The sequence below is a fragment of the Triticum aestivum genome, chromosome 7A, assembly GCF_018294505.1.
Source record: "Triticum aestivum cultivar Chinese Spring chromosome 7A, IWGSC CS RefSeq v2.1, whole genome shotgun sequence".
In the NCBI taxonomy this organism is placed as follows: domain Eukaryota; kingdom Viridiplantae; phylum Streptophyta; class Magnoliopsida; order Poales; family Poaceae; genus Triticum; species Triticum aestivum.
In genome coordinates this window covers 664512526-664654286 of record NC_057812.1, presented here as the reverse complement: position 1 = coordinate 664654286, position 141761 = coordinate 664512526, and the positions used below count along the sequence as shown (strand labels likewise).

The following is a 141761-nucleotide window of genomic DNA, read 5'->3' as shown; positions in this document are numbered from 1 at the left end:
CTCGAGATAAGCCACTAGTGAAACCTACGCCCCCTGGTCTCTTTCTCATATTATTTGCCTTTGCGATCTATTTTATTTGCCTTTTATTTTCAGATCTATTAAACCAAAAATACAAAATTACCTTGCTACAATTTATTTTATTTGGCGTTTGATCTATCAACATTTACTACTCTCTCACGTCTGTTTGCCAATTTCTGACGCCGCTACCCAAAAGGGATTGACAACCTCTTTTACACGTCGGTTTGTGAGTATTTGATATTTGTGCATGTGTTGTTTACGTGGTGTTGCTTGGTTCTCCTACTGGTTCGATAACCTTGGTTTCATCATTGTGGGAAATACCTACCGTCGGTGTGCTGCATCATCCCTTCCTCCTTGGGGAAATACCGACGTAGCTTCAAGACGCATCAAAAGGAATTTCTGGCGCCGTTGTCGGGGAGGATCTTCAACATATACTAGGTTCCTAATCACAAATCTCATCTCCTCACAATTTACATTATTTACCTTTTGCCTCTCGTTTTCCTCTCCCCCACTTCACAAAAATTTGCCATTTTATTCGCCCTCTTTTTCGTTCGCCATTTTCTTGCCGGAACTGTTTTTGAGTGCAATCTTGTTGCGTAGTCACCATGGCTCAAGAGAACACCAAGTTGTGTGATTTATCAAATACCAACAACAATGATTTTATTGGCACTCCGATTGCTCCCGCCACTAGTACGGAATCTTGTGATATTAATACTGCTTTGCTGAATCTTGTCATGAAAGATCAATTTTTCGATACTCCTAATGAGGATGTCGCGTCCCATCTAAATACCTTCATGGAATTATGTGATATGCAAAAGAAAAAAATATGTGGACAATGATATTGTGAAGATGAAATTATTTCAATTTTCTTTGCGTGATTCTGCAAAAATTTGGTTTTCTTCTTTGCCTCGCAATAGTATCGATTCTTGGAATAAGTGCAAAGATGATCTTATCACTAAGTATTTTCCGCCCGCAAAAATTATTTCCCTTAGAACCCAGATCATGAATTTCAAGCAACTTCAACACAAGCATGTTGCACAATCCTGGGAAAGGATGAAAATGATGCTAAGAAATTGCTCAACTCATCGGTTAAATCTTTGGATGATCATACAATTTTTTTATGCGAGGTTGAATTTTGTTTCTCGTAATCTTTTAGATTCCGCCGCGGGTGGTAATTTTATAGAAATTACTTTGGGTGATGCCACCAAATTGCTTGATAATATTATGGCAAATTATTCACAATGGCATACTGAAAGAGCCCCTACTAGTAAAAAAGTTAATTCGGTTGAAGAAATTTCTTATTTGAGTGAAAAAGTTGATTCTCTTATGAAATTGGTTGCTAGTAAAAGTGCTCCTATTGATTTCAATGATATGCCTTTGTCTAATTTGATTGAGCAAAATAGTGATGTCGTAGATGTGAATTTTATCTCGCTCAACAATTTCAATAATAATGCTTATAGAGGTAATTTTAATCCTAGGCCTTTTCCCAGTAATTCCTCTAATAATTATGGTAATTCCTATGTAAATCCTTCTTATAATAATCAGAACACACCTGATCTTGAGAATAATATTAAAGAATTTATCAAGACGTAAAAAGTTTTCAACACTGCCATAGAAGAAAAGTCGAATAAGATTGATGATTTGTCTAGAAGTGTTGATAGAATTTCTCATGATGTAGAAAATCTCAAGATGAAATTTTTTGTGCCTCAGGTTGAGGAATCAATTAAAGCTCTCTATTTTTCTATGGATGAAAGTAAGAAAAGAACCGCTATGCTTAGAGCTAAAATAGAATTTTTAGAAAAAAGCGTTTTCTAGCTATTAACTTCGTAAAAGTGATGAAGATCTTAAAATGATTGGTGTTTCTTCTATTGATTCCTTCTTTAGTAAAGTTAATATTGATGAAAAAGGGACTGGATAAGAGTCAAATTTAGCTAGAAGGCGTCCCGATAATTCGGAGGGTGAAAATCTTGTTGAGAAAATTGATAAAAGTGGGTTTGAAGAGGTCAAAACTTTAACTAGTGATGTGCCCACTCTTTTGGATTACAAAGACTTTAATTATTATAGTTGCTCTTTGATTGATTTTATTTCTTTGTTGCGATCCATGATAAATTCACCCCATGCTTATGAACAAAATAAAGGTTTTACTAAACATATTGTTGATGCTATGATGAAAGCTTTAGAAGAAAAGTTGGAATTAGAAGTTTAGTTCCTAGAAAATTGCATGATAAATGGGAACCTACTATCAAAGTCAAGACTAAAAATTATGAGTGTTTTGCTTTGTGTGACTTGGGTGCTAGTGTTTCTACAATTCCGAAATCTTTATGTGATGTGCTTGGTCTTACCGATATTGAAGAATGTTCTTTAAATTTGCACTTGGCGGATTCTACTATTAAAAAGCCTATGGGAAGAATTAATGATGTTCTTATTCTTGCAAATAGGAATTATGTGCCCATAGATTTTATTGTTCTTGATATTGATTGCAATCCGTCTTGTCAGATTATTCTTGGTAGACCATTTTTACGCAGTATCAGTGTCGTGATTGTTATGAAAGAAGGCAATATTAAGTTCCAATTTCCACTAAGGAAGGGTATGGAACAATTTCCTAGAATAAGAATTAGGCCACCATATGAATCAATCATGAGGGCATCTTAGGGATCTCGAAACAAAGATGACAAAACTTAGATCCTTACTTTATGCCTAGTTAGGGGCGTGAAACAATAGCGCTTGTTGGGAGGCAACCCAATGAATAAAATTTGTTTTTGCTTTTATCTTTCTGTTCTTGAGTGTTAACACAATTATTCTACTGTTATGATTGTGTTTTTGGTGTTTTAATTAGTGTTTGTGCCAAGTAAAGCCTTTAGGATCTTCTTGGGTGATAGTTGTTTGATCTTGCTGAAAAACAGAAACTTTTGCACTCACGAAACCAATTCTCATTTCTAACCAAAGCATGACAAAATACCAATTCTTTTTTCAGAAGATTAATATACAAATTTCTCAGGTTTTACTAATTTCTCAAGATTTTTGGAGTTACAGAATTATTCGAAATATCCAGATTGCTATAGACTATTCTGTTTTTAACAGATTTTGTTTTCTTTGCGTCGTGTGCTTGTTTTGATGATTCTATGGTTTTCTTTGATGAGTTTTTGACATAGAAAAGTTGGAATACAGTAGATACAATGCGAGAATAAAATGTGAATTGGTTTGATATACTACTTATAGTAGTGATTTGTTTTCTTATACTAACGAAACGCACGAAGGTTTTGTTCAGTTTTGTGTGATTGAAGTTTTCAAGTTTTGGGTTATCTTACGATGGATGAGGGAATAAGAAGTAAGAAGATCCTAAGCTTGGGGATGCCCATGGCATCCACCGCTATTATCCAAAGAGAAGCAAGCAACTAAGCTTGGGGATGCCCCCGAGTGGCATCCCCTCTTTCTTCCAACGATCATCGGTATTTTACTCGAAGCTATATTTTTATTCGTCACATACTATGTGTTTTGCTTGGAGCGTCTTGTATGATATGAGTCTTTGCTTGTTTTGCTTTGTGTTTTTAGTCTTGATTCCTTGCTGGACACACTTATTTGAGAGAGCCAAAATTATGCCATGACTTGTTAGAATTGCTCTCTATGCTTCACTTCAATTTTTATGAGCTATGGACTAGCTCTAGTGCTTCAATTATATCTTTTTGAGCATGGTGTGCTTTAATATTTTTGAAGAAATGCTCTCTTGCTTCACTTAGATTTATTTGAGAGTTAGTAAAATTTTCAATAAATTCTCTCTTGCTTCACTTAAATTAATTTGAGAGAAAGAAATATTATGCTCATGATCTTCACTTATATTTGTTTGAGCTTATCAAAGCAACACATGAAAATTAGTCCCAAAGTGATAGATATCCAAGAAGGATATAATAAAAACTTTTTCATGAAGATCATTGGACAAAATAAACTTGATTCTTAGTAATAGTTTTGAGATATGATGTTGTGATATGTGAGTCATGTTGATGACTAATTATGCTTTAGTAAGAATATTGGTGTTAAGGTTAGTGATTCCCTATACAAGCAAGAAAAGTCAATATGCGGCATTCTTTTGCTAGCCTTCATTTTTCTAGCCTTCATTTTGCACTAAGTATGATCACTACTTGTGCTTCCAAAATCCTTTAAACCAGTTTTCCCATATGAGTCCACTTATCTGCCTATATGCGGCATTCTTTTGCTGCGCTAAGCAAATTTGTATGTGCCATCTCTAATATTCAAAATAAATTTCTCTTTTGTGTGCTCGTACCACTCGCGAGGCGGTGAGGGGTGGCTAATATTTTCCATGCTAGATGTGTTATTCTCACGATGAGTGTTTATTCACTTGTCATTGCACGAGAGTAAGGCAAAGGTATTAGGGATGCCCAATCCCGAAATGAAAAATGAATTTACTTTATGTTGTCAAATAATAAATTTCTTGGAAAGTGTTGGTATGGAAGGCACCCATGGATACGGTTAGCCATGGAAAGTGAAAGTATGGTGGGAAAAGGAATAAACTTCAATTTCTGTTTGGGAACTGCCTATGATATATCTAGCATGGAAAGTGTTGGGAACTCTATGTCGTTTTCGTTGGTGGGAAAAGTATGCCTCTCAAAATATTTTTATCTCTCAATTTTCGCTTTGAGCTCTGGCACCTCTACAAATCCCTAGTTTCCTCCGCGAAGGGCCTTTCTTTTACTTTATGCATTTTTTATTTTAATTTGAGTCTCCATCTTCTCTTATAAAGCACCAACTAGGGGGCACTATGATTGTACTTGAGCATTGGGTGTAGTTAATATGCGAGTGTGTTTCATGAATGGATCAATGATTGAGCATGATGGACTAGGGATAGCTTATTTTAGCGTTGATATTTTGAAAGACATGGTTGCTTGTTGGTATGCTTGAGTATTCAAGTTATCATGTCAAAACTAGACTATTGTTTTGAACAATATAAAAGTCCAAATTTCCATGCTATAAAGAAAAGAATATGAGATGACATGTTAGGCAGCATTCCACATCAAAAAAATCTGTTTTTATCATTTACCTACTCGAGGACGAGCAGGAATTAAGCTTGGGGATGCTGATACGTCTCCAACGTATCTATAATTTTTGATTGTTTCATGTTGTTATATTATCATTCTTGGATGTTTTATAAAAAAATTATAGTCATTTATGTCATTTTTTGGTACTAACCTATTTACATAGTGCCAAGTGACAGTTGTTGTTTTTTGCATGTTTTTTACATCGCAGTAAATCAATACCAAAGGGAGTCCAAACGCAGCGAAACTTTTTGTGGATTTTTTTGGACCAGAAGACATCCAATGGACCGAAGAAGCACCTGGGGGCTGCTCCGAGGGGAGCACAACCCACCAAGGTGCGCTTGGAGGCCCAGGCGCGCCCTGGTGCGTTGTGCCCACCTCGGGTGCCCCCCGGACCGCCTCTTTACTCTACAAATACCCCAATATTCCAGAAACCCTAGGGGAGTCGATGAAAATCAATTCCAGCCGCCGCAGAATCCAGAACCACCAGATCCAATCTAGACACCATCACGGAGGGGTTCACCACTTCCATTGGTGCCTTTCCGATGATGCGTGAGTAGTTCTTTGTAGACCTACGGGTCTGTATTTAGTAGCTAGATGGCTTCCTCTCTCTCGTTTGATTCTCAATACAATGGTCTCTTGGAGATCCATATGATGTAACTCTTTTTGCGGTGTATTTGTTGGGATCGGATGAACTTTGAATTTATGATCAGATCTATCTTTTTATCCATGAAAGTTATTTGAGTTTCTTTAATCTCTTATATGCATGTTTTCTTATAGCCTCGTATTTTCTTCTCCGATATTTGGGTTTTGTTTTGCCAACTTCATCTATTTATCTTGCAATGGGAAGAGGTGCTTTGTAGTGGGTTCGATCTTACGATGCTTGATTCCAGTGACAGAAGGGGAACTGACACGTATGTATCGTTGCTACTAAGGATAAAACGATGGGGTCTATTTCTACATAAATAGATCTTGTCTACATCATGTCATCATTCTTATTTCATTACTCCGTTTCTCCATGAAATTAATACACTAGATGCATGCTGGATAGCGGTCGATGTGTGGAGTAATAGTAATAGATGCAGGCAGGAGTCGGTCTACAAATCTTGGACGTGATGCCTATGTAATGATCATTGCCTGGATATCGTCATGATTATTTGAAGTTCTATCAATTGCCCAACAGTAATTTGTTTACCTTGCTATTTTTCTTGAGAGAAGCCACTAGTGAAACCTACGACCCCCGGGTCTCTTTCTCATATTATTTGCCTTTGCGATATATTTTATTTGTCTTTTATTTTCATATCTATTAAACCAAAAATACAAAAATACCTTGCTGCAATTTATTTTATTTGGTGTTCGATCTGTCAATATTTACTACTCTCTGAAGTCTGTTTGCCAATTTCTGGCGTCGCTACCCGAAAGGGATTGACAACCCCCTTTACACGTCGGGTTGCGAGTATTTGTTATTTATGTGCGGGTGTTGTTTACGTAGTGTTGCTTGGTTCGCCTACTGGTTCGATAACCTTGGTTTCATCACTGGGGAAATACCTACCGTCGATGTGCTGCATCATCCCTTCCTCTTTGGGGAAATACCGACGTAGCTTCAAGCCGCATCACATATCATCACTTATGTTTTCATTTTTTTCTTTGCTTTAGTTTAATAACCATGAGTCCATTATCCTCTTCTTGCAAAAAGAAGCAGCAGAAACGGTTGGTTGTTCACATCCCTGTTGGGGAACGTTGCATAGAAAATAAAAAATTTCTACGCACAAGCAAGATCTACCCATGAAGATGCATAACAATGAGAAGGGAGAGTATGTCTACGTACCCTCGTAGACCGTTTAACGGAAGCATTTATCAACGAGAGGGAAGAGTATGTCTACTGCTGCCCATCGGCAAAGTGTATGTTGCTTCTTTCGCCTTGAAGATTGAGGTATCTCCAGCGCCCGTGCAATCTCAACAATGTTGATCATTGACTGTTTAGGCTGGAACTTTTCCTTCCTATGGGAATATTTATTTCTGGTGTGACAAATTACCCACATTACAGTGAGTAAAATTATAGCCACGTCCTTGCTGACAATGCTTGCGTCCATCATGTTCGCTCACCAAGTGCCTCGGTGGAGATTTGGTAGTTTAACTTTGAAGAATCTTTCCGCCGCCTCCCAAAACACCCGCATGTATTCGAACAGCGATACAGAGTCTCATCTCCATGTCCGCACATGAGACACGTCGAGATCACCTTAATATGTGGCTGCTTCAGTTCGTTGTAGCTTGGCAGCATGCCCTTTAGTACTCGCCATCAGAAGACACGTATTTTCGGCAGAACATTTAGCTTCCATAATGCCTTCCACATATGTTTCATACACACAGATATGCCTACACCCGTCTCCTGAGCATGTCTCCTTAAAACTATCTCCCTTATTGCTGATCTGACTGAAAATATACCATTGCTCTCCCACGCCCAAGCCCACATATCATCATGGGAGGTTTTCGGTCTTGGCTTTGCGAGAATTGCATCCGCATGAGGAGCTAGAAAAAATTGTTTAATCAAGGCACTATTCCAAGTGTCCGTTTCATGTACAATGAGGTCGCTGACAAGTTGAACCGGGGATTCAACAAGTTTGCCCATTGGGCGCATAGAGCTCATTCTGATGATCCAATTGGGTGAGGTGGCCTTCCTCCAGACGCCCAAGTAGGTTGGCTATTTCTTCTGTTCCTTTTTTTCTATTTCCTTTTCTTTTGTTTTTTTCGTTACTTTTAGTTTTACTATTCATTTAACTGATTTTTGCAAATTTTATTTTCTTTTGTTTTCTCTGTTTTCTGTTTTACTTATCTTTTGTATTGTACAAAAAAATCACCATGTATTGCAAAAATGTTCACCGTACATTATAAAAGTTGTCATCATATATTAAGAAATTCTTCAGCGTATTTTTAAAACAATCAATGCATATTTCCAAAAAATTCAGCGCATACTAACAAGTTGTTTTGCATATTTTAAAAAAGTTATATGTATAATTTTCAATTTTCAAAGTATATTACTAAAAAATTAATTTGATATTTAAAAATGTTCAGTGTGTATTTTCAAAAATGTTCACTATACATTACAAAAAGATTTAGAGTAGCAAAACTATAAAAAATATAAAAAAAATAAAAAATCAGGAAGAATTTGTTTTAAAGAAAAAACACAAAACCTTTCGCAGCATTTAAACACTCCACTAAAGTTAACCGACTGCTACAGGATGCTAGTTGGCCAGCCCATTCCTCCACTATTTGCCGACTGCGGACCTCCTAGTCCGCGCCTTTCACACACGCGATGCTGTCATTGTGCCAGAGCGCAAAGAAAGTCATTTTCAGTGCCTTAAGCGCTACTTGCGCGACCTGGCGCTCACGTGCATTCTTGAGGGCCGTGGCCCATTTTTGTTTGCTGAAAGAAAAAACATGATCATGTTTTGTAAGACAAAAAACATATAAAAAGTCATAAATTCAGCAAAAACGAATCACGGGCTTTACCTGACCTTTGACTGCTGACCTATTTATGGGTTGTTCCCTGACCAAAGAGCATTGACCATTGACTTTTCCAAAACATTCCATTTTTTTAAAAGATTGAAATCTATTGAGAAAAAGTTTGAAACCATAGAATTTTTTTCATGAAATTTGGAATAAGTTCACAAAGTTTGAACAAAATGAGGGCTAAGTTAGTGAGATTAAAAAATAGTTCTCCAATTTGAAAAGAAAACTCACGGAATTTTAGAAAAGTCTGAGAAAACTTTACAGAATTTTAGAAAAGTTTGAAAAATGTTCAGTGTGTATTTCATGAAGTTTGTAAAAAAGTTTGTTCATGAATTTGAAAAAATTGACAGCAAAAAGTTCATTCACTCGAAAAGAGTTCATGAATTTGGAAATAGTTCAGGGGCTAAAAAATTCATGAATTTGAAAAAAAAATGTTTGAAAATTTGAAAAAAGCACGAAATTCTTCACAAAATATAAAAAGGAGAAGAAAGAAATGTGGAAAATAAATCTAAAAAAGGAAAATAAACAAAAAAGAAGGAGGAAAGCCAAGGAAAAACCACTCCAGAAAAAACCGATTGGACTTTCAAGAAGGTTCGTAAAGCCAGTAGGAAAAAAACAGAAAAAAAAAGTAGGAAAAAAAGAGAGAGAAAAGGTTAAACGGGGCGAGTCCAAGGTCAATCGGGATGTGCGCCAGTTTGGATGCACAACTAAAAACTGGTGTTTATGGCGCGGAATAGTAGTTGGCCAAATAGGAACTCTCGTCTTTAAGACCTCCTCATCGGCGCCTCATGCGGGTGCCCCTTTGTCTCTGTTTAGCGAGACGTAGGGAAACCTCGGGTCAGGGGAGCGCCAGATAGGCCGGCCCCGTGAGCAGGAAGCCACAGCCTCGTTCGTTTTCATTTTTTTACTATCAAATATTCTAATAAATATTTTTTGAATAACATAATTTTTAATAGAACATTACCCAAGCATTTGAAAAGTATTAAATGTGTATAGAGAAAATATTTCTCATGTATAAGAAAAACATATACAAAAAATATACAATGTGTGTGCGAATAGTTGATCATGTATTTATAATTATGTTAATAAAGCATTTGCACAAAATGGTAAACAAGTTTTTGAAAAATGTTCCATGTGTATAGAAAAATATTGACAATGTATTCAAAAAGTCAAACTTGTATTTGAAATTTTTTTAATCCAGCATTTGAAATGGTTAAAATGTGTAAAGAAAAAAAGTGTTGACCATATATTTGAAAAATGTTAATCTTGTCTTTGATTTTTTAATCAAGCTTTTAAAAAATGTTTAAAATATGTATAGAAAAAATATTGACCATGTATTAAAAAATGTTAAACTTGTATTTAAAAATTATTCATTAAGCACTTGAATAATGTTATATGTGTATAGAATTATTTTGACTATGTATTAAAAAAATCAATCTTGTATCTGAAAAAATTAATCAAGCATTTAAAAATGTTATATGTGTATAGAAAAAATTCTTGACCATTTATTCAGAAAATGTTAATGTTGTATTTAAAAATGTTAAATTGTTTTCAGAAAAAAAATGTTGACCCCATATTAAAAAAATGGAGATCTTCTATTTGAAAAATGTTAAACTTGTATTAGAAAAATGTATTGGATATTCACCCAAAATGTGTATGGAAAAATACTGAAAACCAAGAGAAAACATAAAAACCAATGAAAAATAGAAAGAAACAAACAAAACCGAAGAAAATCGGTGAAAACCAAATAAACAGATGAAACACCTCAGAAACTAAGAACAACTGAAATCTGAAGAAACCCGGCAAAGTACATGAGGAAAACACGAAAAATTAACAAAAATAAAAAAGAAAACAAGAAAATTGGAGAAACTCAATGCAAAAAGGTAAACAAAGAACAAGAAAAACCAAAGGGAAGCGATAAAGAAACATTTTGTTCGAAGAAACAAACAAAGAAAAAAACACTCAATGAAAACCAAGAAACAGATGAAGAAAATTGATGAAAAAACAAACTAAACAAAAACCATGAAGAATCAAAGAAAATCGGTAAAACAGTGTAAAAATAAAGAAAAAAATCACAGAAACCGTAACAAAAACAAAAGAAAAATAAAAATAAAAAACGAAACGAAACCTAACCAAACCAGTGCAGGAGCGATCAATCCGAGCGAGCGAGCGAGGAGAATAAAATGAGCCGGGCCGATTCATATGCAAGAGCGAAATCCCTTCAGGCGAGAGCAACTATTGTCTCGCTTTAAACAAGACATAGCTCTCACGGCCTCATGCTTATGAAAATTTTGTTGTCGCACACGCGCGAGGATTGCGACTATACCTGGCCATTCCTCGGGCCAGGCCGGGCTAACCAAAACCCGACGCAAAAAACCCAGGCCCGAGCCCGACCTGCTCCGGTCGCCGGGCCTAAAAATCGGGCCCGAGCCTGACCATAACACTAAAAGCCCGTCGGGCCTCGGACCACGAGCCGGGCCTCTTCCTTAAATGGTGAAATCGACGGGCCCGGGCCTGGCCCGGCCCGGGCTTCGGCCTCAAAACCTAGGCCCAAGCCCGGCCCATGGACAAGGTCGGGCCGGGCCGGGTTGGGTCGGGCCGACCGGGCCGGGCTGCCCATGGCCAGGTATAATTGCGACCAATATAGTGCCTTCTCGCTGCTGCTAAAGGCCAGTTGTTCCGGTGAGCAACTAGTTAACGAGCACTCCTTCGGAAGCCTCGCAACGATTAGCGTCACTTGGCGCGTTCTCAGCCATTTGCCACGTGTCGCGCTATGGACGTTTCCTTCGGATTTTATTTTTTTATTTTTTTTGCACGCGTTTTTGGCATTTTAAACGGTTTTTTTGGCGGTTTTCGACGTTTTGGTTTTTCTCCGGTCTTTCTTAGCTTTTCGATCAATTTTTTTGAAAAATAAATTTTTTTGCACGAAAAAGACACATTTTCTTTTATTTTCCTTTCGTGAAAGTCATGGTTTTTTTTCCGCGAGAGGCACAGTTGTGCTTTAGCGAGAGTCACGGTCGTACCTTTCGGAAATGAAAAAAAACACGTTTTCTGTTTTTTTTTCTTTCGTGAGAGTCACGGTTTTGCTTCCGCGAGAGGCACGGTTGTGATTTTGCGAGAGTCACGGTCGTGCCTCTCGGAAAAGGGAAAAACAAAATGCATTTTCTATTTTTTTTTCTTTCGTGAGAGTCACGGTTTTGCTTCCGCGAGAGGCACGGTTGTGCTTTCGTGAAAGTCACGATCGTGCCTCTAGGAAAGGGAAAAACAAAACGCATTTTTTGTTTTTTTTCGTGAGAGTCACGGTTTTGCTTCCGCGAGAGGCACGGTTGTGCTTTCGCGAAAGTCACGGCCGTGCCTCTAGGATAGGAAAAAAATACGCGTTTTCTGTTTTTTTTCTTTCGCGAGAGTCACGGTTTTGCTTTCGCGAGAGGCACAACCTCGGAAACGAAAAAAAACACGTTTTTTGTTTTTTCCTTTCACGAGAGTCACGGTTTTGCTTTCACGAGAGGCACGGTTGTGATTTCGCGAGAGGCACGGGCGTGCCTCTTTCGGAAAGGGAAAAAACCGTGCTCCCGGTTCGGTTTTTTCTCCCGGTTTTTTTCGTTCGGTTTTTTTCGTGAAAAAAAGTTCGTCAAAACTTATCAACATGGATCTATTTTTGAAGATCTTGACGCGAGGATTCCAATGGTGAAAACGGTTTGAGATTTGGATGCACGGTTTAAGAGATAAAACGTTTTGAATAAACGGATCTACGAAAAAAGGAAAAACTCCCAGATTGCGACAAGTGGCGCGCTGCATGTGCGCCACTTGTCGCGACCTGGGAAAGTGGAGTGTTCTTTGCAACGAGTACTCCTTAATTAGTTATTTCGGTTGTTCCGATGGCTTCTAGAATAAACCAGAATAAGCTTTCCTCTACCTAACTTATTCTACTAGCCCAACCAATTTTTTTTAAGAAGTTTAGTAACTTTCCGATGGCTCATATTTTTAATTGGGCTTCTAGAATAAGCTAGCTAGGGTGCAACTTATTTTAGAAGCCCAAAATAACTGACCCTAAGGTTTTTCTGGAAAAAGTTGACACTTGGTTTTCTGTAAAAAAATCTTGAATTCAAAACATGTTTGTGGATTTAAAATACGTTCACATTCACAAATTTGGAAGAAGTTCATAAATTCAAAAAAGATTATGAAGTTAAAGAAAATAATTATGAATTTGAAATATTCATGTTTTCAAAAAGTATTTGTGAATTTTTAAACATTCCTGAATTTGGAATAAAATCACAGATTTGAAAATTGTAACACGTCGGCCAAACCCATCAGTTCTAGGACTTTGTGCCCGGGGTCTAGGCTGGTCCTACAAACCAACATTAGTCTTTCATATGCACCTTTTCCTTACTCGTGCGCACCTGGAAACAACTTCTGAGCCTGTTATCCATACTCAAATTGCTCCAAGCCGAGCATGCTTAACTTTAAGATTTCTCTCGGATGAGCTCCTAGAAAATAAGGTGCAAACCTCGTAATTCTCTTCCCTCCCCCCAACCTAAGCGGCTATGCCAAATTATCCCCTCCGGGCCTCATCGGTTAGCCCGTGGATTCGCTCCCCCCCCCCCTCTACCTGCCGCTTCAGCGGCCGTGGTGGGAGGGAAATCCTAGTGCTTCCACTCTGGTTAGTAACTTAGGTTAGGTTTTATTTTTTGTCCTCGCATACGCGGGATCGGGTGGATGGCGACGCTTCTTTTTTGAGTTTGTCTTCCGGGCGCCGGTACTTCTTGAGCTCGTCCGTCTGGTTGTAGTCGACGGTAGGTTCTTGTCGCCTTCTTAGGATGGTGAGGTTAGGGTTCCCGGTTATGTGCCGAGATTTGGTGTCACGTGCTTTAGATCTATGCAAGAGTTCAACGGCGACAACTGTGACTCCAGGGCACGGGTTCTTAGGGCACGTGCATGAGGACTTTCTGACTGTCATCGATAAGGTCAATCCGGGTCCGATAGAGCGGTGACAGCGGCTCGTCCCGACGGCAATAGTAACCGTTCAGCGGCCTAAAAAATCTAAACATAATTTTTGTTATGTTTAAGATGCTTTATACTTTCGGTGAAATTTTATAATTGATTCGATCCTTTGAAAACAAAAGGACATGCCTCGGAAAAAAAAGTACAGCCATCTACACTGAGACCGACGGGGTGGGCGGCAAACCACGAGTCGCTTTTCTGGGTCGTGCGGTGCCAAATGTTTCGCTTTCTCTTGGAACGACGCCCGTATCCGCTGCAGCGGCCGGTCCACGCCCACGAGATCGAGAGCGAGAGCAGAGAGGTCGGTGACCTTCCATTCTTCCGAGCCACCGGAAGCACACGGACGGAGACGGCTTCGCTCGCAGCGTCACCAACAGAGCGGCGTGCAGCCCAAAGAGGAAAAAAAAAGAAGCAGAGCGGCGTGATCGGACGGACGCGGTCCCGCGCTCCCCCGGCCCGACGGCTGCCAGGCCGCGAGCGACGTGGCGCCCGGGCTCCGCTCGTGTGTCAGACCAGACGTAGTACTTCCTTTCCTTGGAGGACTGTGCTGGACCACGGGACTCCACTCGGCGACTCCTGTTCTGTCTGCCAGGAGACGCGAGGCCGCAGCAGAGCAGGAGAAGACTTAAGTAAGAAGAGGCGGCGACGTCTCCGCCCTTCTCTCCCTCCTCCCGCCCCCCCGCCGCCGCCGCCCAACCGCCCGAAGTCAGTCAGGTACGCCCGGCACGGGCCCTCTCCTCTCTCTCTCCGTCCTCCAGGCCATGCAATTCGCGCCGCCCAGATCCGGGCACGCTTCCGCCGCCGCGGCACCGCCGCCCATCTCGCGGGACTCTGTTTTTTCGTTTCGCTCCGTGTAATCCCATCGGCGTGATCGCCGCAAGACGGGAGTTTTTTCCCACGGAGGCGGAAGGATTTCTCTAGGAATGAATCTCGGAGTGAGATGCAGGCATGCGGCATGCACGCACAAGCCCCGCTCTTGATCTCAATCCTTTTCCCTAGTTAATTCTTACCATTCTCATCTACGATGAGGAGGATCCTCCATCACTGCCCGGATTCCTTAACCCTCACGGTTCAGTGCCATCTTTTCGTTCGTGGCGTCTGAGATTGATGACCTCATGCCACTCCCGGCCGCCATTAAGCTCCACTAAACCCCTTTCCATATAGTATTATTTTACCTCCCTCTTGCACCACATGCCCGTAGGATCCCGTTCCAATTGCTTAGCTTCCGTATGGGATAAAGCTGGCGCTACTACGTCGCCGTTGAAGCTTGCAATTCAATATTAGCCACTGCTAAAAGATACTATTAGGTACTGTTTATTGTTTCTATATTCCCGATGCTGCGTTGGTAATCACACATTCAACCCCCTTTACCTCCCGGCCGTCCAATTTGCGCGGACGAATATATATCCCCGTCTGAAAAGCAGATGTCTTTGCCTCAGGCCTCAGAGCGTCGTCCCAATTGCCAGATCAAGATTGGTTGAAATTGCCACTTTTGTGTACACACACACTGTGACTCTGTGGTGTATCTTTTTGGTGTCCACTGTTTCCGGGTCTTGATGTTCGTTTACCTTATCTTCTCGTGTTAGTGGCTATGGTCCTTACAAGTGCAATCCTACCGCCGGGAAGATTTCTTACGCCTCCACTAGGCATATTCTTTATGTACTTATAAGCGGGCGAGATAGCGCCATTGCAAAGCGTACCTACAAATAACTGCGCCTTGTGTTGTGCTTGCAGCTCATCGGCTTCAGGGTGTCATCGGGAGAGAGTGAGTATGAGTGGCCCGAGGCAAGGCTCATCGCAGCCGCAGTTCATGACTAGTGTCGGGCAGAACAACAATCTCTCGAATGGACCGGGGACTCCTCTCATTGACAGCATAGATGTTGATCAGATTGTCATCCCCGAGGTATGCTACATGTGCTTGAAAGTTCTTGATTGGTTTTGAAGAAAGAAAGAAAATATATCACCATGGCATGCAGCTAATTTCAAGGGTTACCAGTTAGGCTTAGGCCCACTCTTTCCTCCTACAAGATTGTTCTTTCATGTGCATCTGATGTACTGACGTGTAAAGAATTTGCAGTTTCTTGACCTTATGTGCCAAATCAGTTTGTTTGCTGAATTTATTTCTGGACAGTTGATACAGATGAGGAAAACTAACCAACTACTGGTTGATTTGTGCTGTTGCAGAAAAATAGCTGGAAGAACTTATTTTCATACATAGGGCCCGGCTTTCTCGTCTCTATCGCGTATATCGATCCTGGCAATTGTAAGATTAGCTGGATTTGGTGTTCATTTTGTTCCGTCTATTCATTCGCTATCGCTTTCAGCTCATGAAAATAAATTTTGTCCATATTGCAGTTGAGACCGACCTACAGGCTGGAGCACAATACAAATATGAGGTGTGTCCTTTTTTCCTTTGTCTCTAGCATATTTTTGGGTACTGTCCATCCTATCTTTCCTTTAAAGTTGGGAACTCTATGGACTGTACTTCCTTCATCTGCCGTTCAGCTATCTGATGATTATATCTACCATTAAGCATGACCGTCTCGTTTTCTTGGCAGCTTCTTTGGATCATACTTATCGCGTCATGTGCTGCACTTGTAATTCAATCACTTGCAGCCAGCCTTGGGGTTGTGACTGGTCAGTATTACGAGACATGCAGCACTAGCACTTATCCTTGTTTCGTTGAGCGTATGTTGCTAATATTTTTTTAAACTTCCGCTGCATGACAGGGAAGCATCTTGCTGAGCACTGCAGGGATGAATATCCCAAGGTCACAAATTTCATCTTATGGATTCTTGCAGAACTGGCTGTAGTTGCGTGCGACATTCCTGAAGGTATTAAAACGTGCAAACGTTGCATTCTAACTGAACTACAGAGCTACCTGGATTCAGTAGTTCAGCCTTTTCGTCTTATTTGCAGATGATGTCATAGTACTATAAAGCAACTCCAAATTTAAAATAGCATTTTGTGATGGGGGAACTGTCAGTTAAAGTTGTAATTATATCTAACCAGCTTTGGTGGTTGCTTATTCGTTTCAGTAATTGGAACCGCTTTTGCTTTGAACATGCTCTTCAAAATTCCGATATGGTGTGGTGTTCTCATAACTGGGCTCAGCACTCTGATGCTCCTGTTCCTGCAACAATATGGGGTAAGAACATGTCCTGTTTATCTTCACCAGCAAGTATTTTTCTATGAGGTTTAGTTTTGATTCCAGACGTAATTTATTTTCTTGGAAGGGGCGATGTGTTTGTTTTCATTTGTTATATAACAAAACAAACCAGTATTTAAATGTGCTTTTCTAGCAGTTAGCATACATTAGCAGATCATCAGTATTGTATTAGTTCACCAGCACAAGCACTCTCTATATCTCTCTTGTTGCTCATGTTGCATATTGATTTGCTTTGTGCAGGTCCGTAAACTGGAATTTCTGATAGCATTTTTGGTATTCTTGATAGCAACTTGCTTCTTAGTTGAACTTGGGTATTCTAAACCAAATTCTTCAGAAGTTGTGCGAGGCCTTTTTGTTCCTGAAATTAAAGGAGATGGAGCTACAGGTCTTGCTATCTCACTACTTGGTGCTATGGTGATGCCGTAAGCTTCACATCCACCATGTTCCCTCAAATATTTCTATAATTTGTAACATCGGACCTTTTTCATGTTTTGATAAAAAAAATGCAGGCACAATCTTTTTCTCCACTCAGCATTGGTACTGTCAAGAAAAGTACCACGATCAGTTCATGGGATCAAAGTAATCTATCTTAACTTAACCTAATGAATATTATCTGATATTTGATGTATAACTGAGTTTTTCTATCTGTGTTAATATACTCTTAATTTGATACCTGATTGTGTACACCTAATTTGTTTACCCTTGCTGATGTGCTCTACTAAATTGAGACTAAACAATTTATGTGTTCCGACTTCTGAGCATATCTGCGTTACTAATTTCAGAAGTACAAGCATGAAGTTGACATACATATGTTTCCACTTTCTTGCAGGAGGCCTGTAGATTCTATATGATTGAAAGTGCATTTGCCCTCACAGTAGCATTTCTGATCAACATCTCTATCATATCTGTTAGTGGTGCAGTTTGCAGTGCAGATAATTTGAACCCTGAAGACCGGATGAATTGCAATGATCTAGATCTTAACAAAGCTTCATTCTTGTTAAAGGTTGGTCAGACACTTGTGGTGTTTGTATTGTTTTATTAGCTGGCGATGTAGACTATGTTGTTCATTTTGTGCTACATACTCCCTCCGTCTGGAATTACTTGTCACGGAAATGGATGTATCTAGATGTATTTTAGTTATAGATACATCCATTTTTATCCATTCCTGTGACAAGTTAATCAAGGCGGATGGAGTACTATGGTTTCGGCAGAAGTTCTCTGCTAATCAGCTGGACATTTGTTGAAAGACGTTGCTGTATACGTCATGTGCTAAGCTGGGCGTTTGCAAAGGTCTTACGCAAACCTCCGTATTTTTCTTATTTTGATAAATATGAAACGCTTTCTGATGAAAAAAGTTATCTCTTACTTTGAGGATTTGGCTTTTACTAATTTTTTGTTGAAGTGGTACTCATGCATTAAGGGCTCCCAAATAGACATTCCATATTGCAGTATACATTCTGATCCCATATCGCCTTTTGCCTATTGTTGTAGAATGTCCTCGGAAATTGGAGCTCAAAGGTGTTCGCTATTGCCTTATTGGCATCTGGCCAGAGTTCTACGATTACAGGAACTTATGCAGGACAATATGTCATGCAGGTTTTGTGTCACTTCTATTACTATTCTTCATTGTTAGCCATATGTTGCAATCTGCAAAGCTTATTGGCACACCATATCTTGTTCTAATTCATGAAGGCTCCGACCATGTTGTGCGATTGTTAACGACATTTAGTATCATATTTAGCTTTATGTAGGTTTGATGTTGAAAGTAATTATTAGAATAACAAAATTATGTTTTGAATGTATTCTCGTATTGATGTTCCATCTTTTCTTGTTTAAATAAATTGTGAATAAAATGAGCAGGAAAGTTCGAAAACATGGTGTATCTACCATTGATTGCAGGCTTAATCAAGCTAAACTAGATTGTAAAATGTGTAGAGATGGTAGTAAGCTTTGGGCAAAATATATGAATTGTCATCTAGTAGTGGTTGACCTTTACTCTTTTCTTACTCCAGGGGTTTCTGGATCTTCGGATGACGCCCTGGTTACGGAACCTTCTAACTAGGTCCCTGGCAATTGTGCCTAGTCTGATTGTGTCACTAATTGGCGGTTCCTCAGCAGCTGGGAAGTTGATTATCATTGCTTCGGTAATCACTGCAACTCTGTTCTTAACATCACATTGCTGATGATCTTTGCTTCGGTGCACTGCACATGCAGTCACACTGTTCATTTCCTAAGTCTACTTCTAACTAATCCCCTACTGCTGTATGCAGATGATTCTGTCATTTGAACTTCCTTTTGCTCTAGTACCACTCCTTAAATTCACCAGCAGCAAAACAAAGATGGGGCCACACACAAATTCAAGATTCGTAAGTCGTTCATCGCATAATTTGGATATACACAATGATGCTGCAGCAATCCAATTATACTCATATAATAGCGCGTCCAATTTCCATTCCGATGCAGATCTCCGTGCTCACATGGGCGATCGGCTCCTTCATCATGGTCATCAACATCTACTTCCTGATAACGAGCTTCGTCAGGCTGCTTCTTCACAGTGTACTATCCACCGTCTCCCAAGTGTTCTCCGGTATATTTGGGTTCCTCGGCATGCTGATATACATCGCCGCGATCCTCTACCTCGTCTTCAGGAAGAACAGGAAGTGTACCTTGCCATTGCTCGAGAGTGACGCGAAGCTTGGGGACGCAGGCCACACCGAGGGAGAAGGTTCTCTGGGTCATCTTCCGCGAGAGGATATCTCCAGCATGCAGCTTCCTCATCAGCGCCCTGCGTCTGATTTGGACTAGCCGAAGTAGCCGCAGTGAGGAAACTAGATATGTTTCTGATCATGGTGATGATGCAGTAGCTGCATAAGTGAAGAGTTAGGTGTCATCCGGTATTGATGTAGACAATCGAAGTGATTTTATAGTGGCCGAATTAAAATCGTTCTTACGGAAATGGATAGTTGGTATAGTTGCTAATAATTTTCGATAAAAAAGAAAGAACGAATTTCATCTTTGGGTCTGTCGGACACATCTAGATGTGACATAGTTATGTCACATCTAAGCTGATTTTCACTCTGTTTGTGGTCTATTTTTTTTTTGTTCTAGTTTTTTTTGTTTCTTGTTGATGCATTATATACTTGTGGGAGGTTAGATGTGACATCCTTAAAAAATATCTAGATGTGAATTAGACAAACTGTTCATCTTTTACTATAAGATGCAGCTCGCGACACGGTTTATCCAAGCTAACAGAAAGGATCCGATTATGTCACATCTAGATGTAAAATAATACCTCACATCTAACATGACGTCATCTACTTTGTGGCCCCTTCCTTACAACGATAGGTTCCTTCCTCCTGTTGACATGGTCGCTGGGCGCCGACACCAGGGCTGGTCGAGAAAAGGGTGGACTGGACATGCCCGGCTTCGTCGATCTAAATCGGGAAAGAGGGAGATAGACGAAAGGGGATCGACAACATCAAAGAGCACCGTCGTCGGGGAGGGAGGGAGGGAAGGAGGGCACCGCCGCCGAAGGCGAGAGAGAGAGAGAGAGAGAAGCGAGACAAACGGAGGCATCGGGTGGAGGGGACGACTTAGGTTTCGCCTTTCTTCGCGACGAAGCAAATGAGCCTTGCCAACATGGACTCAACTCCCTAGTCTTTCTTTAAAAAAAAACTCCCTTGTCTCGTAGCTTGCGGACGTGGACAATGCCATCGGTCGCTCCTTACGCGACGCGTAATGGGTTTGATTCCCCAGGTCTGGTTGTTTGCTTGTTTGTCACCCCTCCCCCTCCCCCCCCCCCCCTCTCAAAAAGGAAAAAAACGGCCTTGTGGACAAAAGCCTTAACGTGGGCCTTCTATTCCTGGACAAAGGCCTTACAGACACTTTACTTGTCAAACAAGCTTGGACGAGGAAAAGTGGACAAAAACCTAGACAGGGTTTAGGAGGGGAATATTGTAAGTTAGTTTTTTTTGTGTGTTTATGATTGATTTTTTTTAGTTTTTGTGTGTCTTACATGATGGCATTCTAACCATGTGTTTTCTTCAGTTGTTTCTCAACGTACCAAAATCTTGAAATGTCAAATCAATGCTCTAGCTGTCATCAACCTAAGGGATTTTGTCGTAGATCAGATAGGAGAAGAGAGCTTTCAAAGTATGATGGTTGAAGGTTTTGAAGAATTAATGATAATTGTTTAATACTATTTAGCTTTTTACAGCCCTTTTTTGCTTGTGTTTTTAATGCGCTTTTTTTATCTCAAAAAAAAATCATGATGTGGTGCTCTGCTTCTTAGAGAAACTTTGAATAGCCGTGTGTATCTTTTCATGGCAGCTCCGAGTGCTCATGGTCGAAGTTACGGCTTCTTTTATAGAGAAGCACAATGCAAAGACATACATCTGCGGCGCTTTTTGGAAAGCATTTTTTTTAAATCCAACATCGCTGGCATTCATTGATAATAGCAGGAAGTAATAAAAAACAACAAGATGATGAAGGTCCTAGGACCAAAAGATCCGAAGATCAAAAGAAAAAGAAAAAACAACAGCCCTAATAGCTGCAACACAATACTCCATACAATCCAACCTAGACAACGCAGCTCTGACACGAACGATGAACTACAAAGGAAACTAGGCAAGGTTGGCGTCACGGAGGATCACCGAACAAACCATCTGTCACGCGTCATCGTATACCACCGGCCCTCTACCGCGGCTTCGACTTCACAGGAATAGGCAGTCGAGGCACTCCCACGGACACGTCGGAGAAGAAGAGCCGACTACCATGACCAAGGCCACGCCTTCGACATTGCTCACCGCCGTCATTGTTGCCACAGAAGTCACCGTGCACGTCCAGTCGTAGGAAGCACCAAAGGGATCAAAGTCTTCAAGACGGCGCCCTAAAGAGGGGAACGACGTTGAAGACGACGCCACCGCCCGACCCTGCAGCAGGATCTGGGTTTTCACCCGAAGGACTTGATCCGAGAGTAATGGCTTGGAGATCCCCGACGACGCCTCCAAGGAGGATAGCGACGCCCACGGGCGCCGTCGTCGCCGGCCGGTCAGCACCGGCCAGGCTTTCACCCGGAGCAGCCACTCTCCCGCGCAGTAGGCCGAGGTTGACCCGTACCTCCATTGGACCGCGCACCCCCACACAGCGAGCACGCCATTGCTGTGCAGGGCCACCAGCTAGCCTCCCCAACGACAGGCCTGCAGAGACCAAATCGGGTCCTGCATCCCGTATCCGACCGCGGCCAGAGCCTCCTTGCTCCAACAAGCGGTAGCCGGTCACCACCAGCAGTGCCCCTCCAGGGCCGCCAGCCATGGACAACCTGGCAGATCCAGGCCACCCGACACTTGGCTGCCCCCTCGCACCCTCGACGCGCCCGCAGCATCTCCTTGCGTGGCCACGCCCGCCGCAACCCTTGTGTGTCGTTCCTCTCCTTCCAGCACCAGATCCCGCGCACCTGAGCCCGGATCCGCAGCCTCCCCCGTCACAGCCATGCGGAGCCTCCGGGACGTCCTCCTCAACGCGCTAGATCCGTGCGCAGGCCCAACCACGCCGGCGCCCACGCAGTCACGCAGGCCCACCGCTTCACGGGAGCGAGCAGCCTCGCGCCGCCCGACACGCGCTCACCACCACGCCCGCCCGCCCCTGCAGCATGGCTCCTCCCCTCCGTCGCGTGCAGGCCAGATCCGCGCGCGCCCCGCGCGAGCAGCCGCACCACATCCTTCTTCCGTCGCGCAGGCCGACGACCGCGCCGCCCGTGCGCCCGACTGGCGCGCCGGCCCGCCTCCCGCACAGCCGCCGCAGCCAGCCACTCACCGTGAACTGCCGCCGCAGCAAACCTCCCTCCACGCGCCACCCCGGGCCGCCGTGTCGCGCACGCGAGCCGCCGCGCTGCCATGGCCCCGCCCTATGCCGTCCTTGGCAGCCTCCTCGCCAAATTTGCAGATGAGGGAGATGAGAGGGCCCCGCCGCCACCTTCACCGGAGCCGACGCGGCCTTTGCCGGCCGCTCCTTCGGTGGCGGTGAGCCAAGGGGAGGGTGGAAAGGGGGGGAGGGGGTGGCGGTGCCGATCTAGGGTTTCCCCCGTGTCGCCAGGGAGGGCGACGCGGGGGACGAGGCTAGTACTTCATTTGGTTAGTTCACTTTGGAAAGCACATAGTATAGAGCTAGGTGATATTGTTCATTTTGATCCGGTTGCTTGAGGTAACTTATTTAACTTTGAGGTGTTTGATGAAGGGGGGATCAAAAGATGGATGATTACAGTCCTGGTATAACTTTTGTCTTCATTTTTCCTTCATTTTATTATTTTTTATTGTTTATGTAGAATATTTTTTTGAAAACATTCATGTTTTTCTCCTTTTCCTTCTCTCACAGGCATGTTTATTATTATTATTATTTTATTGTTTATATAGAATACTTTTCTTTTTTGTATTTTAAATTTTTAGTTGGATCTTCAAATTTAGTTGAAAATTTTGGTCTTTTGGATGAAATGAAAACTTTAATCGCTGAATTTCAGTGAAATTCGATGATTTCGGCAAAAGCTGAAATATTTCTGAAACTGAAATTTCCTTGGGCACGCCACGGCAGGTCGCACTGCCCGTTTGTGATACGAGAATTGCTTCAATTATTCGTGAACTGAAAGCCGTTCAACGTCAAAAACATCAATTCTTCATGAACTAGCAAAATAATCATGCCATTATATCTCATTTTCGAATTGAAGCCATTCATCTGGACTTTAATTTCTCGTCTTTATTCAATTAATGTTATGATCCAAATCTGAAATTGCCTAAATCTCAATAGGACACGGCGACCTTCAGCTCGAACTCCTCCCCGACGACCAGCGACAGCCCGCCGATGTGGGCGACGCCGCCGAGTCCTCCTGCGTTCTGGTACCGTGTGCCGGCTGGCGAGCTCGGCTCCACCTCCGCGCCGTTGACGTGGACGGTGAGCTTCTTCGGCGCCGCCGGCGACCGGTGGCCCATGAGCACCACCTTGCTGATCACCAGCGTCCTGGTCTGTGCGTACGAGTTGTGCACCACCTCCGACCTCACTTTGATGGACCCGTCGCTCCCCGTTGCGCAGCTGAACCTTACCAGGCTCCAATCGCTTCTGCCGCCCATCTCCGGCGACTCGCCGTCGTCCAGGAAAAGGTCCCCGCTGGCCGTGCCGTCCTCAGCGAGCGCGACCAGGAGGTGGAACGCGGTCCGGCGCGCGCGCGAGGTCGTCAGCGCGCTCTGCTGCAGCGGCAGGATGGTTCCGCCGGCCACGTGCACGTTCACCGTGTCGGCCGGCGCCGGGAGCGTGACGTGCTCGCCGGTCTTCGTTGCGACGGTGAGGGAGTGGTCGTAGAGGCTGAACCACCGGCCCGCGGGGAAGTAGGCGTCGACGGTGGTGGCGCCCGGCTCGAGCACCGGCGAGACGAGCACGCCGCGGCCGAGCAGGAACTGCCTGTCCACGCCGTACGTGGCGACGTCGTGCGGGTAGGAGAAGAAGAGCGGCCGCGCGATGGGCGCCCCCGTCGTGTGCGCCTCGTACATGAGCGTGTAGAAGTAAGGCAGCAGCTGGTACCGGAGCCCGAGCGCCTTCCTCGCCGACGCCGCCACCGACGGCCACAGGTACAGCTCTCGCCGGACGGTGAAGATCGCCGAGTGGTCCCTCGAGAACGGGTAGAAGGCGCCGAGCTGGATCCACCGGCCGCAGAGCTCCTCTGTCGTGTCGCCGTTGAAGCCGCAGATGTCGGCGCCGATCATGGGCATGCCGAACAGGCCGAAGCTGAGCATGGTGTTGATGGAGTAGCGGAGGTCGCCCCACGTGGCGGCGTTGTCGCCAGTCCAGTGCGCCGTGTACCGGCCGGAGCCGACGAAGGTGGACCTGCTGAGCACGAAGGGGCGGCGGCCGGTGTCCCTCAGCAGCGCGCGGTGCGTGGCGCGGGCCTCGAGGAGGCCGAAGAGGTTGTGCGCGTCGTACTCGGTGACGCCGCCGTAGTGCACGGCGGAGGCCGGCACCGTCTTGTTATTGATGGGGCGGTGCGTGCCGTTGTTGTTGATCCGGTAGGGCGGGTCGTCGAGCGCGTTCATCGGCTCCGGGTTGTAGAAGTTGGAGATCTCGTTCATGTCGATCCACAGCCCGTCGACGGGGATGGTCCGGCGGAAGAGGGAGATCTCCCGCGCCCAGAACTCGGCGGCGCGCGGGTGCATGAAGTCCGGGAAGTAGACGTCGCCGGGCCACACGTTGCCGAGGAAGTTGGTGCCGTTCCGCTTCAGGAAGATGTCCTGCTGCATCCCGCGGACGAACGTCCCGTACGTCGCGTCGATGCGGATCCCTGTCATCATCGGTAAATACATCAGCGACGGTGCCACCATTTTGAGAGCTCCATTTTGCTGCTACGTTTGATCGGTCGACTCGATCGTGTCGCGTGTATGTATGGACCTGGGTCTAGGATGAGGACGTATTTCTGGGCGTTGCGGTGAAGCCGGTCGACGAACGGCCGGAGCTCGGCGGCGGTGAAGTTCACGTGGTCCAGGGTGAAGTCCTTGAAGCCGTCCATGTAGTCGATGTCCGTCCACATCACCTCCAGCGGGATCCTGGCCTTGGCGTAGCCGGCCACCACGCGCTCCAGGTCAGACACGTTCAGGTACCCGTACCGGCACTGGTGGAACCCTGCAACCAACCAAACACATTCAGATGCATGAAGATACAGAGCGCATAGTTTGCAGAGTACAAGCAGATGTTGCGGCGTACCGAAGGACCAATAGGGCATGGGGGCAGGGCGGCCGATGAGCTGGGTGTACTGGTCGACGACGGCGAGCGGGGAGGGGCCGGCGAAGAAGTAGAAGTCGAGGACGCCGCCGATGACCTTGTAGGTGACGTAGGACCCGCCGTAGAGCACGTCCATGCCGTTGCTGCTGAGCAGGAGCACGCCGTGGGCGGCCCCCGGCGGCCGCACGTCCATGTAGAAGGGGTGCGCGCCGTAGAGGTTGACGTCCACGTGGGCCGCACCGATGTCGGCGTTCCAGAGCGTGAAGGTGTCGTTGTGCCGCAGCCGGAACGAGCCCTTCGTCTGCTCGCCCAGCCCGTACAGCGACGCCCGGCCCGCCGGCAGCGCCGACGTCACCTCCAGGTACTTGTCCCGGAAGACGAGGCCGGGGGCGGTGTCGAAGAGCACGTCGCCGGTGGAGCGGCGGGACACGGTGAAGCGGAACGGGGAGGCGTGGACGGTGAGGACGAGGTCGGAGCCCGCGGCGGACAGGACGCGGCTGCCCTGGAGCGGCGTCGAGGAGGCGGGCGGCGCGTTGTGGAGGTCGTCCTCCGGCGCCGGGCGCGGGATGATGTCCTGCGGCACCTCCCATCGCGGGCGGTCGCCGTCGGTGATGCGCACGCGCAGCCGGCTGTCCGTCTCGAGGCTGCCACCGGCATCACAAATAAAATGGTGAGAAAATGTACAAGTAAGATGATTACAAGTGGAATATCACAGTGGTCGCATGGCCTAATGGATAAGGCGCTCGCCTCCGGAGCGGGAGATTCTGGGTTCGAGTCCCAGTGTGATCGGTCACTGTAACTTTTTTGCCCTCCTTTATATGCGGCATAATGAACTCGAAGCAATCACAAAATGAATTGGCACATTTTTCTGAAGGATCGACTCAATCATGATCGAAGCTGAGGCTCATCAAAGTCACCATACTCCTAACTAACAGACTGTCTACGCACGGGTGGATCGGTATCATACTGAGTTTACTGACATAACACTTGCCTTGCAGTGAGGCAGAGCCTTTGGGCACCAGCCCCGAGCGCCGCGTCCGCCGGCGTCTCGCCGGCAAGCACAAGCTCCAGCCGCGCCGACAGAGCGCTCCCCGACTGGGTCAGCGACACGACGTCGTACCCGCCGCTGCCGTCATCGCCACACGAGACGGCGAGGGGGAGGAAGACGAGGAGGAGGAGGAGGATCATGAGGGGCGGAGAACAATCAGCTGGCGCGGACGGCGTCGCCATCGGAGCACCCGCAGCCGCAGGAAAGGGAGGAGGCCGGCCGCGCCAGCTAACAGTGAGTGCAAGACAGATCGGGCTTTGCGAATAAGTAGGCAGTGGCGATCGACCAGCCAATCAATCAGTCGGGAGTCGGGACAGGGAGTGATCGATCGATAGCGATTTTGTCGGTCAGAAAAATATAAATCCTTGGTTTCTTCAGAGGAAGGATACGCGCCACGGCTGAACTGACACGGCACGGCGCTTTGGACCAGTTTATTAGCAGATCCCGAAGATGATACACGATGTGCTTCTTTTAATATTACTTCCTGAACTAATAATTAGTAGAGCCCGATCCAAATATTGGATCGAATGGAAAAGAAATGTTAGACGAATATTGGAGCTGCTAACTTGCTGCAGTCGCATACGAAATACTATTAATTACTGGCTGTACCGACTGAGATGTTGATCAGACGAAAAAGAGCAATCCACGCACAAATCTGAATAACAAGGTCTGGCCAGATCGAAGATAGCGCCAATAATTCTGATCGGTTTTGGAAAAGAAGTGGAGGAAAATCTGCTTCTATGAATGGATTCCTGACAAGATCATATGCGTGCAAGCTGTTGGCCACAGTGGTTTCAGCATCGTATCGTGTCAAGAGCTAAAGGATCGGGATACTATTGTGTGCCTTTGCGTTTTTGTTGGATCTATATTATACTACTAGTACTACCGTAGTAGTATTTTTTCCTGCCAGTAGCTGGTGGTGAGTTTTGTGGACACAAATGATGTTCATTACATGATCTGAATTGTATTTTTTTTGTAAGCATGTACAGTAGCTTCACTTTTATTCGGTTGTATCACTGTTTGTAGTCTTTGTGAGCTTTATTAATTGAAAGCAGGACGCTTCTTGCGCGTTTTATCTAAAATGAAGTTCAGATGGGGCTACATTGTTTGAAGCTACCGCTGAAAATTTCACTCTCCTTTAATTCGATGGAAAGAAAGAAAAAATTGCAACTTTGTTTACTAAAAAGGAAAATTTTGCACTTTCGTATAAGAATGCAATTGGTGCAAGAGCAAGTTGCGCTTCTCATTGGACATTTTCATTTTATATATCAAATGAGTTTTAGGAAAATCACAGTCAACGTCGACAAAAATGGTCCAAAAATGTCGTTGAATTGGTACACATAAACAAAATTAGAATTGTTCTAGTAAGGAAGGATGTGTAGGGTAACCATGCAAAGCTTACGCTTCAATCTCAACGTCTCTGTAGGTTTCTCTCATAAGATTAACAAAAAATACTAAGAAGATTCAGATTATTTTTCTTTGTACAATATATGAAAGTAGAAGTTGAAGTATGTGTAATCTAGATGATTCGGGATTTGAGGGTGCAATCATATATACCTAAATAGTTGATCCTCACAACTTTTTTTTTGACATGCACATATGCCACCCACCACACACGTCATCTCATTAATTACTATTTTCTTCTATTTATTCAGTTGTTCGCTACATCCCCACTATTTATTTTTTCTACCTTGAGAACCGAGCGCCGCACAAGTGGCTAGTAGGCTAGCCATAGTGGGGTAACTTAGATAGTAACTTAATACATCCCTAGATAATTTTGCCTATGTGGCACGTATTTAATGAGGAAAGAGTTGCTTGTGGTAACATAATATGTTACTGTAACATAGCGCTTCCCGAGGCAAAATGAGTATATGAGCTAATAAATGAAGCCATCTATAACATTACTACTCCCTCCGTTTTTATTTACTCTGCATATTAGAGTTGATTAAAGTCAAACTTCACAAAGTTTGACCAAGTTTATAGAAAAAAATATAGACATTTATGTAATAAATCTATACGATGTGAAAGTACATTTAATAATAAATCTAATGTTATTGATTTGTTATTGTATATCTTAATATTTTTGTATATAAACTTGGTCAAAGTTTGTAAAGCTTGACTTTGACTAAAGCTAATATGCGAACTAAATAAAAACGGAGGGAGTACTATGTTACTTTGCACTATAAAGGTAGTAATTAAGTTACTCCCCACTATGACCAGCCGTAGAACGGGTGTGCTCGCGGCCCACCAACGTTCGAGTCATGGACTCGGCGCTGTGTGCCTCAGGTGACCCTTTTATATAAAAATAAACCACCAAGGACTAGTCCTGTCCGGTCTCATTTTTTCCTCCTACCCATGCAACTCATCAACATGCCATCTCATCATAGTTTATTTCCACAAATTTGTCCCTATTTTATCTACCCATGTAATTCATCCAAATCAATGAGTCATGAAAGTTTGCCACGTCATCAACATACCATGTCATCGTAGCCAGTCCTCACAATTTATAACTATCTTTTCTATTTATGCAACCCATCCACGTCAATAATCATGCATGTCTATCACGTCATCAACACATCATCTCATCATAGTTAATCCTTGTAATTTATACACATCATCATTCTATCAATTCTAGCATTTGCTCATGCGGCAGCGTGCGGATTATCTTTTACTCCCTCCGTCTCATAATATAAGACGTTTTTACAAGCTGTTAGCTTGCAAAAACATCTTATATTATGAGACGGAGAGAGCAGTATAAAAGGTCCGGAGTCGAGAGATGAAATGTAGACTCCGAAAAGTGTCAAGGGGTTGAAAAGTGGGCATCTCATGCTTAAAATGAAGGGTATGGATAGGTCTCAGTCGACTGACATTTAACTAAGTCTCAGTCAAATGACATAGAATGTAAGAGAAAAAAAAAAGAAATTGCATATATCATAATGTAAGTTCTTACGGATATAGAATTGACTGAGACTTAACGGAAAGGTCTAGAGTCATCCACATCATCAGTCTATCAATTGTACCATTTGCTCCCACGGCAAGGTGTGGATTATCTTCTAGTTTAAAAGGTCTAGAGTCAAGTGGTGAAATGTAGACTCCAAAAAGTGTCAAGGGGTTGAAAAGTGGGCATCACATCCCTAGGAATGAAGGCATATAACTTACGGTACCGGACAGAGCTACTTGCAATATTGTTTTTTTTTTTTGGAAAGAAGCCGGTGCATGACAAAGCAGACAGTGTGCACTCTGGAACTATACGGACCATGCATGCATATATCTCCGATAATGTTAGTTTTGTGACCACCTTATCTGCACCACCTTTATTTTGCTGGCTTTCCTTTGGACGGCGAGGGTTGTGCGAGCATGCATGCATGGGCCAAAAGATGGCGACGGTACGTGTACGTAACGTACGTGACATATCATCTACTCCTACTACGGTGTAGCTGCCTTTTGCCTTGTGGCCGGCCGTTCGTTGATACCGATGGATGATACGGGTGTGTGCGTGACATCTCATCTACCAGCGTAGCTGATTGCTCTCTGATAGATGCCGGCGCGTGCGGTGCGGTTCGAGCGGAGCACAAGTCTTTGGATTGTCTTTGTTGTATTGTAGCTTAGCCCTAGGTCTGGACCAGAAGCATTAGATTTCTAGCGCAGAGAATCAACTCTGTAGACTTGGGCTAAGAAAGTGGTCACGCTCGTCGCTCGATCGTGAGTAATCCGACACGCGGACTGGACACGAATCAGTACGTACTACGAATTAGATTAGACTCTCCCCACTACACGAGGTCCACACAACGCTTGTCTGGTGCAGAAAAAAAGTACTCCAGCATGCGTTGAACCTTTATGTCTGAATGAACGTACCTGGCGTACACGGCGAGCCTCTGCACGTCGCCGGTGGACGACACGCCGCCGGTGGCGGCCGCGGCCTCGGCCTCGGCGCGCAGCCGCCTCCCTCCGTCGTCCACCGCGACGCGGGCGACACGGTACCCGCCGGCGGCGAGCTGCTCCTCCTCCTTGGACGAGCACAAGCGCGACGCAAACAGGCAGAGACACAGGCAGAGGAGCAGCAGCGACCGCGTCGCCATCGGGTCCCGTTGGTGTGAGTGTGTGTGCCGGCCTTGCGCTTGTCGCTGTGTCCATCGGCGAGCGACGGCACCTGTACTTATAGAATCCTCGGCCGTCCAAATGGACCAATCGCGGCCGCTTTGGGTGGCCGTTGGTATCACGGCATGGCATGGGGGAGACGCGAGAGATCAAGGAATCCGGCCGTTGCCGGGCACCGCCCAGGGTAGAACGGTATGGCGCGGTACCGGTCTTCCTTCCAGAGCCCTCGGCGGCGGCTGCGATTCGATGCATCGGGGCCGGTGCCGGCGATAAGATCCAGTGGGCGGTTCCTTGCCGCAACGGTGGCGCGCGGGGCGTGTGGTCTACGGGCGAGCACGTCGTGCGCAGACTCCCGCTGACCGGCCCGCCCGCCCCCTCCTCACCGTGTGCGTTTCTTAATTTCAATTCAATCAATCGTCTGTGTAAGATATGCTAGGCTGGCGCGTATTTCGAGCATACACGGCAGCGTGGATTTTTCTAAACGGAATTGCTAACTCACATCTAGATGAAATTTAAAGATGTCACATCTTAGTCTCTGGCCATTGGATCTGTTTGTTGTAATCTCGTGCAAAAATCTCGATCTTTTGTTTGCCTCGTCGCTGTCGCTCGTTGCACCCCGTCTTTTTTTTCCGGCCCATTCTTGTTTGTTGGCCTGTTATGGTCGTTACGCCAGGGAGGGGCGGGCCACTCTTTTTGTTTCGTTGAAAAAAAAAACTGCATGGTGTGCATGTTCACGTCATATAGCTGGACCATTTTTTTTCTTTCGAGCTTCATTTTCTTGTCTATTTTTTGTGGTGTGTCCACTCACTGCAGAAATTTCATTTGTAAGTTCTTTTTATATTTTTCTTCTTCTTCATTTTTCTCCGTTGTTGCCCTTGTTGACCTGCTGTATGCTGCTGCTCTTTGGCATCTCTACGTGGGCTGCTGGCGTGTTTTTTTTTTTGCCCTCTCTTGTGTGTTTTAGGCTTGGCTTTTTCCTTTTTGTTTTTTTAGGCTGTGATGCTCAAGTTTTTTGCTTTTTTCTGTCTATATATATATATATATATATATATATATATATATATATATATATATATATATATATATATATATATATATATATATGCAATTTTCAATATTCATATTTTTAGCACGGCTCACGTGTAGTTTGTTGTCCCAGCACGAGCGATCTACGCATCCTTGTCCATTTGTTTTTCGGTCGTTTCCGTATTTGTGTTTCTTTTCTCTTAGTTTTTTGAACGGGGTTGCTAAAATACATCTAGACAAAATTTAGTGATTGCACATCTAGATGTCCAGCCGTCCGATCCAATGTGTCTTTGTTTTCGCGCTAGAGTGATCACCCGTGTCATGAACGATCCGGGCCATGTTGTAGAGTCTGTCGGGCTGGGAGGCCTACAGCGGAGCAGGACCGTTTTGCCTTTTTTCTTTTGTGTTAGGCCACGTTGCCTTTGTTTGTGTTTTTTTAGAATACAAAGAGTGTAGCCGAGAGAATATTACATCGATACCGCAGCCTCCCTCGAGTCGTCACTCCCCTCTTATGTTCTTCCATTTCTACTGTTTTGTTTCGAATCCAAAGGAGACGACCTGATCTGGCGGATCTGAGGCTCGGAGATGGCAGGGAATGTTGTTTTTTGGTTTCCCCCTATTTGTTTCATGCACTCTTTTTTCCATGTCATCTTTTTATATACTGCGTAAGCAAGTGTTTGCCTAGTTGTTTTTTCACACACAATATATCCTGATTTAAGTTTGTATGTAAACCCCTCGACTCCAGAATAGAGCTATTTGTAGTTTTTGTAGTCACCTTATTTGGAAGTAGTCATCTCAAAAATTGATTTTTTTTATAGTTGCCTAAGTTGCAAGTCAATCGTCGACTCGCAACTACGGGGCCATATGTTTGTACGGGCCCAGTTGTAAGTCAACCATCGACTCGCAACTAGAGGAGGGCGTATGTTTGTAGGGCCCCTAGTTGTAAGTCAACCATCGACTCGCAATTAGGGCGGACGTATGTGTGTAGGATCCTAGTTGCAAGTCAACCATCAACTCACAACTAGGACGTGTCCTACTTTTTCTGTAGTTGCCCCAGTTGCATGTCAACCATCGGACTTGCTACTAGGGGACATATGTTTGTAGGGGCCTAGTTGCAAGTCAACCATCAACACGCAATTAGGACGCTTCGTACTTTTTTGTAGTGGCCCCAGTTGCATGTCAACCATTGACTCGCAACTAGGGGGCGTATGTTTGTAGGGGCCAAGTTGCAAGTCAACCATCGAATCGCAACTAGGACGCACCGTACTTTTTTGTAGTGACCCTAGTTGCATGTCAACCATCGACTCGGAACTAGGAGGGGCGTATGTTTATAGGGGCCCAGTTACAATTCAACCATCGAATCGCAACTGGGACATGTCAAACTTTTTTGTAGTTACCCTGGTTAAAAGTCAATCATTGACTCGTAACTAAGGGGACATATGTTTGTAGGGGCCCAGTTGAAGTCAACCATCGACTCGGAACTAGGGGGACGTATATTTGTGGGGAGCCAGTTGCCAGTGAACCATCGACTCGCGTCATACTTTTTTTACTTGCCCCAGTTGCATGTCAACTACCAACTCGCAACTAGGATGGGTCGTACTTTTTTGTAGTGGCCCCAATTGCATGTCAATCATTGACTCGCAACTAGGGGGTGTATGTTTGTAGGGGCCTAGTTGTAAGTCAACCATCGATTCGCAACTAGAGGGGGCATATGTTTGTAGGGCCCCTAGTTGCAAGTCAAGCATCGACTCGCAAGTAGGGCGGACGTATGTCTGTAGGAACCCAGTTGCAAGTCAACCATTGACTTGCAACTAGGATGTGTCATATTTTTTTAGTGGCCCTAGTTGCATGTCAACCATCGACTCGCAACTAGGGGGCGTATGTTTGTAGGGGCCTAGTTGCAAGTAAACTATCGACACGTAACTAGGATGCATCGTATTTTTTTTGTAGTGACCCTAGTTGCAGGTCAACCATGGACTCGCAACTAGGAGGGGTGTATGTTTGTAGGGGGGCAGTGGCAAGTGAACCATTGACTCGCAAGTTGGACGTGTCATACTTTTTTGTAGTTACCCTAGTTGCAAGTCAACTATCAACTGCAACTAGGGGAAGGGGCGTATGTTTATAGGGGCCCAGTTGCAAGTCAACCATCGACTCGCAACTATGATGTGTCGTAATTTTTTGTAGTGACCCAGTTGCATGTCAAACATTGACTCGCAACTAGGGGGCGTATGTCTGTATTTGCTCAGATGAGTGTCAACCATCGAGTCGCAACTAGGACGCCTCGTACTTTTTTGTAGTGGCCCTAGCTGCATGCCAACCATTGACTCACAACTATCGGGGGTTGTATGTTTGTAGGGGCTTGGTTGTAAGTCAACCATCGATTCACAACTAGGACGCGTTGTACTTTCTTGCAGTAGCCCCAGTTGCATGTCAATCATCGACACACAACTAGGGGATGTATGTTTGTAGGGGCCCAGTTGCAAGTTCATCATCGACTTGCAATTGGCACGCGTCGTAGTTTTTTATAGTTGCCCCAGTTGCAAGTCAATGATCGACTTGAAACTAGGATGCATTGTATTTTTTTGTAGTGGCCTTAGTTGCATGTCAACTATCGACTCGCAACTAGGGAGGGACATATGTTTGTAGGGGCCTAGTTGCAAGTTAACCATCAACTTGCAACTAGGATGCATCGCACTTTTTTGGAGTTACCCCAATTGTAAGTCAATGATCGACTCGCAACTAGGGGGGAGGGGCGTATCTTTGTAGGGGCCCGGTTGCAAGTCAACCATCGACTCACAACTAGGGGTCAAATGTTTGTAGGGGCCAAGTTGCAAGTCAACCATCGACTCGCAACTAGGAGGCAAATGTTTGTAGGGTCCTAGTTGCAAGTCAACCCATCGACTCGCAACTAACTCTTTGATCTCCATGTTAAATTTAACCTTTTTTATTTCTCTCCAAGACAATCATTGATACAAATTATTGGAAAGTAAAATGATTTTTTGTGCAACCATGATAGAGATTAGCATGGCTCTCTCATTGAGGACCGAAAACGAACAGCCACCCATCCATGACAAAATGTTTCTTTTTAAAAAATTGAAAATGCTTGTGTTTCGAAAATGTACGCAAATTTTGGAAAAAAAATCATGTTCATGTTCATGGTTCTATTTTTTACACAAATTCAAAAAATGTTCGCATTTTAAAAATTTTGTTCGGAGTTTTAAAAGATGTTCATGCTTCTAAAAAATGTTCATGTTCATGCTTCTAAAAAATGTTCCGATTTAATAATAATAATAATAATAATAATAATAATAATAATAATAATAATAATAATAATAATAATAATAATAATATAGGTTTGCATTTTCATGAAATGTCTGAGGTTTTACAAAGTATTTAAAAATAAAAAAGGTCCGAGTTTTAAAAATACTCACTTTTCTGAAAGAAAAAAAACGTATTTTGAAGTTTCAAAAACCGGTCTCTAATTTCTCACTGTTGATGGTTTCTTAATGTTGTCGTACCTTTTGGGACACGTAATCTACTCATGTCAACTAGTTAGTGGGGAGCGCAGGTAAGTTGTCAGGTCCCTAGTTCGATCTATGTTAACCTTAGTTTTTTTTACTATTTCATTATTTTTACTGTTCGAAGGGCAAAATGGGCTAGGCCAGTTGGGGGTACCCTGTACGAAGAAAAACACAGACACGTAATCTACTCATGTCAACTAGTTAGTGGGGAGCGCAGGTAAGTTGTCAGGTCCCTAGTTCGATCTATGTTAACCTTAGTTTTTTTTTTACTATTTCATTATTTTTACTGTTCGAAGGGCAAAATGGGCTAGGCCAGTTAGGGGTACCCTGTACGAAGAAAAACACAGCTGGGCACCAGGCGTGAAGGATTGTCCCATAAAAAGAAACCAGCGCGAAAGAAAAATCATCATCGGACAAAAAAACAAAAAAACAAAAGAGCCACAAACAAAACTTAGATGTGACATAGTTATGTCACATCTAGATGTGTCCTAGGCACACCTTTTTCTAAAGGCCACACATTTTCTCTGGCTCGACGTGCGCGTAACATTTCGATGAGCACTCATGCATCCTGGATCTGCAAGGAATATGGTGATGACAACCAAAAGAGAGTTCATCCTCTTCGGTTTCATATAGTGAAACCAACTGGTCATAACAACTACTTCCTCCGTAAAAAAATATAAGAACGTCTACATCACTCTTTACCGAGGGAGTACAAGTTATCCATGACAATTTTATGTATGTGCGTAATTTGGTGAAGCGCTTTCAACGCATAAACTTTCAGCGCACAAATATGCCAACCCTGCTTTTCAAGTTTGACATAAAGAAGACCTTTGATTCCATGGGATGGTGGGATTATTTGATGGACTTGCTCCACCACCATGGCTTCCCGAGTCGCTTCCGAGATTGGATCTCCGCTCTTCTTTCCTCGGCCTCATCACATGTGTTACTTAACGGTATTACCGGTGACCCTATTAAGCACGGTCGGGGCCTTCGTCAAGGCGACCCTCTCTCCCCGCTGCTATTTGTTCTTGTCATTGATCCTCTGCACCACATCCTTGCCAAGGCAACTTCTTAAGGGCATGTCCAACCGCTCAGAGATCGGCCAATCCATGCGTCGCTTTATGTCGATGATGCGGCCATATTTTTTGCTCCTACCAAAAATGACATTCAGTTCTTGGCATCAACCCTAGTATTAACGTGTATGACCTTATGACACCTTTCAACTACGCGCAAGTCCTTAAGGCTACACACAAATAAATTACTCACTCCCTATCTCAAAATTATTGCAAGGAACCCAATTATCTAGTTCAATTGATCTACAAGTTCATGCAAGTTTTTATTATACCAATTCTACATACCTATTATTTTTAAGACCAACATATAATTCAATGCAAATTACCAAATTACTATTCAACTCACAAAAAAGATATAACTAAGGCAAAGGAGTCCTATTTTTTTTTACAAAAATATATCACTGTGCTCTAACATATATATGTGAAGTACAAGAGCAATGCCTCAACTCAAATAGATATAAGTGAAGATCGATGAGCATTCTACAAATAATTGACCAATGTGTGTTGTTGGGAAACGTATTAGAAAACAAAAAAATCCCTACGATCAACCAGGAACACTATGAAGATGCAATAACAGTTTGGATCAGATCGTTACCAACTTCGAGTTGCAGCGGAAGAAGATGAGTCGGGGTCGATCATACTTGAAGTCCCTCGAATGTCGATGAATGATCCCTAGAACATAAGACTGAAAGAACGACCTCTCCACATATTGCAAGTCCGGCACCGCATCGTTGTCCAAAGCTAATCATCGTCAGAGAATTAAAGGGACGAGATTAAAACCACACTAGGCTTCTAATTATAAGGATTAAAGGATCTATGTCTAACTCTAATTAGATCAGCTAGAACCAATTAGAACTAGAGAACTAGAGGGGCTCCAAAATTTTGTGTATCCAAAAGTGACAAAATCATCTAGTATACATATGTTGGAGAAGGAAGAGGGGGCACCACACAAGGGGTTCGGCCTCTCCTCTCTCGTTTCCACGGGAAAGGGGAGCGCCACCTCTTTGGGCCCTTGTGGCCCAATATGCTTTCCACCACTTGGCCTTTTAAGGCCCGGTGATATTTAATTAAACGAGAATGCTATTTTCCTGCCGACTGGCAGTTAGCGACCTAACAGACCAAGAAGTATTAGGCATCTACTAGTAACCACCTAAACAAACTCTATGTTGTGATTTGATTCATGTTAGATACTTTTCATACCTTCAAATTGAGGCAGACTCTTTTACTCACAGATCTGATTGATTGGTATTCTGTTGTCGTTTTCGTTTTTTCTTACAAACTTTTTACCAAAAAATATACAAAACATACATTTTTATCAAAAATATATTAGAGATGTGAGTTGAGCTCACGGTTAACATAGTAGACTCTTGTACTCTTTGTACATAGATGTGAGCTGAGTTCATGGTCTTAACATGACAATTTATTCACGGCAACCTGGATAACTTATGTACAAATATTGTAGAAACTTCAATCAGGTGAAAAACCATTTTTGAAACACACCCCAGTAACTTGTGTGAAAATAGCATGATAATATAAGTACCGTATACATGATAATTTTGGTCGAGTGGGGGAGTGTTGTTTGACGATAATTTATGTGTAAATAGCATGGTAACTCACGCATAACAAACTTGATCACTTATATACAAACATCGTGATAACTTTTGTACAAACATCCTTATAGCATACTAGTGGTCCGGCCCATGAAAACAATTTGTTTTTGGCGAGATATAGATCTCATAACTTGATGAACAAATATTATATTAACTTTGACCCAGAAAAAAGTTGCTTAAATATACTCCGACATCTTCAGTGGTACGTAATACTCACGGTATTTTTGATCCGACAGAAAATAGTGGTTAAATACCCAACTTGATGACTTCAATATAAATAGCATGGAAATATGCGCACCATAGACTAGATAACTTAGGCACATATAATGTGATAACTTTGGCCTGGGATGCGAACCAACCTGTGGTTGGATAGTTAGAGGGACTGTGATATTCCCAGCCCACCAGAGTTTAATTCCTGAATTAATTTCAGGATTTCTAGCGATGCGCTTTTAGTGGGAGGAGACGTTCCCGTCGACGAAAAGGCGCCTACGGTGACTTCATAAATTTCAAGATGACATACCGGCTCAGTCTCTAGGAGGTACTCTTAGGGGTAGGTATGTGTGTGTGTGTTCATAGGGGTGAGTGTATGCGCGTATGTATGAGCACTTGCGTCTGTACTGATGTTTAAAAAAAAACTTTGACCTGGGATTTTTCTTTCCTAAAATCATATCTTCAATTACTTATGTGTAAAATATTATGGTAATATACGCACCGCTTACCTGATAACTTAGGTCCAAACACCACGGTAATTTTTATCCGGGGAAGAAAATCTTGAAGACACATCCACGATAACTTATGTATAAATAGCATGGTAATATACGCCAACAAACCTGATAACTTAGGTACAAACACCGTGATAACTTTAATCTGAGGAAAAAAGGTTGTTTAAAATGTAATTCCGGTAACTTTTGTGTGCCCACATCGCTGATAACTTATGTACAAACACCACACCAACTTTTTACTTGGGTGAAAATATTTGTTGTGCGTGAGTTATCACAGTGTTTGTGTGTGAGTTATCAGGTTCGTGCGTATACATTATCATGCTCTTTACAAAGAAGTTACTGGGGTATGTTACAACAACTTTTTTCTTCTGGCGAAAAGTTACGAAGTATTTGTGAGTGAGTTAATAGGTTTGTGGCTTATATGTTACTATGCTCTTTATAAAGAAATTATTAGGGTTTGTTACAGCAACAAAAATTCATGCGGTCAGAAAATTTACCATAGTATGTTGTGCGTGAGTTATCAGAATCACGGTGTATAAATTATCATGCTCTTTTTACAGATAAGTTATCGAGGTGTGTTACAACAACACTTTTTCTTCAAAGTTACCACAACGTTTGTAAGTGAGTTATTAGGTTCGTGGCATATAATTACCATGCTCTTTTATAGATAAGTTATCGAGGTATATTATTACAACATTTTACCTAGGGTCAAAAGGTTACAGCGGTGCGTGACTTATCAGGTCTGTGACGCATGGATTACCATGTACAAAAGGAAAGGAAATTTGGTAAATAAAAAAGAAAGAAAGAAAAACAATTTGTTTTTCTGGTCGTGTATGTAGAAGTACAAATATTTATTGGCATTCTTTGTAATCACAACTTGAAACTAGACCAGATGGATATGACAAGCGATCTTGAATCAAGAGGTAGTGAGTTCGACTCCCACCTCTTACCACTTTTTACCATGTTTTTTCTACCACGCTAGGAAATAAAAATGAATCACGAGATCGATCATTCGGATCTGTTGCTTAACGTCCAGTCGACTGGACATTAGCACAGTCCTTAATTAAATATAAAAGCGTTTTAACTGTTATTAGAGCCTCTTATTATTAATTTAACATCACCAGACACATTTTTTACCTATATATTATTTATCGATAATACCAGATATTGCGTGATAAACTCTGGAACCCTTTCAGTGACCTCAAAACGCTTCCGGTTTCTCTCAAAACTATTTCGAATATTAATGAAACTATTTCACAACTATTTTCTCATTACTCCTTACCACTTTTTACCATGTTTTTTCTACCACGCTAGGAAATAAAAATGAATCACGGGATCGATCATTTGGATCTGTTGCTTAACGTCCAGTCGACTGGACATTAGCATAGTCCTTAATTAAATATAAAAGCCTTTTAACTATTATTAGAGCTTATTATTATTAATTTAACATCACCAGACACATTTTTCACCTATATATATTATTTATCGGTAATACCAGGTATTGCATGATAAACTCTGAAACCCTTCCAGTGACCTCAAAACGCTTCCAGTTCCTCTTAAAACTATTTCGAATATTAATGAAACTATTTCACAAATATTTTCTCATTACTCCTGTTCTACTAACACTCGACAAATCAAGATTACCTTAAGCTTGTGACCCTGTAGGTTCGGTAAAACATAGACATGAACAAAACCACTTTCGTTCAATGACCGATAGTGGAACCGTGGACATCCATATCAATCCCTATGAGTACACCCGAATGACATTTGAGTGGATCTTTGGTTATCATGTGTTATTCCCTTTGCTTCGCGATACTTTAAAAAACCGAGGTGAGATATATCGACATCTTCTTGAGTCATGCACATGCTCACTATACCGGTCTGTTTGTTACCAGTTTCGTTCTTCTTTCTCGTTGACATGTTCCAGCATCCCCGTGACATAGTCACCTATGTCTGGCCAGACAATGACGGATGCCGTCACACCGAGAGGGGCCTAATAATATATCTACATTTTTAGTGGAGCAAATTCTATTCTCAAGCTATCTAGGCCCTTGTCAAACTTTCCGATGAAGCTATGATAACCACAAGTATAGGGGATCACAACAATTTTCGAGGGTAGAGTATTCAACCCAAATTTATATAGGAGGGTAGAGTACATAACCTTCCAGAACCTTTGGCAATTCATATCTAGAAGGACTAGTTCTAATAGGTGTTTCAAGATTTTCAGTTTCAAGCTCTTCATCAGTTTCAACAATTTCACCAGTTTCAGCATTCCAAAAAGCTTTAGTTCTAGCAATTTGTTCATCAAGAAATTCACCTAGTGGCACATTACCATCAAGCGAGGTACTAGCATCATCATAAATATCATTCATAGCAGAAGTAGCATCATCAATAACTTGTGACATATCAGGATTAATAACATGTGGTGGTGTTGCAAGTTTACTTATAACATAAGGTGAATCTAAAGCGGAGCTGGATGGCAGTTCCTTACCTCCCCTCGTCTTAGAGGGAAAAATCTTAGTCTTAGCATCCTTCAGATACTTCATAGTGATAAATTGATAATAAAACCAAGTGACTCAACAAATATAGCTATGCTCCCCGGCAACGGCGCCAAAAAAGGTCTTGATAACCCACAAGTATAGGGGATCGCAACAGTTTTCGAGGATAGAGTATTCAACCCAAATTTATTGATTCGACACAAGGGGAGCCAAAGAATATTTGTAAGTATTAGCAACTGAGTTGCCAATTCAACCACACTTGGAGATTAATCATCTGCAACAAAGTGATCAGTAGCAAAGTAGTATGATAGTTTTGATAGTAGTAGCAACAACAATAGTAACGGTAAAACAATGATAGAAGTGATTTTGTAGCAAGTGCAACAGTAACAATAGCAGTAGTGTAGGATCAAAAGTATGTCTAGAGGGAGGGGGTGATTAGACTACTTGACCAAATAAAAATCTATCATTTTCCTAATTTTAAGTCTTGGCAGATTTTAGCAACTTAGCACAAGTCAAGCAATCAACCTACACATGCAAGTCTAAGAGTATAGCAGCGGAATGTAAAAACTTGCACATGAAGGTAAAGGGAGGAGTTTGGAGGGAGGAAACGCAATGTAAACATGGATCACATAGATCAATAGCTCACGTTATAGCTCCCCGTTTATTTTTTGATATGTTCCTAAAGAAAAATAAGTTGAAAGATAATAGTAGCAATGATGCGGAATGGATCCGTGATCTGAGGATTATCCTCATTGCTGCACAGAAGAATTATTTCCTTGATGCACCGCTAGGTGACGGACCTTTTGCAGGAGCAGATGCAAACGTTATGAACGTTTGACAAGCTCGGTATGATGGCTACTTGATAGTTTAGTGCGCCATACTTTACGGCTTAGAACCGGGACTTCAAAAACGTTTTGAACGCCATGGAGCATATGATATGTTCCAAGAGCCGAAATTGGTATTTCAGACTCATGCCCGTGTTAAGAGGTAAGACCTCTGACAAGTACTTTGCCTACAAGATGGAGGAGAATAGCTCAGCTAGTGAGCATGTGCTCAGAATGTCGGAGAACTACAATCACTTGAATCAAGTGGGAGTTAATCTTCCAGATAAGATAGTGATTGACAAAGTTCTCTAGTCACTATCACCAAGTTGCTAGAACTTTGTGACGAACTATAATATGTAAGGGATAACGGAAACGATTGCCAAGTTCTTCGCAATGCTGAAATTGGCGAAGGTAGAAATCAAGAAAAAGCATCAAGTGTTGATGGTTGACAAGACCACTAGTTTCAAGTAAAAGGGCAAGGAAAAGAAAGGGAACTTCAAGAAGAATGGCAAGCAAGTTGCCACTCCCGTGAAGAAGCCCAAAGCTAGACCTAAGCTTGAAACTGAGTGCTTCTATTGCAAAGGGAATGGTCACTGGAAGCAGAACTACCCCCAAATACTTGGCGGATAAGAAGGATGGCAAAGTGAACAAAAGTATATTTGATATACATATTATTGATGTGTACTTTACTAGTGTTCATAGTAACCCTAGGGTATTTGATACCGGTTCAGTTGCTAAGATTAGTAACTCGAAACAGGAGTTGCAAAATGAACAGAGACTAGTTAAGGGCAAGGTGACGATGTGTGTTGGAAATGATTCCAAGGTTGATAAGAGCACCATCGCACACTCCTTTTACCTTCGGGATTAGTGTTGAACCTAAAATAAATGTTATTTGGTGTTTGCATTGAGCATGAATATGATTGGATCATGTTTATTGCAATACGGTTATTCATTTAAGTCAAAGAATAATTGTTGTTCTGTTTACATGAATAAAACCTTCTATGGTCATACACTTAATATAAATGGTTTATAGAATCTGATCGTAGTGATACACATATTCATAATATTGATGCCAAAATATGCAAAGTTCATAATGATAGTGCAACATACTTGTGGCACTACCATTTAGGTCATATTGGTGTAAAATGCATGAAGAAACTCCATGCGGATAGACTTTTGGAATCACTTGATTATGAATCATTTGATGCTTGCGAACCATGCCTCATGGGCAAGATGACTAAGACTCCGTTCTCCGAAACAATGGAGCGAGCCACTGACTTATTGGAAATAATACATACCGATGTATGCGGTCCGATGAGTGTTGAGGCTCGCGGCGGGTATCGTTGTTTTCTGACCTTCACAGATGATTTGATCAAATATGAGTATATCTACTTAATGAAACACAAGTCTGAAACGTTTGAAAAGTTCAAAGAATTTCAGAGTGAAGTGGAGAATCAACGTAACAAGAAAATAAAGTTTCTACGACCTGATCGTGGAGACGAAATATTTGAATTACGAGTTTGGCCTTCAGTTGAAACAATGTCTAATAGTTTCGCAACTCACGCCACCTGGAACACCACAGCGTAATGGTGTGTCTGAACGTCATAACCGTACTTTATTAGATATGGTGCAATCTATGTTGTCTCTTACCGATTTACCACTACCATTTTGGGGTTATGCATTAGAGACAGTTGCATTCACATTAAATAGGGCACCGTCTAAAAATCCATTGAGATGACACCGTATGAACTGTGGTTTAGCAAGAAACCTAAACTGTCATTTCTTAAAGTTTGGGGTTGCGATGCTTATGTGAAAAAGTTTCATCCTGATAAGCTCAAACCCAAATCGGAGAAGTGCGTCTTCATAGGATACCCAAAAGAAATTGTTGGGTACACCTTCTATCACAGATCCGAAGGCAATATCTTTGTTGCTAAAAATGGATCCTTTATAGAGAAGGAGTTTCTCTCGAAAGAAGCGAGTGGGAGGAAAATAGAACTTGATGAGGTAATTGTACCTTCTCCTGAATTGGAAAGTAGTTCATCACAGAAATCAGTTCCAGTGATGCCTATACCAATTAGTGAGGAAGTTAATGATGATGGTCATGAAACTTCGGATCAAGTTACTACCGAACCTCGTAGGTCAACCAGAGTACGTTCCGCACCAGAGTGGTACGGTAATCCTGTTCTCAAAGTCATGTTACTAGACCATGACGAATCTACGAACTATGAGGAAGCGATGATGAGCCCGGATTCCATGAAATGGCTTAAGGCCATGAAATCTGAGATGGGATCCATGTATGAGAACAAAGTATGGACTTTGATTGACTTTCCCGATGATCGGTGAGCCATTCAGAATAAATGGATCTTCAAGAGGAAGACGGACGCTGATAGTAGTGTTACTATCTACAAAGCTTGAATTGTCGCAAAAGGTTTTCGACAAGTTCAAGGTGTTGACTACGATGAGATTTTCTCACTCGTATCGATGCTTAAAAGTCTGTCTAAATCATGTTAGCAGTTGTCGCATTTTATGAAATCTGGCAAATGGATATCAAAACTGCATTCCTTAATGGATTTATTAAAAAAAGTTGTATATGATGCAACCAGAAGGTTTTGTCAATCCTAAAGGTGTTAACAAAGTGTGCAAGCTCGAGTGATCCATCTATGGACTAGTGCAAGCATCTCGGAGTTGGAATATATGCTTTGATGAGTTGATCAAAGCATATAGTTTTATACAGACTTGCGGTGAAGTCTGTATTTACAAGAAAGTGAGTGGGAGCACTACAGACTTTCTGATAAGTATATGTGAATGACATATTTTTGATCGAAAATGATGTAGAATTTTCTGGAAAGCATAAAGGAGAATTTGAAAGGAGTTTTTCAAAGAAAGAATTGCCTGTAAAGCTACTTACATATTGGGCATCAAGATCTATAAAGATAGATCAAGACGCTTGATAAGACTTTCGATCAGTACATACCTTGATAAGATTTTGTAGGAGTTCAAAATGGATCAGTCAAAGAAGGAGTTCTTGCCTGAGTTGTAAGGTGTGAAATTGAGTAAAGACTCAAAACCCGGCCACGGCAGAAAATAGAAAGAGAATGAAAAGGCATTCCCTATGCCTCAGTCATAGGTTCTATAAAGTATGCTATGCTGTGTACCAAACCTATTGTATACCTTAGCATGATTTTGGCAAGGTAGTACAATAGTGATCTAGGAGTAGATCACTGGACAGCGGTCAAAATTATCCTTAGAGGACTAAGGAAATATTTCTCGGTTATGGAGGTGATAAAAGAGTTCGTCGTAAAGAGTTACGTCAATGCAAGCTTTTTACACTGATCTAGATGACTCTAAGTCTCGACCTAGATACATATTGAAAGGGGAGCAATTAGCTAGAGTAGCTCCGTGCAGAGTATTGTAGACATAGAAAATTGCAAAATACATACGGATCTGAATGTTGCAGACCTGTAGACTAAACTTCTCTCAGAAGCAAAACATGATCACTCTTTGGGTGTTAATTGTTGGAAATATGCCCTAGAGGCAATAATAAAAATATTATTATTATATTTCCTTGTTCATGATAATTGTCTTTTATTCATGCTATAACTGTATTATCCGGAAATCGTAATACACGTGTGAATACATAGACCACAATATGTCCCTAGTGAGCCTCTAGTTGACTAGCTCGTTGTGATCAACAGATAGTCATGGTTTCCTAGCTATGGACATTGGATGTCGTTGATAACGGGATCACATCATTAGGAGAATGATGTGATGGACAAGACCCAATCCTAAGCATAGCACAAAGATCGTGTAGTTCGTTTGCTAGAGCTTTGCCAATGTCAAGTATCTCTTCCTTTGACCATGAGATCGTGTAACTCCTGGATACCGTAGGAGTGCCTTGGGTGTATCAAACGTCACAACGTAACTGGGTGACTATAAAGGTACACTACAGGTATCTCCGAAAGTATCTATTGTTTTATGCGGATCGAGACTGGGATTTGTCACTCCGTGTAAACGGAGAGGTATCTCTGGGCCCACTCGGTAGGACATCATCATATGCGCAATGTGACCAAGGAGTTGATCACGGGATGATGTGTTACGGAACGAGTAAAGTGACTTGCCGGTAACGAGATTGAACAAGGTATCGGTATATCGACGATCGAATCTCGGGCAAGTAACATACCGATAGACAAAGGGAATTGAATACGGGATCGATTGAGTCCTTGACATCGTGGTTCATCCGATGAGATCATCGTGGAACATGTGGGAGCCAACATGGGTATCCAGATCCCGCTGTTGGTTATTGACCGGAGAACGTCTCGGTCATGTCTGCATGTCTCCCGAACCCGTAGGGTCTACACACTTAAGGTTCGATGACGCTAGGGTTATAAAGGAAGCTTGTATGTGGTAACCGAATGTTGTTCGGAGTCCCGGATGAGATCCCGGACGTCACGAGGAGTTCCGGAATGGTCCGGAGGTAAATATTTATATATAGGAAGTCCTGTTTCGGCCATCGGGACAAGTTTCGGGGTCATCGGTATTGTACCGGGACCACCGGAAGGGTCCCGGGGGCCCACCGGGTGGGGCCACCTGCCCCGGGGGGCCACATGGGCTGTAGGGGGTGCGCCTTGGCCTACATGGGCCAAGGGCACCAGCCCCTAGAGGCCCATGCGCCAAGATATAGGAAAAAGGGGAGAGTCCTAAAGGGGGAAGGCACCTCCGAGGTGCCTTGGGGAGGATGGACTCCTCCCCCCTCCTTAGCCGCACCCCTTCCTTGGAGGAGGGGGCAAGGCTGCGCCTCCCCCCTCTCCCCTGCCCCTATATATAGTGGAGGGGAGGGAGGGCATCCACACCTGAGCCCTTGGCGCCTCCCTCCCTCCCGTGACACCTCCTCCTCTCCCGTAGGTGCTTGGCGAAGCCCTGCAGGATTGCCACGCTCCTCCATCACCACCACGCCGTTGTGCTGCTGTTGGATGGAGTCTTCCTCAACCTCTCCCTCTCTCCTTGCTAGATCAAGGCGTGGGAGACGTCACCGGGCTGTACGTGTGTTGAACGCGGAGGTGCCGTCCGTTCGGCACTTGGTCATCGGTGATTTGAATCACGACGAGTACGACTCCATCAACCCCGTTCACTTGAACGCTTCCGCTTAGCGATCTACAAGGGTATGTAGATGCACTCTCCTCTTTCTACTCGTTGCTGGTCTCTCCATAGATAGATCTTGGTGTTACGTAGGAAATTTTTTGAATTTCTGCTACGTTCTCCAACAGTGGCATCATGAGCTAGGTCTATTGCGTAGATTCTTTGCACGAGTAGAACACAAAGTAGTTGTGGGCGTTGATGTTGTTCAATATGCTTACCGTTACTAGTCCAATCTTGTTTTGACGGTATTGTGGGATGAAGCGGCCCGGACCGACCTTACACGTACTCTTACGTGAGACAGGTTCCACCGATTGACATGCACTTGGTGCATAAGGTGGCTAGCGGGTGCCAGTCTCTCCCACTTTAGTCGGAACGGATTCGATGAAAAGGGTCCTTATGAAGGGTAAATAGCAATTGGCATATCACGTTGTGGTTTTGCGTAGGTAAGAAACGTTCTTGCTAGAAACCCATAGCAGCCACGTAAAAACATGCAAACAACAATTAGAGGACGTCTAACTTGTTTTTGCAGGGTATGCTATGTGATGTGATATGGCCAAAAGGATGTGATGAATGATATATGTGATGTATGAGATTGATCATGTTCTTGTAATAGGATTCACGACTTGCATGTCGATGAGTATGACAACCGGCAGGAGCCATAGGAGTTGTCTTTATTTTTTGTATGACCTGCGTGTCATTGAAGAACGCCATGTAAACTACTTTACTTTATTGCTAAACGCGTTAGTCATAGAAGTAGAAGTAGTCGTTGGCGTGACAACTTCATGAAGACACGATGATGGAGATCATGATGATGGAGATCATGGTGTCATGCCGGTGACAAGATGATCATGGAGCCCCGAAGATGAAGATCAAAGGAGCTATATGATATTGGCCATATCATGTCACTACTCTATTTGATTGCATGTGATGTTTATCATGTTTATGCATCTTGTTTGCTTAGAACGACGGTAGTAAATAAGATGATCCCTTACAAAATTTCAAGAAGTGTTCTCCCCTAACTGTGCACCGTTGCTACAGTTCGTCGCTTCTAAGCACCACGTGATGATCGGGTGTGATGGATTCTTACGTTCACATACAACGGGTGTAAGACAGTTTTACACAGTGAAAACACTTAGGGTTAACTTGACGAGCCTAGCATGTGCAGACATGGCCTCGGAACACGGAGACCGAAAGGTCGAGCATGAGTCGTATAGTAGATACGATCAACATGAAGATGTTCACCGACGTTAACTAGCCCGTCTCACGTGATGATCGGACACGGGCTAGTTGACTCGGATCATGTGATCACTTAGATGACCAGAGGGATGTCTATCTGAGTGGGAGTTCATAAGATGAACTTAATTATCCTGAACATAGTCAAAAGACCTTTTGCAAATTATGTCGTAGTTCACGCTATAGTTCTATTGTTTTAGATATGTTCCTAGAGAAAATATAGTTGAAAGTTGATAGTAGCAATTATGCGGACAGTAGAAAGCTTATGTTCTTAATGCACCACTCAGTGTGCTGAACCCCAAACGTCGTTTGTCGATGTTTCGGACATCGAACATACACGTTTTGATAACTACGTGATAGTTCAGTTAAATGGTTTAAGTAGAGGCACCAAAGACATTTTCGAAACGTCGCGGAACATATGAGATGTTTCGAGGGCTGAAATTGGGATTTCAGGCTCGTGGCCACGTCAAGAGGTATGAGACCTCCGGCGATTTTCTTAGCCTGCAAACTAAGGGAGAAAAGCTCAATCGTTGAGCTTGTGCTCAGATTGTCTGAGTGCAACAATCACTTTAATCGAGTGGGAGTTGATCTTCCAGATGAGATAGTGATGTTTCCCCAAAGTCATTGCCACCAAGCTGCTAGAGCTTCGTGATGAACTATAACATAGCAGGGATAGATATGATGATCCTTGAAATATTCGTGATGTTTGACACCGCGAAAGTAGAAATCAAGAAGGAGCATCAATTGTTGATGGTTGGTGAAACCATTAGTTTCAAGAAGGGCAAGGGAACAAAGGGATACTTCATGAAACAGCAATTCAGCTGCTGCTCTAGTGAAGAAACCCAAGGTTGAACCCAAACCCGAGACTAAGTGCTTCTGTAATAAGGGGAACAGCCACTGGAGCAGAACTACCCTAGATACTTGGTAGATGAGAAGGCTGGCAAGGTCGATAGAAGTATATTGGATATACATTATGCTAATGTGTACTTTACTAGTACTCCCAGTAGCACCAGGGTATAAGATACCGGTTCGGTTGCTAAGTGTTAGTAACTCGAAATAAAAGCTACGGCATAAACGGAGACTAGCTAAAGGTGAGCTAACGATATGTGTTGGAAGTGTTTCCAATGTTGATATGATCAAGCATCGCACGCTCCCTCTACCATTGAGATTTGGTGTTTGCGTTGAGCATAGACATGATTGGATTATGTCTATCGCAATACGGTTATTCATTTAAAGAGAATAATGATTACTCTATTTATTTGAATAATACCTTCAATGGTCTTGCACCTAAAATGAATGGTTCATTGAAATCTCGATCGTAGTGATACACATGTTCATACCAAAAGATAGTAATGATAGTACCACCTATTTGTGGCACTGCCATGTAAGTCATAATGGTATAAAACGCATGAAGAAGCTCCATGTTGATGGATCTTTGGACTCACTCGTTTTTGAAAAGTTTGAGACATGCGAACCATGTCTATTGGTGTATATGCATGAAGAAACTCCATGCAAATGGACCGTTCGGACTCACTTGATTTTGAATCACTTGAGATATGCAAATCATACCACATAGGCAAGATGACTGAAAAGCCTCGGTTTCAATAAGATGGAACAAGATAGCAACTTGTTGGAAGTAACACATTTTGATGTGTGCAGTCCAATAAATGCTGAGGCATGCAGTGAATATCGTTATGTTCTTACTTCACAGATGATTCGAGTAGATGTTGAGAATATTTACTTGATGAAACACAACTCTGAATTATTGAATGGTTCAAGTAATTTCAGAGTGAAGTAGAAGATCATTGTGACAAGAGGATAAAATGTCTATGATACGATCATAGAGATGAATATCTGAGTTACGAGTTTTGGCACACAATTAAGACATTGTGGAAATTGTTTCATAATTAATACCGGCTGGAACACCATAGTGTGATGGTGTGTCCGAACATCATAGTTGCACCCTATTGGATATGGTGCGTACCATGATGTCTCTTATCGAATTACCACTGTCGTTCATGGGTTAGGCATTAGAGACAACCACATTCACTTTAAATAGGGCACCACGTAATTCCGATGAGATGACACCGTATGAATTATGGTTTAGAGAAACCTAAGTTGTCATTTCTTAAAGGTTTGGGGCTGCGACGCTTATGTGAAAAAGTTTCAGGATTAAGCTCGAACCCAAAGCGGATAAAATACATCTTCATAGGACACCCAAAACAGTTGGGTATACCTCCTAATTCCGATCCGAAAGCAATATGAATTGTTTCTAGAATCGGGTCCTTTCTCGAGGAAAGGTTTCTCTCGAAAGAGTTGAGTGGGAGGATGGTGGAGACTTGATGAGGTTATTGAACCGTCTCTTCAACTAGTGTGTGACAGGGCACAGGGAGTTGTTCCTGTGGCACCTACACCAATTGAAGTAGAAGCTTATGATAGTGATCATGAAGTTTCGGATCAAGTCACTGCCGTACCTCGTAGGGTGACAAGGATGCGTACTACTTCAGAGTGGTACGGTGATCCTGTCTTGAAGGTCATGTTGCTAGACAACAATGAACCTACGAGCTATGGAGAAGCGATGGTGGGCCCAAATTCCGACAAATGGTTAGAAGCCATGAAATCCGAGATAGGATCCATGTATCAGAACAAAGCATGGACTTTGATGGACTTGCCCGATGATCGGCAATCCATTGAGATAAATGGATCTTTTAAGAAGAAGACGGACGTGGATGGTAATGTCACCATCTATGAAGCTCGACTTGTGGCGAAGTGTTTTCCGACAAGTTCAAAGAGTTGACTACGATGAGATTTTCTCACTCGTAGCGATGCTTAAAGTCCGTCGGAATCATGTTAGCATTAGCTGCATTTATGAAATCTGGCAGATGGATGTCAAGACAAGTTTCCTTACTAGTTTTCGTAAGGAAAGGTTGTATGCAATACAATCAGAAAAGTTTTGTCGATCCTAAGGATGCTAAAAGGTATGCTAGCTCCAGCAATCCTTCTAAGGACTGGAGTGAGCATCTCAGAGTTGGAATGTATGCTTTGATGATGATCAAAGATTTTGGGTTGTACAAAGTTTATGAGAAACTTGTATTTCCAAAGAAGTGAGTGGGAGCACTATAGAATTTCTGATGAGTGTATGTTGTTGACATATTGTTGATCAGAAATGACGTAGAATTTCTGGAAAGCATATAGGGTTATTTTGAAAGTGTTTTTCAATGGAAAGCCTGGATTAAGCTACTTGAACATTGAGCATCAAGATATATAAGGATAGATCAAAATGCTTAATAATACTTTCAAATGAGCACATACCTTGACATGATCTTGAAGGTGTTCAAGATGGACCAGTCAAAGAAGGAGTTCTTGCCTGAGTTGTAAGGTACGAAGTTAAGACTTAAAGCTCGACCACGGCAGAATAGAGAGAAAGGACGAAGGTCGTCCCCTATGCTTGAGACGTAGGCTCTTCAGTATGCTATGCTGTGTACCGCACCTGAAGTGTGCCTTGCCATGAGTCAGTCAAGGGGTACAAAAGTGATCCATGAATGGATCACAGGACATCGGTCAAAGTTATCCTTAGTAACTAGTGGACTAAGGAATTTTCTCGATTATGGAGGTGGTAAAAGAGTTCGTCGTAAAGGGTTACGTCGATGCAAGCTTAACACCTATCCGGATAGCTCTGAGTAGAGATACCGGATACATATAATGGAGCAACAATTTAGAATAGCTCCAAGTAGAACAATTATTTGGATTAGCTCCAAATAGAACGTGGGAGCTACATCTAGGAGATGACATAGAGATTTGTAAAGCACACACGGATCTGAAAGGTTCAGACCCGTTGACTAAAACCTCTCTCACAAGCAACATGATCAAACATAAAACTCATTGAGTGTTAATGACATAGTGATGTGAACTAGACTACTGACTCTAGTAAACTCTTGGGTATTAGTCACATGGTGATGTGACCTGTCAGTGTTAATCACATGGTGATGTGAACTAGATTATTGACTCTAGTGCAAGTGGGAGACTGTTGGAAATATGCCCTAGAGGCAATAATAAAAATATTATTATTATATTTCCTTGTTCATGATAATTGTCTTTTATTCATGCTATAACTGTATTATCCGGAAATCGTAATACACGTGTGAATACATAGACCACAATATGTCCCTAGTGAGCCTCTAGTTGACTAGCTCGTTGTGATCAACAGATAGTCATGGTTTCCTAGCTATGGACATTGGATGTCGTTGATAACGGGATCACATCATTAGGAGAATGATGTGATGGACAAGACCCAATCCTAAGCATAGCACAAAGATCGTGTAGTTCGTTTGCTAGAGCTTTGCCAATGTCAAGTATCTCTTCCTTTGACCATGAGATCGTGTAACTCCTGGATACCGTAGGAGTGCCTTGGGTGTATCAAACGTCACAACGTAACTGGGTGACTATAAAGGTACACTACAGGTATCTCCGAAAGTATCTATTGTTTTATGCGGATCGAGACTGGGATTTGTCACTCCGTGTAAACGGAGAGGTATCTCTGGGCCCACTCGGTAGGACATCATCATATGCGCAATGTGACCAAGGAGTTGATCACGGGATGATGTGTTACGGAACGAGTAAAGTGACTTGCCGGTAACGAGATTGAACAAGGTATCGGTATACCGACGATCGAATCTCGGGCAAGTAACATACCGATAGACAAAGGGAATTGAATACGGGATCGATTGAGTCCTTGACATCGTGGTTCATCCGATGAGATCATCGTGGAACATGTGGGAGCCAACATGGGTATCCAGATCCCGCTGTTGGTTATTGACCGGAGAACGTCTCGGTCATGTCTGCATGTCTCCCGAACCCGTAGGGTCTACACACTTAAGGTTCGATGACGCTAGGGTTATAAAGGAAGCTTGTATGTGGTAACCGAATGTTGTTCGGAGTCCCGGATGAGATCCCGGACGTCACGAGGAGTTCCGGAATGGTCCGGAGGTAAAGATTTATATATAGGAAGTCCTGTTTCGGCCATCGGGACAAGTTTCGGGGTCATCGGTATTGTACCGGGACCACCGGAAGGGTCCCGGGGGCCCACCGGGTGGGGCCACCTGCCCCGGGGGGCCACATGGGCTGTAGGGGGTGCGCCTTGGCCTACATGGGCCAAGGGCACCAGCCCCTAGAGGCCCATGCGCCAAGATATAGGAAAAAGGGGAGAGTCCTAAAGGGGGAAGGCACCTCCGAGGTGCCTTGGGGAGGATGGACTCCTCCCCCCTCCTTAGCCGCACCCCTTCCTTGGAGGAGGGGGCAAGGCTGCGCCTCCCCCCTCTCCCCTGCCCCTATATATAGTGGAGGGGAGGGAGGGCATCCACACCTGAGCCCTTGGCGCCTCCCTCCCTCCCGTGACACCTCCTCCTCTCCCGTAGGTGCTTGGCGAAGCCCTGCAGGATTGCCACGCTCCTCCATCACCACCACGCCGTTGTGCTGCTGTTGGATGGAGTCTTCCTCAACCTCTCCCTCTCTCCTTGCTGGATCAAGGCGTGGGAGACGTCACCGGGCTGTACGTGTGTTGAACGCGGAGGTGCCGTCCGTTCGGCACTTGGTCATCGGTGATTTGAATCACGACGAGTACGACTCCATCAACCCCGTTCACTTGAACGCTTCCGCTTAGCGATCTACAAGGGTATGTAGATGCACTCTCCTCTTTCTACTCGTTGCTGGTCTCTCCATAGATAGATCTTGGTGTTACGTAGGAAAATTTTTGAATTTCTGCTACGTTCTCCAACATTAATCACATAGCGATCTGAACTAGATTATTGACTCTAGTAAACCCTTTGGGTATTAGTCACATGAAGATATGAACTAATCACATAAAGATGTGAACTATTAGTGTGAAATCACATGACGACGTGAACTAGATTATTGTCTAGTGCAAGTGGGAGACTGAAGGAAATATGCCCTAGAGACAATAATAAAGTTGTTATTTATATTTCCTTATATTATGATGAATGTTTATTATTCATACTAGAATTGTATTAACCGGAAACTTAGTACATGTGTGAATACATAGACAACCAGAGTGTCCCTAGTACGCCTCTACTTAACTAGCTCGTTAATCAAAGATTATTAAGTTTCCTAGCCATGGACATATGTTGTCATTTGATGAACGGGATCACATCATTAGAGAATGATGTGATGGACTAGACCCATCCGTTAGCTTAGCACTATGATCGTTTAGTTTATTGTTATTGCTTTCTTCATGGCTTATACATGTTTCTATGACTATGAGATTATGCAACTCCCGAATACCGGAGGAACACTTAGTGTGCTATCAAACATCACAACGTAACTGGGTGATTATAAAGATGCTCTACAGGTGTCTCCGATGGTGTTTGTTGAGTTGGCATAGATCGAGATTAGGATTTGTCACTCCGATTGTCGAAGAGGTATCTCTGGGCCCTCTCGGTAATGCACATCACTATAAGCCTTGCAAGCAATGTGACTAATGAGTTAATTATGGGATGATGCATTCGGAACGAGTAAAGAGACTTGCCGGTAACGAGATTGAACTAGGTATTGAGATACCAACGATCAAATCTCGGGCAAGTAACATACCGATGACAAAGGGAACAACGTATGTTGTTATGCGGTTTGACCGGTAAAGATCTTCGTAGAATATGTAGGAACCAATATGAGCATTCAGTTTCCGCTATTGGTTATTGGCCGGAAGTGAGTCTCGGTCATGTCTACATAGTTCTCGAACCCGTAGGGTCCGCACGCTTAATGTTCGATGACGATCGGTATTATGAGTTTATGTGTTTTGATGTACCGAAGGTAGTTCGGAGTCCTGGATATGATCACGGACATGATGAGGAGTCTCTAAATGATCGAGACATAAAGATCGATATATTGGTAGGCTATGTTTGGACATCGGAATGGTTACGGATGAGTTCAGGCATTTACCGGAGTATCGGGGGGGGGGGGGGGGGGGTTATTGGAACCCCCCGGGGAGTCAATGGGCCTTATTGGGCCTTAGTGGGAGAGAGGATGAGGCGGCCATGTGGAGGGCGCCCCCCAAGCCCAATCTGAATTGGGTGCCCCCCCTTTCCTTCCCTCTCTCTCCCTCTTCCTTCTTCTCCTACTCCAACTAGGGAAAGGGGGGAAACCTACTCCTACTAGGAGTAGGACTCCCCCTTGGGCGCACCATAGAGAGGGCCGGCCCTCCCCTCCTCCCCTCCTTTATATAAGGGGGAGGGGGCACCCCATAGACACACAAGTTGATTGTTTAGACGTGTGCGGTGCCCCCCTCCACAGAATTCCACCTCGGTCATATCGTTGTAGTGCTTAGGCGAAGCCCTGCGTCGGTAACTTCATCATCACTGTCATCACGCCGTCCTGCTGACGAAACTCTCCCTCGGCCTCAACTGGATCAAGAGTATGAGGGACGTCACTGAGCTGAACGTGTGCAGATCGCGGAGGTCCCGTGTGTTCGGTACTTGATCGGTTGGATCGCGAAGACGTTCGACTACATCAACCGTGTTTCATAACGCTTCCGCTTTCGGTCTATGGGGGTACATAGACATACTCTCCCCCTCTCGTTGCTATGCATCTCCTAGATAGATCTTGCGTGATCGTAGGAAAAAATTTGAAATACTGCATTCCCCATCAGTTCAATCTCGTTGCCGACAAGTCTCTTTACTCGTTCTGTAATACAAGATCCCGTGACTAAATCATTAGCCACATTGCTTACAAGCTCTTAACGATGTTGTATTACCGAGAGGGCCCAGAGATATCTCTCGGTCATATGGAGTGACAAATCCCGGTCTCGATCCATGCCAAACCAATAGACACCTTCAAAGATACTTGTAGAGCACCTTTATGATCACCGAGTTATGGAGTGACGTTTGATAGCACACAAGGCATTCCTCCGGTATCCGGGAGTTGCATGGCTCATGGTCTTAGGAATAAACACTTGACATGAATCAAGTTGTAGCAAAACTAAAGTGATACGATCAGATGCTAAGCTTACATTTGGGTCTTGTCCATCACATCATTCTCCTAATGATGTGATCCCGTTATCAAATGACAAATCATGTCTATGGTCAGGAAACCATAATCATCTTTGATCAACGAACTAGTCTACTAGAGGCCTACTAGGGACACAATGTAGTTTATGTATCCACACATGTATTTAAGTTTCCTGTCAATACAATTCTAGCATGAATAATAAACATTTATCATGAATGAGAAATATGATAATAAATATTTATTATTGCCTCTAGGGCATATGTCCAACAATTAAATCCCGTTGGTTTATCCTTAGTGGCAACAATACAATACGTGTCTTGGCCCATACTACCACTAGGTTAGAGCACCGCAAGACTGAACCCAGTACTATACACCACTTCCTCTGAAGAACTACCGATCTATCTTGGCCAGAGTCGACAAATAGATCAAAAAGCATACATAGATACTTAATTATGCAACAAATATACTTCAAAAGATTCAATAATATTCAACGAACAATTTGAGCATAAACTCACAATTCATTGGATCCCAACAAACACACATAGAATTATATCACATTGATTCCAATCATATGAGGAAGAAGGGGAACATGGTATTGAAGATCAAAAAGGAGAGAGAGAACCATTTAGTTACTACTACGGACACGTACAGGTACTAAAGGAACTACTCACAGATGGTCATGGAGGCAGCAAGATTGATGAAGAGCCCTCCAACAATGGCTTTCTCCTCTGGCAGAACTCTGAAACAGGGCTCCAGATGGATCTCTTTGAAACAAAGGCTTGCGGCGGCGATAAATTCTTTTGGAGGCACGATAGATGGTTTCTCTATTTATAGAGATTTATGGCGGTGGAATTGGACAAAGGCGGTTCCTGTGGGGCCCACATGGATAGGTGGCACAGCCACCCCGCATAGCGGCGCCACGTGTCCATGTGGCTGGCTGATACGTCTACAACGTATATATAATTTTTGATTGTTCCATGCTGTTATATTATCATTCTTGGATGTTTAATATTCATTTTATAACAACTTTATATCATTTTTGGGACTAACCTATTGACATAGTGACCAGTGCCAGTTAATTTTTATCTCTTAATTTAAGCTTTGAGCTCTAGCACCTCTACAAATCTCTGCTTCCCTCTGCGAAGGGCCTATCTATTTACTTTAGGCAATTTTTATTTTTATTTGAGTCTCCATCTTCTCTTATAAAGAACCAACTAGGGAGCACTATGATCATACTTGTGCATTGGATGTAGCTAATATTCGAGTGTGTTTCTTGAATGGATCAATGATTGAGCATAATGGGCTAGGGATAGCTTTCTTTAGTGTTGATATTTTGAAAGACATGGTTGCTTGTTGATATGCTTGGGTATTGATGTCTTCATGTCAATTATAAACTATTGCATTGAATCATCTAAAAGTCCAAATATCCATGCTACAAATGAAAAGAATATGTGATGAACATGTTAGGCAACATTTTACATCAAAAATTCTATTTTTATCATTTACCTACTTAAGGACAAGCAGAAATTAAGCTTGGGATACTAATATGTCTCCAACGTATCTATAATTTTTGATTGTTCCATGCTGTTATATTATCAGTCTTGGATGTTTTATATTCATTTTATAGCAACTTTATATCATTTTTTGGGACTAACCTATTGACATAGTGCCCAGTGCCAGTTGTTGTTTTTTGCTTATTTTTTACTTCGCAGAATATCCATATCAAACGAAGTCCAAATGCAGCGAAACTTTTTGGAGATTTTTTCCTGCCCAAAAGAGACCCGGGGAGCCCAGGAGGTGCACCAGAGGAGGCCCGTGGGGCCCACAAGACACATGGGCGCGCCAGAGGCCCCTGGCACGCCCTGATGCCTTATGGAGCCCATGGGAAGCTTCTCCACCGCCTCTCAGCTTTATAAATACCCAAATATTCCAGAAACCCTAGGGGAGTCGATGAAACACAATTCCAGCCACAACAAGTCCAGAACCACGAGATCCAATCTAGATCCCTATTCCCGCACCTTGCCGGAGGGGAAAACGATCACGGAGGAGTTCATCATCCTTATTGGTGCTCCTCCGATGATGCGTGAGTAGTTTACCACAGACCTACGGGTTCGTAGGCAGTAGCTAGATGGCTTATTCTCTCTTTTCGATTCTCAATACAATGTGCTCCTCGATGTTCTTGGAGATCTATTTGATGTAATGACTTTTTGCGTTGTGTTTGTTGGGATCCGATGAATTGTGAGTTTATGATTAGATCTATCTATGAATATTATTTGAGTCTTCCTTGAACTCTTATATGCAAGACCTTTATAGTCTCGTATTTCTTCTCCGAAACTTTGGTTTGGTTTGTCCAACTAGATTGATTTTTCTTGCAATGGGAAGAGGTGCTTTGTGATGGGTTCGATCTTGCAGTGCTTATTCTTAGTAAAGGAGACATAACACGCATGTATCATTGCCTTGGATATCGTCATAATTATTTGCTCTTCTATCAATTCCCAATAGTAATTTGTTTACCCACCGTATGCTATTTTCTCGAGAAAAGCCACTACTGAAATCTACGGCCCCCAGGTCTATTTCCTATCATATTGTTTTCAGATCTATTATTCGAAAAACCCAAAAATATCTTGCTGCACTTTTTGTTTATTTATTTTTCCGTGTTTTTGCTAGATCTATTTATCCAATCTCATACAATTTAATCTATCTCAATATCGAGGAGAGATTGACAACCTCTCTTACGTGTTGGGTTGCAAGTATTTGTTATTTGTGTGCAGGTACTGTTTACATAGTGTTGCTTGGTTATCGTACTGGATTGATAACCTTGGTTTCATAACTGATGAAAATACTTACCTTTGTTGTGCTACATCATCCTCTCCTCTTCGAAGAAATACCAACGCAGGTATAAGCAATCACTGGCTCGTGGTTCCTTTCGACATCTCCCAAAGCTTTCAGTGTTTTTGTTGCCAAAAATCGTGTTAAATCGACAACGTATTTTGACCTCCATAGATATTGATTTTCTGCGAAACCAAAAACAAGTAGAAAACAGGAATTTACACTGGGTTCTAAATTAATAGGTTGTTCCATAAAAATATTATATATTAATATTAAACATATATAAAATTCTAATATAATAGCATGAAAAAATAAAAAATTATAGATACATTTGAGACGTATCACTCCAGCAGCCAAAGAAGGCCAACTGTCGACGTTGAAAATGAAGTTGACGAACATGCACAAGCTAGCCAGGTCCTTTGTCTCGGATAGAGATCTCCATAGAAATATACAAGCATCGTAACTAGGCTTCCCAAGTGACCCACTGTTTCTAGAACCGCTGAGCGGACCTCCGATGGATCGGTTTAAAGGGAAAATGATAGGGGATGAGCAATATTAGAGGCGTAGATCGTCATCTTAAGAAGAACAAGATCACATTGTTGGGGAAGGATAGGGTCAAAGCCTTAAAATTGCGAGGTTAAACTTGCCATGGTCCCAAACCAAGCCACTTATATCTCGAGGAGAACGAAGAAAGGACAAAGCAAAGAGGCCAGAGTAATGTATGATGGATAACCAGATCTGGGAACAAGAGGGGAAGAAGAAACTAGGAAAAAGTTGAGGAAAAAGCATCAAATTGAACAAGAAAAGATTAATCTTCACCGGAAGCAAATCCACCACCACGGTGGCTGAATATCGAGGAAGATAAAAATATAGGGAGGGATCCAAAGATGCACCAGCCAAAGCCTATCATGATGCCTCATATCTGGTCCAAAGAGATCCTCCTACCACATATACCTTGACCGCCAAGGCCATGGCTACGAGAGGGAGGAAGAACACCAAGAGGCAGACTAGTTTATTTGGGACTAGTAGAAACCAAATAGTTATGTCCCCCCACCCTACTTGCCGTCAGGAAGCCGAGGAAAGGGGTGGGGCTGACGGGGCTGATCTGGGATAGGAGAGCTGGTGGAGAGAGTGAGGAGGACATGAGGAGAGGAAGGGAAACAAGTACCCAGAACTTCAATCTTGTGTGATCAATTTAAAGGTGTGTAGTCAAATATATGAATTCACAATATAAGTTTGCAAGATCCTAGGGTGGTTAGCTTGTTGATCCTTCTACTTCTAGTTACATTGTGTAGTACTATAGTGCCATACCTAGTTGGTGGATAGGGTGACCACCCTTGAAAATCTCAAAAAAAAATTGAAAAAACTATAAATAAATAAATTTGCATAGTTAAGCTTCTAGACTACCTTGGCAATTGAGCTAGATACGCCACTGCAACTACGACGTCTTAGGTGTTGCCTCTTGGAAATCCTATATACCGGCTTAAGTGGTGTAGAGGGGAGCAACGCCCAAGGAACTTGGAATGGGTTGGCAAGTGGCACGACCAATTAACTCATGGTGTTTTATTTGTTCTACTAAAAATCCAGAAGTATATTCATATTTAATAAATTTAGATAAGGATAAAAAATCAAGTCAATAATGGATAAACGATTATATAAAAGATACATTCACAAGCTGCATCGAAACATTCATATATATATGACTACGAATATTCATATCATATTTAAAATATTCGTGCATATAAACATAAAAATTATGCATTGGAACAAAGTTCATATACTTGAGAATAGTTGTTCATACATGCCAGAAAATATGTGCACATGATTCTGCAAAAATGTTCACGTGATTTCCCAAAAAGCAAATAAAAAATAAAGGACTAAAACATGACAAGAAAATAGAAAAGGAGAAAAATAGGGGGTGGGAGAAAAGAGAAAAGGAAGAATAAAAAAAAGAAAACAGAAAAAGGGAAAAACATGTCGTTTAGATATTGGGCCGAAGCGCTTCAGGCCGAATTTCCTTAACTCACCCTAAAAGCGGTATATAGGACGGCGTGTTTTTTTTTTTTGAGAATTGGACGGCGTTGTTACGCTGCTGCCCGCTGCGGCGCCTAGGAACGGTTTACTAAAGGGAGTTAGAACTGGCGCGGCCAAGTAACCAGTGGGCGCATCGTGTTGATGTGATGGACGTCTTTTTATAATTGTTTTACTTGTGTATATATTTTTTGTCTCAAAAAAACTTGTGTTTATATTTCAACATATTTTCAATATATATATTAGTATTAAACAATATACATAAAATTTTGAAAAAAAACGTCATCTTCCATTTGCGAAATTTCAAATATGTACAGAAAAATCTCTGTTGTATACAAAAAATGTATAAGTGTGAATGTAAAAATAAAAAAAATGTTAATCATGTAGAGGAAAATGTTAATCATATGTAAGAACAATGTCGCACATACGTACAAAAGATGTTAGTCATATCTAGGAAAAAATTACAAATATTAAATGTCGCACATTTCTAAAGAAATATACGTGACACTTTCAAAGAAGTTTAAACAAATATAAAAAATTCGAATTATTTTGTATATTCAAAAAATGTCCAAGTTTCAAAATGTGTTCATGACATTTTGAAAGACAATTGTACACTACTAAAAATGTCTAAATAGTGCAAAAAATCTTTTTAATCATAAAAATAATTCAACATGTATTTGAAAATCATTAAACACGTATTCGAAACCAACTTTAAAATATGTTTTTTTTAATTTAAATGTGTATTTCAAAAATGTTAAACTTGTCCATAACAATTGTTTTAAATATGTACTAAAAGTGTACAACATGTATGAAAAAAAGACATGTATTGAAAAAATAAAGCCAATGAAAAACAACAAAAGAACCAAAAATAAAAGTGAAAAATTCAAATAAACCAAGGAGATCAGAACGAAACAAAGAAAGCCAAAGTATAAAGAAGAAGAAGAAAAGTAAAGTAAAAAAACCATGGGAAAAGGAGAACCGAAGCATAAAAGAAGAAGAAAAACAAAAGGTGAAACTGATGAAAAAACAAAAAAAGAGTAAAACCATAAGAAAACAAAAAACAAGAACAATAAAAACAGGGCGGGGAACCGCTATGAGCCAAACAAAGCGAATTACGCATGCAGTATCCTTGCTACAAAATGGGTTGGCCCGCTAGGCGATTTCTATTCGGAATCAGCAACATATAGTCTTGGTGGTATATAGGATATTTCTCTTCGAAGATGTCTTGCTGAGAGCAAATAGTTAACGAGCGCTTTTTCGGAAGCCTCGCAACGATTGGCGCCACTTGGCGCGCTCTCATCCATTCACCACGTGTCGCGCTCTGGGTGCTTCCTTCGGATTTTTTTCGCACGTGTTTTCGGCTTTTTAAACGGTTCCCCCCTCCCTCCCCTTTTTTTGACGTTTTGGTTTTCCACCGGTGTTCCTAAGTTTTTCGATCAAAAAAAATTGAATTTTTTTTCCATGAAAAAACGTGGTTTTGTTTTTTTTTTTCCTTTCGTGAGAGTCACGGTTTTACTTCCGTGAGAGGCACGGTTTTGTTTTCGCGAGACTCACGGCCATGCCTCTCGGAAACAGAAAAAAAAAGTGCTTTCTATTTTTTTCCCTTCGCGATTGTCACGGTTTTGCTTCCGCGAGAGGCACGGTTGTGCTTTAACAAGGGTCACGGTCGTGCCTCTCGAAAACGAAAAAAGACGCATTTTTTGTTTTTTCTTTCTTTCGTGAGAGTCATGGTTTTGCTTCCGCGAGAGGCACGGTCCTGCTTTCGTGAGTCAAGGCGTGCCTCTCGGAAAAGGAAAAAACGTGTTTTCTATTTTTTTTCCTTTCGCGAGAGTAACGATTTTGCTTCCGCAAGAGGCACGGTTGTGCTTTTGCGATAGTCACAGCCGTGCCTCTCGGAAACGAAAAAATGTGTTATTTGTTTTTTTTTCTTTCACGAGAGTCACGTTTTTGCTTTCGCGAGAGACATGGTTGTACTTTCACGAGAGTCAGGACCGTGCCTCCTCACTAACGGAAAACACGCGTTTTATCTTTTTTTCCTTTCGCGAGATTCACGGTTTTGTTTCCGCGAGACGCACGGTTGTGATCTCGTGAAATACACGGGCGTGCCTCTTTCGGAAAGGAAAAAACTCGTGCTCTCGGTTCGGTTTTTCCATACGGTTTTTTCGTCCTGGTTTTTTCATGAAAAATAGTTCATCAAAACCTATCAACATGGGATTTAATTTTGAAGATCACGCAAGGAATCCAACGGTGAAAGCGGTTCGAGATTTGGACGCACGGTTTAAAAGATAAAACGTTTTGAATAAACGAATCTACGAAAAAAGGGAAAGCTCCTAGATTGTGACGTCACTTGTTATAACCAGGGAAGGTTGGGGTGATCTTACAACGAGTACTCTTTAATTAGTGATTTCGATGTCCTGCGTGGGGCATCTACGCAACATGACCAGTATTCCACCTTCCTTCCATCGGTTCCATATTGGGCAGTCCATTGCCATTAGCACTTTTATGATATGCCCATGCCAGACCACCAAGGCTATTGAGCCTGTTGTGGGGCGTAACTCGGTATCGCCTCTAGGCGTGAGGGGGGAGTAGCCAACCCAGTATTGTAAGGTCTTTGGCACTTTTTTTCCTCTACGTCTTTTTGTTGTTTTTCTATTTTTATCATTATTTATTGGTTTTCTCCGGCTTCCTATATTTCTTCACCATTTTTCATTGGTCTTTTTCTTTTTTCGTTCTTTCTATTTTTTCTTTTCTTGACATAAATCTCTTTTTAATACACATGGTACTACCAAACGAAGTCTATTTTAATGAAAACTCTAATGTTCCTAAATTTTATGAACTTTCCCAATATCAACGATTCTCGAGATAATAGCTATTATTCTTTTAAGTTACCTGTTATTTGAAGTTAGCTGCCATGGTGAAAGTAGACACGCTGCTCTTAGGAAGCATTTTTAGTATACATTTGGAACATTTTTTTTTCAAGCTGAACATTTTGCAGATACATGATGTTTATATTTTCCAAATCTTGTTTGGAACATTTTCTGAATACATGTTAAACTTTCTAAAAGACATGTTGAACATTTTTTAATGACATGAAATATTTTTTGAAACTATATGAATTTTTTTTTGACTTCATATAATTTTCTTTAAAGATGTTACGAACATTTTTGTAACATTGCTTTAGAATGTGACATACATTTGTTAGATGGTACTTAGCTTTTTTTATAAAACGTGATTTTTTTAATACTGTATAAGTTTTTTTGAAAATGTGAAGTGCATTTTCTGACACATTTTATATGAAACGTCACACACACCTTTTTAATTATACAAGATATTTTCTTTATTATGATTTTTTTACATCGTATAACATTTTTTTAGATGTCACAAACATTTTTTCAAGTGTGAAAATATTTTTTGAATGCCATGAACATTTATTTTAAATGTTACATATGTATTTTAAAAGATGCGTGGACTTTCTTTACATGCATGAACATGTTTAATATAATTATTTAACATTTTCTAAGATTTAAGTAAATAGTATATGTCAATTTCAGAAATATAAATGAAAGTAATAAACAAAACAAAAAACGTGCACCCGGAGCAAGCCTAATCCTGAGAATGGTTTAATAACTAAACCATATTTGGACCAAACCCGAATAAATAAACATGGCAACACAACCTCAACTAAACTGTTTGATATTTTCCTCAGCCCAACTAAAACCAAATTTGTTTCATCTTCCACCCAAACTGAACCAAACCGAATGGCAACCTATAGGTTGGAACCATCAACTGAAATTGGTTAAAACTGTTCGCTCAAATGGGTTGAGCGTTGGGCTGTGGTCAGCTTGTGAATTACACTAGAGATTGGTAAAGCATACAGTCATCAGGCCCTCCATCGTGGCCTCCACGAAGCATGCGCGCATGCAGTTGCTGAAGTACTCGGCTGGGAGCGGCGGCGCCAGCCTCGACCGGCACTCCGTCGAGAATAGCATGTGGCTGTGCGCCCTGCCTTCAACGCCCACGGATCGGCTTCGCAGCAGGCACACCCATGCCAGCGCCGCCGCCGCCACGAACGACGACAGGCGTGAAGTCCCCAGTGCGGCCACCACCGCGTCCTTGATCCCGTCGTTCTGGTCGCGCGTCAGGGGGGAGGACGCGATCACCGGAGACGGATGCGGAGACCCCTACTCGCTGGCGGACGTGTAGGCGGAGGGCAGGACGTGAGGCGGCTCACCCCGGCGAGTGTCTGGCTGAGCAGGCCGTCAGGGTCGGCAACGAGGGAGCGGTCGAGGACGGGCGGCAGCAGCAGCAGCACGACCTGGGAAGGATTGACACTGTCGAGAGCATTCCCGAGGTCTGGACGAAGAGAGCGGCAGACGCATCATGGCAGGCGGCGTGGTGGACGGACACGCCGGCGCAGACCCACGGCCTGGGAACACGGTGTCCTGCAGGGCGGCGAGCGCCGGAGTGAAGTCCCATCCACGCGGGCGAGCGCGGCCGGCTTGGCCGAGGTGACCCTGTAGCTTCCTCCGAACAGTCTGTTGACTTGTTGAGCCTCGCCATGGACGCGAGTTGTAGTGGCCATCCACACCGGGATAAACTATGCATACGAACTGATCTCACACACCAGTTGTTAACCACGGGTCAGAACTGTTTTGAACTGGAACTGTTTCAGCCCATACCCACCCAAACCCAATTACTTCCTACAGTAAACTAAATCAAACTAAACTGTAGTCAGACTCCACCCAGTAAGACCCGAACTAAACAAACCCACGTAGAAAACCCACCCAAAACACCTGGTTAAACAAAACCCATTCTCAGATTTAAGCAAGCCCTCCCTTCCGCGATGGGCCGGCCCAAGAAGGACAGCGAAGGATTTGGTGCCTTGAGCCAGTTATAGGGCCCATCGATATATTTCAATGGGCCGGGCCAACCAAGACGAGCGGGAAGCTCCTGCCTCTCCCGGTTTTGTGATGCTTCCAGAAGCTTCCATCCGTTTTTTGATTCTATTTTGGACCGTTTTATTTTTAAGTTTCGTTTTATTTTTTAAATGTGTTAGTTTTTTTGACAAATTGGATAACTTTCCTATATTCGAAAAAAAATCAAGTTTGCAGTTTTCTTCTTAAATTGGTGAACTTTTAAAAAAATTGCAAACATTTTTTAGATGTTTTGAACTTTTTTGCTGAAATAATTGAGCTTTTAAAAAAATTGAACATATTTTTCATAAATTCGTGAATTTCCCAAATTCACAAACATATTTTTACTTTTTTTTATTTTCCCTCAAATTCATGAACTTTTCTCATTCCAATTTGCGAACCTTTTTTCTACCCGCTAACTCTATTTCAAATCCGTGAACTTTTTCAAATCCATGAGTTTTTGAAAAAGTCAGCCTAAGGTTAACAGGGTCAGGTCAAAGGTTAACATTTAATGGGAACCTGATCAAGTCAACTGACAACTCAGAAAGAAAACGTAAACCGAAGCGACCCGAACTAGCCACCCGCTCGTGTTGGTTAGCCGGCCCAGAGTTGCATCTCATGAGCGCCGGTTCATCCTATTGGCGCATAAGGCGCAACATAGAAGGTCTCATAAGTTCTTCTCAAAAAAAAGGTCTCATAAGCGAGACAAAGCCCCAGACCTACTGAATAAGAAAAATGAAGTTTTGGACCTACTGCATAGGCTCGAATTACCCAGCTGCTCATTAGATCTGATTTCTGCTTGCTCTATTTTTCCAGTGAGGCGGATCTTATTTTTGATATATATTTTTGGAAGATCATGAGGGGCAAACATGCTTACCTGAACATTTTTATTTAACTGATTACGGCAAAGCAGCAGTTTTACAAGGGCCGCGATGCCTCCCAAGAATAACAGGGGCGAAAAATCAGATACAAAACACTAAGGCAAGATTCTCTTTTTCTTCTTGACAAGTGGCAAAGGATTTACCTTACCACATTCATTAATCAAGAAGAGAGTTTGCCGAAGGCAACAAAAGGGAAAACAAAAGCCTACTCTCCTCGTGTGATAATACCCAAGTGCTTAGCCCCCATGACCACCCATGGGACGACCTCCTTACGAATGTGCGAGAAGACGATCTGAGTGGGCGAGTGCTTGTTGTTGAAGACCATTGCATTGTCCTCGTTCCATGGGAAGATATCAGGTGATACCAAGGCTTAGGTAATACCATGATACGGGCTCCCGAGAGCCGTTGGATCTTAGATCCGATGGCTACCAGAAGCTCTTGAATATTTTGCAAAAAAGTCGTCCGAGAGTCTTAAAATTGCACCCAAGTAAAATAACTCTTTAGATGCCGTCAGATCTGAGATCCAACGGCAAGGAAGTCTGTATCATGGTATCACCTAAGTTTCGCTATCACCTAAAATTTCCCCCTCGTTCCATAGCTCCCAAGTTACGAGCATGGCAAGGGAGGCCACCACTTTACGCCTAGAATTGCCATGGTGGATGAGGTGATCCCGCCAGCACATGACATGGTTGAACAATAAGTATCGAGAGGGTGCATGCCAAGCCAATCATTGACCATGTTCCAAATCCAAGTGGAGTAGCGGCATTGAAAGGTCAAATGTGCCGCTGCCTCCGGGCCGCAGTTGCAAAGGAGGCATTGGCCGCAATTGAGCCATCCGTGCTTGGTGAGCCGGTCCGCCGTCCAAACCCTGTTTTGGGCGATGAGCCACTTGAAAATCTTACAATTTAGGAGGCGTCCAAATCCATCAAATAATTGTTTTCGTGTCAGTGGACACCAATTGGACACCAATCCAAGGAACAGAGCGTTGTAAGGTGAAGTTGCAAGGTAGCAGCCGGAATTGACATCTTCCAGACAATGGTGTCACGTTGGTGCTCATGCAAATGGATTTGGGAGGTGATCAGATGAAGTTCCAAAGCATGGTGAGTTCTGTAGGTGTTGCAAGGACAGGCCACTGGAAGTGTCAATTTGATCCACCCAACCGTTGTTGCGCAGCGCCAAATGTTTCTCTGTACCAACTCAAACAGGTATGAAAGGCCAGCAAAGGGATGTCAGGAAGCTACTTAACCGATCAGCTGGTGTAATTATTATAGTCAGTGGTACTACCGGAGTGCCGTGATACGTATGTCGAGGTACTACTAGAGTGCCGGCATACGTATATACAACATGCAAAACACTGTGCAGAGGTTAACTGAAGAAAAGGTATTCCATTATGCAGAGTTCAGGCCAGTGAAAGAGACAAGATCTGAGCTTTTAGGAGGCTGAGATCTGGAGCCCACACCACATGGTACCCCAACTTATCAGGGATGATCATGCTGTTGATAAATTGCAACAAGAACCACCTACCAGCTACTCCATTTCATGCATGAACTGTTGGCATGTCCGTGTACCTGTGTTTTGATTTTCGGTTTGAGCTTTTTTTCGCCTTAGGCCGAGATGGCCGAATTTCGGCCATTTTCAAAAATTTCGGCTAAAATTTGATCAAATTTTAACTGCGATTTGACTTAAATTTGACCAAAATTTACCAATTTGAGCAATTTCGGCCTAAATATACTTTTCGCTCCAGGCCGAGATGGCCGAAATTCGGCCGAAATCCATTTTTTTCGGCCGAAAATCAAAACACAGCCGTGTACCACTGAAGTACTGATTCATGCATATGGTTCATGATAAGTACAGGTTCAGCTGCATGAGTTCATTGGTTAGGCTGGCAACTGCATCATCATCAATACTACTAATATGTGAGGATACAATAAGGATTTCCCTGGAAAGTACGACCTTGGAATTTTTCGTGCACAATGATTAGTTAGCAGTAGCGGTGGAGAATCATGAATGCAAATCAAAGTAGTCCAATGTCAACTAGCTTTAGAGAATTATAAACATCCCTAATATATATTAGCTGGTGGGCTTGTGTAACTCTCAGTGTTTTTATATGGTCCACATGTTGGTGTTTGAAATTGTTTAGGTGGTTTTCAAGTTACTAACTGATCTTAGTACCAGGCACATGAGGATATAGGTGTGAACTTAAATCCCTTTCACGGCATATAAATATATTCTAAAGAATCTCCACTTGTGAGCTATTACTTTGTTTGTTTTTCTTTTTGTCCACATGGAAAGGACCAAGCATTTTTCTGTTGCATCGGATAAACATTTAATTCAAGTGTGAGAAAAAAATGAAAAAATGTGAATATATACTCTTTAATGATCTGACTTTTCAAACCAAATTTATGTTTACTGCTTAATTCCTTGGCAAAACTGCAAATTCAGGTCAAAGGCCCAGTAGAAACCACATGTTGCAGCCAAGGGGCTGATCTGAGAAATGTCTAATAGTAATTTAAAATGGGCAGTTGCGCCTTTGATTTATTGGAAGCTTGGAACGGGCCTAATTAAAACAAGAATTTCAGTCATTAAATATGAGATATATATTTGGCACTGAAGAAAGATAAACAAGTGGATGGCGACATATATAACCTCCCTTAGAACTCAGAAGGAGAGGAGCGGGAGATTAGTCTCCAAATGTATAACCACTAATATAATGAGTATATGTCAATCATATGCACAGACCAAACTAATACACAAGAAAGCCCAACAGGCAAATAGAGTAGATTCTATAATACGATCCACAAAATTTATGCTTTGATATATTAGTTTATATTCTAGCACCAGATACTAAATTTTTCCGTCTTATCCATAGTCGCACACAAATAATGTATATACAGATTTACATCACTGATGACATATATCAGCTCTCTCCTCTGACCCTCCTTTTCCTTTTTGACAAATAATGTGAACTAGAATGATAGTACTACTAGCTATATACCACAACTACATGCAATAGCACACATATAGGCACACACACCCAAGTCTAGATCTTCTTTTCAAGAGTTATATCCATCCTTGATTGGTAGCAATAATATCCCTAGCTAGAAAATCAATTGAGTGAGTTCCACATCTGTGAGAAGCCACTCTCAGCTAAGTACTCGAACCCATCTTGAGCAAACACACCACCCTGGGCAGGCGCCTCCCTCTTCACGTTGCCTTGCTCAAACCTGGTGAGCTGGCTCAATGCGTCCTTGATTGCCTTGCCCATGTGCTGCTGCTCCTGATCAGCAGCCATGGGAGCCATTGCCGTCACCGGGATGTTCATCGAGGCCGACGACGCTGGGTGAGAGGAGGGATTGTTGGAGAAGCAGGGCACTTGCTCATAACCCTCTAGGTTTTGCACCGTCGACATTCCAGGATGGTCAAAGGCAATGTAGTTGTCAATGAGGAGAGGCAGCGAGGTTGCAGCTGCACTTTCAATGTTGTAGCTGCTCCCTGTGGGTGGCTTGGCAACGGTTGCCCTAGTCTTGTAGAAAACCCTACACAAGACCCAGTCCTCCTGTTTAACATGAAAAATATTACACATTAAGATCATTAGACTGGAAAATAAGTGAGTAGATTAATTGGCATTATATCATATATGTATGCATCTGAAGTGATCATATATATATTGGGGTATACATCTAAAAGAGACCAGATCATCCTCATATCTATGTACGTAGCTGGCATGAGAGTGACCCACACATGTAAAGAATGGATCAAGTACGACGGAACCCGGCCTGGCTAATCAACAATTAAAATCATGAACAAGCCATAACAGTTTTTAGACATCTTGCAGTATTATTTATATGACACCTAATTATCACAAATTAAGGGCTAGTTAAAAAGCTGGTTATTTTGGCGCTTGAATTCTACTCTCTATAGCTACCTAGCTAGATCTTGAATTGAGAGGGCATGCATGTATAATGAGCTGGCTGGTGGTACTACATTATCCACTGCACATGTATTATAGGATGAGTTGGCATTCTGGCCAGTAGCCTCCACATGTGGATGTCACGTGAACAAAGGTTTTTGTTTCTTTATATTAGTTCATACTTCTCATAAAATCTACCACATGTGAATTCAAATCTGTTACGTTTCATTTTCAATGTCCCCTCCCTTAAAAAAAACCCGCAAGATATATATAGTTTGTGTGCATTAATTTTTGGTGGGATCTCCTGCACTATCCATATATGTGATGCATTATACTCTAAGCATCAAATAAGGAACAAAAGGAGAAAAGAGTGGAGTATCAAGTAGTAAGATTAAATTTGGTCATGTGTATAATTATATAATGATGATTACCTTGAGTGGCAACTTCATCAGATCGCCTTGCCCTTCCTTGCGGAATTCGTGCATGACCCACTCAGTCTTCTTCCCCTTAGGGGCTCTGCCTTGATAGAACACCAGGGTTTTTCTCATGCCAACTAGCAACCCTTTCCGGCTTATCGATCGGTCTTTTCCGGTGGCCTTCCAATAGCCCGATTCAGTTGCTCTATTTGTTCTCTGGCCTGTAGCGTACTTCCTGTCCCTCAAGCTGTAGAAGTACCACTCCTTTCCGCCAATGCATGCAATTTCTGAATACAATCATGGAGCAAATTAACAAACAATTATGTAAAAATGAGATGAATTATGAACAAATAATAATCTTTTTGGAACATGTGCAAGATGTGCATCTAATGATGAACTGTGTGTAATGTGCAAACCCAAGTAGTATGTCTGACTACACTTCTCCATTTTTTAAGAGAAAGTCCTAACATTAGAGCCACATTTAATTAAGGCGGAGAAAAATATCCACTAATAGGTAATTGCATAATAGGGAGAATAATAGATATTTTTGGAACCAAAACAAAGGAGATCTATTGATTACGGGAAGGCATCTTGCCTATTCTTGTGAGATATATCAATTATACACATCCAACCCTTTCTATATATATATGGTCTTTTGATATGGCTTTGTGCATGGTGTGATTTCTACTAATAGGCAAGGTGGAAGGCCTCCTTTTTGTGTTAAGTTTGTCCCCATCCGTGGGCTGTGAATTCCCTTTAAGGATGAGGCAAATTGGGGGAATATTTGATGGTATGGCAAGAACAGGGACATATGCAGAGAAGGCCAGCAAGGGGCCAAACAAACTCATGGCTCTGGGAATATCCTTCTGTTATGGGGACGGGAAGGCGACAAGGATGGAGGCAGACAAGACGTGTGAATTTTGTTCTCATTGTAGAACAATTTCCAGAAACTATATATATTCATCCCTTGATCAAGTCTCCTATATCTGGAATAAGAGGCAAAAAATAAAATATACTGTGCAAGAATTTGATCTCTCTACAGTTCTAGTTAATTCGGAGGTGGTCTCATTCTGATATTTTCTTGCCTTTCGATCAAAAAAATTGAATGTTAATTAAATTAATTAGGACATATAAAGAGGGATGGGCACACCAAAAGGAAAGGCCAAAAAAGTGTGAAAAGAAAAGAAAAGAAAAGAAAAGGAGAAAAGGTCGGTTTCTATAGCAGTATGGGAAGCATGCATGCATAGTTGCAAGTTGCAACTTGATGAGATGGAAATTGTCGAGGTCACTTCAGTTATGGCAGCTGGGAGTGGAAACGGATCAACTAGCCAGCCACTAGCAGCATGAACACAGCCACCTTAGATTTGGATGCAACTGAAGGAAACTACACATGCATGAGCGGGAAAGGGACAAAGAGGATTGTTCATGCAATTAATAGGCTGAAAATTAATGGAGATAGCTAACTGAGCTGCACATAAATACATAGTTGGTCCCAAGATCTTAAATTCAAGTTGAACCAACAGAGCAATACATTTTGATGTATGATTGAGAACCTTGGACAATCATGCATACGCACACGGACAAATAATTAATTAACTTCTGGGATGTGATTTCTTCTTTACTAAAGAATGAACAAGGAATTTAATTAGTACAGTGGAGAACTGAAGATTGTCCGGCCGTTTAGAAACGACCAAATCGTTGTTAGTTCCGTCAAAAGGTATACAACGGAGAGATATATCAGATATAGGATGCGATATATTAAGGGGATTTGGGACGTCATCGACTTCAAACTAAAAGAATAATTACGAATCAGCAGCCAAACGGGACAAGGAAAATAAATCAAACAGATAAATCATCCCCAGGGATGCATATGTATGTATGATCCGGAAGACGATGAAACTAGAACTAATCACACAAGCATATAGACACACACACACACACACATGCTGGTGTATTAAGCTACTTGGGTATACAGGAGTATCTGGATTAGTTAGGTCTTACCAGGGAGGTCCCAGGGCTCGATCTTGTTGAGGTCGACGTCGACCATGGTGGGGCAGCCGTACATGCTCGCAACCGCAGCCGCCGCCCCTCCGCCGCCGCCACCGAGTTTCTTTGCCAGGTAGTCGAGCACGAGCTCGTCGTCCCGCGGGTGGAACCTGAACCCCGGCGGCAGCCTCGCCTCCACCATGCTCAGCGAATTCATCGCCTCCCCGGCGGCCGCCACCACCACGCAGCTCGTTTCCCCCTCAGACAGATCAATCGATTGTCGGGAGCTAGAAGAGAGGAACGACGGCTGCTGCTGCCGATCTCGACCCTGCACGCCAGTGGAAGAACCCACACAAGAAGCAGCAGCAACCAGCCGCCGATGGCCGGGTGGGTGGAGGGATCGACTGCGGCAAGCACAGTTTACCGAGAGGGGTATGAAGGAGGAGAGGAGTGCGAGGAAGACGAGGGTATTAATAGGAGCCAGCGCAGGGCATGGTCAGGTCAACTAGTTTTTGCGCCGATGCTTTCACGGCGAGAGAGAAGGGGAGCGCGGGGGAGGAGGGGCCGGGAAGGCTACGGCTCTACTACTACCAGTAGTATACTATACTCTTGTATAGCAAGTACTGGTGTACTACGTATAGCTAGGCAGAGGGCAGTACGTACTCACCCAGCTGGAGAGACTTTTCCTCTCCCTCGGTTAGGGTGCCGGGCGCCAGGTGGCCAGGTTCGACTCGCCAGCCCGGTCCCGGCCGGTGGGCGCGTGAGACGATCGATCGGACGGCCGCGGGCCGGTGGCGCGCGGTGTCACGCTCGCTGGACGTCGCCGGCGGTGACGTGGGCGGGCAGATGCAGTCATGCAGACGAGATGAGATGCGCCGTGCGCGGTTAGGGTTGGGCGGGGCATTTAATTCCAAGCGCGGGCCGGCCTAATCACGTAGCGGGCGCATATCTCTCGGCTTTGCGGCGTCGCCTGATTCGAGTTTGCGACTCTGACGGGATGCTCGGAGAGGCAGCTAGATCTCCGGCATGGCGAGGTGGCATGGGCTGTTGGGCACCGATGCAAGGGTGCGTACGCACACGTCCGTGCGTGTGTTCACATATGCAGCGAGAGAGGGGAAAATTAGGGATTTGGTTTTAGAGCATCTTTAATAGTTATTAGTGTGGTATTTCCCCTCTAGTATTGTCCACATCATCAACCCACAATCCTTCATATCACCTCTTCTTCAAATGTCGATTCGCGCACAGATTTGGGGCTTGGTTAAAGATTGGCCTCACCTCGTCATTAGTGTGGGTTTCTCTGTTTAGGCAACTTTCGAGAGCATCATATGTTGGTGGTTTGACGTGGTTTCCACCCATAGAGTCCATAGAAGGGTGATGCCTTCCCTCACTATGCTTGTGTGCAAGACCATTTGGGATGAGAGGAATGCAAGGGTCTTTTGAAACAAATCCGCCCCTCCCTTCATCCTTCTTCCCATTATTCAGAGAAAGGCGAGGCTCTTGGCTATCACGGGTGTGAAATATTTGGGTCAAATTCCGCCGCGAGAGTAGTGATCTTCTGTATACTACTTTTTGTTTTTTTTTGTTCATGTAATCGTCTGTCCAACTCCTTATTTACTGAATGAGGCAAATCTTTTCCCCGTTTCAAAAAATTAATCGCAATTGCTAAATGGACACCAAGTAGCAGAAGTTCCCCTAAAAAAATAGCCCTAGCCACGATGACGAGGTTCAACAATTCATCGGTCTCCCCTATTCTCCGTCAGGTTCGACAATGTTGGAAGGAGGGGGGGTGTTGCGGTTCTGGTGCAATAGTATTTTGGGGTTCTTCCCCGCGGTTATGGTTGCCGAGTTGCCAATGCTTCGACCATGGGTGCAGTGGTGGCGGTACTTGGTGTCCTGATCGGGGTGGTGGTGCATCTAGGGTAGGCAGAGGGTGCATATAGGTGTGTCTCCAAATGGTCTAGTTGGGTTTGGTCAACTTTTGTATCCGACGGGTCCATCTGTATATTTATATGGCACTCATGGTTGTTGGTGTGTTTGCAGGTATGGTCCTTCTGATCAATGTTTTTCATCGGCGGCGATGGTTGTTGCTCTTGTGCACTGGCCCTTTGGGCCTTAGGACGAAGACTTCCCCCTATCAACTACAACAAGGTTTGTCTGATTCCTATGAGAGAGTGACGATGACGATGGCATGCCTTCAACTTGCTCTAGTGCTTACAGTCGTCGCTAGGTGGTCCATGAACCCGGTTGTAACAGGTTGGAAGAATTTTTGGCAAGAAAATAATCGCAATTGCTATTTCTTAGTTCTGTGAAAAACCTTTTTGGTTGTAGCACGGGGTCATCGGCAAGGCCGAGCCAGGAGTGACCCAGAGCCTGGGACGACACGACATCCATGTTGTCGGTGGAGATAAGTCAGAGGTAGACGGGTTCAAGTGTGGGGTGCGAGGAGGCCGTCAACGACAAAGATCATACCGAGGTTTTGACGGATGGTCGGGACAATGGCAGCACAACAAAGGAATCGACTCGAGCAGGGTGGCCATGCGACATGCAAGTGCAACAACGCGTCCACCAAGGATGGTGGTAGCAAGAGGTTGGGCTGGTGCACTATGGCGGTTGAAGGGGGTCAAAGATGAACATGAACCACTAGATGTGAATCAGACGACTTAGATACTACTAATTTTCAAAATAATCAAGCAACTGACATGTAGCTTGTCCCATTCATAATCTATTTAGGTGTCACCGACGCTGGCCCTCAAACCACCTGCATCCATCCGGATCGAGCTATCTAGACATGTTTTCCCATCTAACAAGGTACCCCATCCGTCCGCGAACCGGTTTGGACGTCTCCCGGTCCTCTTTTCTCCCACCTCGTCCCTGCCCCCCCCCCTTCATTTCATCTACACCCTCATCGTCGGACGTCATCGTTGTACCTCTCCGGCCGTCGCCCAGGGTTCAGACATCTGCAGACCCCACCCACACGCCTGCCCTCCTTGGACTACACCGTTGTCCACCCAATAATCCCTCCACAGCCAGATACCCTCCAGACCACACCGATAGGTGTTCGGTCAAATGTCATTGAGATTTTTTTTAACTTCTTCTTGTTTTCGAGAGAGGCACGATGGCGGGGGGTACTCGGGATCAAGGATGAGTTATCGTGCGGTGCGTGGCTTGCCGTTTTCTGTGGACTTTGTATGCATGAACAAGGGCACAACCTTTTGGTAAAGCTTGCATGCTCCGTGAAGTCGCTAACACATCGATGGTACACCGTCCTGCAACTCCGTCATGAAGTTTTGCGGTGCAATTCACCGAGTGGGGACAAGGTGGCCATTAGTCTCGTCAACCCCGGAGATCGTAAGTGTTGCTTCCTGTTATATATGTTGATTAATTCATTCATCCACTCAATGTTGGTGTACACGTTGTATAGCATGCACGTGCTGCCATGATGTACTTCAGGACCGAGGGCAGACCAGTCACGCGCATACATTGTTGAATGAAACTCAAGGGGCAGTTTGTGTGGGACGATATGTGCCGGTTCTGACTCTAGTATCACTGAATTTGGAACATATGATTTCAAAAAACGTGTTGAACACCATGTTATCTTGTTGAATTTAAACTATTGTTGTACCAGAAATATTTGCATACTATTTATGGATGAATTGTGTCATTTTTTATAATTACTTTGAGTGTGCGGCCTTGGTTTAGTTAAACGGACGAAATACCATCTGTTTAATGTAAATTATGTCTGGATTTGCCGAATTTTGTTGTGTTTGATGAAATCTGTCTGCTTTGTTGAAATTCAGTTTGAAACATATGTGTGGATGGTTGTATGACCGGCTTCCACACCATTGTCCACAAACTGATCCCCACCCGTCCGTGGACGGAGACGATGTCTACTCGGGATCAACATTGGAGATGCCCTTAGATTTTGTGAGTAGAAGATGAGAGAAGATATACACTACTGGCTATCTCTTTACGCCTTGAAGCTAGTGCACCACCCAAAACTACGTACGCGCGCCCACTGGCATTTTCGCCGCATAAAGCTATTGCTCGGAATATAGCAATACATTTTGTCCAGGTGAAGCTGGAAGGGAACGTGGGCTGGAGATGTGAGCATATGCATGCAACACAAAGTGGAGTGGCGATTACCGAACTGGTAAAGTGGTCACATATTTCTGCCTAAACAATCCAGCTTCCAAGCCAGTTCGCTCGATCAGGCCGTTGTGCACGCGGTTTTTTGGTTTCCAGTTGGACGAAAAGCAACTTTAGGAAAAGATTCCCGCGTCCCATATCCATCGGTCGGCCGCTCGCGTCTCGCATCCATCTTGTTCACGAATCGTAAAGCATAATGTGATTGCTTGGCCAAAGGACAAATAAGCAAATGATTTGGCCAAATTAAGAGCAAGCAGTACTCCTACCTAAGCTAAGACCCTGGTGACGGGTCAAGCTAATTAACTCCTTTTTCCGTACAGATTCGAAAAGAATAACTTTAACTCTTCTTCTGGCAACCGCACGTACGCGTCGATAGAGGCCGGCCATGGGATTAAAAAGTGACAAAAGCAGGGGTGATTGTGATTTCTAATCAAACACGTGCTCAACCATACGATGCCGGACGGCGTACGCGCTACGTGCGAGCAGATAAACCCGACGTGTGGGTCGAGGGCCTACGTCAACGTCGTGCAAATACGTATTTTCCATTCCCGGTGCGCGTTCCGGGTGAAATACGTATCTTCCCCACCAAGACCGGTCGATCGCTAGGCTAGGCTATCTACCAGCCGGCACGAACAAACCTAGAACCTTTCGAAATGGCAAAGGCGTACCTCGTACGTACTACGTACGTGTAGCCCCGTCGAATCACGTGCCCGTCGAGCCTGACTTATCTGTGCGTACAGTACATGTACGTATTTAGTACGTAGAATAGAAGTGTGGCTGTCTTATACGAGGATAAAATCACGTGTTTATATTGCCTGCAAAAAAAATCACGTGTTTATATGGGTGAAAAACGCATTTACTTTCAGTTTCGTATACGCGGTGGGGTAGGTACGTACGTAGTGTGCGGCATCTCTGATCAAACTGGCGGACACGTCGGGCGTCCCGGGCCCCGACACATGGCCTGCGCACCGCACATGCATGCCCCCGGCCGGCCGTCGCCGTCCGACTGCGATGGATCGGACGGCGTACGTGGATCGTCGCGGACGACACATGCGGCCGGCGGCGCACAGTGGGCTGGTTGTACGCATCCGATCGACGCCGGAGCGGACGGTCGCCCCCTCTGTAGTCCTGTGCGGAGCGCGACTGCGCGGGTGACGCGGGCCTCGCCCAAGTTGTCGGTTGTTTTCTTCCGGCGGCAGGCAGGCAGGCTCGGGACAGGCCGGTCGATTATATTCTCAGGTTTTGTAACGGGCTGTGCGCGCGCATCATCGTCATCCGAGCCAGCACGTACAGACAGTACCGTGGGGCGCGGCCCACCCATCGTGCATGTCACAGCGCATCAACCTCGTCGCTGGCGCTCCGGTGGCCGAGTTTCTGGCGCGTTCCGGCACGACGACTGTACCGGCTAGATCGGGGAAAGGGACGCCCGCGGTCGACGCGGGTGGCATGATTGGTTGATCAGCCCGTGGCCTGGGCGCCTCGACCGCCGGCCGGACGGCCAGGCCGGCCGGGTTTGGCCGGAGGCGCGGTGGCACTGCGGATGCTTTCATGCAGCGGGCCGCGGGAGTTCGGCCGGCGCTGAGTGAGCTCACGCACGGTGGCGCCGGGCGGGGGACAGTTTGGATGGCGGGCATCATGGCTCATGGGCACGTACGCACCACGCAGTCGGGTGGAAGGAAGTGGCCGAATTCCACGGCGACGTGGGCGCGTTCCGCGTCAGATAATAGGATCGGGGCGCGCGGCATGATTGCCGCCGGCGGCGGATTCGATGCCTTCCTCTTTTACCCGGGCGGCGACGGGTGGATCGATCGATCACGCGCCGCTACCTTCTTCTTCTAGATCGATCGATGGATGGATGGAACAACCATCGACGCGCCGTGGGCGTGGGCGATGGGATGGAACATGGGACTGGCTGCTGGCGAAGACGCATCTGAGCTCTGATCGCCGACGGGATAATAAACGACATGAAAAGTGTTGGGGATCGCAACGCTAGCTCCGTCCCCAGTTGTACGTCCTATTAGTTGGCGCGGAGTCAGTCAGATGTTCCAAGAAAAAGTTGGTGCAGAGTCGGAGAAAGAAGTACTTTTATTTTTTGAAATAAATAAATAAGAGAAGTGGAAATGACTGACGGAGAAGAAAAGACGGCCGCCGTCGCGGCGTCATTTCGAGGACCAGGAATTTCAGGAGGGCTAGCTAGTGCGTTGAGTTGAAAAGCAGCCGTCTTTGGGGCTCTGGCTTTCTTCGCGGCCTCTGTTTTTCCGTTCTCCTGCAACGGGTTGTGCCCCCGGAGAGCACGGCCGCCGTAACGCCCATACGTCGCTGCGTACTTTTGACCAAATCAATGCAGGTAACTAGGCTCGTTCTTGACCACTGAAAATGAGTCAATATTCTCTCTTGCTATATATATATTAGCAAAACATGGTGAAGTATATGTGTGTAAAATTTGATAAGAATATACAGAAAAAGATGGTGCACAAAAGGAATTGTCCGTATGTTACCTTTTCACATCCCGGAACCTTTCATATTTTGTACTCCCTCCAATCCATATTAATTGTCGTTGATTTAGTACAAAAGCCGACTTTAGTGATCCAACGGTGCCGAGTGGAAGGGCCGTCGCTCGACGGTTATATGCTACTCTAGAGATAACAAGCCGGTCTTCCCCAAGAGTCCACACCAAAGGAAGGTTTGGCACGGCTCTCCGCCGCCTAGAGTTGTAGGTTGTTTCAAGGGTTGGGTTGTTCGCCCATTAATGTGGTACGTGAGCTTGGGTCAGAACATCGTGAGACAATTCGGTTCATATCCGGTGTGGGCGTTAGAGCATTGAGATGACATTTTCCTAGTACGAGAGGACCAAGAACGTCACACCCCTGGTCTACCTTATCGTGCCTACGGTAAACGCTGGGTAGCCAAGTGCGGAGAGGATAAATTGCCGAAAGCATATAAGTAGTAAGCCCACCCCAAGATGAGTGCTCTCTCCTTAGACTTCTCTAGAGCCTCTGGTATCATAGTTGAGAGAGCAACAAGTTCTCCACCCATACGGGGACGATGCGACAATAGTATGAAAATATGATAAGATAGCGGCAAGACGAAACGTTTAAATAGGTGTCAAGTCGAAAGTGCATTGTATACAGCTAAGGCATCCTAACAAAGGAACGATTTGAATCTTGTTCCTCCACGGCCTGATCAAATCGACCAGGCAATTGTCATCGATCTTCATTGTTCAACTCTGATGAAGAGATGAAAAAAAAACGCTGCCCTTCCATCTCTTAGATAGATAGAGAGGGAGGGCAGAGGCCTTTGGTGTCCGTTTAAGTCAAGAACTAGGGCTTCACAATTACTAGCCGATATTTATCGCATGCATTTCCTCGTTCATGATTTGATATTCTGATGTCCCATGCATAGAGGAACCACACCAATCCATCCCGAATTTAATGATTAAACTCTACAACAGTGATGATACTATAGCGGAAGTCTTGCGCCAAAATAGCTCGATGCCAGAATGATAATAGTCTTAACACCTCTTATTTGAATTTTTCACTATTTTGAAAAAGATCCAAATTTAAAATACAAAGGTCGTCTTATTCAAAAGCTCAATCATCACATCCCCTCTCTCACACTTCACACCCCGAAACACATTGTTGTTATAGAAAGAAATGTGTTTTCCCATCTCCTTAACGTGAAATGAAGGGGTATCCCCGGAAGAGATATGTACTAAATCAGCGGCAATTAATATGAATCGGAAGGAGTATACCATTTCAACAGGAATTGTAAGAGTGTTCCTGGCATGGCATCCTAGATTGTTGGGTTCGCCGGCGACTGAAGGGAAAAGCGACAGGCGCATAGCATGGCCATTCTTATCATTTGGGTCATCTCGAAGGAGAGAAACGACATGAACTTCAGAGATCGTGAGCGACCAGCTAAAACTGTTCTCAACGACATCAATGACGAGATAAGATTGGGTGTTGGGCGGATATATCCAGCTGGTGCCGCGAGAGTAGAATGGGACTTAGTTTCTTTTTCTTTTCTTCCCCTTTGCTTTTGTCCATTTTGCTACGGCCACCCTGTACAGTGGGCGCTCTGCCACCGTTTCTCCTTCTAATGAAAATCGCAGCTCACCCGTGTTTCTGCACAAAAAAGAATGCGTGGAGGCACCTCACTATGCAACCTAGACACTTCATTCTTTTTAGGTGGCTGACGAGCGTGCAACTGGAGTAGCATGCTTGCGTGCGAATGTGTAAGTAATTGCGCACGATCGGCTGTCATGCAAATGTAGTTGTGCGGGTGACGAGGGATGTTGTAGTTGCACATATGGGAATAACATGCTATTATAGTTGTGCGTGGCTAAGCCGACATACAACTATAGTTGTGTGAGGCTCTATGGACATGCAACATGAAGGACAACACATAAATCAATCAAATGAAACAGTAAAAAGAAGAAATAAAAATTTCACACGAATCTTTGGGTGAAGATGTTAGATGACATATAGTTAATTCTTATCTGGACGAGAATTAGCAAATTCGATAAAGAAAACTGATAAGCCCTCCATATCATATCATAAGGAACGTTGTTTTGGACGTGTATTAAGTCAAACTAAACTTTTTCTACAAGTATTATTTTAGATAGTTAGAATGAGAACTTCTAAATTATCTTTTGGATCTGTCTTGAAATGTATATTCGTGGTATAATAATTTTCTTGTGTTATATATACGCACTATAGCTTGTAAAACAAAACATAGTACAGTGAAAAATCGTGGTCAGAGCTAAATCTTAAAAGCCATGCCAATATCCAAGGCGACATGTATCTATGAAAGACAGAAAAAAATATAAAAGGTGTCGACTCGCCGTATGCCGTAGTAGGGGAAAAAATACAGAGAAAAAGGCTACTCTCACAGCGTTGCTGAAGTCTTTTGCTGCCGTGAAACCCCAACTAGCCGCTTCCTCCTTGGTCTAGCCAATATCGTCTCCGGTGGCTGCTAAAGAATGCTGCTGTCCTAACCGTTAGATCAGAAATGAACGGTTAGACGACTTTGCCTTGGTTCGAAACTTTGTTTGGATCGGTCGAACAAACGCAATGATCTCTCTCTACTCCGGCCGAAGTTCTTGGCAAGGCCTCACCGGGATGCCGCGGCCGGGCCGCGTCGTCCCCGACTCGGCCTGGGAGCTCCGCAGCTGTTCCTGTGCACCATCCCAAAATTACGCGATTTTCATTTCAATTGCCTATGAAGTAGCAAATCCAAGAAGAAAAAGGTTCGGTTTTTTAATTTTTTTTTGATGTGAGGGTTAATCCTAGGATGTGGGGACTAAGCAGAAGCATCCAATCAGTCGCTCGCCAGACTATTAGCTGGCCGTCAGGGCAAGGCAGTTCAGCTTGCCAGTGGGTGTATTATATGGTTTCTGGCACTGTCAAGCAGTACATTTTCACACTGGAATCAAGAACTTGCCAGGTAAACGTTCCTCATCCACCAACGGTTGGTCGGTCACCTCACAAAACCACGAATAATCATCGACCGGCAGTCTGCAGAAATATGCAAACGAAACGTTCTTGACAAACGGGGCAGCAAATGAAATCAGAGTCAATGCAGGTAGGTGCACACGTATGCGCATACGTGCGTGTGAAACTGCAACTGCGCATGGTGGGCAGGCGAATCAAGCACCGCAATTGGGAAGGCTCATCCGCAGATTAGCAGTCGGCACATCGGTTTAGTCCATACTTAATCTGGGCGAATGCTCTCTCCCTTTCTGACCGCAGGACGCATATTTCCGTTTCTAGCCGGGGTGGATTGATCATTGGGAAATTGGCCCCGTCAAATGATGCGAGCATCACAGTCGGAATAAGATACTACTCCATGATCAATGATCAATCCCATCCGGTTCTTTCTTTTCACTAGCTAGCTAGCTGGAAGAAGACAAGACGCATGCATTCATCTTACTAAGAGCATTGCTAGATGGACGACAGTTCCGGCCGAAACCCGGACGACATGCTATATCCAACCATCCATGGGCAAGTCTACACCGTAGCATACGGTTTGATTAGCCGTCAGGTGAGTGTCGTCCAGCCGAACATCGTCCGTGAAGTATTTCCGTCTTACTAATTTCCAATCACCAACAGGGATTGAACAAGCGAAAATTCAGACAGATCAACGGAACGGCTCCCGACTTGACAGTTAAACAATACCGGCCAAAAACTCTTCACGGAGGGGGTGATAGTATTAAATCCTGGAGCTCTGCATTGCTAGAGGCCAGGGTTGATCCTCAGAGATTTCCCGAGATCGGCTGATGGACGTTGCCGGAATAGTATACGGGATCCCTTTCTGAATGATTAGAGTAGTACCAGTACTATGACATGACAAATCAATTCCCCATCTGAAAGTCCACTGTGAGCTGAAGGGGACCCTAAAATAGTTTTTGTTATCTAAAATAACCGTAGATACATCGCTCTCTTGTGTTGTGTCTAGCAGTGTGGGTTTGGCGAGCCTTGATCCAGCAATGGCGTTTCTGATACTACTCCGCTCTGATTATCTGGCAGCAGTGTTACTGACAGCGACCGTTACCTACGCGGGAGACCGGCTCCACGGTGTGTGCATGCCTTGTTTCACAAGGACAGGGACCCTGAATTTCTGTAGCTCGATCTCAGACTTCGCAATTCAGAGGACGAGATCGATCCCGAAAGAATTCTCAGAGGTACGTAGTGTATTGACCTGTGAACAGTGATCGGAGTGATCTACGTATGAGGGAAAGGGGAGAGGACACACACTGCAGCAGAAACCTGAAGCTGTCTGGAAGAAGCGGGGGCCCTGTGTGTGTGTCCGATTGCCAGCTCTGCCTACCCTACCACAGCACCGGATTTCTTCAGATCACATCACATATATCTACATAATTAATGTGGCACTCGTGCGCCGATGAAAACAAGGCATTGATTGGCGGAAAGCCGGTTGCAGCTAACCTAATCCTGTGATATGTGATGTGAGAGCTCCTGTTTCTCTGAAGCGGGATTATTTTTCCGCGCGTGTTGAGGTCATCTCATCTGCGAGCTCAGTTCGTCAGACAAACGGCGCGGAATCCCACCAGTCCACCATGCCCGCGTTTCTCGCGACCGACTAGCTAGGTTTCGTTTCCAGGCTAGGTCCTGGTATGATTGCAAGACTTTACGCCATTGTGTGCACCTAGATATGATCAGGCAGCAGTCACAACCATTTGCAGCCCTAGGTGTGAAAAGTTATTGGTGCTAGGTTTGAACTGCTGCATGCTGACCCGATCACTCTGAGAAAAGTATATCAAATATTACTGTCAATGGACATCACCATGAGGCATGAGCTGACTAAGCCTTTGTACTACCAAGAATCTCTAGCTAGCAAATACTACAGTAGGATGCAATGGAGGAGAGTACATATGATACACTGTTACTGTATATGACAGGAGATGAGACGACCATGTTTGGCGAGTGTTAAGAAAACAGGGCCCCTTTCCGTCCTGACATGTACTCTACATGTCTGTTGATGCTTGTACCCCACAGCCACAATCATTGACGCCTTGGCCTGGGTGAGACGGTGACGCGGGCTCTGCTCCGGTGCTCCCTGCCGAGCTCGCATGCATGCATCATGCCGAGTGAGGGTTCAGAGATCAGAGCCTGGCGCACGCAACATGTACTCCTGTGTGAATGATGCTGCTGAGGCCTGAAAGTCTGAAGATCGATCACGCATCCGTGGAGTGAAAACACCACGAATCAACAACGTTGGCGCGCGCGACAGCTGGCCGGCGGGAGAGCATTGCGTCGGGCTCGCTGATCTGTGTCGGTTGAGCTGGGAGAGAGAGAGAGGGAGAGCGATCATGGCCCATGATGAAAGGCCCCCCTGCGATGAACAGCCGGAGTCGTGTCAAATTTGCGGCGGCAGGGTTCTACTGACTTGTAGGGGTGGGTGACCTGCGGCGAATTGACCGGCGGTAGGGTGGCGCGGTGTCGAAACGATGTGGGGGATAGTTGGGCAGAATTGTCTGCAGTTGTCATGCTAGAGCTAGATAGATGCTTAGGAGTAGTTTGGTTAGGGAGACTGATGAAAGAATGACCTGGAATGCGGCAACCCTTCGGCCTGCAGCATAATGGCCTGCAATCGGTTCCCATGCAAGCAGGCCACAGGCCAACGATATAACAGAACAAAGATTCTAGAGAGCAATCTAACAACAAAAGCTTTTCTTATCAAAGATTGGAATAACCCCTCAAAAAAAATCAAAGATCAGAATAAAGTGATTTTAGGAAGAAAAAAAAGAAGATTGAAATAAAGTGAGGGCGCCACATATGTCTCGCTTATAACAGGACTTAGGGCAGCGAACGCCAGACTGGGCCGGCCCAGCGAGCGAGGCCACGCTCCACAAGCCACATGTCTCAAAAAAACGTGTGTATCGAAAGAGTTTCACGTGTACACTAAAAATGTACACGTAGCACTGAAAAATTAGATATGCGTTGAAGAAAAACGAAAAATGATGAAAACCGGCAAAGAAAAATAAATAAAACAAAGAAACCAAAAAAAACCAAAAAAAACAAAGAAAAAAAAAGAAAGGAAGAAACAAAAGAAAACCAAAGAAAAAAGAAAAAGAAAACAAAAAAACGGAGGAAAGCAGTGCAAAAAAGGGAAGCAAAGAAAACAAGAAAACTGAGAAAGAAAGAAAAAAGCTGAAGAAAAAGAAAGAAAATACTAAAAAAATCGAGAATAAAACAAAAAAATGGTGAAAAAAAGGAAGAAACCTGTGAAGAAACAAAAAAAGAAATAAATAAATGAAAAATAAACGAAAAACAAATAGAGAAGAACGCATCATACAGAGCTACCAACAAGCAAGCACTAAGAATAGAATAGGTTAACCCAGTACTATACAACACTCGGGAAAGCTTCGGGTGAGACGTAAGCTACTCCCGCTGTAAGCGAGATAGAGGGTATGCGTTAGAGTAACTACTAGCAATGCCCGCGCGGCGGCACGCCGCACCCCGTTGATGCATCATGATGAAATATGTTACGGCATAGTAATGCTAGTTTGCTAATTTCTTTTATTTGACTAATTTAGATTTAGAGAAAAAATATATGTGTGCAATTCAGGGGTTACAATAAGGCAAGCAATGTATAAAGGTGAATTGGAAAGCGTAGATTTATTCATCACATGATCCATATATTTTACAAAGTACAAAGTACACATTGCTACTCTCGTACTAAGATCTGTATTACTGCCATTCATAGCTTATGTCATTCTAGTGCAACATCCTGCAGGATTGGCGTGTGCTTCCGGTTCGAGGACAGACTGGGAGTGCAAAGTGGGTCTAAAAACTGAAGACAGACCTTCTACTTTCTTTGTGGAGGGCGAGGGCTTATTGGCGTGTCATCTTGCCTGGCATTTTCTTTTCATCGGAGCTGGGTTTCCTCGGAAGGTGTATGTGCATATTTACGCCTCTCCTTGTACTCGTGGGACGTCCATTGCCGATGGGGTAGCGATCGTATCTCATGGTTCCTACCACACCCAATCATGACAAACACAAATGGCTAAAAAGGGCGAAGTGTACTTTGCGAGAGAAAAAAGAGAGCAAACTGTATGTTGAGATAAACAGCCACAACTCAAATGCACATTTTTATACAGAATCGTGCTCCGTATGTAGTCTCCGTATTGGAATCTCTAAATTGGAATCCCTAAAAGGTCTTATATTTAGAAACAGAGGGAGTAGATGTTTCTGCATATGCCTAATCCTCATTGGAAAAGAAGAGTTAGATTTTGCAAACGGATATCAAGCAAAGCTAACTAAACTCAATTCACTGATTAAACTGTTTCTGTCTCTTGCTTTCTGAATATAAACAATGCGCTATGCATGACTAAATATATGAACTTGATGTCACATCTTTGGTTACACTCCTGCAATGTACTGATTATTGTGGAGATGGCCATGCCTTAAAGATCTGAATATGCTATACATACAATCAAATTTGTCCGATCTATGTACTGCGAAATAATACAGTTCATAGATTTCTCTTTCGTTTTTAATCTGTATGCGGATGCGGATAAAGGCAAAAATGGTTGCAGGAAACAAATGGTTGCAGATCATATTTGAAACATCAAAATAGATGAAACTGCAAGGCATAGTAGTCGATGTTGATTAGCAGGTCATAACGTGTGGTGGATTGGATGACCTCAGTGTCTGACCAACTTTCATTGACCATACGGGGACAACAAAACATCCCTTGAACAGGTAAGCGGATTAGAGCAGAAGGGAAAGTCCCTGGCCTATGCTGAACTACTGTACTTGTACCTTTAAAAGTATCACGATGTTCTGGAAATATGGACCTCTTTACTCCCACACACAAATAAAGATGCTCCTTTTGTCATATAAATTTTGACTGATCTCTCTCTGTTTAGTGCCTGAAGCCTCGAACATGCTAGTCTCACTCCTGCGGTGAGTCTTGTTTTAACAACCCTGAACATTATTTGTAGATTCTTATGGACCACATAAAACAAAAACCAAAATTGCATGTACACAGCAAATATGAAATAACTTCAGAATTATCTTTCTTTGCAAGATTCAACGTACTCTACAGACCTAGAAACACAAGAAGCATTACAAACCTGCAATCCACAGAAAGTGTTATACAAGTAAATCATATGTAGGATTATTTATGTACTACACTAAGCACATTCTGACAATCTGAGTGTCACCCATTTACTCACTACATGAATTACTTAATCGTAGCACAAAACTCCCGAGAACTACATTCCTACTGTTATAGAACAAAGCAGAACTTCGAATCAAACCCAGCTATGTGCAACAATTAATAATTGAACCTATAAAATTTACTGGCATGTACAACAACAGCATACTAAGATGCGGTTAATTTGTAAAAAAAATATATGCTTAACTGAAGATAAGGCAATCGGAATAAACAAACTGTGAGAAGGAAAAACAAAATTATATACCTATTACTAAAGAAAACTATCATGTAGCTTTCTTGGTGGGTAAGTGACTATGAGGATCAATGATCTCTGTATACTATGCAGTCTCTTGGTGGACCGTCTAATTTTGCATTTCACTGTGTTATCTTCAATTAAAATTGGTGGCGCTGCATATGAATTCCTGCAGTGTCCAGAGCCGCGCTCTGATCATCTCCTGTCGGTCCTGCAGCACCACTAAATTCAGAGAAGATTATTAGGTCCATCGAGATCCCAAGCGAAATACAAAGAATTTGAGTAGTAACATGCATGATGCATCTAGTAGAAATAAGTGAAGCACATCAATTTCTAGCTAGAAAATCAGAGAGATAAGTGGCTTTCTCCTGTGCGGACAGGGAGAAGCCGAACTGCTGGAGGTTCAATAGCTCCGCGGTGTTGTCGTCCCTCCGTTCGTGCGGTCGTGATCCTCACGGTCAGGAGCACAACATACAGGATTTCATATTGTCGCTGCCCGCCGTGTCGATCGCCGCCTCCACCAATGCCATGGACCGTGACGCCTCTCGCCAAGGAAGGCCGCAGGCCACTAGGATCCGACCATGGTGGGGCATGCTCGGGGATGTGGCGAATGGAGCACCATTCCATCTCAGAGGAAGAGGGGTTTTACGGTGCAAATTACTAGTCACGGGAGAGACTAGTATTTGAACAGATCCACCGTTGATTTCAAGGGTAATCTAGGCACTTTATATTAGATTTTTTTTCTCTTAGCCCAAGGGCAGTTTAGTCCGATAAAAAGTTTACTAATCAACTGAAAGTCCCGACTGAATCGGCCCCTACACCTGCATTCACGTCACCCAAGCCCTAATTGCCGCTCTCTCGCCGCCGCCTGCCGCTGCCGCGCCGTCCGCCTCGGGATCCTTCCTGCCCGTCTGTTCCGGCCACCGCAGCCCACTCGTCGCTCTCGCCGCCATTTGTTGCTGCCGCGCCGTCCGCCTCCGATCCTTCCTGCCCGTCCGTTTCGTCCGCCGCAGCCGACCCGTGGCTCTCGCCGCCGCTTGCGGCTGCCGTGCCTTCCACGTCCGGAACCTTCCTGCCCGTCCGTTCCGTCTGCCTCTAACAGGAGCTGTGGCCGCCACTTGCCGCTGCACTACCGCCGGCTAATCAGCTGTCACCGTTGGCTCCGCCTGTTCATCCGTCTCTACCACTGCTGGTCGGCCTGCAGAAAGGTAATGCTTGAACATGAACAACTCTCTATGTCAGGCCGTTTCATTACTTAGTAGCTTTATTTGTCCTTGTTGTTTGTTCTCATGCGAATCCTGCAAACTACTTGACAAGTAATGAAACGGCCTGACATAGATTAGTCCCAGATCATAGCAGGATGTATATTTCCATGTCAATTGTCCTATGAAACATGAAATCTCCAGGATCACGAAAGCACATTGATAGCAGAATGTTGTACAAATCCGTCATTCAGGAAACCATGTCAAAGAAGCACCACAACTTTTCAAACTACTAGAAAACTTAGCTGCACATAAAGATTACTATCTGAGGCTTTGCACTAAACTGATATTTTTCCTAATAATCAGCTCTTTCCTCAGAGGAATGTACAGTAGAGATTATATTCCTTTCCTAATAATAATCTTGTTCCTCAGAAGGATATACAGTACTACAACCAACTCATAGGATGATTTTTCTTCTTTGAGAAGCTGTAAGTTGCTATCAATGATTCTCTAGAGCAGGAATTGCTTGCCGGTGTATGTAGCAGAAGTACTTTGATTTACATTTTTTATGATGTAGTTTGGCACTGGAGATGCCTAAATAACATTATTCAGTTTCTTTGTGGATGGCAGTTACACAACATGGATGCTCACCACGTCAGCATAGAGGAAATTGAAGAATATTACACGGTGGTTAGTCAAACATTCACAAGCGAGGAACAAGGTTTCGAGTTCTATAATAGATATGCTAAAGCCAAAGGGTTCAGCGTGAGGAAGGCCAATGTGAAAAACAAGGGAGGCATAAGAATCCAAAGGTTGTACATGTGCAGCAAAGAAGGATATAGGTCCTTGAAAAACTTTGAAAGGTCCAACCGGAAAAGGAAACCAAGGGCACTCTCTCGTTGTGGATTTGACGCTCGACTGCAAATCGAGCTCAATATGGAAAGCCGTGAATGATTTGTCAAGGACTTTGTGGACCAGCATAACCATGAATTCACTAAGCCTGACCAGACACCTTTCTTATGGTCTCATCGTGGACTTAATGATCCTCAAAAGGCTGATGCCATTGAGTATGGTATTGGTGGTCTACGCACACATCAGATAATGGACGTAATGGAGAAGCAGCATGGTGGGTATGACAAAGTCGGCTGTGTGTCTCGGGACCTATATAATTTTATTGCTGAGTACAAGAAGCAAAGGATTGAAGGTTTTGATGCCCAATACATGCTGAACTATATGGCTGCGCAGGAAGAGAGAGATTCTGAATTCTTTTACAGGTACAGCACAGACAGCGAAGGCCATCTGCAGAACCTATTTTGGTCAGACGCGCAGTGGCGGTTGGACTATGATGCCTTTGGTGGTGTTGTTGTGTTTGACAGCACGTACCGTGTAAACAAATATAACTTGCCATTTGTCCCATTCATTGGATTGAACCACCATCGCAGCACAGTTGTCTTTGGGGTCGGCATTGTATCAGACGAGACCGTGGCATCATATAAGTGGTTGCTCCATTCATTTTTGGAGGCGATGCACCAGAACCATCCCAGGTCCGTGATCACTGATGGGGACCATGCAATGGTGAGAGCAATATTGCAGGTATGGCCGAACACAGATCATCGGCTGTGTAGCTGGCACATCGAACAAAATATGGTACGCTACCTTCGGAACCCGAAGCTCAGCGACTTTAGAAAATTGAATTACCGTGCTTTCGAGGTTGATGAGTTTGAGAGAGGTTGGCTCCAGTTCAACAAACACTATGGGATAACGGAAAAAGACACGTGGATCTGCAGGATGTACGAGCTAAGAAAGAAGTGGTCAACAGCCTATACCAAAGGGAGGTACTTCCTGGGCATGAGAAGTAATCAAAGGAGCGAAAGTCTAAATTCTACGCTTCATGTGCAGCTGGACAGGAGAATGAGACTTATTGATTTGCTGCAACACCATGAGCATTGCATCTCAGTTATGCGAAGGAATGAGGCTGCAATGGATGTCGTGGCCTCGCAGACGGTGCCCTTCACTGAATTAACGGCTGACCCACTGGAGAAAAATGTGTCATATATCTACACCCCTATAATGTTCGAGAAGGTTAAGGGGGAGATCGTGAGGTTATCAAAATGGCAAGTCGAGGAGGTGAACAAGGAAGATAGTTTGACGAGGTTTGCAGTTGTTCATAAAGAGCGCAGGCAAGCAAGATTTGATGTGAGGTGTGTTTATGTGGGCTCGGTGATAGCGAGTGTGCACTGCCAATGCCGGAAGATGGAGAGTGAGGATATTCCATGCACACATATATTTGCTATTCTGAAGTGCGTTGGGTTAGACACCATTCCTAGTTGTTGTGTTGCTAAAAGATGGACGATGAAAGCCAAGCCTGCCTTCGATTCAGACAGGAGTGCCAGTACGCAGCAATGGTCAGAACGGATGGATCGTTTCCATGAGCTCCGTAACGATGCAAGTGTTGCTTTTTTTAAGGCTTCGAAATCCGCAGTGCAATCAGAGAGGGTGATGGCATTTCTCAACAGTATTATTGATGAGGGTGAGAATGACGAGAATACTAACATAGCATCATTTGGTCCTTTGCCGGCATATTTTTCTGGGGCACGCCAAACCTTCACAACTAAAGTTTCTTGACTCCATGCTCGATCACGAAGACCGCCTAGAACTGCGCCAAACCGTGAGTTGCAATACGGATATTACTAAATTGTTATATGGTTTAACTGTTAGATAATGACAAAATATCATATTTGACACTCCGTTTTGCAGCTGCTAGGTATGGAAGCACATGTGAATCTATCTCTAAAAATGAAGGGGGCCCAAAATAGCAACTGGCCTGACTCACTACTGTCAAAATGGCCAGTTTTTGTGAAGAAGACCCCACAACAGTCATATGGGTACATACACAATTGTCAAATTTTGTTTTCAAACTAAATTAGTAGGACTGCGCACTAACAATTATCTTTATTTATTGCAGTTGTTCATGTGGGCTATTTGTTCTTAAAAACATGGAATCCTGGACAGGAGACGAGCACACTGACGAGTTCAAGCAGGTAAAAGCACACAACATATTCATATGCACTAGCAGTTTGACCGGAACTAACTTTTCCTCTTGCATAGGTTCACATTGACAAATTCGGAAGGGAACTACCTGCTATGCTGGTCAGCTCGCCACTTAACAAGTTGAGGAAGCGCTACCTTGAAGCAACAGCCAAGATGGACGAAGACTCCAAGATGGACCAAGACTGAAGACATACACGCGTCCAGGAGTCCCTTTTGAGTCGTGCCATCTAGTTTCAGTCCTTTTCCGCGTTAGCAATTTTTAGGGAATAATGTCGCATGAAGACAATTCGTGTTTTGTGGTTTCATTTTTGTGTGTTACCAAACTATTTTTACCATACTCTATTTCTTACGGAGTAATTCGACAGATTTCAATAAAGTGTTAGCAAACTATTTACTATGATGCAATTATGTGAGGAATCTATTTTCTTTGTGCATAGCTTCATGATGGAGCAGCGATGTTGTCTTTCTTCAATTCCGTTAATATTATCTGACAAGGATGATAAAAACATCCCAAAGATGCATAGTTTATACTAGTACATGCTTCTACACTGAGAACACACAGAAAGAGAAAGCTTTCACTGTACTTATCTAACAGAGACGCTGATTTCAGTACATGTCATTCACATGTTTGCTATCTAAGTGTTAGAAATCTATTTTCCAATATTTATGTTTTCTTTAGTGCGTGCCTATCAATCATCAACATCAATCTGACATTGAAATTCTTCACTTTATTTAAGGCCTTGCAGCACGATGTGCTTCTCGGCAACAGATTGCCGCTGAATTCACGTCTGCCATGAGATGCCGGGCTAAAATGGAAGCAGGACTCTCTGGTTACCAGTGAACTGCATACTTTTCTCTTTTTCCATGCTGAATTTGATCAAGCGAATACAAACAATTTCTACCCTTTATTTGCTACATCCAAGTAAGAAAGCTTACTACCCCGCAAAAAAAAAGTAAGAAAGCTTACTATAGAGAAACTTTTACAACGACCAGCTGCAGCAAAGTTATTCCTTTTATAATCTGCATTTCCAAATTCATGCAAGGAACAGAGCTGAACAGCAGAAGGACTGTTAAGATAAACTAATACCATTGCAACAGCCTTTTGCTAAGCAATCAATTATTCAATTGTATGAATTATTATTTCATATAAGAAGTATGGAAAAAATTTATTAACGGAAGGATTGGTTCTGTTATAGAAAAACTGAGAAGTGGTGATCTAGCAATAGTTTTCCTAATGTTCACTGCCACATCCCTAAGCCACCTTTTCTGTCTGTAACAAAGACTTGTTTGCAATTCCCCAGTTTCCACTTAGTATTTCCCTATTTCAAATCTTTTTTTTTCTTTTGATTAGAAGAGAGTTAACAGAATTTAATTCAACAATTTCAAGTACGTATCTTGTTATAGAGTTGACAGAAACTTGAGATTCAAAATATCAAATTTCACTTCCAACTGCAATTTCTCATCATGCCGGTGGCTCCCCTTTCTATGAACAGAGGAGAGGAGAGAGACATACGTCTTCAGTGGGTGATGATCCTCGTCGACGGCCAGCAGCTGGAGTGCACGCACATGGGGGAACACCTTTTTTCATCCACTCTTGAAGCGACGCCAGGTGCTTGCCGTACCTGCCTTCCACCAGAGCCGACGCCGCAATTTCTCCCAGATGCTTCTCCTCTGCTGATACGGCAGGAGGCAACCAGGCGGCCGCACCTTGCTCCCCCCGCCACCGCTTGCCGCCGCCAACCGTACTAGTCCAACGAGCGCCACAGAAGGGCCGGGGTCCGCCCTCCATAGCCTCCATCTTGGCGTCCGGCCTCGCTGGCCGGCGGCGCCGCGGGTTTTACCGGCGATCTGGTCGTAGACGCCGCCATTTGGCGGTCTCCATTGTCGACGTACCGGCTTCCGGCGGCGGCCTGGAATAGCGCGCAGCCGAGGAGGAGCTCAGTTGGCTGCCGGCGGCGGCCTGGAATAGCGCGCAGCCGAGTGAGTGGATCTGGTGTGGAGATGCAGTGGGTGGGTGCGCCGCCGAGCGACTGGTGGTGTGTGCGGGAGAGATTTTGTTTTTAGCGAATCTGCAGGAGAAAATTAGATGGATCGGGGATGGACTGGGGTGGGCAAATTTCCATCTCCCCAAAATACCCTTTCTGTGTGCGGGATTTTATTTTTATTTTAATCTCGTGCGGGAGGCGTTTTTTCCCTCTACCCATTTTGCCCTTCGGAGAAAAAATACTACTCCTTCGCTGGACAAGTATTGATCACGTTGGACCATCAGATCTACTGATTGGATGGCTGATATTTCTTTGTCCTTACCGTAAAAGGCCTCCAGAGGAAAGCAAAGAGAAACGGATTGAAGAGCAGGTCGAAGCCCTGCGGCCACCATGGAGCACCATTCCAAAGCCAAACCGTACCGCCGTCCCTCCTGATGTTACACATGAATGATCTAAGAAGAAGGGCAGATAGAACAGGGCGACGTCCAGAGGTGCGAGGCGAGGGACACAGCATGTCCCACATACCGGGAGAAAGAGGGAGAGGCGGTGATGGCCCGACGACGGCAAAGGCATGAAGAACCGGCACTGGGGGGGAGAGGCCACGTGCCTGAGGAGAAAGAGACTCAGGCGACACTCCCCATGGGACAGCCGGACAGCCTTGCCAGCGAGCAGTAGGACGCCGTCAAGATCAACCTCACCTGCTCGCCTTTTCCGATGGTTGCGCTCCCAGCATGGCTTGATCGTGGTGCATGGAAAAGGAACAGAAGAACACAGCTTCGATGGAGATCGAGCAAGGGCCGTGGAGACGATGCTAATGGAGGGATGCCGAGGAGATCGTTTTATTGCTTGTAGAGTGGAAGTCTGCAGCGTCTCTAGATTGAACGATCGAGGCGGCACCGATCAGGAGCGGAGATGTCTCTAGATTTAACGATCAAAGCAACACCGATTACCAGGGTAAAGCGGCACTGATCAACCAGAAGGAAACACCGACCGAAGCAACAGCGGCAGCCACGCAGCTATAGCGACAGGATCAACCGATAAACCACCCGACGACGAATCGAAGGCAAGAAAGCAACCCGGGCCAAGAGCGGCAGAGGTCGACAACGACAGGACAACTGGGCCAACAGCGGCCGGAATACCCAAACCAATCACAAGACCGAAGAAGCTAGCATCGAAGTAAAAGGGGCTGTCAGGACACGAACTTCAGCACAAAGACTGGCACACATGCAGCAGTAAATACTAAACCAACCAAACCAAGGCACACACACGTTCAAAAAATTTCAAACAAAACCCTGAATCCACAAAGCATTTCTACCCCGGCAGGTACCAAATTAATAGCACGTGTCACATGCATAATTCACTAGAAGTCTTTTTCAAACAAGTGGAACAACCTTGAGGCAAAAACTTGGCCTGGAATAGATGCTTGGGTATTAGCCCATGGAGTGTGAGGAGCGCCAAGGCCGAAGGGGTCACTACTTCAAATGTTGGGCCTTCCTGGCCCAGGATAACCCGTGAGCGATATCCGTATAAAAGGCTTGTAGGCTGAGAATGGATCAAATGACCTTGTAACGTTCTAGTTTAAATACCTAGCTTCGTCTCCATCAGACCTGGGCAAGGAAGAACCGACCGTGGAGCCTGCCTGGTTTTTTTTTTCCAACCGGGCTCTCAACCCCTTTCCATTAATTTTCGCAATCAACGAAAATACATCAGTCTGTATCCAGATGTTCTTAGTGCCCAAACCACTACAACTAACAGGATGAAAGATATAAGCTTTTTGAGATCAAATGAAGCTGAAAGGGGAGAGCGAGCTGGCGCACCATCAGGAAACCCACCGCAGGATGATCTTGGAACGGACCACCCGCCATGGGACGAAAACCTGATGACACTCACAAACCGCAGCCCAAAAACGACAGGAGAGGAAATCCCAGGATGAGGCAAGTTAAACAACATCTGCGACTAGGCTAACCGTAACCAGAAGACATAAAACCAGCGGGCATCAAACCCCAGTGGGAGGCGGCAAGCAAAAGGACCGAGCGCTGAGCACTGCTAACCAATCTGGATCCCTTCTCTGTCTCCCAAAAGGGATCTGCCTCGAGGGAGGGACCTGTCCGCCAGCGCAGCAGCCGCGTGAGCCAACCTCTTCACTCCAGCCTGGAGCTTCGCCCTTTCTTCTTCCTTTAGCAAACCTGCCCAGTACAGCAAAAACGAGCATGCAGTGAAAACAGCCTCAAGAGGAGAACGAACAATATGATTATCAAATGTGACTTTATTGCGGAGGGTCCAAATCCCCCAGCATATTGCAGCAATAATCATCATGTAAAACTGTTTCCCATCCGGAAAGAACTTATAAAGCCAAGTTAAGCTTTGCCACAGAGAGCGAGGGCAACATGAAACCCCGGCCGTCATGCCCAACACCCCCCAAACCGACCGAGCAAGCGAACAGGTAAAGAACAAATGATTTGCTGTCTCGACTTCATTACAGAAGGAGCACACAGGATTTCCAGGCCAGTTTCTAATGCGCATATTATCACGAGTGAGAACTGCGTTCTGAAACAGCTGCCAAAGGAAAATCTTAATTTTCAGCGGAATAGGTGCTTTCCATACCATCCTATAGTTAGGGACTGAAAGATTTCTTTCCAACCATACATATATGGATTTAGTAGTAAACTTCCCTTTACTATCAAAATCCCACAAGATTCTATCTGGGGAGTCATTCAACGACAGTTTCTTAGCATCCATAACCATTCAAGCCCACTGCTCACCCAACACCCCAACCAGTCTACGTCTAAAGCCCAGCTCATAGTTGTTAGTCGCCCAAGATGCAACCGTGCATTCCTGCTCCTGGCAAATACCAAATAGATCAGGAAAGTGATCTTTCAACGCAATATTCCCAGCCCACGGATCATACCAGACCCTAGCCAGGTTTCCACTTTCGATTTTAACTTTTCTTCCTGCCATATAAGAATCCTTGACCTTCATAATTGCTTTCCAGCAGGGAGAGTCCGAAAAGCGGCTCCGAATGGTAGCCACTGTTTTGTTCCTGAAGTATCTAGCTCTTACAATACGCTGCCATAGCCCATCACTTGTTTCTAACTTCCACCACCACTTAACAAGTAGGGCAATATTTTGTTTATGAAGATCTTTAATCCCTAATCCCCCAATCCTTTTCGATCGACATATCCTCGTCCACTTAACCATATGGTATCCATGTTTCTTATTTTTCCTCCTCCAAAAGAAACGTCTGCGATGTTTATCCAGCTTCTCAATAAAGGTCTTATTAAAAAGGAACATTGACATGAGGAAAGAGGGAATTCCATCCAAACTGGACCCTAGCAACGTTAGTCTAGCTCCAGAAGATGCTGCATATGCTACCCAGGCATCAAGTTTTTTGATCATTTTTCCGTCAAGGAAATCTAGATCCGCATTCTTGAGGGTAGAATAAGTAACAGGGACTCCCAGATATTTCATGGGAAGTGTGCCCACTTGACACCCAAACATGTTGGCATACACCAAATCAGTATCATTATCCCCCCCGATACTAAATATTTCACTCTTCTCAAAATTGATCTTAAGCCCAGACATAAGTTCGAAGAGATAAAGCAAGAGCTTGATATTCACAGCTTTGTCAATATCATGCTCAAAACAAAGTACTGTGTCATCCGCGTATTGCAGGATGCAAACCCCATTCTCAATAAGATCAGCAGCTAAACCTTTAATGAGGCCATTTTTTTGTGCTGTAAGTACCATTTTGGTCAGACAGTCAGCCGCAATATTAAACAGGAAAGGGGAGTGAGGATCCCCCTGCCTCACCCCCTTAGCACTTTAGATGTAAGGTCCCACTTCATCATTGATCTTGACACTAATTGTGCCATTCTTCAGTATTTGCGAGACCCACCCACACCACTTAGAATTAAACCCACGTTTCCTATGACAGTCAAGCAAAAAGTCCCAATTGACTTTGTCATATGCTTTTTCAAAGTCAAGTTTCAAAACCACTCCCACCTGCCTTCTGAAATGAGTATAATGCAAAATTTCATGGAGAGATAGGATTCCATCCACTATGTGTCTCCCCTTAATAAAAGCATTCTGGTGAATACTAAACAGCTTGTGTGCATATTTGCTAGCTCTAATATCCATGGCTTTTGTAAGTAGTTTGTAGGGGCAGCGCAATAGACAAATGGGTCTATATTGTTGGATCCTACTAGCATCAGTTGACTTAGGCAACAAGGTTATGATGCCATAGTTAAGTCGTTGTACATCTAGCTTGCCATCATGAAACCAATCAAATAAGCATAGAAGGTCTTGGGCTACTACCTCCCAGCAGTGTTGATAGAATTCTACAGGGATATCATCTGGAGGGAGATTCAACTGTATAGACACTGCAGTTTTCTCCTCCTTCCATGAAACCCTCTTCGAGAGGCACAATGTGAGGCAGGGAGGGCCAAACCACATAGTCTGACAAGGGAGGAAAAGCATTCCCATAAGTATTCACATCGTGACACATAAACAGAGGTGAGGGTGGAACAGGAGTAATCATTCCCCAAGCACCTTGATGCACACTGATCTCATTACTGGGAGATTCAGTCATCTCTTCCACTTTCAAATCCTCAGAGACATTCTCACATGATTTTTTATCAGATTGAGATCCACAATAAGACATTTTTTCAGCCGCATGTTCTCTGGCCATAGTCTCAATCAGAAGCTCTGTGTTGTTACCTTCCTCACTCTCATCTTCTTCTTCACTCTCAGCCACTGCCGGAAGCCTCTGCATACCCTTACCATAGTTCTGAGAGGAAAAATTACCAGTCACGGATGTATTCGTCTCCCCCTGCCCCATGGAAGAAGCAGGATATGAGTCCATCCTCGCTTTCTTGGGGAAGGAAGGAGATGCACTGCTATCCACAGCAGTATAGGACTGACTTTTCTCAGCACCCACAGTCACAACTTTTTCAACTTCATAGAAAAAATCATAATACTGTTCTCCCAGCATTCCTTCAGCTGAAGGGGGAATTTTCTCAACCTCTCTACAACCGAGAAGGATTCTAGCATATTCAGGTTTATGAACGGTCGATTCATCAACTTCTAAAGTAATCCCAACTAGAGCTCCAGTATAAGCTATATGTTCAGTGCATCTTTTCTCTATGGGAATGTTGCGAACCCTAACCCATGCTTTCTCCATAATGCCTTTGGCTCCAATAGAAGCAGTCCAAGGAGTAATACATACAACAATGTTCCCTTCCTTCAGAGGCAAGCGTTTTCCATAACAACATGCCCTTTCTACTTCACTAGCATTAGGGAATCGCATCACATACTAAGCAGGGCCAATAGAGCGGGCCGTACAGCGCCATTTCTTTTTCCCAGGTTTTTTGGCAAATATAGCATTAAATTCCTACTCAATGTCTTTAACAGTAGCATCACCCTCCACTATAGTAATCACCACATTATTAGTTTTCTCTGCACTATGTTTAGCAGCACACATATCAGGAATATAGAAGAATATGGAGCCTGCCTAGTTGTATACAGACGTGTGGGTGGATTGGTGGATAAACACAACAACTCGCCATTTTCTCTCGATCTTCCTTGTCTCCAACTCTAGGGTTAGTTGCTACTTGAGCTAGTGCCGACAATATGGTATTCAGAGCGTACAGTTCTCGCGCGTCCGGTGCATAGCCACTTCACACGGCACAAGACCAGGTGTCACACGACGGGCATGGAGGAGCTATCAACTGAAGGGCGCCGGATCTACGACCTCCTCAAGGGTGGGTTGGATGAAGACATCGACCGCAAGCGGGTGGAGCAACGCACCAAGACACTCAAGGGGCTACGAAGGATGTTTGTGAAAATTTTGCAAAGCTCGATAGCCTCTTCACCAAGTTTGATGGCGTGCGGGACGACCTCTGGTTTTTCTTAAGATTTAGACCCAAAAAAGAAAAGGAAAAAATGCGTGAAAAATGTGCTTTATTTTTTTTAACCTTCCACGAGGCACAGATTAACTTCTCATAGAGGCACGGATTTTCTTCCGCGAGAGGTTCGGTTGTGCCTCTCGCAAAGGGAAAGAACACGTGCCTCTTCGGAAAGGAAAGAAAAACATGCCTCCCAGTTCGGGTTTTTCGTCCTTTTTTCGTGAAAAGATATCTATCGAAATCTATCAACATGGGATTTAGTTTTAAATATCTCGATGCGAGTGACCCAACGATGAAAACGGTTCGATATTTGGACGCATGGTTCAAGAGATAAAATGTTTTGAGTAAACGAATCTACGAAAAAAGAAAAACTCCCAGGTTGCGACAAGTGGCATATGCAGCGCGCCACTTATCGCAACTTAGCAAGGTGAGAGAGATCTTCTTTTTTTGTGTCTAGAGGTCTTTTAGAAGGAGTACTCCTCAATTAGTGATCTCGGGGTATTCCCGAGAATTCCCTGAAATACCAAAAAATCTGGGCCCCATAATGTTATGCGTTGATCTTTTGGCCCACGTACCAAGTCCAGCCCAAACTGCAGGCACGTAGCCACTCACCAAACCAGACTCAAAAAACCAAACCAGACATTTCTCAAAAAAAAAAAAAAAAAAAAAACAGACTCGACCGACTGGTTGTCTGGAGCGAGAGAGCATCTCCCTCACCCCCCGATTCCAGATCAATCCCCATTCCCCAGCCTAGCTGAAGGCGGCGGCAGCAAGCGATTCCAGGTCCGGCTCCGGCGGCCGGCTCTCCCTCGGTCCCTTTCCTTCGGCCGGCCCTCTCGGCCTCCGGCACTCCCCTCCGCGCATCCGGCCCTCTCGGCTTCTCCTCCGGCCCCCCCTGCAGGCGCCCAGCGCCCTCCGACAAGGTACTCATCCTCTGCTTGCTTCTAAGATGAACCTGAACTACCTGCCATGTGATTCATTTCCTGCTTATGATCGCAAATGATTGCTAGACTGATTGTAAATCGATGGACATTGAACTGCTTCTCTTGATCATTTTCACTGATTGTAAATTGTCCAGTGTCAATCAGTAGTGGGTGGAAGTGGAGTGGAGACAGGGAGGCTCGGCACCGAGCAGTAATCGGGCGTTTGGAGGCAAAAAAAAGCTCAACCGGCCGGCCGAGGCGAAATCATCGAAACGCCCGCCAACCCCCCACCAACCGGCCGAGGCCATGGCGGCGGCGCAGAAGCCGGCCAAGCGGCTCGGCGGCATGGCGGAGGCGCTCGCCATCGCCGGGGACCTCGGCTTCCCGGCCCCTCCCGCGCAGGTTACCCCCACCACCCCTTGGCTGCGCCCTGTAGATTTACTTCTGTCACCCCAGATCCTTCTCCTGTCAATTTCGTCCCTTCCGCCGCCATTTCGCGAGATCGAATTCTTGTTCCTTTCAGGTAATGGTAGGGTTCCGTTCCTCGTTTATTGCCGCCGGGGATTTGTGAAATGTAGGTTTCGAACCGAGTCCCGCTCCCGAATTAGAAGCCTATCACTGCGATTTCTGCATGGTTTGGACGGCTGAGCGTGTAGGTTCAGGGGAGTCCCGTGCGCTTTGCTAGTCCTGAGAGGAACACCTATGGGGAATCATCTCCTCCTAAGTTTGGTGACTATAACCTGGAGGGTTCTTTATCTATTGATGAAATCTAGCAATCTTGGAGCTAGTTATAAGCTGTAACCCATCTAAAATTATTACTCTGTAAGATTGCTATGTCTCCCTCTGTTTTTGTTATGATGTCTAGCTTCGTGAAATTTACAGTGCTCTATGTCACTAATAGTGATGGTGATGAAATGATTGTTCTTTTTATTTCGCAGATTATGGTCATGTGTGCTTCTTAAGTCTTCACACTTCTTTGTTGTCACTTGCCATTGCAGGAAGATCAGAACACCTCGGACAAAAGTGATGACCTGGTGAGGGTATTAAGGGAGCTGACGGTCGTGCAGCGGAACATTGCCAATTTGCAAGTCGAGCTACAAGGCAGAAAGGTAATGGACTGACGACCAGTTGCTACTGTTTGTATGTTTACACCAATTCTGTGCCATGCCAATACTTATGCAGTTTTTGTTTGTTGATTACCTTTTCCGATCCCTTACTACGCGATATTACTTTGACTATAGATCAACGTTTTCGTATTTCATCAATTTGTTCTGCTGTAGTGAATATCCTTTTCATTCTGTTACTGACTTACTGTGGTGGCGAAACTATGAAATTCCCATGAGGTTATTCATATTCTTGGTAGAAATGAGAACATCATGGATAATTAGAGCATTTTGGAGATACATTTGCTTCTATCAATATGTCCACTTTGACTATTATGGTGAATATGTTTTTGCTATCAAAGCATATTAATAACATGGATAATTTTTTCTTCTTAAGTGAAAAGAATAATCTTATATTTGTGTATGAATCTGATAGGTGCTCACACTTGCTTTACCTAGGTTTTCATGCTTGAAAAATGAATTGCAATGTCCAAGCCTCTCTAAATGTGCAAGGTTAAAGCTTTTAACTGGTGATGTATAGAACTTAAAATTGTTTACGCCCTATTAAATGTGATCACAAGCAGAATAACAAGCGTTCAATTTATATTTCACTTGTAAACTTTGCTACATATCATCTCCAAATTCTGGTGTATTCAGTTTTCTGGGCTTTTGATTTGTGTCAGTTATCATCGTTGATCATATTGATGAACTTTTTTTTATTGCAGGATGATAAAAACATTGCTCATTTGACTCATGTTAGTGAAATGGAGAAGAAGTGTGAATCGTTGGCCAGAATTACTACTATTTTGAAAGATGTTATTCAAAACAAGGTACTGGAAGTCAGAAATCACTATTTCTTTTGCTTGCTTTCTTTCTTTCTTGGGACCACCTGTTGCTCAGGTTATTGTGTAAAGAAAGTTCTGCCTGTGCTGTTGGCTGCTCCATATACCATAATCAACTAATTACAAGATCTGGATATCAAAATAACAACTCTTTTCTATCAGGACCGCATTATTGCCCGTCTGCAGCAACCTTACTCGCTTGACTGCATTCCTGTTGAAGCTGAATACCAGGTTGGGTTCTTGATCATTTTGTTTTCAGATTTTTATAGATTCATGAACTTACACATGCGAACTGAAAATGGTGTATCAAGTAGCAACCTACATCCAGTTTTATGATTCTTGGCATTCTATGTATTGATGTGGAGGAGAATCTTAGGTGCACCTACTTAGGTGATTTCTTTCATATAGGAATGTGTGGTTTCTTGAGCGAAGCGCATTTTTTTCCTACTTACTGTACTTGCTTCTCCTCAGAAACAATTCTCGGAGCTACTTCTGAAAGCGGCAAGTGATTATGGGGCATTGACAGCATCAGTTGGAGATTTCCAGTGGAGTCAAAACTTCAGAGAGTCGCCTGCTGTATGGGGTGTAAGTTGAAAATACTCCTTCTGGTAATTAAATTAATTAGGAGTCATAGTGAATTTATCCCGCGCAGAACATCTTCCACTGCAGATGCAAATATTATTTCTACCACTGTCAAATCTAGAGATGACAAATGATTTATCATGTCAGTATAGAATGATTTTGTGCATTCTGATCACATTTTCTTATGGCAGCTCTTTCTTGTCTACGATTATACCAAGTCAGATAAGGAAATATTAATGGCTATCTTTTATCTCTGTGAAGGAAATGCTACGACCGATACCTGCTGCGCTTGCATCCTGCACCCGGTTCTTCGAGGCCATGTCTGCGATGAGGGAATCCTTTTCTACTCTTCAAACACTACGCGTTGGTCATTCTTCTCTGTCAATGACCCCAGGTGGCTCCAGTGATGATTTGAAGTTCTTGACGCCACCTCAGAGGAGAGAGGGCTCGATGCTCAATACCTGGAAGCAAGTGGACGACGTAAACCCTGAAAGTGATGGACTCGACAATATCAACCAGAGGAGGCTGTCATGGCCATCCTCCATTAACAGGGACCTGTAGATCACAGCTCCCAAGCTAATACTCAGCTGTTTGCATACTGTATAAATAGGATCGCCGAGGCTTGTCTTCAATTTTATTGTGTTTGGGTTCTTCTGGTCGCTGGCAAGAGCCATTATGAAATATCAGACCTAAGTAAATTACCAGTAGGCTTTCCACATAGATTGCACTTCATCTTGCTCATATGTTTTGGATCCACGAGGGTGAAAATACACGAATAAAACAAGATAACCATTATCCAGAAGTGAAGTTTAACCAAAAGCAACATCATGCTCATATCTTCAACACAAAAATCATTACATGTCGCTAGTACCTACCACTCCTCCCTCCCAAGTGTGCGACGCTCCATTACATCCTACTCCCTCCGTTCCAAAATAGATGACTCAACTTTATACTAACTTTAATACAAAGTTAGGTCATCTATTTTGAAACTGAGGGAGTAGATGCCAAGATCTCCGTCCACATCATCTCATATGTCTCATCTGGGTCCATCTTGTCCACATCATCTCATATATCTCATCTGGGTCCATCTTTAATCAGTTGATTCTCCTCGGTGCCATCTCTTGCCTCAACTGGTTCTCATCGAGAAGAAACATACGCTGACCCGTGTCGGTCCTTGTGCTTCTCATTCTCTTTCATCTCTTGCCATGTCGCCATCTTCTCCTTTTGCTTTTTCTCCGTCAACTCTAACTTTGCATGCACATAGCTTGAGTTGACACCTCCTTTGCATTGGATCAACTCATCAATCTTGTCTTTCATTGTCGCGATCTCTCCATCTCTCTTGAGCTTCTTCTTCACCATCTTCATCCCATCGGGCCACCCATTGATAGACTCCGAAGTAGGACCCCTTGTTTCCTTTTATGTTCATCAAAATCTTCATCCCATCTTCAAGCTGTAGAGAGGATTAGGTACATGACCTCGGTCTCTTTGGTGGAGCCTCATCATTCCTCTTCCTCTACTTCTCATAGTTTTGGAGAAATGCCCAACAATGGTGCAAGGCAAATGGCTTACTTTTTGACTAATATTTTTGCTTGTATCTCTCTTGAATGAACTTGTCCTACAACATACAACTAGAAGGTGGTTTCGTGAGCAAAGATAATTGAAATGTATTCTAAACATGCAGTGAAAAAGATGACAAAATCAGTCACATATTCATCAATTGTGTTACCACTAGGAAGTGTGTTCACTTGCTCCGAACAATCCACCCACCGATTGCAACACTCAAGGATCACACTCCGACAGTTTGTGAGTGACTTAAGTCATCGACCGGATGCATGGTGTCTTCACATTTTGATGGTAGTGTAGTGTTCATAGATGCACTTATAATACTTTGCACCAAATTGACCATCCCCGGTGACCGCATCAAGTATGACACTCTCCCCTGCCAAAACCAAAACCACACGAAAACTACCACTATAACCACACGCATTCACAGAAAAACAAAAACAAAGGTAAATAATAAAATAAGATCCTAGGGGGGAAATAAAAAAGTTGGAGAAGAGTCATGGCTTTTGTGTGCTCACATTACATTTTACAAAAGATGATATTTTATTGGCAGCAAAAATGGTCTAGAAACGAACATTCATGAATAGTAATGTTGTTACGGAAAGCAACACAATCGCCACAACTAAATGTCGCATCGGGACCGGAGGAAGTAGAGACACGAGACACTAGCTCGTCCGCCCTCAAAGCGGAATTACATTGTCTTTACATGGTATCCACTACCATCAATCTAGACAGAGAGGACGTCACCGTCGTCATGTTTAAGTTATTCTCACCAATGGCGGAGCTTCATGGAGATTGTTGATGCGGCTAAGAAGACAATTCATGTTTAAGTGCTCTTTAAAACTAGCTTAGGTTTTTTTGGGTGTGTGTGTGTGGGGGGGGGGGGGGGGGGGGGGCTCACCCTGGCCCCTATGAAAGCTACGTCACCTATTGGCACTAATGAGCACTATCACCTCCGCCGTTGTACACTCCAGTGAACTTCTTGGACATTGTCTATCAATGACAGAATATATATTTTATTGTGAAACAATATCAGCTTTCACGTAAAAAGAATACAAAAAAATCATGTGTGTTGCAAGGAAACAAGATCGTCTGGAAACAAAGTAGGGGCGCGCGGTACAAACGCTCCCCCCCCCCTCCCCCCTAAAACTAAAACACGGGCAATCTAGGTTCCAAACAAGTAATGATGAACTTGCAAAACTAGTGTGTAACCCACCCCGCAATTGTAGTCGAGCAGAAGTGCAGAACCCGCGACTTCTAGACGACATCTGTCCATCAGAAAAATTCCATTTTTTCTAGAAATAACATTGTCCTTCACAAAAGTGCTCCCCAAACAAAAACTTAGCTATGTTAACGAAATCTTGAAAAGCACATCAAGTATTGTTCCACTACATGATGCTAAGAATGATATGATTCAGAAAATAAGGTCTTCTTTGGTTTGGAGGAATTTTGTAGGATTTTCATGGGATAAGATTTATGCAGGAAAAAATCCTTTGGAGCCCTTTCAATTTTTTGGGTCAATGCTGCAGGAGGATGGGGGTATTGATGAAGATGTGAACCATCGAATCAAAGCCGGATGGATGAAGTGGCACCAAGCTTCTGGCATTCTCAGTGACAAGAGAGTGGCACAAAAGCTAAAGGGCAAGTTCTACAGGACGGCGGTTCGACCCGCAATGTTGTATGGCGCTGAGTGTTGGCCGACTAAAAGGCGACATGTTCAACAGTTAGATGTGGCGGAGATGCATATGTTGAGATGGGTGTGTGGCCACACGAGGAAGGATCGAGTCCAGAATGATGATATACAAGATAGAGTTGGGGTAGCACCAATTGAAGAGAAACTTATCCAACATCGTCTGAGGTGGTTTGGGCATATTCAACGCAGTCCTCCAGAAGCTCCAGTGCATAGAGAACGGCTAAAGCGTGCGGAGAATGTCAAGAGAGGGCGGGGTAGACCGAATTTGACATGGGAGGAGTCTGTTAAGAGAGACCTGAAAGATTAGAGTATCACCGAAGAGATAGCTATGGACAGGGGTGCATGAAAGCTTGCTATCCATGTGCCAGAGCCATGAGTTGGTCGCGAAATCTTATGAGTTTTACCTCTAGTCTATCCCAACTTGTTGGGACTAAAGGCTTTATTGTTGTTGTTGTTTAGACCTTTAGTTTGTAGGAATAGAGTCTTATTCTTATGGAGGAATTTTTTCTATCCTCCTTATTTTATAGGAAAATAAATACTAGTCTAGATTCAATGGAAAAAGTCATATGACGTGAACGGGTACCTTCTTTTTTATTTTTATTCATAAAATTTGAGATACATATCATCTCATTTTATATGACTTTTCTATTTTTATAATTTTCTTACCTTATGAACTAAAAGAGTCTTAAAAGAGTTAATCATATGGCTCGTCAATGATGAAGTTAGTCCACCCTTGGTCTTCCTCTTTTGTCTTCTTCGCCTTCCTTCTCCGTGTATGTAGCTGCCACGGGAGAGCAGCGACTGACTCACTGTCACCGAGTCACTAGTCTCTCTTTCGCGGGTCATCACGCCACACACACTCAGAAATTCCTTTGTACTTTTGTGCAAACGAGAAAACATGTGAAATAATGCACATAATAAGTTTAGCAGATACTGTGAAAGAAAAGTGAATGTAATTGCGCTTAACAGATTTTGATCTTAAAAACCAAAGAATACACATATTCCCTCCGTTCCAAATTACTGTATATGATATTCCAATTTTTTTTATTCAAATGCATGTATATAGACACATTTTAATGTGTTTGTCCACCTTTATATAGTCCATACAGAAATATCCGAAACATATTATAATAGCTAGGGAGGGAGTACAAAAGTTACTAAATTTAGGTTCACATTCAACATTTGATTCAAATTTAAATGGGTAACCCGATGCATGTAGCTCCCGCTTGCGTACAGTCCGGAAAAGGGTCAGATCATTTTGGGTCTATTGTACATGGTTTTTTAATGCATTTCTACAGGAGGCTGTTTTCAGGGCTCCAACCCGAGGCAACAGTTTTATTGCTATGGCAAGGCTCTTCTTCATGGTTGGACAAAATTCTTATGCACGCTATGTTTTTTTCTTTGCCAATTAGTAATATACGAACCACCTTCTACATCAAGAAACATTGGCAAATTACGTAAAGCACTTTTCCACTGCACGGTGATAAGAAATGATAAGAAAATAAAAGAGTTCATCATATGGCCGGTCAATGGCTGGTCAATGATGGAGTCCACCCTTCGGTCTTCCTCTCTTGTCTTCTTCCCCTTCCTTCTCCGTGTCCATATGTAGCTGCCACGAAAGAGCGGCGACTGACTGACTGAGTCACTGGTCTCTCTCCCGGTCTCCCCCCTCCTCGGCCATCTCGTCCGCCGCAAATCCATCGCAGCTACCGCCGGCGGGGAGCATCTCTCCTTCGCCGCCCGCCGTAGAGACGGCCGGCCGCCGCCAGATCTGGGGCCAGGCGAGAGAGGGAGACCACCAGTCTCGAATCCATCATTTCCCTCTCTGCGCAACAGAGGGATTCGGACGGCGCGCGCATCGCCATTGCTCGGGAGCTCTAAGCCAGGTACGCACACAGAACAGTCCCGTAAACGGCGCCTGGTTGATTTGATTTGCAAAAATGCCGATTTTAAGCCATGGCCCGCTCGTCCCACAGATCGAGAGAACCAGCCGGGGAGGCGCCAGCCAGCCATGGCGGACCTGGCGGTGGGGCTGTCCAAGACGGTGGTGGCGGAGGCGCTGACCAAGGTGCAGTCGGCCATCGACGAGGACAACAAGCTGCGGCACAGGGCGCAGCGGGACCTGGTGACCATCACCCTCGAGTTCGAGATGATGCAGTCCTTCCTGAACGTCGCCAACGGCGGGAGGGCCGCCGCCATGAACAACCTGGTGAGGACCTGGGTGAGGCACGTCCGCGAGCTGGCCTACGACCTGGAGGACTGCGTCGAGTTCGTCGCCACCTGGACGGCAAGCCGGTCTTCTGGCGCCGCCTGCTCCCGGCGTGCGTGGTCGGCCCGCTGCCGCTGGACCAGGCGGTGGCGGAGATAGAGGTCATCAAGGGCAGGGCCGAGGAGCTGAGCGCCTGCTACTCGCGCTACAGCTGCATCGGCGAGCCTGTCTCCAACCTCGTCATGCTGCAGCAGCAGCAGGCTTCCGGCCGGGGCGCCGGCACGGTGGCGGCCGACATGCTCGTCGAGGCTCGGGATTCGGCGAAAAGGCAGCAATTCCTGGGTGATCTCGCCCAGTTGATCACCAACAAGGACAGAGACCTTCAGGTGATCTCGGTGTGGGGAACATGCGGTGATCTTGGGACAACCTCGATCATCAGGAAGGCGTACAATGATCCGGAGATCTGCCGGAGCTTCGCCTGCCGCGTCTGGGTAAAGCTCATGCATCCTTTCAATCCCCATGAGTTCATGCGGCGATTCATGGCACAGGTCTACGCCGCAGATGCTTGCGTCGACAAGGAAGGAGCAGATGTGGGAGTACATGTCCTCACAAAAATGGAGGCCATGCAGGAAGATGTGGGTGTGCTCAGACGTGAGTTTGTGCAGGAAGTCAACACCAAGACTTACCTCGTTGTGCTGGAGAACCTAACTGACATGGTAGATTGGGATGCTGTGAGGACGTTCCTGCCCGACATGAAGAATGGCAGCTGGATCATCGTGTCGACGCAGCAGTTCGAGGTTGCAAGCTTGTGCATTGGGCATGCTTACCAACCACTGGAGCTCAAGCAGTACTCACCTGAGCACTCGGTTTGTGCATTCTTCAAGGAGGTAATTAATCAGGCATGAAACAACATAAGTTATGTTTGCAAAATATTTTCTAACTTCTATTTTTTTTCATTTTACTTGGCAGTTTAATCTGGACATGATCACAATACCATTCGATCATTTTTATACATGTCTTTTCGAAATATGCAAATAAATGTCGAAATATTGTCATCTGGCAGATCTAGTTAGTACTTAGTAGTATAACATTAGCTAATTAAACTTTAGAAGCTCCACTGCTTAATGAATCGCTTAATCCTTGATCACCAGAGTAGTGTTAACGCATCAACAATGAGTTCTTTTCATATGACGGTTCACAATGGATGACTTTTTGGCAAGTATTGGATGGAACACCTACTGACCTACAACTGTATTACTTTGTTGTAATATTAACCACACCACATGCAAGCAAACAGTGATTTATCCTCATACCATCAACTCTATTAGTAGTACTCAAGATTTGAACCAAGAAGTGTTTATTAGTTGGTGCAGTTGGTAGTTCCAATGATGAGCCAGACAACATCCCAATTGGTTGATATAATTTCTGAAGAATTGTCATGTTTCACATGGTGTGAAAATTTTAAATTTTGAAGGGAACTTATACTGTGAACACGAAACCTGGACCTGCCACTGGATGTAATAAAGATATTCTTATTAAAAATATACATCAATGTCCACTAAGAACTGCAGTTTCACAAACAATTATGTTCAAATGCATGATTTAACAAAACCTTAATTCACATGTTTAACCGAGTTAGACACCGTTTAATTCTAGCAAGACTCCTTTTCTAACCCCCAGGTCCCATGTGTCGAAAAGTATGGCCACCTTCACCATGGATGTAGCTTATTTTTCGAGAAATACATAGCTAGCCAAGGAAATACATTTAAAGTTCTGTATGTACCTTTTGCCTCAGTCCTGTGTGTTAACATCTCTCCCCGCATCCAGGGTTCTCAAGACTATGGACCCAAAGAAGAGAAACCAATGGTGTGTGAAGTGAGCCCGAATTCGTCCTTGGAAAAGATTCCCTCCTCCAATATTAAAGGGATCGAGGACTATATGAAAAATTATCCCCTTGTTGGACGTGAGTTAGAAATGACTGAGCTTCGCAGCTATACAGCCAGGGCCCGCTTCAGCAATTCTCCAGTTATATCTGTTTGGGGGATAGCTGGCATTGGGAAATCAGCTCTTGTTCGAAACTTGTACTATGACAGAATGCTTCACAGCAACCAATTTAACAAGTACAGTTGGGTGGATGTATCACATCCATTCAATTTAAGGGATTTTTCTCGGAGCTTACTTTTGGATCATCATTCAGAAAAAGACCCCATTAAAGAGTGCCGTGAGCTACTGAGCGAAAATCAGTGTCTGGTCATTATTGATGATCTCCAGTCCAAAGAAGAATGGGACTTAATACAGTCTGCATTGGTATCTAGACCTTCTTCAAGTGTTATCATTGTTATTACAACCGAAGCCGGTGTTGCCACATATTGCACAAATAACGAAGGGCAAGTCTTTAATGTCAAAGGTCTAGAAGCTGTAGCGGCCATGGATCTCTTCAGGACAGAGGTGTGTTTTCTTACAAGCTATATTATGTAGATTTTCTTTGTTTTTTTGAGAGAGCTACAATATTTAGCTAGCTCCTTGGACGTATGCTGTCACAAACATACCACTTCATGCATGGGTTTGCTTTGTCCTCCTTCACTCACAGAATCAAAACTACTCCCTCTGTTCCTAAATACATGACATTTTGGTAGTTCAATTTGAACTACCAAAACATCATATATTTGAGAACGGAGGGAGTATATATGCCTATGTACATTGGATGCACACAACTAACAGTTATTAAATGAGTGCATTTGCATATCCAGAATGACAGCCTGGAGGCTCTAAACATTTTAAATATATACGTGGGAAAAAATAATTCAAAACCGTAGTTGACGTTCAATTTTGATATAATGCGTCCTCATGTCACTTGCAGAAAAATAAAAATATTACAAATGAGTGCATTTTGTATATCCAGAACGACATCCTGGAGGCTCTGCACATTCTGTATATCCTAATTAACTGATGTTGACTAATGTTAAAATTGTTTGAACAATAGGTACACAGGAAAAATCCTTCATCCCCTTTAAAGGATCACGAAGATGTGGAGCTAGAAGAGCTTATTCTGAAGTGTGGAGGTCTTCCCAAAGTGATAGTTTCTATAGCTGCCTTATTGGCCACACAGACGGTAACATTGATGGATACTGTGCGCTCACTGAATCAAAAATTTATGCAGCATCTAGAGACCAATCCAGATTATGAGTGTCTCAAGGGCCTGTTTGATTGGATGCACTCGTACTTCCGTACTTGCCCAGATTCACTCAAGCCATGCATCTTCTACCTGTCAATTTTTCCTCGGCACCACGGCATTCGGCAAAGGCGACTAGTAAGGAGGTGGATTGCAGAAGGTTACTCTAGAGACAGTGATGAAGAATCTGCTGTTGACAAAGGGGAGAGCTTCTTCTCCAAGCTCCTCGAGCTGAGCATAATTCAGCAGATACCACAGTTGGTCACCACTGCATACAATGACACAAGTATGGTCTCGTGCCAGGTCAATGGCTTCATCCGTGAGTACATTGTCTCGCGCAGAATGGAAGAGAACCTTGTGTTTGAACTCGGGCCCAATTGCGTCCTAACCACCCACCGCACAGGGAGACACCTCATCATATTGAGAGACTGGGACAGAGACAAGATTGTGTTTGAGAGCATCGACTTCTCACGGCTACGGTCGCTGACAGTGTTTGGAAAGTGGGAATCATTCTTCATCTCTAAGAGTATGAGGCTACTTCGGGTGCTTGATCTGGAGGACGCACTGGGTGTAAAGGATGAAGATCTTGACAAGATGGTGAAGCGTCTGCGTCGCCTGAAGTTTCTCTCTGTACGAGGATGCGGTGAGATCTTCCATCTGCCAAGCTCACTCGGCGATCTCAGGCAGCTCCAGACTCTGGATGTGAGGCACACCTCCATACGCAAACTGCCAGCGAGCATCACAAGGTCACAGAAGCTGCAGTATATCCGCGCCGGCACCACCGTCCGAGCATCAGCACCGCCTGCCTCATCCAGCAGGTTGCCAAAGTTCCACAGACGCCGCGGCCTGTTTGGTATCAAGGTGCCCAAAGGGATCGGAAAACTGACGGCGCTGCACACACTCGGCGTCGTCGACGTCGGTGCTTCAGGAGGGAAGGCCGTCGTGGAAGAGCTCAGGAAACTCACCCAGCTGCGCAAGCTCGGAGTGTCTGGCATCACCAGGCATAACAGCAAGGACTTCTTCTCTGCAACCTCAGGCCTTGTGCATCTGGAATCCTTGCTGGTGCGGCTGGGCAAGGACAGCCAAGGCTGCCTGGACGAAATCACCCTGCCTTGGGAGAACCTGCGGAGCCTCACACTCCACGGGCTTCAAGACAAGCTGCCACCATCAGAGAACCTCAGCAAGCTCATGAAGCTGGACCTGGAGATGGACGCCTTAAAGGAAGATGACGTCGAGTTCCTGGGCAACAATCTACCGGAGCTATGCATCCTGCGTCTCCGAGTCGGACAGCTTCAGGATGGCAAGCTCCATTTTCACGCCAAGATGTATGGGGAGGAGCTGGTCACCTTCAAGAAGGTGAAGATCCTCGAGATGGCCTCCGGCGCCAGCGAGCTACACGTGACCTTCGGATCGAGGTCGATGAAGAGCGTCGAGCTGCTGAAGATCGACTGCTCCAGCGCGTCGTACCATCTCAAGGGCCTGAACTTTCTGTCCGAGCTCAAAGAAGTCTTGCTCCAGGGTACCAATGATGAGGCGATCAAGAGCAACTTGGAGACCCAGCTTGCCAACCATCCCAAGGCGCCTACAGTGAAGCTGGAGGGACTACCAAGTTCGTCATGAAGGGTCGACATCGCCGCTCTTTATTTCACTTGTTTTTTATTTCACTTGTTTTCACCTGCGGCGAGCTCGATCCAGTCGCTGCAATCTGTTGGCAGGGAGGCCTCGTCAGGGCCAGGGCCAAGGCCGCCGCCATCCCACCGCCGTCGCCTCGCAGGGCCTGGTGCCGCCTCTTCCAGGAAGGCCGCCGCTGCAGGTCCTGCCCCCCGCCCCAGGCCGGATCTGATCCAGGGCCAAGGAATCCGCCATCCGGCACCTGCCATGAACATCGCCGCCGCTCTTTCAGATGCAAACACATTTTGATATAGAAAAACCATGTTACCGCTGCTCAGAATAAGATGAGCCTGGAGTCCGCCACATAAGATGAACCTGGTTTAGCTTTAGCATTTGTAGATACCATTGTCCAAAAACATTTATCATCTGTAGCATCCAAACCATAGCCTGAAATTTCAGAGAGCACCGTATCCAAATCGAACAAACTCAAGTTCGAAATGCAGAGTTTCACATAAACCAGTGTCTTGGGAAAAAAAAAAGGGAAACTTTCCCAGAAAATTCCTGGGTCCCAGATGGTGCATTAAAATTTAAAAAGAAACTTTTCTATTTCCATCTTCCTCTGGCACAAATGCGCGTGCATTGCACACTGCTCCATCCAAACGAAATTCCGATTCAAGATTATTCCATGGACACAATGACCTCAGACACCACTCGCCTACATAGGATACACAAAGCCAGACAGAGCCTTTAAAAATTAGTGCCGATTGAAATCTCGATCAGCAGCACAGAATCGATGCGATCTCTGGACCCTAGGTATGCTCATCTGGTTGCGCATAGAAAAATGGCGGCCATTAATCCGAGCATCATAGATGTACGGACCTCGATAAATTGCAGCCCATGTGACCAGCACCACAGGCACGGGCGCTTCACGATCCTTTCAGCACAAACAACAGCACGGCAACAACAGTAAGAAATGGCTAGATTGCAGGGTCAACCAAATGCCTGTGCAGATCATGTGTATCTGCCAGACTGTCACCAACTCAACCAAATGCCTGTGCAGATCATGCTGTATGTGCCACGAACTGTACAGATCATGATGAATTGCTTTATCTGTGAAATAACCGCGGAGATGTATGCATATTCTGACAGTAAATGCAACGAAAAGATGGCTGGATTGGTATAATCACTCATCAACAAATTGGTTGTTGCCTACCACCAGGTCTGTCTCTCTTGCTTCACCACCACCCTGGATCGCAAAAATGTAACGATTTTATGAGAAATCATGCTGAGACAGTACATGATAAGAGAACTACATATAACAAAACTAACTTCATGAGACTTATATTCGTTTGTGTAATGCAAAAACAACTCAAAGACAGGTCAAGTGTAAATGCTTCCTAACATGCAATGCTCCGGTAATATAATTCTGACAGTATGGAAAACTTCAGATTCCAGATCAAACAAGCACCGGTATGACTTCCTGTGAGCATGCATAGCAAATCTGGCCAACCAGATTTCAGCTACTCAAGAGTGTAGAAATGAGTCTCCCAAGGGTTTATGGGGGCAAGTGCGCACACATGCACAGCAGTTAAAACAGAAATTTTCATGTAACTATTTTCCAGTATTTTTAGTTTTTTGTGCAGCACCTCGTTATGTGCAGCTGACAAACTTCGCCTTCTGACTTCCAGTTCGATGCCTATGGAGGAACATCATCATTTTCATAGTTGCATTAGTTAATAGATCAACCATTAGATCTCCCAACCTAGTAGATACTAACCTAGTTGACAAGTTTTTTTCATAGTCTTTCCAAAGATTCATCTATAACAAACCAAACTGTTACACAATCTCACGAATGCGACATCTTTCAGAGGATCCACCGAACAAGCAGTACACATCGAAAGTCTGAATTGAAAAAACTGCACATATCTGAAAGATAGTGCACGGCTTGGAACTGCAACAGATGATTCTGAACTGTGAATCTGTGACTGAGTGATGGAGGCAAAGATAATCACTGCCCTAGATCTGAGACGTACAAATCTTAAGGGCTTGGGAAAGCAAGATGCTTTACGACTGAGTGTACATATTGAATTATTCAGTGGATTTAGTGATCCGATACATAAAAGTAAAACTGTGGCACAACATGGAATGAAACTAAAACCCATCCATCATAGTATCATATATTCATATATCTTCCACTTGCTGGAGAACCAACCTAGGGAGCGTTCGGAATCCCTCCACTCCCGGGTCAGCTCGCGGAGCCGGCGGAGCTGCAGGCTGAAAAGGTGGAGCTGGGATATACGCGCTCCGCAGATCCGCGGAGCTGGCGGAAGGCCGAACAGGCCCCTAGTCTGCCAGAAGCCACAGTACGGTAGGTCCCGCTGCTCACAGATTGTTGCCATGATAAAGCCCTAGAACCATTAGTCAACTCAGCTCAGTCACTGCTCAAGCTTTAAATGAACCATTAGTCCACTCAACTCGATCACTGCTCAAGCTTTAATTGAAGCCCACTTCCATCAAGATTTTTTATGCCCGCCCGCTTCACGATTGTCTCCAGTTTCTTACATCTTCCAAGAATAATTACTATTAAATTTCATGCTGTTTAGAGTTGGACCAACTAATCTCCCTTGCACCTCTTTCCACATAAGCCCTAATCTCCCCTGCACCTCTTTCTACATATAAGCCCGCCCATACCATTAACGAGCAGCACAATCACACTGCGCCCAGTCCCAGTGCTCACTCTCTTAACACCACCAAAGCCATGGGCCAGGCTAGGGCTTACCTCCTAGCCTCCCTAGCGGCGTTCTACCTCATCGCCCTGGCCACCCCCCAGGTCACGGCCGCCGACATTACCGAGGAGGTCAATCTCCTGTGGGGCAAGTGCAACGTTCTCCGCGACGGCGCCGGCAGACAGACTGTCGCGATGAGTCTCGACCGCAGCACGACCTCCGGATTCAGCTCAAAAATCAAGTACCTCTTCGGGAGGATTGACATGGACATCAAGCTCGTGCCCGGGAACTCAGCCGGCACAGTGACAACATTTTATGTAAGTGATGGACTGATTAACGTTGTTCATGTCAACTTGTCAATACTAAGACTAACCATCTTGCATTGCAATCTGGGAACAGATGATGTCAGAGGGACCATGGCAATACCATGATGAGATCGACCTTGAATTCTTGGGGAACAGCACCGGCAACCCCTACACCCTGCACACCAACGTGTATGCCAGAGGTGTAGGCAGCAGAGAGAAGGGGTACCGGCTTTGGTTTGATCCCTCCCAGGACTTCCACACCTACAGCATCATTTGGACCCAACAATACATCCGGTGAGCCCCACTCCTATCTACTCGATTCTTGTTCAACCTAATACCTGCTTAGCTAAGCTAACCCCTCCTATCTAAATAGCATCTGGTTCCAAATGAAGCATGAATGCTCAGTTTAGTCGGACATGTTCAATAAATTTTAGACCGAAAAGGTATTTGCATGCACTAAGCCTAGCTCATATGGATGTTGCTGGGTTGCAGAATCCTTGTCGATAACAAGCTGCTCCGGCAGATCAAGAACCAGATGATGTATGGTGCCCCCTATCCAAACTATCAACCAATGAGGGTGTTCAGCACCATCTGGAACGCGGATGACTGGGCCACACAGGGTGGGCGGGTCAAGACCGACTGGTCACTAGCGCCGTTCACAGCATTCTTCCGGAACTACAAGGCCTCCACCTGCTCTCCAAGCTCCAAGGCCTGCGGCCAGAGCTCCCCTGGTTCGTCTGGCCCGGAACTGGACCAGACGCAGCAACAGCAACTGAAGGAGGTGGCTGCCAACTCCAAGGTCTATGATTACTGCGATGACTCAAAGAGGAGGATTGGGTCCCCCAAGGATTGTGAGTCACAGTAGAAGTGATTCAACTAGCAGATACAAAAGGAAAGGTGCATTGGATTATTTAGTCCATTTTTTCGGAACATGAACATTGTATTCAGTTTACTTGCGTAAGTACCATGATTGCTGGTGTACCTTCATAGATAACTGGCAAGCTCAACAATGGTAAAAACAACTTCAGCCCTTTTCTTAGTGTTTTTTTTTTCCGATAAAGGGCGCTTTCTATTGACTCATAAGGTCACATCAAGAGGATAGGCACAACGAGCACACACCTGGCCTCTGCATGACTAGGATGTACACATCCAACAGCAACGCACACACAGTGGATTACACACCGGCAAAGAGCACGGTCAATCTTAAAAGATCACCCACTCATGTTTTTTTCCGGCGCATCTCATGTAGGATAACTGCTCGATGTTTCTTCCTTGCATGAATGTAGTTTGAGACAGGCGGACCACGTGGTCAGCCGCCGCGTCGAGCCTATCTGTGGCTACCTTTATGAAAATTTTCAAACCGACTCTTAGGAGATAAATCGGCCTGTGTGGGTGTGGGCCTGTGGGGTACAGACGAGCTCATGGTTGAGCTTGGTTGCCGGCGCCAGGTTCAGGGCGACGGTGTCCATGCCAGGAGGTGGCTTGAGGTATGGGGTGGCTATGGAGGAGGGAGGCGGCAACAAACTGCCAGAGAGGGCGGTGGCGTGAAAGATTTAAAGGGGTATTATTGGGTATCAGTTAGAGTGCGTTAACTCCCCAAAACGACAGTTTTTTGTGAGTTAAGTTATTTTGAGATCGATTAGCGTTGCCGCCACGGCGTAATACTAGGTTACTAGCATAAAACAGTTTGTTGGGGTTGTCACTTCAAATTTTAGCTCCATATATGTATTGTTCCTGAGAGGCTGAGACAATGTGTGTGTGTGTGGGGGGGGGGGGGGGGGGGGGGGGGGGGGAGCATTGCAAAGAGATGTATACATACACTAACGTAAATCAAGATTCTTTTGGGGAGCACCTACAGGTCAGACGCCTGATTTTACTTATTCATTTTTGCTTTCAGTCGATTACCTCTCTATCCCAAGTTCCCAACCGTTGGATTTCATGAATTTCAATCCAACGGCTGCGGCTCGTTTTCCTCCTCCGGACCGATTTCTTCTCCTTCCACCTCCTGCCCCCTACCCCCTGTCTCTCCTCCGCTGGCGACCCCACGGCCGGCTGCGGCGTCCCCGTTTAGAGCTTGGGGCTTCGCTGCTCTCCTCGGTTGCAAAATCGGCTGATGTAATTTCTATTCTTAGGCAACTGAGAAATACAAATGTGGATTCTTTTAGTTCCAGAATACTTTTCTAGTTCCTAGGTAAGGAAAAGTAAATGTGAAGCACATGATGGACTGTTACATTAGCGGATTAAGATGCAAACAAAATGACAGGTTGCCGATACAGAGAAGCACTACCCGCCGGCCCTCGACGACATGACATCCATCGCTAACCTGAATGAAGGCCCTGCGGCGTGAGAGCAGGTGCATTTCCTGAAAAGTTTGGCAATCTGCTGCATTTAGCAGAAGGATTTAACAGGTACACACAGCACAGAGAAACAGTGGCATCTAGTAACTACGAATCACAAGTCTGTCGCTGATGTATCAGTTTCAATGAACACTATAAAGCTCTGTTTTGCCAAGCTACACTGCTGGTGCCATTTGGCCCTGGCCCAACGGCCCTACACAGAACACCAAAACAGTACCCTAAGGCTGAACACCACACTACACTGCCCCAGATCCTCCCGAACAACTCGCCGGAGAGGAGCCGCGGGGGCAGCCCAGCCCAAGGGCAGAACGAATCAGGCGCAGTCACGCGCGCAGCACTCTGGCCGGGAGCAAACCCCCACGAACTCGAACGCGAAACAGTAGAGGACGTCCCCCGAGATAGGGAACACGGCAGGGCTACACAATAAGCTGGGGGTTGTGCGGGGAGGGGAGGGAGGGAGAGATAGTGCGGGTGCGTACGCGACGATGAGGTTCAAATGGTGAAGCTGCCGAACCAGGAGTGGATGGCGCTGGCGGGCTTGTGCGCCGGCACGACGGAGTTCGACGTGCTCATCCCGGCCGACACCGCCGGCGGCGGAGGAGGACTCTGAAGCGGTGGAGGAAGGAGAGGGGCGATTCGTTCTTTTTTTTTTTAGCGGAGAGGGGCGATTCGTTTTCACAGTGGTCGGACGGTCAATTAAATGGGCCGCATTTCAGCCGGCCCGCGCTACGTGTAACCTGGTCCTGGCCGTGTTTACTTTGGGCCACATCCATCCGAGGGTGACCAGCCGAGGCCTTTTTTCTTCTCTTCTCGCCTGGATCAATCCACGCGGGAGCTATATCTCGCATTAAGCGAGATGGTAACTTCACTAGCATGGAGTCGAGCTCTACAGTAACGAGTGACTAAAGTCAGTCAGTGCACTGTCAAGGCCGAGATGGTAGCTTCGCTCACGTCAAGCTGCACAGTAACGGGTGACTATATTCAGTGCACTGTCGACGCCTTTTTTCTTCTCTTCTGGCCTGGATCAACCCACGCGGTAGCAATATCTTCCATTAAGCGAGATGGTAGCTTTGCTCGCGTCGAGCTCTATAGTAGTGGGCCAGTCCATTATACTCCCTCCGTCCCATAATATAAGAACATTTTTGACATCAAAACTGTTCTTATATTATGGGACGGAGGGAACGTTCTTATATTATGAGACGGAGGGAGTAGTTCTTAAAATAAATAAATAACATGAAAAAAGGGAGGGCGTGTGATTGGATAATATCTCCTTATTGCGTCATTGCGCTTCTAGCCAGTAAGCCACATCTCATTTCATGTTCAATGTGAAGGACCCGAACTAGTTGAAGTAAGAAAAAACCAGATTTCCACTAGCTTTTCAGGTTTTTCTTGTTTTCACTGGTTTTTCTTTCCTTATTTCTTCCTTTTACTGTTTTTTCTTTCCTTTCTTTTTCAGTTTTTATTTATTTTCTTTGTTTCCTTTTCCTTTTTCTTTTCCATTTTTTTCATTTCTTTATTCTTTTTATTTTTTATTTTATTTTTCTTTTGGATTATTTTGTTTCTTTTTTATTTTTATTTTTATTTTGATTTTTTGGGTTTCTTTCATTCTTTTGTTTTTTCATTCTACATTTTCTATATATGTCAACAACATTTTCTAATACATGTTTAGCATTTTTCCAATATAAATTTAACATTTTCTCAACAGATGTTCAACATTTTTTCTATACACATTTCTTGACATTTTATAAATGCTTGATTAACTTTTTCTAAATAAAATATTAACATTTTTTTTGAATGCATAGTCAACATGTCTCTTATACACTTTAAACATTTTTCAAATGCTTGATTAACAGTTTACAAATACAATATTAACATTTTTATAATACATGGTCAACATTTTTTCTATGCACATTTAACATTTTTTCAAATGCTTTATCAACATTTTTTAATGGATGCTCAACTTTTTTTTTCTATATACACTTAACAATTTTCCAAATGCTTGATTAACATTTTTAAATCTTGTTCAATATTTTCATATGCTTGATTAACATTTTTATATACAATGACCAAAAGTTTCCATTACTTTTTAATCCATGGTCAATATTTTTTCTATACACATTTAACATTTTCACAATGCTTGTCTAACATTTTTTAAATATTTGTTCGACATTTTTTTGAATGATTGATTAATATTTTTAGATACATGATCAAAATATTTTCATCCTGTTTTTAATACATGGTCAACATTTTTTCTATACACATTCAACATTTTTCAAATGCATGATTAATTTTTTAAAAAACTTTACATAAAATGTATTTTTGTAGTATATATGTTTAGAATATTTGAAAGTGTAAAAAAAGTCCATTGAATGCGTGCTCAGTTTGCTAAGGCCATGTTTTGTTAAAATTCAGGTAAATGCTCTCAGAGAACGGGCATCAAAGTAGACTTTGCCTCCTTAGCAGGCTTGTACCACAACAGGAGTAGGAAACCAAGGTTCACGACTCCATGCTCAGCGATTGATCTAAATCCAAGAAGAAAAAATTATTTTTATTTGTATTTTTTTCGAAAAGGGTGGACTCCCCGACCTCTGCATCAGAACGATGCATACGGCCACATTTATAGATAAATAAAGAGGTTCAACAAGATCTTAAAATCTGAAAAGAAAATAACGGCGGGCTCACAAAGAGCCACAACACCAAAAACAATAGGCCCAAAAGCCACAACCGGCTGGCATAACAAAGATAGATAAACTAATCGCCTATCCTATTACATGACCGTCATCCAAACCGGTTGAAGATATTCCGTGCTACCATCTCCCAGCGGACAGATCCAGTAATCAAACGCTCCCTGGGCTCCGTCGGAGTGAGTAACGACCACATACGGATCAGCGCAGTAGCCCAGAATAAAACCTGCAAAAATCGAATATTTGTTGTTCTGTTAAAAGCCAAATCATTTCTGCAGTTCCAAATTGCCCACAACAAAGCACATACTCCTACGCGAATGTGTCTAGCTGTTTCGGACTCTATCCCAACAAGCCACGTTCCAAATAACGTACTGATCGAATTCAGAGGAGTAATGTTAAAGGCAATATGCACCGTGTGCCACAAAACTCTCGCCAACGGGCAGTCAAAGAGGAGGTGCTTGATAGTTTCGTCCTGATCACAAAAACTACACCTAGTAGATCCTGTCCAGTTGCGCTTAACCAAATTATCCTTTGTTAAAATGACTTGTTTATGTATAAACCACATAAACACTTTAATTTTCAAAGAAACTTTGACTTTCCAAACATCTTTGGAACTAGGAATAGCACTAGAGTTAATGACATCGATATACATCGACTTAACTCTGAACTCTCCAGACCTAGTAAGCATCCAACACAACTGATCGGGCTGATGAGATAGCTGAACCTCCATCAGTCTACTCACCAAATGAAGCCATGCTTCCCACCGGTCGCCAACAAGCGCCCTCCTAAACTGAATATTAAGGGGAATGGACTGCATAATCGTTGCAACAAGAGTATCACGTCGTCGAACAATACGATACAGGGACGGATACTGAAGCGCCAACGACGTTTCACCAAGCCAAGCATCCTCCCAGAAGCGAGTGGTTTCTATCAAGATTGGTCAAATCTTACATGTAGAAAAAGAATGGAGTGCACTGTGATTCTTTTCTTCTCTTTTATAAGGCACTTCCATTGTTTTTCAAGGAATTTTATCTTGGTAGAATAAGCTTGATGGACTGAACTGTGGTAGAAATACTCTGTGGTGAAAATAACATTTAAGGAAACCGAGTTTCGAAACAATGGTCTTTATGGTCCCATTAGTAATATAATATGTACTGCCCCTTTCATGAATTTCTTTTTGCTATTGCCACATAACTGAATCCGCGCTTGCATATCTTTGTTAAAATAAATTGTTTTTTCTAGACAGGGGATAAATGATGTTCTTATGGGTTCTTTCTGCTTTCTAGAAGGTTGCAAGCCCGCCATGCAATGTTTGAGCACATTAGTTGCAAGTTTGTTATTCACACAGTAACCTAGCGTGTACTACCAAAAAAAGCTTTTGAATAATGGCATCTAAGTCCTTTCCTGCAGTGATTTAAAATTTTCATTTTTGCTACAGTGCTCAACTCCCTATTTGTTTCAAGAGACGAGCTACTTATTTTATCAGTTTCTTACTGAGATATTCCCCTCCTTGTACTATTTTCTTAGTCCTTCAACGGAACAATACATGAGCTAATTCATGTGTTTCACTGTATTTGACACATTTCGCAAGCTATCACGCATAAATGCAAGTTGTCCCTAATGTCTTCTCAGTTCTATGCATTTTTTATTCACGGGTGGATATTTGTTTGTAGGTTCCCATCTTCTTAGAGTTATGTTCTTGTTAAAACAATAGTTTTAAGATGAACCAGTGTGATGGCTATGAAACTACACTGCCACTTGCAAGGTCAACTGCTGTGGTAAGCTAATGAATGGAAGCATGTATAGAAACTGTCACTTGTTCCAGAGATGCTCTAAAACGTGAAAAGGAACACTTTTTGAACGTATGCATTTCAGACGAATAGCATAAATATCTTTTGGATTCATGTTAAATGTCTTGTGGCTGTCATTTGCTCCATGGTTACTCTGTGTCAAGTATGACTATAATTCTTCTAGATTCACATTCAGAGACGTTTAAGCTTTGTGGTGTGCACCATTCCAAGCTTAGGATTAGTAGCTTACAAGCTGCCACAAGTTGTATTTTATTACCAACCTTCTTAGGTATAGTGATTAGTGCACACACGGAGCCCAGATTACCCTATTAATCTAGTACTATAAGGTTAATACAAATTGGGATAGGGATGATGCGATCATTTGGAAGCTGGACTCGAAAGCTATCTCCTTTCTGTCCAAAACAAGTGCAAACTACGGGTCCAAAACAAGTGCAAACTACGGTTCGAGACCAAATCAATTGATTAGTCTGAGCTGCCGCTTCCACCTCCAGCCAAACTTCCGAGACGCCATCGAACTTTGCTGCTGCTGCCCACACGCGCTGCAAGACGTATGTACATATTCTACGCGGCGAGACATGCACGTGTGTCTACAGAATCAATTAACCTGCCTGTGTTGTGTGCTAGCTTCCTGCTTGGGCTAGCTTTACACTCGTACGTGTTTGCTCTGTGGAGGATCCAAGCTGCTAGTGCGTCAAATCTAACAGTCGCGGGCTCTGACGCCATGTCTGATCTAAATTCATGAGGTGCCCTGTCATATGGCTTTGTCCACGGCTTGAATCTGTAGGTTCAATCCAAAAGCTGGAAACGGTTTGGACTGGGTTGAATGGAGAGCATGTATAGTTCGGTTTGGTCTAGATTCTACCTGAAATATCTGGATTGATTTGGTTTGGATGTGTGGCGTGTATTCCTGTAGGCTGGACTGGTTTCAGTTTGCATGTCAAACTATTCCCAAGTTTAATCACAACGCTGCAGTCTGCAGGAGTGTGATAATGTGCGTGCTGTTGGATCTGAACTGTTCAGTTTCTCATGTATGCCTGGGACGAGGCCAAAGGGAAATGAGCGCATGAGTTGTGTAGCACAACAGCATATATTGGATGAAACATGGAAGTCATTGTAGCGAAGAATAGTTGTTTCGTGGGCACAAATGGTTGTGATGGACTCGCAAACATTGAGAAGAGGGTGCCCTCTCTCTATCGTGGCCACTGCGCAGTACACACACACACACACACACACACATGAAGCCGGCACAGCATTCGCATGGCTCTGAACCGTCTCCGTTGCACGCAGCACTTGAGTACGACACGACATGGCCTGGCCTGGTGTAAAAACACTTGTGGATCCGAGACTGAGACTCTCATCGGACGGTGGTAAATTCTCATGGCTTGTACGCGCGCGCAGAGCAGCCAGTCTAGGCAACAGCACAACATATCATAGACGAGGTGACTTTCACCTCCAAAGTGATCAACTGAAGGATATATCCCACAGTCTGCGCAGAGACAATGATTCTTTTTTGCAGCAGCCAACAAGCAGACCCTGGGCGTGGTTAGAGCATATATAATAAGGTACATTCAGCAGGTTGTAAGAATTAAAATATTGTATGTTTATTGAGTTGAATGAAAGAGAAGAGGAGACAGAAGAGAAGCGAATTGTAGATTAACAGCCGGCTGAAGCATGTGATCCAAGAAACAATGTGAGAATGTAAGATGGGCCATATGTTAATAAAGTAGTACTGCTTAGTCACTAGCTACTATACATGTTGACTATTAGGCTGGTTATAGATGATATGGTAACCTCATATAGCTGGTTGTTGGCTGAGTGCGGATTTTTGGAGGCCGAGCTCTAGTGAGCTCAGTATTTTGAAAAAAAAATTAAAAAGCATATTTAAAAGTTCCAAAAAAATCTGAAAAAATACCATGAAAACTTATATGTATTCTGCAAGAACGTGTTAAATTTTGTCGAAAAATGTTGTGATTTGTAGGCTGTACAAAAACAACAAATTCCTGGCCCAATAACAAAAATAAAAGGCCCATTAAAAGAATGTGTATTTGTCTTTTTTCCTGCACGCCACATGTAAACGTATAATACTATGAAATTCTGCATATACATAGTATACATGTGCATGTGTGTTCAAAAAATAAATTTGAAATTTTTCGCGCTCCAATAAAATAAAAATTGAAAACGAGTTCACTGGAACTCGGCCTCCGTTGGCATTTTCCGGTTGTTGGCTATACTATTTACCATGCTCTTAATATTATTATATCTACGTTTCGGTCCGGATAAACCTCATTCTGTCGGTTCCTCACCTGTTTTGCTACGTCCCTACCGAGATGCTGCACCATCTGTCATATCAGCATCCTGGTAAATGCGCCTGCCGGAGAGCCGACGCAAGATTCCCATTAGCCGTTGTGATGATGACTGGCCGGTCCGCGATCGAGAAGTCGATCATCGGGGTCCAACGAGCCCTGTGGGTATTACTCTGAACGAAGACCCTGACAGTCAACGAAAAATCCAATTGCAAATTCAAGCTGTCCAAGAATTGTTTACGCGTGCACAGCGCCACACCTAGGCGGCGCGCGCCTCTCGATCCGTCTGCACATGACCGATCGGTCGGCTAAAATTTAGCAGATTGTTTGTTTGTTAATTGATTGACCGTTCGCACTCCCGGCCGTCTCGCGCCGTTGATCGATCGACTGCCGATCCGTCTGCACATGTGATCGGCTGTTTTAGCAGACTAGTAAATGTGCACGTGCAACGCATGTATCTTACTAAACTACATTAAAAACATGTACATCGTATTGTGTTTTTATCTGAACATTTAAATGCGTGTCACGTCCAATGATTTCAATATAATAATTTATTTTAGATTAAGTCATAGGTCTTGTTTGACCGATGAAAGACTTCCATTGTTGAAATGTTGTGATCCCAAAATTTCAAAAACAAAATGAAAAAAACTCGCGCATGTATACATGTCATCACTTAAAATTAACGATTATATAAATGTATTGTGATTGTTACTTATTATAAAAATACTTAAAAATAACAACTAAGCAACTTTATCAATCATTAGTTGATGATGATAAGGTCCATCTTTTGATGCGATCTATAATGCTTCGTTCTAAGACTGGGATATTGTTTGGAACTTCATTCTCTTCATACTTCAAAATATGAAGCAAAAATCGCTTCATCGGTTCAAAATCATCCTACATATGCATTATATAACATTGTTATTAAAAAATATGCGTAACGTGTGTAGAAATGAGCATGGTGCCAATAATTACCTTGGGTACTGAAAAATATAGCGTCCAATCGTGCCATGAGTGCATTAAATTGAAAATCCAATAACCAGACAGGGGCTGCATGTATGAAATGTTGCATGCGAATTGAATGAATCAATTAAGATTATGATGTATTGACAAGATTCTTATCCGTATGAGTTTGTGGAAATAGCAGAAACTTTGCCTCCCCATATCAAAATGTCGTGCTTGAAGGCAGAGTTTGCAGCAACTGATTGTCGCTAATATAAAAATATTAATGATGACTGAACCACACAGTCATATCGGACATGCTCGATAAAAAAAGAATTGAACAACTTTGCCGCTAATATAAATCAAATGACCAAAAGGGCTATCAATAAAATAATTGAATTTATGAATGCATATTTTTTATTATAAATCAAATTAACAAAAGGGCTAACAACAAAAAAAGAATTTGTCAACGTATAATTTTTTTGAGAGGAATTCATATAATTATTACTTCCCCAAATGGGATGTCGACCATGGATATAAAAAATAAAACAAAAGAGACACGCCGATGATCCATTTGGTCGATGATCTGTTTAATCTGGGGGCGTAATTAACCAAAGAAAAAAATCTTGATGAAGTAATTAGGCCACACAAAAGCAACCGGAGGTCGGATTACAAAAGAAAAAAAGCAACCAGAGGAACACTAATAAGGAGCAACAGGTGAAAAGTAAAATAATAGAAAGAGCAGCCGGTGAAAGGTATCCCGGTCCCTCACGACACACTAATGAGGAGCGGTTGGCTTTCTCCAGTGATGTGTGCGGTGAGACTCGTCACTTTGCTTTCTCCGCCAGCCGCCTCTTCTGCTGCTCTGCAGCACGCCGCATCCTCTCCCGCGATGTCGCCCTACCACCATGGCCTCACTCCATCTCCTCCTATCCCCACCACGGCGATGCCCCGTCGGCCCTTATCCCCACCACGGCCTCGGGCCGCTGCCTCCTCTCACCACCGCGGCCTTGCCTCGCCATCAACCCCGCGGCTCTTCTCCAGATCGACCCTGTCGCCGCCATCCTACTGCCCCAAAGTATATCGAGATGCGAGGTGCTGGACACGATGCAGGCGCAGGCATCTCGAATTGGACCGAGATCCAGTGCGTCGACGTGCCCGCCGTAATCATCGCCCCCTGTTCTTGGCTCACACAGTTGCTCCGGGAAGGAGTTCGCAGCTGGCGTATGTGCTCGGTTGCTGAAGGTATGCTAATCGATTAGATGTTGTTAATGCACCTACCGTTATCAGTGGGGATTTAGTCGGGTGACATTTTTGAGGCAACCATGCTGTGATAAAGCTAATTAATTTGTGGATTTGAATTCTGGGTAGCTTAATTTGTGACTATCAGCTAGCTATAATCGATGTTGAGTCATTGCTTTTTGTGGTAGTTGCTTGATTTGAGTGGTATTCTCACTTTGTAATGTCGCATTATTACAGGCACTAAGTAACAGAAAGTTCCGGGGTCACAATCAAGTTGGTGTGTGTGTGTGTCTATATATATATATATATATATATATATATATATATATATATATATATATGTATATGTATTGTTTGTATCAGAAATACATGTGACTTTGCATATGAATTTGACATCTGAACTTTGCTGATGCTTATGCCATTGTATGCACAATAGGCACCTTCGCCACATTGTCATTCATTTGTGAGATGTTTCTCTTTCTTTATGTTGGCATGCATGATATAGAGTAGTGGACGATTGTTAGTGAAGCACATATAGGTAAGCTATCTATCTGGTTCTTTCCGTGTGTGTAGTAAGATAGTTGTTGTTCAAATCCAGAAATTGTAACATTTTCTATACTATATGCAGCCCAATGAAATGTATGGCCTTGAGCTCCATTATTTAGGCTAGATCTCATGAGAGGTGTTGTGTCTATTGCATTGGCATACAGTAAGGTAAAGAATTGCATTGGCACATCAAATCTGTTGATCAAATATGCTTCAGGAATACTATGCAGTGAAAAAATAAACATAATAGCATACCAAAATACCCTGTTAAGCATAAATGCTCTGAGTTATATTAGGAGGCGTACCCATCCGTCTGAAGACTGCTCTTAATATATTCTTCTCTTTTCCATGTTGTAACACTTAGATCAGTCCACTTATTGGATTTTAATTCCATGTGCTCGGATGCATATTTGAATAAATCCTCCGGTCCTTCTAGCTGTTGTACCAACAAATGAAAAAAGTATAAGCATGACATGAGAGAAATAAGAAAAAAATGCTTCTTATGCAAAGATGGGGCAGTAGGACTAACTACTAACCGTATCAGTGAGGTCCTTGCGATTCATTGATGGGCCTAGCGAGTCGAGCACTTGAACACATAGTTTTCTAGCATTTATAACACATAGGTAGCAGTGAACGTCGTCCATGTTTATTGGAATGAATATCTGAAAAAAATGATTATTTTAGTTGTACTCCTATGTAGACGAATCGGTCGTTCTCGCTAAAATTCATAGAAATATGTAGAAAACTAAGACTAACCATATCATTTTCAAAATATTCTTTGGCTCTATTTAATACCCATACTGGTGCAGCATCCATGTCATCTGAGGGTAGATAGCCACCGATCTTTATCATCTTAGAGATGCATGCATTTTCTAAGAACACACTTCCACCTGACCTTACCTATAGATGCTCCATCGCAGTCATGCAATTTATATACGTATTTATGACCTACAATTAAAAGTATGAACCAAGCAGTAGTGAATTAAAGCACAATTACATTTTTCCACATGATTGTGTCCACACGACGGCTTACTGAGTATGTTGACTGGCGTCATCCTCCCTCCAATGTTTTGCATCTGGTATGTATCATTTTTGTGTAGCCAATCACAATCTTCATCGGCTACAGAAATATTGAGTGACTATCAATTAGGAAATCAAAGATTGGATATCATGTGTTTGATGTAGCTGGCATCACCTGTACTGGATTGAGTTTGTTCTCCGGTTGTTGGGACAACTGTAGATTTGGCTCGGCACCGTTTCTCACGTAGGCTCTGTAATATCCCTTCTTCATGTTGCTCATACCGGGCATTTTCCCTCTCCCTCTTAAGTGCTTGTTTTTCTTTCTGTAGAATAAGTGTGAATTATGTACAGTAGACAATGCAATATGAGAAGAAGTTGTTTTTCCTCTGTACGATCTAAGTGTCAATTATGTATCATAGATAATATGAGGAACAGTTGATTACCATATGACATGCTGCATTTGTAGGCTTGAAGTGGTGGTCGTAACCCAGTTAGTTGGGAGGACTCAATGGCAGACTCGACATGTTGACATCTTCGGGTGTTCTTAATGAATTTGGACCATGAAGTGGAGTCTGATCAGTCATTACGACATCAACAGGTATACCTACATCACAAATGTATGTACTGTGTCAGTTTTGTTGACACGGAAAGGAAGCTATTATGTTTGTCAAGAGAAACATCACCTTCCGGTGTGTACCCATGCTGGGTAACAACAGATGGTGCACTGGGCCTCTCCACAGTGTCAAAATCTGCCCAAACGAACTGATCATTAATATGACTTTACTTGTTATTCATGAATGTATCATAAAGAACAGAGAAAATAGAGAAACCAGGCGACATGGAGACGGGTGGCTTAGATGGAGTGTTGTTTCCATTGAGAATAGCCGATGTAGCTTTCTTACGATCCCTTGCCTCATGTCTTCTTTTTAATATTGCATCCCTGTTTAGTGCATACCTCTCCCTTTCCCTTTGTCTCTTCAATTTTTTGGATCTGTTTTTTGACCTATGAGGGAATGAAATATTCAGGATTTACAAGGTCGAAGTAGTATTTACCTAAATTGCCGCTGTTTGTCAAGTCCTGAAAGGGAGTACATACCCCACTACACTGAGAGGATGTCATATTGTCTTCTCACTGCATCTATTTGTGAAACACTTCTTCAACCTTGCCGTCAATTTGTGAGTCAAACAATGAACAATTCTACATGAAGAACTTAGTTTGTCATGCAGATCATGATTGTCCTATAAGTATCAAATTTCACACTACAAATTACAGATTTGTCAGATTAAAAGAGATATTTCCTTTGCCTTATGTCTGATGTCTGATTGCAAATTCAAATGATCTAACCTGTGCAGTGGCAGGGGCGGAATTACTACTATGGCGCGGGCCACCGGAGGTAGGGCAGCGCGCCGGGTCGAGGATGGCCATCGGGTCGACGACGGCGTGGAGATCAGGGACGAGGACGACGGGGCGAGACGGAGGTTTCGTTCAGACGACACGGCCACCGGGTCAACGACGGCGTGGAGATCAGGGGCGAGGCCGAGGTTTCGTTCAGACGGCACGGTCGCCGGGTTGATGACGACGCGAAGACAAGGGGTGAGGATGGCGGAGCAAGGCCGAGGTTCCGTTCAGATGGCACGGCCACCGGGATGAGGATGTCGCGGACCCCAAGGGCGAGGCCAGGTTCATGGCGTGGTGGCGGCGTTGATTGTGGATGTATTGTTTAGTTTCTAGGAGGTGCCATCGTTGGGTTGTGTAGCATCCCGGACGAAGGAGTCTGCCGACAGAACATTTGTTTTCACCGTCGATCTGATTGTAGTATGGTGATGTAATGTGGGCAGTTGGATGGTATTACGTGGGTCTGATCGAACATGGAGGGTTATTCCGTGTGCACTTTGTGGTGTGGCTTTAGGGGAATTCTTGTTTGCTCTTTTAATAGTAGTATAGATGTTTTGTTAATTGATTGGCCCAGTGCGTACTATGGCTGTTCGCACTACCGGCCGTCTTCCGCCGTTGGTCGATTGCCGTGAGACAACCCAATCGCCCTGAGACGACCCGATTGCCATGCGTACAGATCACATGGGCAACTCGCATGGTTCAAATCGATCGCCGGCTGCACGCTAATGATGGGGATTATTTGGCATTCACTCACGAGAAGTCAAGAATTCTTCACCGTTAATCACAGGAATATACAATGAGCCTGCACTGGCCGCCGGGTACCGGAGAGGCCCGGAAGCATCCATCTTCTCGAGTTACCTTCCTAGAAGTAGAAGGTTAGAACCTCGAAGGGCAGTGGAAACGTCGTGTTCGCCGGCCAACGGATTGTTTGTTCGTTAGAGCAACTTTAATGGGACGATCTATTTCGTTCGTCTGCGTCCGTTTGGATTAGAACGGATAAAAGTGAAGGTTCAACGTGTCAATCATTTTCAGTTCAAAATTGTGTCGGGCCGCGCGTCACCTTGGCGTCCGCCGCGTCCCACCTGTAGGCCATCCAACCACCGCACGTCGTCTTATTTATGACGACCATCAACAGCGGGCTGATGTCTACTACACAACCTTCTTTTTGTAGACGTTGTTGGCTTTCAAGTGCAGAGGTTTGTAGGACAGTAGCAAATTTCCCTCAAGTGAATGACCTAAGGTTTATCAATCCATAGAAGGCGTAGGATGAAGATGGTCTCTCTCAAGCAACCCTGCAACCAAATAACAAAGAGCCTCTTGTGTCTCCGACACAACCAATACAATGGTAAATTGTATAGGTGCACTAGTTCGAAGAAGAGATGGTGATACAAGTGCAATATGGATAGTAGATAAAGCTATTTGTAATCTGAAATTATAAAAACATCAAGGTAACTAATAATAAAAGTGAGCGTAAACGGTATTGCAATGTGTGGAAATAAGGCATAGGGTTCATAATTTCACTAGTGTAAGTTCCACCAACAATACTAACATAATTGGATCATAAAACTATCACTCAACATGCAACAAAGAGTCACTCCAAAGTCACTAATAGCGGAGAACGAACGAAGAGATTATGGTAGGGTACGAAACCACCTCAAAGTTATTCTTTCCAATCAATCCGTTGGGCTATTCCTATAGGTGTCACAAACAACCCTAGAGTTTGTACTAGAATAACACCTTAAAATAGAAATCAATCAAAACCTTAATGTCACCTAGATACTCCAATGTCACCTCAAATATCCGTGGGTATGATTATACGATATGCATCACGCAATCTCAGATTCATCTATTCAATCAACACAAAGGACCTCAAAAAGTGCCCCAAAGATCTACCGGAGAATCACGACGAAAACGTGTACCAACCCCTATGCATAGGTTCATGAACCCGCAAGTTGGTCACCTTAACATACATCAAGTGGCACGCGGTATCCCATTGTCACCACAGATATGCACGACAAGACATACATCAAGTGTTTTCAAATCTTTAAAGACTCAATCCGGTAAGATAACTTCAAAGGGGAAACTCAATTCATTACAAGAGAGAAGAGGGGGGAAGAAACATCATAGGATTCAAATATAATAGCAAAGCTCGCGATACATCAAGATCGCATCATCTTAAGACCATGAGAGAGAGAGGTATCAAACACATAGCTACTGGTGCATACCCTCAGCCCCGAGGGAGAATTACTTCCTCCTCGTCATGGAGAGCACCGGGATAATGAAGATGGCCACCGGAGAAGGATTGCCCCCTCCGGCAGGGTGCCGGAACGGGTCTAGATTGGTTTTCGGTGGCTACGGAGGTTTCTGGCGGCGGAACTCCCGATCTATCTTGCGTTCTGGAAGTTTTAGGTCACGTGGGTATATATTGGTGCAGGGAGGACGTCGGAGGAGCCACGGGGGTCCCACGAGATAGGGGACGCGCCCTAGGGGGCGTCCCCCACCCTCGTGAGCACCTCGTTCCTTTCTTGACATAGGGTCCAAGTCCATCGAGTGTGTTTCCTTCCAAAAATAACTTCTCCAGTTGATTTCGTTCTGTTTCGACTCCGTCTGATATTCCTTTTCTTCAAAACATTGAGATAGGCATAAAACAGTAAATCTGGGTTGGGCCTCCGGTTAATAGGTTAGTCCCAAAAATAATATTAAAGTGGAAAATAAAGCCCAATATTGCCCAAAACAGTAGATAATATAGCATGGAGAAATAAAAAATTATAGATACGTTGGAGATGTATCAAGCATCCCCAAGCTTAATTCCTGCTCATCCTCGAGTAGGTAAATGATAAAAAGATAATTTTTGATGTGGAATGCTAGTTGGCATAATTTCAATGTGATTCTTCTTAATTGTGGCAAGAATATTCAGATCCATAAGATTCAAGACAAAAGTTCATATTGACATAGAAATAATAATAATTCAAACATACTAACTAAGCAATCATGTCTTCTCAAAACAACATGGCCAAAGAAAGCTATCCCTACAAAATCATATAGTCTGGCTATGCTCCATCTTCACCACACAAAATATTTAAATCATGCACAACCTCGATGACAAGCCAAGCAATTGTTTCATACTTTTGATGTTCTCAAACTTTTTCAATCTTCACGCAATACATGAGCGTGAGCCATGGACATAGCACTATAAGTGGAATAGAATGGTGGTTATGGAGAAGACAAAAAGGAAGAAGATAGTCCCACATCGACTAGGTGTATCAACGGGCTATGGAGATGTCTATCAATAGATATCAATGTGAGTGAGTAGGGATTGCCATGCAACGGATGCACTAGAGCTGTAAATATATGAAAGCTCAACAAAAGAAACTAGTGGGTGTGCATCCAACTTGCTTGCTCATGAAGACCTAGGGCAATTTGAGGAAACCCATCATTGGAATATACAAGGCAAGTTCTATAAAATTCCCACTAGTATATGAAAGTGACAACATATGAGACTCTCTATATGAAGAATGTGGTGCTACTTTGAAGCACAATATATGAGACTCGCTATATCGGTGCTACTTTGAAGCACAAGTGTGGAAAAAAGGATAGTAGCATTGCCCCCTTTTTATTTATTTTCTTTTTTTATTTGGCCTTTCCTTTTTTTTATTTGGCCTTTCTTTTTTTGGCCTTTCCCTTTTTTTGGCCTTTTTTGGGGACAATGCTCTATTGAATGATGATCATCACACTTCTATTTATTTTACAACTCAATGATTACAACTCGATGCTAAAACAAAGTATGACTCTATATGAATGCCTCCGGCGGTGTACCGAAATATGCAATGAATCAAGAGTGACAAGTAAAAATTATGAACGGTGGCTTTGCCACAAATACTATGTCAACTACATGATCATGCTAAGCAATATGACAATCATGAATGTGTCATGATAAACTGGATGGTGGAAAGTTGCATGGCAATATATCTCGGAATGGCTATGGAAATGCCATAATAGGTAGGTATGGTGGCTGTTTTGAGGAAGGTATATGGTGGGTTTATGGTACCGGCGAAAGTTGCGCGGTACTAGAAAGGCTAGCAAAGGTGGAAGGGTGAGAGTGCGTATAATCCATGGACTCAACATTAGTCATAAAGAAATCACATACTTATTGCAAAAATCTATTAGTTATCGAAACAAAGTACTACGCGCATGCTGCTAGGGGGATAGATTGGTAGGAAAAGACAATCGCTCGTCCCCGACCGCCACTCATAAGGAAGACAATCAATAAACACCTCATGCTCCGACTTTGTTATATAACGGTTCACCATACGTGCATGCTACGGGAATCACAAACTTCAACACAAGTATCTCTTAAATTCACAACTACTCAACTAGCATGACTCTAATATCACCATCTCCATATCTCAAAACAATCATCAAGCATCAAACTTCTCTTACACACTCATAAGAGAATTTTTATTATTCTTGAATACCTAGCATATTAAGATTTAAGCAAATTACCATGCTATTTAAGACTCTCAAAATAATCTAAGTGAATCATGAGAGATCAATAGTTTCTATAAAACGAATCCACCACCATGCTCTAAAAGATATAAGTGAAGTACTAGAGCAAACAACAAACTACTCTGAAAGATATAAGTGAAGATCAATGAGTAGTCGAATAATTATGCAACTATGTGAAGACTCTCTAACATTTAATAATTTCAGATCTTGGTACTTTATTCAAACAGCAAGCAAAGCAAAATAAAATGACATCTAAGAATAGCAAACATCATGTGAAGAAGCAAAAACTTAGGATCAACCGATACTAACCGATAATTATTGAAGAAGAAAGGTGGGATGCCAACCGGGGCATCCCCAAGCTTAGATGCTTGAGACTTCTTGAAATATTATCTTGGGATGCCTTGGGCATCCCCAAGCTTGAGCTTTTGTGTCTCCTTAATTCCTCTCATATCATGGTCTCCCTAAATCTCAAAAGCTTCATCCACACAAACTCAACAAGGACTCATGAGATAAGTTAGTATAAACCATTGCCAAAACATTATCATCTACTACCCCTATAAAAGGAAGAGAGAGCGGAGAACCAAACAATCAGACCCATCCATCAACAAGATCTAATGGTCCTAACTCCTTCCGTGTTTAACGCAACAAACCACGCATTAAGGCACATCGATCGCTAACTCTGCCGTGCCGTTTGAAAAAAAAACCGCACACCCACACGACCTCTCGCCCACGTAGCCTCCCGCACACCCGCATCGATCGCTAACCCATCGATCCTCCTCACGGGCCGTTCCTCCCGCAGCCTCCCGTCCGTCGTCGCTCCCTTCGCCGCGGGAGCTGCCGCCGGTCGCGCCCTCCGACGCCCAAGTTGTCACCGGAGCCGCCCGTCACGCCTTCCACCGTAGGTCGCCGCGGGAGCCGCCGCGCCCTTTGCCGCGGGTGTCGTCCGAGCCGCTCATCTTGGAGTCCTCAACCGCCACCGCGCACGCAGGTGAGAGGAGCGCGACCCTAGCTACATGTTCCTATTGGGTTGGGTACCGTGCTGATGGCTAATGCGTGCGGTGGGTTGGGGATTGGGATGTAGGTGGCGCGATGGAGGGGGAGTACGACGAGGTTCTGGGGCAACTCTCCTATCTCATGCAGAACGTGCGGGCACACACCAGCAACCCACGCAATCAGTGGGACCTCATGGACCACTACCTCCAGGTTCGTCCCCTCCTCCTCATGCTCCGCCTGAATCGCGATGAGGGAATGTGTTGTCTGATGCGGGTGAATTTGGTTAGATTCTCGAGCTGGAGGAGGCCATCGCGTGGATGAAGGTCATCCATGTCACCGGGACCAAAGGGAAGGTGAATCACGAGATAACATGTAATAACTCTCTCCAATTACAATACCAGATGTTGTGTTCTACTATACTGTTCATCAGTGATGGGGCATTCTAATTTGGTTCTCATATCTAAGCAACTATTGTGCAACAATGAAGTTTTACCAAATCAATATGGTGCTATTTGGCACTGACATGTAGTGTAACCAGTTACAGAGTTCCCCAATCTCTGCTTTGACTGATTTGCCACTGTACAGTTGGTGCCAAGGATTCGAGAAGGTGAACTAATACCAAGAACCATGTCGCCGGATGATTCAGGAAGAGATGGTCCTGATAGTCGAGGTATTTGAGCCTCCCATGTTAACTGTGCTTGGTTATTACATAACCTCCATCATATGCAATTGATTATTACATAATCATCACCATTTTGTTAACTATGCTTGGTTCAAACATTCAGATTTCAGTTAAGTATTTTCTCTCTGGAAAGCATGCAAAATAAATATATAAATTGTGTTATCTGGACCTTTAATGGCCTTCCTTTATATCCATGCATTTTCTCTTCCGTTCAGTTGTAATTATTTTACCATTTTCTTCTGAAACAGATAAACGGTGCATTGGGTGAACTTGTTACTATAGAGATTTCCGTATTCAGTCTATCCCATTACTCATTTGCTTCATAAGTTCCTACCATATTGTTTATGTCAATTTATTCTACTCATATTCATAATTCACGCGCCGTTGTCGCCGCCACTTTGAGGCCTTAGCCACCAAGCGGCATCCTTTCCCGTGAGGCTTAATTCAGTACATGCTTCTCTGGATTTCTATGAGATTAATTCAGTATATGTTTCTCTGAATGTTATCCTGCCATGTTGGAATGTATCATTAGAATGCAAGTTAGGATGCTCTCTCTCTCTCTCTCTGTATGATATACTTTATGTTCTATCACAAATTTGATTTGTTTTAGGTGATGTACATGAATGGCGGTAGATGGTTGAGGATTGAGGGAATGTAGATGCGACTAGCGAGCACTTACTCTGAGGTGCTTTCAGGTCACTGATTGCTTTCTACCCTATGCACACAACATGTCCCTCCCTTTATTTATGATTTGAATAGGATATTGCATGGTGTTCAAGTTCTATTATATTTTATTACTCTATAATTTGGTCCTAAAGATGACACCTTCCAGAATTTGGTTAGTTCTGTTCATGTCATGCTTGCTTCTCTTACACATGATTGTACTTTTTCCCTCGATGTTTTGCTTTCGCAACTTCATTAGAAGCATTATTGTTCTAAAAGTTTCAGCTGTACTGATCATGGCACTTATTTTTCCTGTCTTTGTAGATGATGGATTAATAAGACTGTTTGGACAAAATTCTGATTTTTTTAACACTTGTTCCATGTGCGAATGTTCTGGGAGCACCAACTCCAACTGCTGACAAGGTGAAGCTTCTTAAGTCACTGCCAAATCTCACCATGTTAAGTAATCGATTTTACTTATCAAAGAAAGACCAAAGAATTGGCCATGATGCCATGTTTTAATTAAGTTTGTTGCATGCCACGAGTTAAAGGGAACCTGTTCCTATAGGATAATAGAATGCAATGTTAATAGCCAGGGACTATTTCGAATATTTACATGTAAAGTATCCATCCTTTTTTCTGTATATCTTTTGTGTTTTTTCTTCTAACATCAGCACTTCAGCAAAAGATGTCGTAAGCCGTGTAATGTGGCAACACCAAGAAGGCCACCATCAAGGCGAAGGTGCAAACATGCAGAGCAGGTCTTGATTCCAGACCTATTTGTCATTCATTCATAGAGGCAATAAATATTATCTTTGTAATTTGAGATTTTCAAATATGATGCCTCAGTTTATAAGTCTGTTGCATGTAACATCCTTTTTTACTTAAAAAGTTTGGCTTCGCTTCTCATTATGGGTTTGGTGCTTATATTATTCTTACACAAGCCAGTTTCACCTCAATTTATCATACAACTTAGAATTAATTAGAGCCCTGTTATTGATCCTTACTTAATGCAACTGAAAGGAAAAAACTTCCTTAAGATCCATCCACGTCTTTGCTCTCTTTTCCAACTTTTGGTTTTGTTCTCTTCAACATTTATTTTTTCAACACAATATCGATTTCGCTCACAACTTAGCAATAATTGCATGAGAGTAAAAATTGGGGTCATAGCAATGGTTAATAATGTCCTTTTTCTGTCATGTTGGTTCCATGTGTTTGTTACATTTATTTAATTAGAATTCTGCATGCCCTTTTGCTTTGTTGTGAAAATCTAAGCTCTGCTAAAGTTTCTGCTCCTCTGGAATGTATCATGTTGTCTCCACTCTCCAGTGAGGTGCATATGTATATAGTACTGAGTTTTGACAACTAATAGCTTTTCAGAATTATTCATATGTTTGTCGCTAGGAACTCTAAGCTTTGAGTTTTGAGAGGCATTTATTGTTAAAATATGAAATATGGTAAAATGCAAGCTCTAATGATGAAGCTCGACACAGAGAAAGCTTTTGACACTGTCCTGAGAGTTCCTGGTGATGGTGCTCAAGCAGAGGGGTATTGGTATTGGTTGGAGGAAAAGGATATATGCACTACTCATGTTCTCTTCAACCAAGATACTGACAGTTGGGGTATGCTCTCATTTCTTAATTTTTTCTATAATCTGGAAGGCCAATTCGTATGAACGCCTTCCTCCGTCGTCGATCCGCGGCCCCTTCACATGCATGGTGCGCTCGACGCGCCGCCTCGACACGCTGCACTGGTATGTGTCTGACAGGCCCATACGAATTTCTGAATTTATCTGTATGACTGGTTCATAGTAATATTCAGCTTCGTCCATGTTGCAATGACAGTTGATTGTATTTGTTCTTTTTTGTGTTTTGCGAAAGAACCTCAACAATTAAACATACACCCAGAGATGCAAGGCACCTACAGAGTGTGAATGATACAAGTTCTAAGCTATCCAAGGTGTTGGTTTTTTTCTGGACATGGTTCAGTACGAAGAATGTACTGACATATATTTGCAAAAGCTTACATTGTTGACTGATATATGTAAAAATAGATATGCAATGTATAGGAACATTGATATTAGTTTTAGATATGGAGCACGAGGATTCTGAACCATGCAATTTTGTCACATTATGCCAGTAGAAGGAAGATAGTTAAGCACATCAACACATATCTTGGGGAATATCGTTATGCCATGTCCAGTGATATACCATGTATATATATGTAAAAGGTTAAAAGTGAACAATATCTGGCAAAAGAAACCATGCCCAGGAGCTACATAGATTTTGCCCAAATAGGTATTTAAGAACGGAGTTGGAACACTAGAGAGAGCAGGCCCTGGACATTGTTCTTTACAGTTGATTTTCTTCATCAAATTTGGTAACCTGGAGATGCATAAGGAGTAGGCATAAGGAGGCGGACGGGAGTAGTTTAATTTACTATGTGTTAGTTGTTAAATATCTGTCCAAATGTTGATGCTATGAATTTTGCTACAAAAGGTTGCATTTTCATTTGAACTATCAATTTTGTTTTTAGTTCATGTCATGGGCACGACGACGGATGGATGTAAATCCATTGGAAAATCAGACAACAGTTAGATATGAAGCATATCCATCTTATCTCCACTATTATTAAATAATCAAACAAGAACTTTCTTAAGTGCACCCAACAAATTGTCCACAACACCGCACGGACCGATCAGCACCGCACGATTAGTCCCACAAATCTCAATCTAACAGCCATGATTGATCTAATAACTCTATGAGGTGGACTTAGCAATTTTCAATGACTGACCATACTCCACCCACGGAGGAATATTCTGCCAACCAGTCCTGCGCCCCCCTGTAATAACGCAATTCTGATCGCTAGCTAAGGAAACATAATGAAATTGGGTGTCCCATCTCTTCTCGCCCCTGCCTGCTCGCACCTATTGCCGCCGCCCTCCCTAAAATAAAACCCACACGGCTGGCGGCGCACGGCCCTCCTCCCTCGAGCAGCGGCAGCGGAGCGGGGTGCGCCGAGCTTGACCTACGTCGATGGGACGTTGTGGTCCCTCTCCTCCATCGAGCAGCGGCCGCGGCGCGGGATGCAGTGGGCTCGGCCTTCGTCGACGGCTGTGGGGTCCCGTTCCTCCCTCGACCATCGGCGGCAGCGCGGGACGCAGCGGGCTCGGCCTTCGTCGTCGGCGGCGGGGTCCCTTTCCTCCCTCGACCATCGGCGGCAGCGCAGGACACAACGGGCGGCCAGGGACGCGGCGCTGGGTGCGGGGCGTGGTTGCATGGTGGAGGGCGCGTGCATGAAGGCGACGCGTTCCGTACTACTGTCATCATGCTCCCTGATACGAGCTCCTCCTTCCTCCCGCTGGACATGCCCAGCACCATCCCATGCCCTCAG

The 141761-nt window shown here is 43.8% G+C and overlaps 9 protein-coding genes, 3 long non-coding RNA genes, 1 other non-coding gene and 1 pseudogene across 23 annotated transcripts in view; 10 read left to right on the top strand and 4 right to left on the bottom strand.

Moving 5' to 3' along the window:
- Positions 1-13779: 13779 nt before the first annotated feature.
- On the top strand, positions 13780-19760 carry LOC123149091 (metal transporter Nramp3). 3 transcript variants are annotated; one of them, XM_044568626.1, is made up of 15 exons: positions 13780-14291; positions 15312-15480; positions 15762-15840; positions 15933-15973; positions 16136-16214; positions 16307-16411; positions 16616-16725; positions 16987-17168; positions 17256-17325; positions 17576-17749; positions 18238-18342; positions 18759-18890; positions 19017-19112; positions 19210-19302; positions 19395-19760. In XM_044568626.1, the coding sequence occupies exons 1-15, from the start codon at positions 13795-13797 to the stop codon at positions 19431-19433; spliced, it is 1971 nt and encodes a 656-aa protein (XP_044424561.1). In that variant the 5' UTR covers positions 13780-13794; the 3' UTR covers positions 19434-19760. The 3 variants fall into 3 exon arrangements, with proteins under 3 accessions (XP_044424561.1, XP_044424560.1, XP_044424562.1); XM_044568625.1 differs by having other exon boundaries at positions 19210-19760; XM_044568627.1 differs by lacking the exon at positions 13780-14291 and adding an exon at positions 14491-14884 and having other exon boundaries at positions 19210-19760.
- Positions 19761-23421: 3661 nt separating this feature from the next.
- On the bottom strand, positions 23422-30673 carry LOC123149090 (alpha-glucosidase). Of its 2 annotated transcripts, none has more exons than XM_044568624.1 (4): positions 30407-30673; positions 25486-26147; positions 25174-25404; positions 23422-25066 (listed from the first exon to the last, which is right to left on the bottom strand). In XM_044568624.1, exons 1-4 carry the CDS (start codon positions 30628-30630, stop codon positions 23538-23540), a joined length of 2646 nt encoding a protein of 881 aa, XP_044424559.1. In that variant the 5' UTR covers positions 30631-30673; the 3' UTR covers positions 23422-23537. The 2 variants fall into 2 exon arrangements, with proteins under 2 accessions (XP_044424559.1, XP_044424558.1); XM_044568623.1 differs by lacking the exon at positions 30407-30673 and adding an exon at positions 26495-26797.
- Positions 26220-26292, top strand: TRNAR-CCG (transfer RNA arginine (anticodon CCG)). Its single transcript has one exon. It is a non-coding gene; the product is annotated as a tRNA-Arg (tRNA).
- Positions 30674-69785: 39112 nt separating the features above from the next.
- Positions 69786-74144, bottom strand: LOC123149089 (NAC domain-containing protein 21/22). The gene is made up of 3 exons (XM_044568622.1): positions 73290-74144; positions 71304-71575; positions 69786-70518 (listed from the first exon to the last, which is right to left on the bottom strand). Exons 1-3 carry the CDS (start codon positions 73489-73491, stop codon positions 70069-70071), a joined length of 924 nt encoding a protein of 307 aa, XP_044424557.1. The 5' UTR covers positions 73492-74144; the 3' UTR covers positions 69786-70068.
- Positions 74145-89001: 14857 nt separating this feature from the next.
- LOC123153677 (protein FAR1-RELATED SEQUENCE 5) lies at positions 89002-92180 on the top strand. The gene is made up of 2 exons (XM_044572682.1): positions 89002-89561; positions 90186-92180. Exon 2 carries the CDS (start codon positions 90657-90659, stop codon positions 92178-92180), a length of 1524 nt encoding a protein of 507 aa, XP_044428617.1. The 5' UTR covers positions 89002-89561; positions 90186-90656.
- Positions 92181-96637: 4457 nt separating this feature from the next.
- LOC123153676 (uncharacterized) lies at positions 96638-99770 on the bottom strand. Its single transcript, XM_044572681.1, has 5 exons — positions 99140-99770; positions 98972-99046; positions 98243-98325; positions 97354-97432; positions 96638-96777 (listed from the first exon to the last, which is right to left on the bottom strand). The coding sequence occupies exons 1-5, from the start codon at positions 99768-99770 to the stop codon at positions 96638-96640; spliced, it is 1008 nt and encodes a 335-aa protein (XP_044428616.1).
- Positions 99771-101173: 1403 nt separating this feature from the next.
- Positions 101174-104662, top strand: LOC123149088 (AUGMIN subunit 2). Its single transcript, XM_044568620.1, has 7 exons — positions 101174-101417; positions 101573-101819; positions 102416-102526; positions 103246-103350; positions 103525-103593; positions 103834-103947; positions 104206-104662. Exons 2-7 carry the CDS (start codon positions 101724-101726, stop codon positions 104503-104505), a joined length of 795 nt encoding a protein of 264 aa, XP_044424555.1. The 5' UTR covers positions 101174-101417; positions 101573-101723; the 3' UTR covers positions 104506-104662.
- Positions 104663-108784: 4122 nt separating this feature from the next.
- LOC123149087 (disease resistance protein Pik-2-like) lies at positions 108785-114763 on the top strand (annotated as a pseudogene).
- A 2127-nt stretch (positions 114764-116890) lies between these two features.
- LOC123154433 (xyloglucan endotransglucosylase/hydrolase protein 24) lies at positions 116891-118210 on the top strand. Its single transcript, XM_044573173.1, has 3 exons — positions 116891-117235; positions 117318-117517; positions 117716-118210. The coding sequence occupies exons 1-3, from the start codon at positions 116951-116953 to the stop codon at positions 118086-118088; spliced, it is 858 nt and encodes a 285-aa protein (XP_044429108.1). The 5' UTR covers positions 116891-116950; the 3' UTR covers positions 118089-118210.
- A 3980-nt stretch (positions 118211-122190) lies between these two features.
- Positions 122191-131485, bottom strand: LOC123149084 (uncharacterized). Of its 4 annotated transcripts, none has more exons than XM_044568618.1 (10): positions 130812-130877; positions 130572-130732; positions 130304-130451; positions 130142-130219; positions 130009-130056; positions 129865-129929; positions 129645-129770; positions 129414-129544; positions 127354-127428; positions 126831-127275 (listed from the first exon to the last, which is right to left on the bottom strand). In XM_044568618.1, the coding sequence occupies exons 2-9, from the start codon at positions 130572-130574 to the stop codon at positions 127398-127400; spliced, it is 630 nt and encodes a 209-aa protein (XP_044424553.1). In that variant the 5' UTR covers positions 130575-130732; positions 130812-130877; the 3' UTR covers positions 126831-127275; positions 127354-127397. The 4 variants fall into 4 exon arrangements, 3 of the variants coding, with proteins under 3 accessions (XP_044424552.1, XP_044424553.1, XP_044424551.1); XM_044568616.1 differs by having other exon boundaries at positions 127029-127275; positions 130142-130228; XM_044568617.1 differs by lacking the exons at positions 126831-127275; positions 127354-127428 and adding an exon at positions 122191-122490 and having other exon boundaries at positions 130142-130228.
- Positions 128145-132019, top strand: LOC123149085 (uncharacterized). Of its 5 annotated transcripts, XR_006474349.1 has the most exons (4): positions 128145-128565; positions 128999-130187; positions 130595-130726; positions 131482-132019. XR_006474349.1 is itself a non-coding variant. In XM_044568619.1 (2 exons), exons 1-2 carry the CDS (start codon positions 130689-130691, stop codon positions 131777-131779), a joined length of 336 nt encoding a protein of 111 aa, XP_044424554.1. In that variant the 5' UTR covers positions 130595-130688; the 3' UTR covers positions 131780-132019. The 5 variants fall into 5 exon arrangements, 1 of the variants encoding a protein (XP_044424554.1); XR_006474347.1 differs by lacking the exon at positions 128999-130187 and having other exon boundaries at positions 131488-132019; XR_006474346.1 differs by lacking the exon at positions 128999-130187.
- A 5289-nt stretch (positions 132020-137308) lies between these two features.
- Positions 137309-138091, top strand: LOC123148555 (uncharacterized). The gene is made up of 3 exons (XR_006473996.1): positions 137309-137395; positions 137609-137693; positions 137954-138091. It is a non-coding gene; the product is annotated as an uncharacterized lncRNA (long non-coding RNA).
- A 182-nt stretch (positions 138092-138273) lies between these two features.
- LOC123147278 (uncharacterized) lies at positions 138274-138791 on the top strand. Its single transcript, XR_006473151.1, has 2 exons — positions 138274-138400; positions 138693-138791. It is a non-coding gene; the product is annotated as an uncharacterized lncRNA (long non-coding RNA).
- Positions 138792-141269: 2478 nt separating this feature from the next.
- Positions 141270-141761, top strand: part of LOC123154432 (uncharacterized) — a 3946-nt gene continuing 3454 nt past the window's right edge. The window contains exon 1 of the long non-coding RNA XR_006476842.1: positions 141270-141761. This exon is cut by the window's right edge and continues 18 nt beyond it. This is a non-coding gene — a long non-coding RNA (uncharacterized lncRNA).

Coding starts and splice junctions, on each gene's coding strand:
- LOC123153677 (XM_044572682.1), top strand. CDS start 90,657: ATGGACGTAATGGAGAAGCAGCATGGTGGGTATGACAAAGTCGGCTGT.
- LOC123149089 (XM_044568622.1), bottom strand. CDS start 73,491: ATGAATTCGCTGAGCATGGTGGAGGCGAGGCTGCCGCCGGGGTTCAGG. Junction 71,576..73,289: donor CGAGCCCTGGGACCTCCCTG/GTAAGACCTAAC, acceptor GATTGTATTCAG/AAATTGCATGCATTGGCGGA. Junction 70,519..71,303: donor TGATGAAGTTGCCACTCAAG/GTAATCATCATT, acceptor CATGTTAAACAG/GAGGACTGGGTCTTGTGTAG.
- LOC123149085 (XM_044568619.1), top strand. CDS start 130,689: ATGAAGTGGAGTCTGATCAGTCATTACGACATCAACAG. Junction 130,727..131,481: donor AGTCATTACGACATCAACAG/GTATACCTACAT, acceptor TAACCTGTGCAG/TGGCAGGGGCGGAATTACTA.
- LOC123153676 (XM_044572681.1), bottom strand. CDS start 99,770: ATGGAGAAAGCATGGGTTAGGGTTCGCAACATTCCCATAGAGAAAAGA. Junction 97,433..98,242: donor TGCAATACGCGGATGACACA/GTACTTTGTTTT, acceptor GGTATTTGCCAG/GAGCAGGAATGCACGGTTGC. Junction 96,778..97,353: donor TAGACTGGTTGGGGTGTTGG/GTGAGCAGTGGG, acceptor TGTACTGGGCAG/GTTTGCTAAAGGAAGAAGAA.
- LOC123149091 (XM_044568625.1), top strand. CDS start 13,795: ATGTTTCGCTTTCTCTTGGAACGACGCCCGTATCCGCTGCAGCGGCCG. Junction 16,412..16,615: donor TGCGTGCGACATTCCTGAAG/GTATTAAAACGT, acceptor TATTCGTTTCAG/TAATTGGAACCGCTTTTGCT. Junction 17,750..18,237: donor AAGCTTCATTCTTGTTAAAG/GTTGGTCAGACA, acceptor CTATTGTTGTAG/AATGTCCTCGGAAATTGGAG.
- LOC123149090 (XM_044568623.1), bottom strand. CDS start 26,733: ATGGCGACGCCGTCCGCGCCAGCTGATTGTTCTCCGCCCCTCATGATC. Junction 26,148..26,494: donor AGGCTCTGCCTCACTGCAAG/GCAAGTGTTATG, acceptor TGCCGGTGGCAG/CCTCGAGACGGACAGCCGGC. Junction 25,405..25,485: donor CATGCCCTATTGGTCCTTCG/GTACGCCGCAAC, acceptor GGTTGGTTGCAG/GGTTCCACCAGTGCCGGTAC.
- LOC123149088 (XM_044568620.1), top strand. CDS start 101,724: ATGGCGGCGGCGCAGAAGCCGGCCAAGCGGCTCGGCGGCATGGCGGAG. Junction 102,527..103,245: donor TCGAGCTACAAGGCAGAAAG/GTAATGGACTGA, acceptor TTTTTATTGCAG/GATGATAAAAACATTGCTCA. Junction 103,948..104,205: donor AGTCGCCTGCTGTATGGGGT/GTAAGTTGAAAA, acceptor ATCTCTGTGAAG/GAAATGCTACGACCGATACC.
- LOC123149084 (XM_044568616.1), bottom strand. Junction 130,057..130,141: donor GACGCCAGTCAACATACTCA/GTAAGCCGTCGT, acceptor TTTTAATTGTAG/GTCATAAATACGTATATAAA. Junction 129,930..130,008: donor CTGCGATGGAGCATCTATAG/GTAAGGTCAGGT, acceptor ATCTACCCTCAG/ATGACATGGATGCTGCACCA.
- LOC123154433 (XM_044573173.1), top strand. CDS start 116,951: ATGGGCCAGGCTAGGGCTTACCTCCTAGCCTCCCTAGCGGCGTTCTAC. Junction 117,236..117,317: donor GCACAGTGACAACATTTTAT/GTAAGTGATGGA, acceptor ATCTGGGAACAG/ATGATGTCAGAGGGACCATG. Junction 117,518..117,715: donor TGGACCCAACAATACATCCG/GTGAGCCCCACT, acceptor GCTGGGTTGCAG/AATCCTTGTCGATAACAAGC.